The 144,179-nt window shown below is 39.9% G+C and overlaps 6 protein-coding genes across 8 annotated transcripts; 3 read left to right on the top strand and 3 right to left on the bottom strand.

Moving 5' to 3' along the window:
• Positions 1-1,925: 1,925 nt before the first annotated feature.
• On the bottom strand, positions 1,926-7,529 carry lrrc15 (leucine rich repeat containing 15). The gene is made up of 2 exons (XM_061738348.1): positions 7,270-7,529; positions 1,926-4,213 (listed from the first exon to the last, which is right to left on the bottom strand). Exon 2 carries the CDS (start codon positions 4,204-4,206, stop codon positions 2,494-2,496), a length of 1,713 nt encoding a protein of 570 aa, XP_061594332.1. The 5' UTR covers positions 4,207-4,213; positions 7,270-7,529; the 3' UTR covers positions 1,926-2,493.
• Positions 7,530-11,122: 3,593 nt separating this feature from the next.
• On the bottom strand, positions 11,123-13,574 carry LOC133458773 (platelet glycoprotein V). The gene is made up of 2 exons (XM_061738974.1): positions 13,556-13,574; positions 11,123-13,358 (listed from the first exon to the last, which is right to left on the bottom strand). Exons 1-2 carry the CDS (start codon positions 13,572-13,574, stop codon positions 11,452-11,454), a joined length of 1,926 nt encoding a protein of 641 aa, XP_061594958.1. The 3' UTR covers positions 11,123-11,451.
• An 11,048-nt stretch (positions 13,575-24,622) lies between these two features.
• Positions 24,623-44,566, top strand: ccdc50a (coiled-coil domain containing 50a). 3 transcript variants are annotated; one of them, XM_061738344.1, is made up of 12 exons: positions 24,623-24,919; positions 30,362-30,424; positions 33,526-33,655; positions 34,853-34,943; positions 35,348-35,450; positions 38,211-39,116; positions 39,966-40,117; positions 40,521-40,565; positions 40,882-41,025; positions 41,138-41,220; positions 41,307-41,416; positions 42,570-44,566. In XM_061738344.1, exons 1-12 carry the CDS (start codon positions 24,865-24,867, stop codon positions 42,587-42,589), a joined length of 1,902 nt encoding a protein of 633 aa, XP_061594328.1. In that variant the 5' UTR covers positions 24,623-24,864; the 3' UTR covers positions 42,590-44,566. The 3 variants fall into 3 exon arrangements, with proteins under 3 accessions (XP_061594328.1, XP_061594326.1, XP_061594329.1); XM_061738342.1 differs by having other exon boundaries at positions 39,966-40,129; XM_061738345.1 differs by lacking the exon at positions 38,211-39,116 and having other exon boundaries at positions 39,966-40,129.
• Positions 44,567-58,221: 13,655 nt separating this feature from the next.
• LOC133458456 (claudin-19-like) lies at positions 58,222-60,668 on the top strand. Its single transcript, XM_061738346.1, has 4 exons — positions 58,222-58,490; positions 58,866-59,030; positions 60,185-60,263; positions 60,360-60,668. The coding sequence occupies exons 1-4, from the start codon at positions 58,292-58,294 to the stop codon at positions 60,523-60,525; spliced, it is 609 nt and encodes a 202-aa protein (XP_061594330.1). The 5' UTR covers positions 58,222-58,291; the 3' UTR covers positions 60,526-60,668.
• Positions 60,669-65,477: 4,809 nt separating this feature from the next.
• Positions 65,478-134,400, top strand: p3h2 (prolyl 3-hydroxylase 2). The gene is made up of 15 exons (XM_061738340.1): positions 65,478-66,066; positions 116,453-116,605; positions 118,403-118,592; positions 122,543-122,674; positions 124,358-124,485; positions 129,035-129,124; positions 129,543-129,583; positions 129,760-129,851; positions 129,933-130,060; positions 130,183-130,278; positions 130,504-130,654; positions 132,237-132,354; positions 132,466-132,541; positions 132,728-132,868; positions 133,094-134,400. The coding sequence occupies exons 1-15, from the start codon at positions 65,653-65,655 to the stop codon at positions 133,184-133,186; spliced, it is 2,043 nt and encodes a 680-aa protein (XP_061594324.1). The 5' UTR covers positions 65,478-65,652; the 3' UTR covers positions 133,187-134,400.
• Positions 134,401-135,374: 974 nt separating this feature from the next.
• ccdc181 (coiled-coil domain containing 181) lies at positions 135,375-142,796 on the bottom strand. The gene is made up of 6 exons (XM_061738341.1): positions 142,629-142,796; positions 139,852-139,956; positions 138,459-139,430; positions 138,163-138,309; positions 136,829-136,986; positions 135,375-135,995 (listed from the first exon to the last, which is right to left on the bottom strand). The coding sequence occupies exons 2-6, from the start codon at positions 139,951-139,953 to the stop codon at positions 135,824-135,826; spliced, it is 1,551 nt and encodes a 516-aa protein (XP_061594325.1). The 5' UTR covers positions 139,954-139,956; positions 142,629-142,796; the 3' UTR covers positions 135,375-135,823.
• Positions 142,797-144,179: the final 1,383 nt, after the last annotated feature.

Here is a 144,179-nt window from a genome sequence, read left to right as displayed (position 1 = left end):
AATATTAAACCAACCTGTTGGCTTCCCCTGCCTATCCTGATTCTTTCTCTCTCTTCCTCTCTCCTTTTTTTCTACCTCTCCATAAAGTTACCGTCAATCCAAAACACTCGCGCTCCAGCGCGTGCTCGCGGGCGCGCGCATTGGAGCTGCAGCTCATAGTGTGTGTGTCGGGGAGGAGAGAGGGGGGGCGGGTGAAGGAGCAGAGGGGCGCCTATAATGACGTGCTGCTGTTATTAATCATATACATTACACATAAACGCTGTTAAATACAGAAAATCCACACATCTTTTTCAAACATGATCCGAGAGGCTCTTCAGTCTCTCTGTGAGCGTCGTCGCTCTGACGGCTCTGGTCCTGTTGACGACTAAAAAAAGGCTCCACGGAGCAACTTGTAACAGGCAATGCTATCAGAATACGATGCAAACAGTTAATCTTGGATAAAACATCTTTGTCGCAGGAGTCTAAGACTTCAATAATGGACGGGAACTCATGTCCGCCATCCACCTTCCGTTTGATGAGTTGTCTGAAGGCTGATTTATGGTTCCGCGTTACACCGACGCAGAGCTTACGGCGTAGGGTACGCGGCGACGCACATGGTACGTTGTGCGTCGCCGCGTACCCTACGCCGAAGGCTACGCCGTCGATTTAACGCGGAACCATAATTTAGGTTTAACAGTCCAGCTGCCGCGACACATCGCCTGACGGGGGTTTTACATGCAAAAATAAGATTTTTTATTTTGAATTATTTTGAACATCATGATTACATACTAATAGCCTAGATTAGCCTAGATTTAGAATACTTAGAAGACTATACCAAAAAACAAAACAAAAAATGCCTCAAATTTTTGGGTGTGCCAGCTGTCTCTTTGGGTGGCACTGGCACACCCTGGCACACCCGTGGCTACGCCACTGATCCTGCATCATAATGCACAATTTTGCCTCCTGTTAGTAAAACAACGTGCTTCTAAAATGGTTAAAAGTGTGCGTGTATTTGTCATAGGCTATAGTAGGCTGATTGTATTGGTTTATTGTATAGGGCCACACTGTTTAAAAAAAAAAAAAACAAACAAAAAAATGGAATATGGATGGGTATTTCGCATACTGCAAATAACCATTAAAAAGCTGACATTTATGCAAACAATATGAAGCTCAAGAAGGGTGGTTTTGTACAGTGAGCCATTATTGGAAAAACTCACATTTTTATACACAAAACAACACAGACACAGCTATATTTACAAAACCACACAGTGTTATGTATCTGGCTTCTGTATTTGGATTAATTTGCTGTGAACAGATCAGTCAAACATGAAGGTACTTTCTTCAAAGAAAGGAAACAGCATTATTAAAAAGACGTGTTTTCACATAACTATAAAGTTTAATTTTATTAATGGTCACTGAAAGAGGGTCGCTTATTCTACACTACTGAGTTTAAGAGTAAACCTGACACAGACAGATCTCTTTGAATTCAATCAAAGACACACCAAACCTGGGCGTATTTGTATGTTCCCATAAGCCTACAAATTTGCCCGGAACATGTTGCAGTTATGACAAAATGTCTGGATTGAGATGTGTGTTTTAACATATTTTAGTTTTTAATTCATATTTCAACTTGATTAAAATACTTTATTAATCCCAGAAGGGAGTAATAATACTAATTAATAATATTTAAGTTAATAATAATAATAATAATAATAATAATAACTTTATCATCATGTTGTGTATCATGTGTGTCAATATTTTACTTTTTTTTTTTATGTGAAATGCGGCGAGTCTAACTAATGCAAGAAATTTTACATTATACCTGTTGATAAAATATCACTGACTTGACAGATCTTTTTTGCCATCAAGTTTGGCAATTCACATTGTCATAAAAATTGTATTTTTATGAATAAAATAGATATGTTAACAAAGAAAACCATGAAAACTTGAAGAACAGTTGTGCCTTTATTCAGCTTACAGTGTTATAGTTGATTAAGATTTCCATCTCCGACTGTAGACCATTTTCCCCAAAAAAAAGTTCACCTGTTTTGTATATGAACTGATGTTAGCACAATAGTCAATACCCAAATGCCAAGGTTAATATCCGAAAGAGTAAAAAAAGAAAAAAAAGAAACAGACTTACATTCACTAAGAAAAAAATATGCTTCACTTCATTTGAATTTACATTAAAGAATAGGCTGTCCACAAGCTGATAAAGAAACCTTTTTTGCAGTTTGAGTAAGATGGTTCCTCTCTTTTTATGACATCACTGATGAGAAATGCAGACTGATAATATAAATCTTAGAGTTGCAACTGAAAGCTGATGAATTCAGAGTAAAATTGTTCACTGAATTCTTCTAAATGGAGCGGCAGTAGTCCTTTCTGTAGCTTTTGATGATCTACAAACGTCTAAGTGTTCTTTATCATTCAAATAAAACACAGTCATCATTGAGCAGTTCCCTCTGGCTTTAAAAGTTCCCGGCTTGTTTAGTCTTTGAGGGCGCAGTTTGAGGTTTACAGCACAGAGTTTTTATTCCTGTGACCTATATTTCCCTTGCCTCTTTTGTTCTTCCTCCAACAAAGGCAAGTGATGATGACAGTGCTGATGATGACAGTGGCCACTACTGCAATGGCAATTAAAATTGTTGAAGTGTGATTGGAAATTGTTCCACCATCCCCTTGTCCACTGCTGGTGACCTCTTCGCTACCTGAAGTGGGTGTGGTCTTGACGGCAGGAGAAACAGTGCTGCGTTTAGGTGGAGGTGTATTCGGTCTTCTCCTCTTTTCAGTTGAGGTCAACACTGGTGTCTCAGTAGAGCTGAGAGGTGTCAAAGCCTCATCCGTCAGCATAGTAATCATCTCACCAGTCAGATTGTAAGGAGTTTTACAAACAACCAGGGTTTGGTTCACTTTAGAGGGGTGCAGTCTTATCCACTTCCTCAGAGGCAGAATGTCCCTGTCACACCTCCAGGGGTTCTGCTGCAAAAGGATCTCCTTTGCTGCCGTGAGGGAAACTAGATTCTCTTCTGGGAAATTTTGGAAGGAATTGTTCTGCAGATCTATTTGTCCCAGTTGGTTCAGGCCATGGAGGAAACCAGAAGGGAGGGAGCTAATAAAATTGTGCTCCAGAGAAATGTTGACCAGACTGGGCAGTTCTTGAAAAGTTCCGGCTTCCAGGGTTGTAAGCAGGTTGGTGTGCAGTGATACTTCCCCCAGCTGCTCCAAACCTCTGAAGGCACCGGGAGATACATAGCTGATTTGGTTGCGACTGAGCACCAGGAGGCGTAATTGAGTCAGGTTCCTGAATGTGTTATCTTCCACACGGCTCAGCTTGTTGTCATACAACCACAGCTCCTGCAAGGCCATGGCCCCGAATACCCCTGGACTCAGACTTTCCAGCTGGTTTTCATATAAGGAGATCTGGGAAAGAAGAGGCAAGTTAAACAAGAGTCCTTCTGAAAGAGATGTCAGTTTGTTGTTGGAAAGGTACAGCTTTTTGAGCTGTGGAGTCTTGGAGAACAAGTCTTGGTGGAGGTGAGTGATTTGATTGTCTTGCAGAGACAGTTCCTCCAGGTTTACAAGGTCATTCAAACTGTTAATGGGGAGCTCCTGTAACCTGTTGCTGCTAAGGCGTAAGAGTTTTAGCTCAGAAAGGTTCTTGAATGTATCTCCAGATATCTGGCTAATATTGTTTCCGGAAACTGAAAGGTACTGCAGCTTTGTTAGAGAGTGAAAAGTTTCCTCAGGAATAGAAGTGAAAAGGTTCTTGCTTAGTTCAAGTTGTCTCAGCTCTGTCAGTGAGGAAAACCACTGAGGCCGGACTACAAGGAGCTGGTTTGACTTGAGATTCAAAGACTCCAGGCTTTGCAGACTTTGGAACAAGGCCTCAGGGAGATCTTGTAACTCAGTGCTAGTTATCGCTAAGGCACCTATGTTTGGAGTGGAATCAAATGTGCCAGGGCGCACTTCCCTCAAACCAGTGTAACCAATCAGAAAGCTGCCAAGAGCATTAGAGAAATCTGTGAGGTCCTCTGGCTTCAGAGAGGAAAAACTGCAATATTCGAAATACAGATTGGTTGTAGAGGAGGGCACAGCTGTGGGGAAGTCAGAGAGGCCTCTGCAGCTGACTTTGGTTTCTGCGCATGTGCATCCCTGTGGACATGCTCGAACAACAGCAGTGAGGACGAAGAGAAAGAGAAACCCATAACAGGTCGGTGTCAGATCCATTGTTTACCTACAACAGAAGAAACAAAGTTTCAGCAAGGGTTAGTTCTGAATATTTTGTTATGTTATGGTCAGCATTTTTCTGAAAAAAAACACGTCTAAGCCACTTCAGTTCTCAGCAGCAGTACTTCCACTTGACCATGTCACATTTATGGTAAAATTTGAGCCTCACCTATGTAGTTTCTAAGAATCTTGTGTTGTATCTTTGTGTTATACATTCAAATCAACAGTGTATTTGTTATTAGCTCCTTACAACATGCCATTACAAACATAACCAAAAGAGAAGGAGATAAAGAGGTAGATAGATAGGTGTGTGTGTGTGTGTGTGTGTGTGTGTGTGTGTGTGTGTGTGTGTGTGTGTGTGTGTGTGTGTGTGTGTGTTGCTTCTGATCTAAAGTAGATACAGTCATACATAACACACAACAATATTTTTATCGCTTCTCACATCATTCGGAACGTTCCTCTTAAGTTCACAACAAACGCATGAGCCATATCAAATTTATGGTTGGATCAAAACTCTGCAACTTTGGTACCAGAAAGGCATTAAAAAGTTTGGGAAAAGACATTTAAGACAGCTAATTTTACAAATTGCATAGAGGTGTTTGAAAGATCAGCTTAGAGCCCTGCATTAAGATGACGTGCCGATTTCGGAAGTGAGCATCTTTTGTTTATACTGTTAATGCCGGCCAGTGTAGTTGATTCAGATTCTTCAAAACACTGTAGTTCAAACTAGTTTTTTAAAACTCTAATAGCAGAATTGTGTATGAGTGTAAATATGACTGACTTTCAATATCTCTGCAGCTCAGACATGTGAGTTATCGCTGGACACCAACAGTGTAAAAGAAAAAAAGGACACACAGCTTTTTGTAATAATAATGATTAGAAAAAAAGGTCTACGAAAAAAAAAGTACAATTCCACCTCTGGGAGCCCGGAATGTGCTGACGTAGTGGCTAGCTGCACTGCAAATCCCTGAAAACTCTTATTTCTGTTGTATTCTTGACAGTGCACATTTCTAGCAGGATGACCACTGCCAGGAAATTTGACAGGAGAAACTCTTCTAAAACACATTTTTTCCTGAATAAAAACAGCTTTCAAAGTGTGAAGAGGTCGGGTGCATGATACAAGAAGGTAGTTATAATAAAATCAAGTCAAAAATGACCTTTCGTAGACAAAAAAAGGTAAATGATAAATTGTAGAACTTGTGACATGCTTACTGATGTCAGTCTTTGTCAATATGCCACTAAGGCGGCGAAACAAAACTTAAATGTGAAAAGGATTGTTGCTGTTCTAAATGCTGAGGGGTCTGCATGTGAAGGAAACTGCACTGCTCTGTAAGCATTTAAAGGAGGCTTCTTGCGTGATAACAATAATTGAGAGTTTCCTGTGGATACTACTCTCCTTTCCATAACACAAAGGGACACTCTGTGCTTTAAAAAACCGCCATAATGAGGCAGTTACACCGGAGGCAGCTCTAATGTGCAACAGTGTCTAGGTGTTGCAGTCCAACCGTTCTTGTTTTGCACCAGAAGAGTTTTGCATAAAACTGTCCACTGTTGCCTTAATATGGGTCTTGGCCCCCCAAAAATTGGCACCAAAGCTGTTTAAGGGATAGTGGGGAAGTAAAGCTTCCTAATGCAGGTACAGTGTAATGGAATTTAATCTGAGTGGCAAATTTTCTAGGTTTTATCTACAGCATTACAAATTGTCTGCACATGTTTGAGGCTGAGACAGTTTTTTTTTCCTGTTTGGAATGGCTCAGAGGATGAAGTTGTGCCAACATCATGACCCACTTCTCCTTAGAAATCCATCCTGCAACTTAAGGCTGACAAACACAAGTTGTTTCTCAGTGGCTGACACATACTGGGGTGCAGAAGGAGCCTCTCTAAGGAAATAAGTTGGTAAGAGCTTCAAATGAGCTTTGCTGCAGAGGCAACACATTATTTTTCTTTCTTTCTTTCTTTCTTTCTTTCTTTCTTTCTTTCTTTCTTTCTTTCTTTCTTTCTTTCTTTCTTTCTTTCTTTCTTTCTTTCTTTCTTTCTTTCTTTCTTTCTTTCTTTCTTTCTTTCTTTCCTTTTTTTTAATTACATCAGACACCACCCTGCTGCCACACATCTGTTCACATGCTCAGTATATTTTATAACCAGGCCTGTTTTCAATCAAAGGGAAGGGTGTGGTACGTGGCCCCCGTTGGGAGATGAAAATATATGTTCTCTTCATCATTACAATAGTATGATAAATCATTTTAGCAGATCTTTGTTTAAACTTATTTAGATTTAAAGTTTTAATACCCAGTACTTCTTCCTTCAGTGGTGCTCTCACTTCCCTTTTTTTGACCCAGTGAAGAAGGTGTGGCAGAGTTCAGACCCAAGTCAGGGGCTTTTCTAATTTCTTGCAATTTCTTTTCCTGCAAATGCAATGTGCCTTTATCAACACGCTTCCCTAGTTGTATAAAGCACCGTTAAATTACTTAAAAGAACAGCAAATGTCATTTAAGAAATGCTAGTGCCTCTGAGACATATGATACATTGCAGCATCATGTCTCCTACACATAAAATGATTGAAAACGTTGTTTTTAGCAACCTGAGTAGTATTTGCCACAAATATGATAATAGTACTCTTTTTTCAATGACAGCTAAACCACATTTCCAATTGCAACCAAAACCATTATCTGCTCAATACCACTCCAAAAGACCTGCGGTACACTATAACAGCCAAAGCATTTTCACTGCAATCTTTTTAATCAGTAAATCAAAAATTAACATATTTTTTTCAGAACACTAAGTAATTTGTCAAATTAAGAATCCTATGGAGTAATAACTTTTAAACATGAACAAAAAACGTATTCACCAATCTCAAAGATTAAGTAAGACGCAAACTTTTTTGACAGATGTATCTTTCACAATGAATAGTTTTCTTTTATCCACCATTTCTTTACTTTATCTTCTTTAAAATGAATTTGAAACATCTGAACTCTTCCTGCCACATTATTTTTCACAAATATGTTATAAATAAGTAGCCATCAGTACTCTGTTAAGCAGAACAACATGTCGTTTAGTAGAACCTACCTCCAGTAGTCTCTGGCCGTTACTGAGGAGATACAGCGAGGTCGTCGGTTTGTCTTTTATGTGGGATACAGCCACCCTTCCTTCTGCAGCTTCACTAATCCTCTGAAAGTTTCCACCTCTGTCTGAACTTTCACGCTATCACATTTTCCCGCTCTGCATCATGTGTCAACTCTTTTCATAAATCAGCTTATTTTTTTCCTCCACTCTGAGCCCATAACATTGGGAGGTGCTGCTCCAGTCGCTCAGTTCGGTGTCCCCCTGCCCCCTCTGCGCCTCTCACACACTCACTTTTTCTCTCTCTCTTTTTGCCCCACCCTGCTCTGTTACTCTGTACATGAACTGATTTTGCAGTCTGAGCATGAATGTTTGAATACATTTTAGAGGGTTTGTCATCTTCACTTCATTGTTTTCCCCCCCCCAACTTGAACTTGGTTTGCTGTGATTTTTTTCCTCTTCTTTGGAGTTAAACCCAAAAAGTTGCCACAACTATTCATTCACTTGTGTTCACTCCCCATTACACAGCAAAAATAATACATTTTTCTGTTAAAATCATTCACAAGTACTTATATCGAAACTACTAGCTTTGAAATATAATATAATTTTTGGCGATATTATGTAGGCTAATGAGGATTTTTCTTTTTTGTTCAGTATTCAGTGTGTTTTGTTGTTCGTATTAAAATATGTTGTGTACTTTCAAAGAAAAAAGAAAAAAATAAGAGCAGTGAGTGTTTCATGTAGAAAGCCACAGGAAAGCAGATAACGAGGGTGGGGTTAACGTATAGCAGATGTTGCTCCACCCCCCAAAAATATACTGCTGTCATGGTGTTTTCAGGAAACCGCTAATTACAGTAGACATAATGTTTTTTATTTACTCTTGGAAGAATTTAACATTGATGTTAATCAAAGTGCTGACCGTGATGACCGCATGACAACCTACTTCCATTCCTTAATGAGTGGGTCAGCTCAGATGTCACGTCAACAAAACCACATGAGAGATCACATACACTTACATTTGAAAGTTAGATGAACTATTGTTTGTCTTTGTTAGTTATATCAGTTATTTTCCGCTTCAACACAGTTGCAAAAAGATACATTTGGAGTTGGGGCTTCCACAGTTTCCATACCTATATTTAGGTTGTCTTGGAGTCCCACATGGTGATGCAATAAGCTTCTGTTTTTCTCTGAGAGATTTGGAAATGCATGTTTCCACAACAGAATGAGTACACTCCTGTGTTTTAAGTGTCAAATCTTTAAAAGCTGCTTACTACATTAGATGTACACTGAAGAGTCAGTTATTTGTATTCATGAAAAACTAAAATCCTTAATCTTATTGTTCAGTATTGAGAGATTTCTTAGATCCTTTTTCTTACTTTGTCATTCTCATAAATTGTAACCAAGGAGTTTTGTGTGAATCAGTGAGGTACTTACTGCTCTGATATATTCAGAAGGTATCACAGCTGTCATTGCAGTTATAATACGTCATGAAGAAGTCACCTTTTTGTCAACCCATATCATACCACTTCCATCTCTTTGCTTCGTGAATTTTGATAGTCTTGGCAAAGTTTTTACCAAAAACCCTGGACTTAGTCCAGACCCAAAGAAAAGCGTATTTCTCCCATTTGGTGAAACAGTATGCTCCAAAAAATGAATCTGTTTTCTTTTCTTGTTTTTCATTAAGGTGTACTGGTAGAGATTCATAAAGTATAAGAAAATGTTGTCAATGCAGTGATGATTAGAGGACTCGTTGAATCCATCATCATTAGTGAGTCTTCACAGTTTTTTGTTGGGTGTTAATCTCCTGTTTCCTTTTCCGTCTGCGTTAGCTCTGATTAAATGTTTCTGTTTGTCATGGCTCTGTTCTTGTAAGGAACAAGGTGCAGGCATGCACATTAAAAAGAAAAAAAAAACTGCAGAGATAATGATGTGCTCTGGAAAAGTCTGACATAACAGCATAGACAGAAGTTCAGCACAGACAAACTTTGCCTATCTCAGATGGATGAGTCAACGGGTGTTAAAATCTTTCAGCTTGTTTTTCAACTGCTGTCAGATATTCCTGTTGTCCATGTCCAGTGCCATTTCCTCGGTCAATGCTTACCCTCTCCCACTTTGTGTGTTGGCGTGTGTGCCCACTGTTGTATGAGCTCAACGTACTGGAAAGGCCTAATCACCCGTTGCCATAGCAATGAACTTGGTTGCCATTCTCCAATTCATCCTCCTTTGTTTGCTTTATACTTTAAAGTCCGCCGGCCTGCCATGGAATTTTTGGCATCCGTTGGCACTTTGTGAGATTTTTTTTTTCTTTTGAAGCTTGAAATTTTTTGGCCAGCAGATACATTTTTGATTTATTTGTTGTTTTGTCTTTTTTCTCCCATGAAATAATACTAAATATAATAATCAATCCCACACTAATTAGCAGTATATCACATACTGTATCTTTAATTGTATGAGATTATTTACAAAGTCATTGTAAATATATCCAAAACGTTCTCTCTGTTAAGTTGTAGTTTTTTGTTGTTGTTGATGATCTTGAGCTGCTCCAATAGAGAAAGTTGTTGAGGTCAAAAGAAGTACAGTGTGTTCACATTGTTGTGGTTGGAGCTCATAATGGATGCTTATGAAATTACAGGGATGCTGTTTTGCAGAAGGATGTGTCATCTCGAAAGTGCCTTTTTTTACTGACATTATAAATCATGAATCATAGTTAAATCTGCTTCCTGTTTTTAAATTTGTAATGAGGATGATGGCCTGGGCTTTCCAATCCCCGACAAGTGATTCACTTCTGGGAAGCACATTCCTTACTCAGTCCTGTTTACGGCGTTAGTGAAAACCAGATAAGCTCACAAAAGGGACATGTCATGAGTTGTGGTAAGTTTGTGAAATACTGTTGAGATATGAGCTACCATATGTTTACTGGTGCAAGGTACAGTGAGACTCCAGATATGTATCGGCTCTCCCTAGTTTTGTGTACATTTAAACCATTAACATTATTCACCTCAAAAAACAGATAACATATGTTATGTAACTGATGATGAAAGAGGGATTTATATTCTTTAGTTTTTCTATGATTTCCAACAAGAAAGGCTTCATTTTCAGTATCTCCAAGTAACACGGAGACTAAACTAAAAAAAAATATATGTACAGTTTTTGAATTCTTCTATTCCACTTTAGCTTACGGCTTTCACTCCATTAAATTCTTGATTTTCTTTCACAACATGAATTTTAATGAATGCTCAAATAACCAAAACCCTTTCAAGAAATCAGCAAGACAAAAAGGTTTTCAAAAATTAAAGCAGATTTGTGCATCTGCTTTCTTTTCCTGTCATGAATTATCTCACAATCCTCCAGCAGATACAACAGTAACGCTCTACAGAATGTGCATGCTTACAATTTTACTAGGTCTTATGACGATGTTATTCAGTGATCTTATATTAAACCAGTGTTTCAACTACTTGTGTATTTGTACTTAAAATGACATGTTCCATGTATAATTACTACCTGGCAAAACAATATGCATCAAAACTTCATTTTTTTTCTTTTTTTCTTCATCATTAAGATGTAATAGTGTAACAACTTCCACTTGGATTTACTTAAGTAAAGAATCTAAACACTTCCTTCACTGGTGCTGATCATATAGAAATAGTGGTCGGAAAATGCCAAAGCACTATCTCTCCATGCAGTTTGAAAGGTTTACCAGTAGAGTGAGACAAATCAGAAGTGTGTATGAATTCCAGTATGTAACATAAAAAAAAGCAGGTATATTTACTGTACATAAAACTATTCCATGTGTTAAGACATAAACACAAGGTTGAAACTCCTGATACAGCTCATGGTTCAAAAAGTGGTGGACTGTCTGACTTGATAAATGTCTCTTAGTTTATCGAATTACAAATTCGTAAAATCTGCACAAAGAAAAACACATGGTGGCAAATGCCTACTTTAAATACCATATCATACATTTTTGATGCTTGCATACCTCTGCACTATGTTAAATTAACTTCATTCTTGTAAAATATCTTCAAGTTTATAATTTTCTAATTTGCATGTTGCAAGTGAGACTCTCTTAAAGACGCACTTGAAAATGTAACTCGTCAACGTCATTGAGGAAACCACAAACACCGGTCATTTAGCAAGAGGATTTTATCTTCTTGTGTGCAGCAGGCCTGATAACGGAGTGTGTTAACTCTAATATACACACTCAGCCCTCAGCTTATTGATGCTGACACTGAGGCGATACATGCCATATATGGCAACAAGAATGAGCACCATGCCTGTGCAAATGAGAAAAATGTAACAAAACATGAGGAACCCAACCAGATCCGTGTCGGAGGGTAGAAACCACACGTACACCCAGCCCTTGTGATGGTTGTGATGAACATACTCGGGGACTTGTTCAACCACAAGTATGTCATGAAAAAGATGCACAGTGGCCTGATTCTCTTTGGGTTGGCCTGCAGTAGCAGTCGGCAGTAAGGGTATTTCTGTTTCTGGGGTTGTCGATTTTACAAGTGGAGTGGTTGCAATTACATGCATTGGTCGCGTTGGCTCATGTAAGTCTCTTTGTGTTTCTGGGGTTGTCGATTTTACAAGTGGAGTGGTCGCAATTACATGCATTGGTCGCGTTGGCTCATGTAAGTCTCTTTGTGTTGGGAAGTAACTTGTGACCCTTTTTGGATCGCAGTAGCTGAATTCCTCATCACGCAGAGAGGTGAGAGTACGGAGCAGATGGTACATTGGACTGTGACACATTACATCCTCTATGTGAAGAACAACATGGCTGTTGTGTTTTAACCATCGTGCAATGCGTCTGATAGCACAGGTGCAATTCCAGGGGTTGCCATTCAGCGCAAGACTATTCAAAGCCGTGTTTGATATGAAAATATCTCCTGGAAGAGACTTCAGCTGGTTATTTGTCAAATCAATGGTCACAAGACCTGTAAGGTTCTGAAAGATGTCTTCAGGTAGATCAGTCATGATATTGTCATTGAGGAGAAGTATAGCCAGCGTGGTGAGTTTTGAGAATATATGAGGTTGAACAGAGCTGAGGTTGTTGCTTCTTAGCGAGAGTTTCTGAAGGTTTGGAAGACAGCAGAAAAGGTCTGATGGTAATTCCTTCAGTTTCTCATTTAAATGCAAGTTGAGCCGAAGCAGTCCGGACATGTTTGCAAACAAATTTCCGGGAACAGTGGTGAGGTTGGTGGCAAACAGATAAAGGTCTGTCATCAGAGGCATGTGACCCATCAGCTCATCCGGCAGAGATAACAAGGGGTTTTTGTAAATGGTGAGTTTGGTCAGATTGGGCATGTTGTAGAAGCTCTTGGGTGGAACAGCTTGAAGTCGGTTGCCAGACAGGGTCAAGGTCCTCAGGTTCCTCAGGGACCAGAAGACTTGTGGCGGAAGGCTCGCAATCTCGTTTTGGTGAAGATTTAGCTCTTCCAGGTTGACAAGTCTGTCAAAAATCCCAGCTTCCAGTGATTCCAGCTCATTGTTGTAGATCCTGAGCATGCGAAGATTAGTCAGAAATTGAAAGATTGTAGGAGGAAACGTCTTAATGTAGTTCCTGCCGAGGTTCAGAATACGGAGTTTGGTCAGTTTCTCAAAAATGTCTGATGTAAGGTTAGTGAGTTTGTTGCGTGTCAGGTCCAGAATCAACAACTCTTCCAGCCCCACGAACATATCCGGAGCAATTTTCTCCAAATGGTTCCCGTCCAAGTAAATTTCCTCCAGACGGGTAAGGGGACTGAACACGTGAGCAGGAAGGGTTGAGAGGTCATTGTTTGAAAGCTTTACAGACTTGAGCTGAGGAGCTACGTGGAAGGCCCGTGGGTGGATGGTGTGCAGATGACTGTGAGTCAGACTGAAGCGCAGCAGGAGGTCCCGATCAGCCAGGCTGCGCTCATTTATGACAGTCATGTTTGTATCGTTGAGCATTAGGGTGAACGTATAGAGCGGCAGCCCTTGTGGTGTATCTGTGATGCTGTTGCCGGAGCATTTCACAGCACCAGTATAGAGGCACTGGCACGCAGGGGGGCAAACCCCATCACAGCTGAGCAGTGGGAGTGTGGAGAGGACAAGTGCCGTCCACAATAAGCCTGGAGTTGGAGAAAAAGAACATTACGTTTAAATATTATTCTCCATTTCAAATGTTTGTGGTCAGTTTTCACAGAAAGACAGAATTCAGCTCTTGTTGCAGAAAAAATAAAACCATATTTGCATATTTAATTGAACGACATAGCAATCAAGACTGACTTGGAGTAAAAAACCAAAACAAAATTAATCTTTCACTAACCTTTGAAGTAGCAGTCCATCCTGTCCTTTCGCTGCTGAGCGCTGTGCTGCTCCTCAGTCTGTATTGTCTATCTTAAAGAGATGTATTGTTGTGGTATGGTTTTTTAAAGGACCCAAGTGCAGGGAGAGAGAGGGAGGCCAGAGGCAGGAGTTCTCAAAAACAAAAGGATTTAATCCAAAAAAGGCAAAACACAAGGCGCTGCAGAGCAGGATAAACAAAAACCAGGAACAGGGAAAACCGACGAGGAGACATGGAGGGAAGAACCAGTACGGACCGACAGGGAACCAAGGAATGACAAGACAAGATATACTGAGGGGATAACGATACACAGGTGTGGACACAATCAGGGCAGATGGGACACAGGCGGGGCAAGACAGAACTGAAAGTTACAAACACTGGGGGGGAAGTGTCAAACCCTGACAGTACCCCCCCCTCAAGGGACAGATCCCAGATGTCCCCAGAGTCCTAACCCAGGGTGGGCGGAGGGGGCCTGGAGGAGGGCCCAGGCCACACACGGCCAAAGTTCCGGGGGCCGACCTCGGGACCGGGCAGACCAGCGAGACCGCTCGGGGGGGCGTCCCCGAGGCCTAGGCCTGGGTCTTGGCGGGGGGCGTGACGGGGATTCTTGGCGTGGCTCGGGGACTTGACAGGGCTCGGGAACCTGACGGGGCTCTGGGACCGCCTCAGGAACCGAGGGCTGCGGGACCGCCTCAGGCACAGAGGGCTGCGGGACCGCCTCAGGCACAGAGGGCTGCGGGACCGCCTCAGGCACAGAGGGCTGCGGGACCGCCTCAGGCACAGAGGGCTGCGGGACCGCCTCAGGCACAGAGGGCTGCGGGACCGCCTCAGGCACAGAGGGCTGCGGGACCGCCTCAGGAACAGAGGGCTGCGGGACCGCCTCAGGATCCGGAGTCGGGGCTGACAGGAGGCGGGGAGCCGGAGTCGGGACTGACAGGATGCGGGGAACCGGAACAGGAGCAGACAGGATGCGGGGAGCCGGCGTCGGGGGGCAGAGGATCCCCGGAGCTGCCCGAGTGGGGACCCGGGTCCGTGGCGCTGGCTGCGGGGGTACCCGGGTCCGAGGTGCCGGCTGCGGGGGTACCCGGGTCCGAGGTGCCGGCTGCGGGGGTACCCGGGTCCGGGGCGCTGGCCCCCCCTCAAGGGACAGATCCCAGATGTCCCCACAGTCCACATCCAGGGCGGGCTGGGGGGGAACACGGGTCCTCGGAGCTGGCTGAGGGGGGGCACGGGTCCTAGGAGCTGGCTGAGGGGGGGCACGGGTCCTCGGAGCTGGCTGAGGGGGGGCACGGGTCCTCGGAGCTGGCTGAGGGGGGGCACGGGTCCTCGGAGCTGGCTGAGGGGGGGCACGGGTCCTCGGAGCTGGCTGAGGGGGGGCACGGGTCCTCGGAGCTGGCTGAGGGGGGGCACGGGTCCTCGGAGCTGGCTGAGGGGGGGCACGGGTCCTCGGAGCTGGAGCAGGAACAGGGGTCGATGCGTCCAGGACCACCGCTAGAGCAGGAACAGGGAGCGATGCGTCCAGGACCACCGCTGGAGCAGGAACAGGGGGCGATGCATCCAGGACCACCGCTGGAGCAGGAACAGGGAGCGATGCGTCCAGGACCACCGCTAGAGCAGGAACAGGGAGCGATGCGTCCAGGACCACCGCCGGAGCAGGAACAGGGGGCGATGCGTCCAGGACCACCGCTGGAGCAGGAACAGGGGGCGATGCGTCCAGGACCACCGCTGGAGCAGGAACAGGGGGCGATTCGTCCAGGACCACCGCTGGAGCAGGAACAGGCTGGGGCTGGCGCTGGCGCCGTCGCTTCCCCTGGGGCTGAGAACCCCCGGGCCCGCCTCGAGCCAGGCGTGTTCCCCAGAAGGGGGGAACAGGCTGGAATGCGTCCAGGACCACCTCGGGAACAGGAAGAGGTGCGTCCAGGGCCCCCACCGGAACAGGCTGGGGCTGGCGCTGACGCCGTCGCTTCCCCTGGGGCTGAGAACCCCCGGGCCCGCCTCGAGCCTGGCAGGTTCCCAGAAAGGGGTCCCCATTTTTCTCTGCCTCTCGGCGGAAGAACTCAAAAAGAGTAATATACTCTCCCGCTGGGTCCATGTTGGTCGGTCCGTTCTGTTGTGGTATGGTTTTTTAAAGGACCCAAGTGCAGGGAGAGAGAGGGAGGCCAGAGGCAGGAGTTCTCAAAAACAAAAGGATTTAATCCAAAAAAGGCAAAACACAAGGCGCTGCAGAGCAGGATAAACAAAAACCAGGAACAGGGAAAACCGACGAGGAGACATGGAGGGAAGAACCAGTACGGACCGACAGGGAACCAAGGAATGACAAGACAAGATATACTGAGGGGATAACGATACACAGGTGTGGACACAATCAGGGCAGATGGGACACAGGCGGGGCAAGACAGAACTGAAAGTTACAAACACTGGGGGGGAAGTGTCAAACCCTGACATGTATACCCTCTGCCTGTCAAGTTATCTTGCGCTCTCTTCCAGAAACAAGCCAGCCCCAAAAATGTCAGTTAATCCATCATGTTGCCCTGTTTTGACCTCAACCATGGAGAGGTGGTAAAAATAGAACACTGTAATGACATGTGATGTGACGATTTTTTTTCCCAGGGGTGCCACAGTAATATCTGAACATACAGTATGAAAAGCATATTGTTAGATTTCTTATGATTTCTTTTTGTCCATGTTTTTATGTTTTGTCATCCCATCTCAAGAGTGGAATGCTATACACATTTTGTGTTACATAGATTCAAGTGATAATTTTTCTACAGTACACTTCCATCTTTAAAATGATCTTTTTTCTACAAAATGAGTTACATCAAGTTTTTCCTTCACAGGTTCAGTCAATATGAAACGGTATCTATGTATGTAGCATTTTCTTTTTTACATGATCTTGTCCAAAGACACCTATACTCATATACGGGCTGGGAATTACACCACTTAACTTCCAACTGGAAGATGACCAGTCAACCAGCTGAACCACAGCCACATTTTGAGTGACACAAGGGTGGTGGCTCATTTCCTGATGTGGACTATCTTGACAACTGGGTGGCAGTCTGTTTCACTTCTCGTTCTTGAGCTGAAAAATAAACAGATAACTGCAAGCATGTAATTTATGCCTGGTGTCTCTAAATAGAAACATCAGTTAGATACTTGAATCCATCTGGATGCTGATATCAAGATGTTAGCAACGAAAACAGTGAAGCTTTTTTTTTTGCAGTCACATTTTATAATTTTCTGACACTCGAGCAGGTGTTGGATCAACTCTTGTTTTCTGCGTGCAAGCAGTGATGAGTCAGCTGCAGTCACAGTGTGATAATGGGAATGCCAGTGAGCAAAAGATGCCGTACTGTCTCACTCAATATGTTTTCCAAACTTCTGGATTCATGTGGAGAGTCAGAATTAGTGTTAAATTAGCATTTTGAAAAATAATCTGCATTTAATGCAGGAAAGGCCTTAGTTTGACAACAAAATGCAGGTTATTGTTGAATAATACACTGAATTCTGAATTGTTGGTGCTAAGTGATAACTTATAAAAGGGTAATTTGATTAAAGTCTTAATTTGCTCAAAGTCTCATTAGATCTTCTGCACATATGTCAGTAGTCATGACTATCCATAGACCTGAAATAAAATTCAATTTGATGGCCACCACCACTTGGAGCCACTGACTTTCTGAAAAGTGAATAAAGGTAACATGTAGGATTTCCAAGAAAACTACCTGTACCTAACATGAGGTCAGTCATTCTGAGGTTTTAAAAGTTGATGGAAACTTAATTTGATTTTCAAAGTGTCCTGTTTCATGAAATTTCTTCTGTATTTTCAATTAAAATTAAGATGATAATAAGCGAATCTGGGAAAAAAATTGATTAATGCATTACTTTAATGAATGTATGATTTAATTTATTGATATACATAATATATGCATAAGACGCATAAAAAGAAAAGAAATAGGAAAAGTAGTTTCTAATTCACTGTTCAAGACATATGAAATAATACACTGAAATTATTATCTAAATCCTTTATTACGTAATGTTTTTAAAAGTTTCTATTCTTTTGTTTTTTTTTTTCATTCTGAATACATTGAGTACTTTGTTTATTTGTTTTATGTACTTTTTGTTTTAATTTTTTAAATGATGACGTGGGTGGGGCAGAAGTCTCAGATATTCATGTTTCAGATGATACATCCAACATTATAGGACCCGAAGGACACTGGGACAAGCTCCAGCAGAACCTTGTGATCTTGAGGAAGCGGGTATGGATGATGAATGGATGGGTGGGATTCTGGAGCACTGAAACAGACACAGTGCCTGAGAATGTATTCTCAGTAATTATTTGCTTATGTCAAACAATTGCAAAAAACAAAATTCAAATATGCATCAATTCTTTTGCTTTACATTTTGAATCATTTATTGTATTGACGTTTTTTTTTTTTTTTTTTCCACACAATTTTTCTTATTGTTAATGATAAGCAAATGCTGGACTGGTTTAAATGTCTGTGTATTTAGGTGCATGTGACTGTATTTGCTGATACTACAACACTCTGAAAAGAAAGTACCAGTATTTGATTTGATGCTGTCGTTTTAGCCTGTGAATGCAACTAAAGTCTGGGTTCCCTGCAACCTATTCAGCTTGCGCTGTATGATTAACACATTTTCATTGCGGAGCCGCCTTTGTGTTAGGCTTAGCTTGTGACTAAGCGGCGTTAACCTCCCACAAAAGATCCAGCCCAATGAACGTCATTGTACACTAAATCACGCGTCACAGCAGCTGTGCACCATGTGCCTTTAGATTCCAAATGCACAGTCACCAAAGTTCTCAAAATGATGCTAAATGTGTATCTATCTATCTATCTATCTATCTATCTATCTATCTATCTATCTATCTATCTATCTATCTATCTATCTATCTATCTATCTATCTATCTATCTATCTATCTATCTATCTATTTATATATATATATATACATATATTTCCTCCTCCTCTGAAGAGTAATCAATTTAAGGCGTGGCCTTTTCTAGTTCAAGTATTTCAGTAAACCATTTAAGTCTACTTTCAGTTTTTGAAATTACATTTTGAAATACACTGAAAGTAACTTTTTAGATCCACTGTAAAAAGTTCCAAAGTATAAAGTTTCAAGTGTACTGCAAATAATCTTCCAGGTATGCTATTATTTCAGCAATGATATACTTTTACTCCATTTTTAATGATGAATAAGAAAATGTTGAAGAAAGGAGACAAAATAGCTAGCTCAGGTATTATTTGTTTCCACTGCTTGAGGTAATAATAATGGCTTATAACAGATGCCAGTATGAATCAACTCTGTCTAATGTAAATGGTCAGATTTGGTTTCAAATAAACATCAGAAAAATGTTTCTCTGTGTGGGTTAATCACACTGTGTACATGAACGATCAGGCTCACTTACACCACTTTTCAGATATTCACCCCAAAGTGGACCTGTTGCCAGAGACTTCCTTGTGCAAGGTAGGATTTTAAAGCAGGATGGGATGCTAAACATGTTGCAGTAGACCACAACTAAACCAGTATGTATAAAAGGCTACTATCAAGAATATATGTACAACTACAAGCTAAGTATACATAAGACCAGGGGCGTCAATTGGGTATGGCAAGGTATGGCAGCCGCCACACCTTGTAATGTGTAAATGTTTGTTTTTTTAATACATTTATGGAATTACTCTGTGTCTATTTGTATTGATTATTCTATTACTTAATACATATAGAATAACTACAAATGCAAATCAGAACAACATGATCGATTTCACTATTTATTATACACTGCAAAAACTGAAAACCTTAACAAGAATATTTATCTTATTTCTAGTTAAAATGTCTAATTTTTAGTAAAAAAAAATCTCATTTCATTTAAGACAAGACTCAAAAACAACCATTTTCACCTGTTTCAAGTAGATTTTCACTTAAAATAAGTGGAAAAATCTGCCAGTGGAACAATATTTTTTTGCTTGTAATGAGAAGATAAATCTTGTCCCACTGGCAGATTTTTCTACTTATTTCAAGGGAAAATTTACTTGAAACAGGTGAACATGGTAAAATAACAAGTAATTTTTCTGGTGATGACTCTTGTTTTAAGTGTAATGAGATTTTTTGACTAAAAATTAGACATTTTAACTAGAAATAAGACAAATATTCCTTTTTTTTGAGTTTTTGCAGTGAGCGAGACTGCATTTGAAAAAGTTCCAATTTTCTTGACCACACAGATAAGCTACATAGCAGACTTCTGTGATGAGTATTTACTGTACGTGTTGATTGATACTCTAGTTAAGTTCTGTGACTCGTAACCTTGCCATACCTTAGCTTCGACTGAATTGACGCCACTGCATAAGACACAAATATTTTTATATATACATTTTCCCTTACCCACAAATCTAATCGCTTTCTACATAATTAAAAACAAGGCAGAGAAAAAGATATATATATATATACATATTTAATAATTTTATTTACACAATAAAACCAACAGTAGACTATTTCTTGAAGCAGTGACAGATGACATGAGGGTTGGCAGTGACGTACAAAAGGTGATGCTCATTTCTGCCACAAGAGGGAGACAAAGAAAACCCACAATGAGAGGAGAGTATGCATTTGCGGTGAGGTTCAGACATTTGTTATCCTCTTTCCTGTGAGCAGCTGATTACTAACAGACTAGGAATGAACAGCAACAACGTTAGGAGTTTTCAACATCTCCATGCAAAGGAAATGAAATGTTTATTGATGACACTGACTGTGGTACAACTCTGTATTGCTGTAATCATTACAGTGGCATCTATTACTGGTGTTGTGAGTTTTAAGGCTATTTTGGGTTTTGCAGCAAGTTTTCACAGTAGTCCTCCTTATTCTTCAGTCCATGTCAGACACAATACTTCCAAAAGCAAGCTGTGGAAGACAGGAGATACAGACTTCCAGCATTAGAATCAGGTTATCTATTGGTAATGGTAATCTAGTTTTCATCAGTGTGTATTTAACTTACGTTCACCCCGCTTCCTGTCTGTGGATTTGCCTTCTCCCATGTTAGCTGTAATTTTTCTCTCTAGCTCCAGTTCCTCCATCAGATCTTTCAGCTGTATGCAAAGGTTATAGTATCAATACTACGTTTGTCCAAGTGCTTAAAAAAAAAAAAAAAAGCAGCAGAACAGGCTTTCGTTTGGTGCTTGTGTCTACTTAAATGAAATTCACAGCTTTGGAGTAATTGAAATCAGTTTTCAACAGCCCACTACAAACACAAGGTTGAAGAGGATTGTTGTCATGTCTTAAGATTTTCTGATCAAGAACAATTTTCTTTTTAAAATCTCAGCATCAGCTCAAAGAAAAGAAACCGTACCTGCTCAAACTCAGCTAGTTTATTGCCCAGCTCCATACCTGTGGGTAGAAAGTTCAGTTAATATACAAACATATTCGTCCTTGCATGATTTATGGCAGAATTGGGATTTTTCTTCATGCAGTTTCTCACCCAGAGGATGATCCTTTTCTACAGGAATTAAACTCTTGTGCAGTAACAGTGCAAGAATCTTGTTTTGGAATTGTAGGTCCTCTTTCTGGTTAAGAATTTGATTTCCTGCACATAAAAAGCAAGTCAAAATATTATTTTTATGAGATCAAGCATTAAATTACAAAATCTTTTGTTTTTTATTGTCTTTTAACCTGTCAAGTGATGCACTGATTGCATGCAGCATTCTCAAAATCCTGTTATAGAAAACTTTTGCATTTTTACTATACTGTACACATAGGAATATGGCCATTTTAGTACTCACCAGAGTTAAATATGCTCCTTCCTTCCACAGTGATTACTCCCTGCAGAAGTAACAAAGCCAGGAGCCCTAAACAGCAATTAACATCTGTAACCTTGTCCATGCTTCTCATTGTCAGGATCCTCAATGCGCTCCGCACTATGATCTTCTTTCAAATAACCCAAGAGATCCACTCCCTTGAGCCCATCATGTCAATATATTTATACTTTCTTTGGCTGGGAGGAGGGGCCAGCCCTTTACGTCCTAAATCGCCAGCTAGTTACCATGGACTTCGTCAAGAGCCCATCTTCTCGAGAGACCATGAACCGTCTGAATGAAATATAGGGGTCTGACGTTGCAGAGCAGGCCAGTAACCCTACATCACTCTGACATGGACAAATCAAACCAAGAGGAAGTTATCAATCAGTCAGGGGGGTTATGAGATACGCCATTCAGAACGCCGTTCTTGGCATCTGTGAGTCTTGGACCTTTACATTAATTGCTTCTTTAAATAAATACATGGCACATGTGGTGGTCTGGGGAAAGAGAGGTAAGTATATTGACTCAATCTCTAAGAGCGCCTCACTAAGAGATGACATTCTCAATCTTGTCTTCTTTGACTGATTTGGAGCTGAGGGGAACATCTATCACTGAGGGCAAACCAATCTCCCAGCACTTCCCAGGTTACTACCGCCTGTCCTGATTACCTTCACATCCCAAACCTCTGCAAGACCAGCAGGAATTCTGTTTGGATTTATTGGGATGTGTAAACCTTGCTAACATGTCCGTAACACGTTTTTTTATGTTTAATTAGAGAAATGAACAAAATCAGCCATCAATACTGTAGCTGTGAGTTTCTGCTGAGCTACATTCTCAGACAGACAAGGTCAGGCAGCTTTTATGTTCCAGGTTAATTATTGGAGGAACCAATCCTGAGAGATGGGGCAAGTGTGCATGTACTGTGAGGACCAATACACATGAGAAGTTAGCATGAGAAGTTATCATGAGAAGTTAGCATGAGAAGTTAGCAAAAGACATTAAGGGCAAAGCTTTTCTCAGCTGGACAGAAACCACCAGCTGGTGACAAAATTAAGATTCCTTTACAGGGCATTGAATGAAATACTTGGAATTGCAACGTTTTGCAATGTTTTTGATCTTCTCTGAAAATTATTGCATGCACAATGACTAAAGTTACCATTTTGGTGTTGTTTAATTTGACATGCACTCATGTCTTATACACCCAAACCCTTCTGTTGAGAAAAACCGCATGAAGTATTCAACAGAGACTTCCAAGACCAAGCAGTCAGGCAATGCTGAATCTGCCACTTTCAGTCACATAAAACAAATTAAAACATAGGTGTGGTGCAAGTTAAACAATTATATCATAAACCCGAAAAAAAAAACTACATGCAATTAGGTAACATTGTATTCATGTTCTCATAAACACCTCCGTACTCTTATAATTTGGGGATGGAGTTAATTACTTTTTGAGCGAGGTTGTGGCAGCAGCATTTTTATTGATTAATTTATTCTTTTTAGGATAAAAGTCAAAAATACATTTGTAGGCTACATTGTGTAAGTCTGTGTTTTGGGGTAATTGTCTTGATCAGAATGCACCACCTACATTTATTAACGGTACCTCATGAGATGCATCGTAATTGTGGAGTGACTCGTAGGTGTGGCTGCTAGTTGAGCTGTTAAACACTAGAGGGAGCAATCATTTTGCTTTAATCTGACTACAAACTGCTGAAAGATTTTATGACACATGTTTGTCTGTGAAAATTAAGCATCGGGAGAACAAGATGTACCGAGAGCGTTTGTAAAAGTGTCAATAATGAACGTTCATTAAAGAGAGGAGGCGAGTTGCGAACTTTGACCCTCCTGATATGTTTCCCAAACAATGCCGTAAACGTTGTTGTTTCTCTGGATTAGCGGGTTAATGTGGGATTGGCTCTGAGGAAGTTTCTACTGCTCCAGATGTCAACAGACGGTCACTGAATCACGAGAAATTGCGTCAAGTTAAAGATGTCAGGGGCACATTTGGACAGGATGCACCGATTAGGCCTGTCAAAATAAACCAAAAACAAATTGAATAGAGTGGATGTTTTTAGGCTTCCTAAAATAAGAAAAAAAAACTTAAAGGGGACCTATGGCATCTAATACCTATTTTAAACAGGCATTGAATGTCTTAAAAACAAGCTTTTGATTGTTTTTGCTAAATAAATTAGAAATTCAGCCTCTGAGCCATGTCTTTATCTTCCCATTCTCTAACCTCATTATCTATGAGGGATTCTGAGTGGGCGGGGAGGCTATGATAATGAGGCACTGTGCTGCCTGAATGATGCGATACACCGCTACGAAACTCCGGCGGAGTTAGTTGTGGGCGTGGTTTCACACATCGGAGGCCAACCGATGTAAATCGCGTTTTTGTTATGTGACGAAAGGGAGCAGAATCTGAACGGCTCGTAGAAGCCACATGACACCGGATGGATCATCCGGGCGGCTGTACAGACACTGCAGAATGAATGAATGAATGGATGAATGAATGAAAAGGGTGTAGGCTGAAGCCGTAGCTTATAATGCCTACCCTTTTTCTCTTGTGATCAGTTTAAATCTGAAACATTAGCATTGATCCGTGGAAACAAACAATCCATAAAGAAGACAAAAAATAAACAAGACAAAATATAAAATTGACGTTTCACATTCTAGAATGGTTTTGATAATATACTTTATAGTTATAGTGTTTTATATTTATTTACAATATTTTCTTTAAACATTTTCTTAAACTTGTAGATAGAACTGCACATTTTTAGGTCATTGTCACAACTATTCCATATTTATCTTGCCTTAATTGATGTACATCTCTTTTTAATATTTGTTCTTCTTGCTGTCGTCATCCCAAACATGAGTTTCCCCCTCAGGTCATAGCGGGTTTCTTTTATCTGGAACAAGTCCTGAATGCAGTTTGGAAGCAGTTTCTGCTGGGCTTTAAAGGCAAATAAAACAGTTTTCTGCTCTACTATATCATGGAGTATTATATTTAATGAAGAGATTATTTGAAAATCTATCTATCTATCTATCTATCTATCTATCTATCTATCTATCTATCTATCTATCTATCTATCTATCTATCTATCTATCTATCTATCTATCTATCTATCTATCTATCTATGTTTCAGGGTTCAACTTCTGAAATGCTTTTATTTTGAAAACCGCGCGCAGGAAGCAGCAGCAGTCAGGACTGAACCGTGTGGTGTTGCTGCAGGAGGCGTTCACGGTCAGGGAAGGAGGCGTTCACGGTCAGGGAGGGAGGCGGCGGAGAAAATCTGACACGCCAGCTTCAGCGGGGACGTATCGGGCAGAGGGTGGATACCGAAACTAATCAAAAGGGCCGTTCAGCACCTGAACCATCAATCGCGTTTATGGGTTAAGGCGATCAATCACCAGACCATCGGAAGAATCTCGGAAGTGTAATTCACCATCGGCGCTTCTTCTTCTTTTTTTTTGGTGACTAATTATCGGTGACAACATGGCAGATTGTAACGTTAGCATCGACCAGAATAAACTACCTGGAGTGAAAGAGGGTAATGTCCATTACGTCTTTCCCAATTAAATACGAATCAAGCCAGTTTGTACGATGATGGTAGCAAATGCTAATGTTAAACGAGTAAATGGACAGGTTTTTGTGTTTGGTCCTGACACTGTGATGGTTTATAGCTCAGTCTGCTAGTGGCAGCTAACACACTAAACAGATGTAGACCCTAACCAGGGTTAGGGTTTTAGCCTGGCTGCAGGTCCACATTATTGTCCTGTCAGCTTTAATGGGAAACATTTAATGCATGTAAGATAACACATTGCATCCCCCGGTTGTATGAAGTGTATTAGGTCCAGGTGAGTGTGAACAGTGATGTGAATGTTCCAGGACAGGTGACTGGTATCTGGTCACATGGCTCTGTTGTCTGAGCTATGCTGCTCAACCGGACTGACTCTCACACAACATGCATTATGTCTTGTATTGCTATTTTAGAAATTTCACTTGTCAGTACCACTCAAGGTGACAAAACTTGCTTATGATTTTTGAAAAGATCCATGTCTGTAGATGATGTTTTGGTATGATAACCCTTCCTGAGTGGCAGCTGTATCATAGTTATCAGCTCATGAAGTGATAAAGTGATACATTTCTTGAATCCTTATTGTCCTGTGAGTATTCCAGTTTTTGTATTTTGTATCTCTGTTGTTCCTAGTTGACACAGGGCTAAAAGATAGTATATCATTTAGGTGAAAATGGTGTAAAAATGTGTGTTGTTTATAGTTTAGAGTGCTGCAGTGACTTCTATGTTGGTCAGAAAGATTCACATCTTAGCTTGAATGAATGCTTCAAAGGTCCCCTTTAAAATGATACCAAAGACAATATTGTGAAACATTGACAGATATCCTGTACATGGGTCTAAACCAGGATATGCAGCAGCATCTAAAATGTAATTTTCTGGAGGGGGTGGGTAACTTCATGAGCTGATAACTATGATACAGCTGCCACTCAGGAAGGGTTATCATACCAAAACATCATCTACAGACATGGATCTTTTCAAAAATCATAAGCAAGTTTTGTCACCTTGAGTGGTACTGATATCTGGTCTGGCCCATGGACTATATACAATTTTACAAAAGTATATTGCATAAATACAGTAGGAATTGTGCTCAGAAATGACTTTGAAGGGTTGCTGTTTTGCAGGAAATGACCCATCCTGTTAGTGTGAAGCAGCTGCTCAGCAGCATGCTTGTTATTCTGGTCAGAGAGAGAAGAAACCTGCTGATTTCTCTGTTTCCAACTCAAAACATTTGAGTGCACTGCAAAAACTCAAAATCTTAACAAGAATATTTGTCTTATTTCTAGTTAAAATGTCTCATTTTTAGTAAAAAAAAATCTCATTACACCTAAAACAAGACTCATCACTGGAAAAAAACAACAATTTTCACCTGTTTCAAGTAGATTTTCACTTAAAATAAGTAGAAAAATCTGCCAGTGGAACAAGTTTTTTTTGCTTGTAATAAGAAGATAAATCTTGCCCCACTGGCAGATTTTTCTACTTATTTCAAGTGAAAATTTACTTGAAACAGGTGAAAATTGTCAAATAAGTTATTTTTCTGGTAATGACTCTTGTTTTAAGTGTAATGAGATTTTTTTTTGACTAAAAATGAGACATTTTAACTGGAAATAAGACAAATATTCCTGGTAAGATTTTGAGTTTTTGCAGTGTGACTTTGTGGAAGCCTTAACTACAGCTTGAAGCTTTAATCCTTTTGACGCTTGTAGATTGGTTTTGTTGTTAAAGCCATGATTTGCACGCTACAAAAGATGCTGTCACACAAACCAACATTGTTAGCTATTGAAAAGATAAGCTGGCGGCACAAAGTTTTAGATTTCTTGGTTAAGGAGATTAACCATATGGTGGGAAATTACTGTGTTAATCAAATTCCAACTGGCCGGAGTCATTGTGAGGCTTTGCAGAGGTCATCAGGTCATGCCCACCCCCCACGTCTTTTTAAGCATGTTTATCTCCACTCAGTAAGTCATCTGCTATCTAATTCAGTCAGTCAGTAATGCCTACAAGTAGTAAACTTCTTCAGAGCATTCACTATTGTTTATATTCCCTTTTCAGTCTTTTTATTGAGGTACAAACAGAAAATACAGTGAGAATATTGTAAGTAAGCCAAATATTCAGTTGGCTGATGATCAGCATTTTTGAAACAGTTAGCATTGAGCATAGAAAAAAAAAAAAAACTATATACAAAACAAAACCACACGATGTTCAGAACTAGATGATGAAGAGCAAACATCGGTATTTGGTGTAAACTCCTGAGCCAATTGCCCGTTAAGGAGTCCATCTTAATAAAAAGGATATTGATATTATTTAGGATTACATGCTTTTTAAGTATAAGAGGCAGATTTCTGTATTTTCTTTTTGTATCTGAAAGACACAGGTATTTATTTTCCAAACCTTGGCAAATTTCTCAAATTCCCCTCTTGTATACATGAAGCTGTCTGCTTCTGAAGACTTTGTTGATTAGAAATATTTTGATGGAGCAAAGCTGTCTCCTTCATTTCACGCTTCAAATGGACGTGCAACGTTGGTGTTCAGGTTTCTTTTCTTTTTTTTTAAAGCACTTCTCATACAGTGATAATGTGGTATTTTCGACTTGGGCCAAATAACAGTTGGGGCTAAATATTTTTGAGAACTGAGCATAGATGCTCTTAAATTGACTCAGTCATTATTTTTTTCATCAGGATTTTTCAGTTGTTTGATTAGTAATAGCCATTCTTTGTGGGTGAGTAATTTACTGTACTTACAAACCCTATTTGGTGAAAAGTTGGGACGTTTTCTCAAATGTAATCAACTGAAAACTGTTATTTAATTTCTTTTAACAGAAGTACGAATGAAATTATGTTCAGTGTTTTCATCTACCAGCATTGTATTCACTGTTTCACAAGTCAAATACAAAACCTAGAATTTGATGCCATATAATTTATAAAAAAAAGGTTTCTACAGAGGCTAAGAGCAGAGGTTTATATAGAATAATATCACTGTGGAAGATTCTTTGAGGCAGACAGGACGGAGCATTTACTGAAGCTTAAGGCTGTTTTTGAAACTACGCTGTACAACCAGCGCATTGAGCGTGCTAAATGTAGTACATTAAAAAAAACAACACGGAACAAAAAAAGATTTTGTGCTATCTCCTTGAAAATGTGCAGTGTTCAGCTGACCTCTCCACCATGTTTATCATATCCCATGATGCACCACTACGCTGGCAGTTGGTCTTTTGTTCCCAGATGTGCCGGATCATAGTCACTTTTATGGTAGGATATCTAAAACTTAACGACAACCAGACCTCAGTTTTTCATGATGTCAGCATATACTACCTCATATCTGTGGTAAGCTGTTTCAGTTTTGTTTTTTGTTTTTTTTTTTTGTTTAAAACAACAAAACATCCTAAATCTTCTTAAATGAGGGTGAGTTATGGCTCATCACTTTGTGCTAAACTCTGTCAGCAGATCCATAGGCATTTCCAAAATCTATATTTCAGTGGATAACTGAAGAGTCTGCAGAAATCTCAGTGGGTAAAGTACAAAGGTCAGAAACTACTACTTGAGAAACAATAATGCCATTATAATCAGTATATCCACATGATTTTGGGAATACTTTAGAAAACTTTTGTTACCCAAGACCTTCCACTGCTGCATCCAGTTTCCTAAAACTGTGTTGCGCAAGGAGGAAGCCGTATATCAACTCTGCAGAAATCCAGCCAAGTTCTCTCAGACTCATCTCACACACAGTAGACATGTGGTCAGATGAGTCCACGTTTAAGTTTGCTTTTTTTGGGGGGGGGGGGGGGGGGGGGTAGAAAACTTTTGGCTCTATGTGCTTGAAATGCGAGACCATCCGGGCAGCTGAAAAGTGCAAAACTGAGCCTTTCTGGCCATTGTATGTGTGTGATGGACAGGCACATATTGGGTATGTTGAGAGACGCCTACCATCAGGCCAACATCTTTTCATGTGAGGTCTATGGTTATTCTGCACAACTGTGAACACTGTTTATTGGAACAATTCACTTTGCACGTAAACACACTATATCTGTGAAGCCTGTGCTTGACTGGCCTGCTTGCACTTAAACTGTCTGAAAATGTCACAAAGGTGATGACCACAGACTGCTGAAGTGACGAATATACTTCTTCAAAAACTGTTGCAACTGGAATCCTCAGGTTCCAAATGATTGAGAAATGTATTTAAAAGAACATCCACTGTGCCTCTGTCTCAAAAAAGTGTTTTTTTTATGGTTTGTTTTGCAATGATTTGCTGGCATCAAATTCTAGATTTATCATCTCTAAATACAGTAACGTTGGTCAATGAAGACAATGAAAATAGATTATTGTGTAACTTGGCTGTTTAAGGTTAAAATTACTAAATTACAGATTTGAGTTCTTGTTGCATTTATAAAAAAAACTTTTATGGAAATAAGGGTTTCTCTACGGTGGTTGGTATATATGAGCATGATTTTATTAATTTATTTTAAATACCTGATCCGTATTCATGCCTGTGCTGTGATAGACGCACGGTGATCAAGTAAGTTGAGGTAAACGGTTAACCAAAAAACTTTTCAGTAACACAGCTGTTTCTTACTTTGTTCACTGTCAGTTTTTTGTGGGGGTGAAATGGTGGTTTCTTTTTCATAGTTTCGTTTCTTGTAATTTTGATTAAAAATAAGCATACCACTCGGCAGATGGCCGAACAATAAATCGGGCCAAATAAACACACTGCCATTGGTCTCATAAGTCAAGTTATCACATTGCTTTGTATACGGATAATAGAAGTTGGCTTCAAAACAAAACTGAATTGCAGTTTGTCAAAAAATTGCGCCATCTTTTTGTGATCTTACAATACATTTGTAAATGAACTATAAATCAATAAGAGGGAGTTTTTATTCTCCACTGTGTAGCATATGGGATTTGCCCTGCCACCTTTACTGTTGGTGAGTTTTTAATTGTATTTTGAGAAAAGCCGTGTGTGCCGTTATGTTTGAGCCTTATAGGTTTATCAGTGGCCAATACTAATCATTTAGAATGCAGGATAAAAGGTGGCCACACACACACACACAGAGTTATGTCCGCTAGTGATGAAAAACATTGTCCTAGTGCAGCCACGCTGAGGAGGCTCCCTGCACTGCAGATTTCCTGGCCTCATGAAATGATTTGTCAAGTGATGCGTAATCTGCCAGATTAATTTAATGACAGATTAATCAGTCTTTTACTAACGTGGAGGCAAATGGATTGGATTAAACTGTAAGAATGTGAAACTGCGACTGTCAGACTCTAACATCTCATGTGTTTGACTTAATTAGGCACATGGCTTAGAGTTTGATTAAATAATCAGTAAACTGCTGAAAGTAAACCAGAATAATGTTGTATACAATTCATCTGACTTTAGACCTTTTTTTTTTTTCTTCTTCCTCTTCATTCTACTTTTGCATAGTGTGCCGAGACTTCGCTGTGCTGGAGGACCACTGCCTGGCGTACAATCTTCAGGAACAAGAGAGTAAGAAAGTTCTTATTTACCATCCATATCTTTCCTTATCTCCATATTTGCAGCTCACTGGAGAGTAACTACTTCTTATCTTATTTCATACAAGAGCTGGTTCACTAACAGGAAAAAAGTGGCTTTCTTTGATGGTCTTGTGAACTAGTTAGATGAATTTCATTCGTTCTAATGAGTTAATAGAACCTCTTACCATCATATGAACAATTATGTTATGTAAGTGAAAAACAGTTTTAGGAAGCAGCTTGCTGGATTCCTTGAATGTGTGAGATCATATTTACTATCGCTTTGCACCCAGGGCAAACTCTTATGGTATAAAATTGTTTCTCTCAGTAAAAACTGATATTTTTAGACTCGCATCGACAGCAGTACAAGTCCTATTATTTAAGTATTACTGCTCTGTCATTTAAAGCAGAACAGAAAGAGAAGGTATAAATGTGTAAAGTGTGAAATCGTTGTAACTAGTGAGCATGAAAACTAAAAGTACTTCTTTCCATAACCTCAAGTACAATTCCTGCTACACTGTTTTAATGTACAGATCTCAAATCTGCCCCGACTGTGTTGCTCACTACACATCACATGTGAGCTAAGCCACCGCCACGGCCTTTAAACCTCCCAGGGGTTTGCTTTTCAAACATGTCTTTACCATGCATAAAATAAACAGACCTCACTGTAAAGTTCAACAATGCATTTTAAGCAAGTCCTCCCTACAGTTCGAAACATTGATAATAAGCAATGCAAATGATCACTTTCCTGGTCAGAACCACAGAAGTCAGAAATGTCTCAACGTGCATGTGGAACTGACCATATCTGAAGGATTTCTGGGAGGACGTTGTCCTCAATTTCACAGAGGAGCTGTTGTTTTCAGAACTTTAGGGCGTCTTGTACAGCTGTTAAGTTATGCAAAGCGGTAACCTTTCTTGTTGCACCTGCTTCATCATGACCAAGGAAGCCAGTTGCTACAGAGCAGCAAATGTGAATGTTTTGGTACGTGGAACCTCTAGAAGTTAGAAAAGATAAAATCATTACTTTTTTTTTGGTTTAATTTGAAATCACCCAATAAACCACCTTGTGAGTGTAAAAACTGTTATGAGGGTGTCTGCAAAACTGACACGTTTCCATTACAGTGTAGGTGTTTTTATTTTTTTTTTTCTTTTAAAGTTTTTTCATTTAAAGTTCCAGACACCTTCAGGGGTAACGTAAACACGCCCAGTGTGTGTGAGGAGATGAGAGCAACGCGCTTGATTGGGCGAACTGCTGCATTTATTAGTCTGGATGATATTCATTAGTGTGGGCTGCAGTTACAGCCTTCGGTCAGACTTGAATTGGAGAGATTTACTGTAATCTCACTGTGTGCGTTTGTGTCTGATAGACCTGTTTGATTCTAGTTAGCTATGTGTTGTTGCTTCATGCTTCATTAGATGAAATAATACATGCATCTGAAATCATGTGTGAATAATTAACTGCATATTTTTCACATGATTTCAAAGAGGCACTTCAAAGAGGGACTTTCTATGGAGGGTGTGTTCCTCTGCCACTAGCTGAGAAGACATTTTCTGCCAAGAGGCTCTGCCAAATATAGACTTGGTCTAAACAAGACATTCCTTTCATTATTTACAATTGCGTGTCTGCAGATAGCCCAAATGACCAGCGCACCTTCACTTTTCCCTCACTTATCCTTCACCTCTACTCACTCGTGTAGACAAAACGGGACCAATAAGAAAAGGTTATTCCTTTTTTTTAAGTCTGGATACATTTCTATTGTAATTGGTAGAAAACAATAGATGTTTCTTACTGGAGGTTAATTATGTGGCAGACTGCCAAATTACGACAGCCTGTCCATATCAGCTTTAATCATTGTTGTATTTCTTGGCTGCATCTTTTTATTATTAACCTTTTTAAGGCCCTGGTGATCTACACCCAACGTTCTTTCTCCTTTGCTCCTTTGTTGCAAAAACTAGTCTGATTTGTGCTATCAAAAAATGTAATTTCACATTTGACCCTGGAGATTTCAGAAGAATCTGATATGCAGTGTTAGTTTTTTTTGTTTTTGTTCTTTTTTCCATGGATGGCCATCCCAAAAGAGGCTTTTCATGCCGACCTAATATGGGTAATAGAGGTAATGGCAGGCTTGTATTTTCATTAAAAATGTTGAACTTGCAAAACTCTAAAGCAATAAACGTGGGATGGAAAATATTCCTGTACAGCTATTATAGCAGAAGAGCTTTCTTCATTTGAGTGTACAGCTCTCTGTTGACATGCTGGAATTTTTTACAGTATGTTTTTATCATCTTGAGACTTTTCTGAGTCCTGTTAAAGCTCTTCAAAGAATTTTTAGAATGAATGACCTTTCTAGGTAAAAAAAATAAAGAACCAGTCAGTTTCCCTTCTGAAAATGGATAAATGATGGCCTCATCTTAGGTAGTGACATCAGTTGTGCCTTCAAATGTTTGTTTGTTTTTGTTTTTTTGTGAGGTGCCATAAACGGATCCAAAAGAAAAATCAATGTCAACCCCCTTTTTTTTTTTTCTTTTTTTTTTAATATATATACACCGGCACAGCTGTGACTTTGTTTCCGCTTTCAATCTCACCAGTCGGAAGCAGAAACTTTTATAGAGCTTCTCACAGTTAAATTGACAGATGTAATTTGGTCTCTTTCACATGAAAGCTGGGATCAGATCAATAGCTGGGTGATGTGGAGCCAGCTGGTGAGTGATGCTGTCCATGCTTACAAGCTGCTTGGAGTGCGTCAGCAAGCAGGATTTATTATCCGTTATGTCCACGACATGTCGTCACACAGCCTTGGAAAGACGCCTCAGCTGCAAACCTTCATTTCTCAGAGACTAGAAGCGCGCTCTGTTCATTACGCTGACTGAAACGTCTGTGTCCTCAACGTTTATCTTGTCTTCAGCAGACCATCTTCAAAACTCTGCTGCTCCTCACAGAAGAAAGCATAAAATAAATGTGGTTCTGTAAATAAACTTCCCAATCCCATTTTATTTTTTTTCTTTCTTATTAATGGTGCAGCCCAGTTTGCTGATCTACTCAGGCTTGTGTGTACACAGTTTTAAGGGACGTTTTTGTCATATTTGTGTCTACAGTCGAGAGCCACTTGGCCTCCAACGTCCATAAGAACCGCCTGGTGCAGAAAGACCTGATGGTTGCCAAGAAGCTGCAAGAAGAGGAAGATGAGAGGGCCAAGGTCCAGAAGCAGAAACAACACACTGACATGTAGGTGTCTCCCATACACCAATACATCACTATACCAGTTAAAGGCCAAAACTACACTGTTTTTTAGTTTCTTTTTGTTTGAGTTTGAGAGTGCTGGAATAGATCACATCAGGTCTGCTTGCCAGATGGATGTATTTCCACAGAAACATGCAATAGAAGACACAAGCGGTATTGGCAGATCAGTCCAGGTACTTCCTGTGTGGTATGTTCTGCAGCTGTGAGAGACAACCATGCTTCTTAAGGGGTTACGGTCAGCAACAGCTGCACGTCCAAAGCCGTGCAGTGTCCGCAGGTTCTAAACCAATGTGGCTTTTTCAGTCAAGCTTCGGTGCCCACATTTAAACACGGTGAAGTGTTGCAGTTGCTTCTCTTTCGGCCCAGACTCTCTGGGCTGCATAAAACCTTTTAAAAGTTCTCTTTTCTCCTCTGCTATTTTTATCAACATGCTATTGCAGACTTGGTGAGATCACTCTTTGAAATACTGTTTAAACATACAAACATAGACGGCTCAAGTGCCGACATGGAGCTTCTACGGAGAGACCAGGACGTAAATCATTCATGCTGGCCAGTGCTGCTTTTCATGCCGCTCGCTCTCACTGTTTTCCATCCTGCGTTTGACACTCAGTGCCAGTACATCTATGCTCAGTCTCACACACACAGTACAGAAAAAAGTTTTTATTCTTGTAAACTCTCATGAAGATGCTGCAGTTACTTTACTTTCGGTGGTTTACAGGTTCAGTGCAGGGTGCACGAACTCTTCTAGTGTTGTATATCAGCAATAAAACTCACGTTTGTCAGAGCAGACAGAAGAGGTTGTTTTTTTTTTGTTGTTTTTATTTGTAGCAGCCCTCTTGACAGATGGTGTTGTTAACTGAATCTTGTTGCTTGGTGATTAGTGATTCAAGTTGAGCTTTTAACATGAACATCACAACAACATCCCGCCAGAGGATCACATGCGGCTTCTGTCTACTGCTCGGTGGCTTCAATACTGACAAGATCACAGACCTGAAAATGTATTTTTGAAATAAGAAAAAGAAGAAATAAGATGGACTCGTTTATAGATTTAATGATTCTATTTAACGATTATAAATTGTTTATAATGTAAATTCAGATGAGAATAACAGTTTCATCAACATACTTACATTTGATATTTTATCCCCTCTTGATTTATTGCACACAAATCTGTTGGAAAACCAGTGCGCAGCAAGATAATGAGATTGCACAGGAGATTCAGGAAGAACTGCTCCGACAGGCAGAGCATCAGCGACAGCAAGAAGAGAAGGATGCGGTAAGAAACGCACACTCGTGTCACAGTTCTGCCCGTTCACGTCCAGTGCTCGTTATTCCGTTTCTACACATCAGTTGTGTGGCTTCTGTTATCAACTGTATTTTTATTTTTAACCATAGCATCATATTCACAATATTTGTGTTTCACTTCATTAACAGCAGAGATTTGAGAATGCTCTGACGATATATTAAGTGGTTAGTCCTCTCCATCAACTCTAGATAAAGCTCCATGTTAATGGGGAAAAAGCGCCATTTGGCTTGAAAGCTGCAACACACTTTGTTTTTCTTCACTGAAATATCAAAGGATGATGCATTCCTCATCTGTGATGTATCAAAACAGAGTGACACGTTTATTGGAGATGGGCCATGTTTCTGTTTACGAGGCATGTTCTTGTTTACTTGTAGGCCATTGCTCGTAAGCTGCAGGAGAAGGAGATGAAAGAGGAAAGGAGGAGACAGAAGCAGATGGATTCAAACCTTGAGGAGGAGTACTTTGAGGATCACGGAGGTGGGAAGAGCTCTGACTCATGTCGATGTGTGGCAGTTTCTGTTTCTCTCTGTCTGCCACTCAGTTTTGAACACAATTTGTTGTCTGTATGAAAACAAGGGTGAAGATGGCTTTTTCTTCCAGTGCACCTTTTTTCTTCTTTTTTTTTTTTTCTTAATATCTCTAAATGTGTTAGGGGATGCTTTTTATGTTCCACTGAGCTGGAGATTGTTGGTAACTCAAAGCAAAGATTTTGGCTGGTGAAAGACACACTCACTTTCACACACACCCCCACAGGACCTTAAGAAAACTCATCGATTAAGGTTTTACTAACCATTCATATATATGGGAGGCCTTTTTATAAATGCATCATTTAGCTTGAAGGAATGCTTTGCATGTTTCTGCTGAGAAATAATTAGTAATTGTTGCTCTCATTAAAGAACAGCAGCCGGCGTAAATGAGCCAAGCCCTGATCCAGATCCAGAACCTCTTATTCTTGTTTTAATGAATACAAACACAGGAAACATTTTGTTTCCCGCACCTTTCAAAAATCGTTCCCCATCTTTCTGGATGTTTTCTTCGATGTTTTTAATCCTTCTTTAAACAAGCATCATCTTGTCAGTCTGTGTCAGCTTTTGTATTTCAAGTTTAGCCCCCGCCACCCCCCGTAGGATGACTCATTCCTTTGCCTTGCAATAGCTGATTGATTTTTCTTTTGCAGGACAAACACTGGCTTTTAATCTTTTACTGTTTTTGTAAGTTGCTCACCTGTTACAAAGCTCAGCCTTGCACCCTGTCTGTGTTGAGAAATGCAGTCAGGTTTGTGTAAAAACAATTTGTTTGGAGAAAAAAAAAATGTGGCTCAGTTTGTCTTCATGAGGTTTTGCTGCTACTGAAATGTTCCAGACATGTGGCGGTGCAGTGTCGAGCTCAGAGCCCAGTCTCGTGTACTTCTTGGATTGTGGGTGTGACTTTGACTGTTGGAGGGAACCCGGCTGTTTTTCCTCGCAGCTGTCTCTGCCTGCTCCATCTAACGTGGCAGATTGACTCCTACTTTCTGTCTAAACACTCGAGGTTTATATGTTTTTATTTATTTTCCTCTTTCTAAAACCTGACAGGTGGCACAGGTTACCTCGCTCATGTTACTCTTTGTTGACAGGTGAATTAGCTGTTTTTAATATTTCGGTGATCAGCAGATATTAACGATAGAGATCTTGGGACTGAATCATATTCTATTGGTAAATGTTTCAGAATGCTGCTTGAAGTGCATACAGCTTTGTGTAGACAACAAACATTGGCCTCTTTGTTGACATGAACGGGGCAGGGCAAGTGTCTGCCGCTTTGTATGAACTACATACAATTCATCTGGGTGATTTACCTCCTTACAACTATTTAAGAAAGAAGGGAATTTCATAGGCACTAAGCTTCTTGTCTGTGCCCGGACTTGAATATGGCAGCTCAACTGTGTTTACTATAGCCCTGGAAGATCGACCCCTCACAAAATGTCCCTGCTGAGTTGGTGGGAATGGAAACTGGATAAGCGGGACTGTGCTCGCGGCAGGAAACAGGTTTAATTGCAGTTGTTTACTCTGCATTTTGCACTGTACGGAAACCTTTTTTTTTTAATGCATTTTACAAGGTCACTTTTAAGCACAAATAATCTCCATAACCCTTATGCAGTAAATTGTAATAATCAATATAATAGCATCAATTTTAAGAAAAAGTAATTGTTTTTAAACGTCCGTTGTGCAGATGACATCATAAAGAGCATAGATGACCAGCTGGGTCATTGACTTTATTAAATGGTGGAAAATGTGGAAATTAGTTTAATCCAGCTGTTTTGTTTCATACAGGTGAATGAAGCTGATTATGGAAATTAGAAAGACATGATCTGAGAAGGGTTCAGTAAAAGTGATCCTACAATTAATTGCAAAATTCCTGTTCATTGGGCCTCGTAATTCGCGGCTTCTCCCGGAAAGGCCGGGCTTCAGGCTGTGTTTGTTGTAACGCAGTGAATCGCAGCTCCAAACAGACTAGCTCCATGATGCAGCAGCAGTCTCCACTTGACTTATGCCCAAAGAGAGAGAGCGAGAGGGATAAAACAAAGTAAATGTCACAAACTCATCCTGTCACTCTGGGCAGGTACAAGGTAGCCAAGCGGTTTTTCCTTTTTTCTTTAAAAACATTTTGACAATTGGATTTGAAGCTCCGTGTAAGATAACAAACTCCTTTGCAGTGACTCACTGGCGAGGACTGCCTGCGCCTTGTGCTTCCTCATTGTTTTTTCCTCTTTTGTTCTCATTTAAACTTTCAACTGCCACACACCAACTTTCTACTGTTCCGTCGCAAGGATACTTGGTCATCCATGCCTTTTTATTATTTTGAATAATTGTTTTTTTTATGTAGATTTACGTTCATTTTTTAGTTCTTAAGGAAACACTGTCTTTTTAAAGTATATTATTAAACATCAGTTCTCTTAAGACTAACTTTCCTTTCTTTTATTTAGACTCCACACATGTGCTTCTTCTTTCTGAACTATATTGTCATTTTTCTGGTAGAAAAACACATTTCTGGTTTTGTTAGGTGCAACTTTGAGAATAACATTTGATATCTACCGCATGTTCTTCATCCTTTAACTTCCATCATCTCTCAGGTTTTGGTTTCAACCCAGTGCTTACTAACAGTCTCGGCTTACAGTATATCATTCCTGTCTGTTTTTCACTTTGCCATGTCTCATCTCATCAACCATCACCGTCGTTCCCTCCACTCCACCCTGCCCAGCTGCAAGACCCCTAGACGTGGACAAACATTCCCACAAAAAATCAAGTTCTCCTGATCGCTATGACGCGTACGCTCCCTCGCGCCCACGCCGGAACAACTCTCCAGAATATTATTCAACCGAACCTAAACGGACCAGGTACCCAAAAGTGGACTCTGTAGCGCCCCACAGCCACTCCAGATACCCTGAGCACTCCCTGGTGGCAGAAGGAGGGCGTAGCAGGCTTGCAGATCCGTACCCGGAGCACCTGCTTCCCTCCAGAGGCAAGCAAGGAGACAGGTATCCAGAGTATGAGCCTGCACACACTGATGGAGACAAGGATCCAGGGGGTAGTAGGGACACAGAAAGAGTTGTGAGGAGGAAGGAGAGACCAGCAAGACCACCTCCACCACAGACTCTCAAAGACAGAGACAACGGCTATGACAGAGGGAGGCACAAGTATGACAGAGATGGTGCAAGAGAACAGGAATGGGAGAGGCATTTGGCAAAAGACCACAGGAGAGGCAGGGAGCAAGATCTCAGGCATGCAAGAGACAGGGAAAAATCCAGAGAGAGAGAATACACTGGGCCCAGGCATGCAGAGAGAGATGGAGACAGACGGAGACAAAAAGAGAGAGACGGACAACGAGCGAGAACCAGGAGCAGGGAGAGACGACTTGAAGAGGACCCGTTTGGTCCCGAACACAGGGGGGACGGGCCGAGGGAGAGAAGCTCCACCTGGGAGGAGAATGAATATGATGGGCAGAGGAAGGACGGGAGCCGGCAGCGTGTTCGCTCCAACACCTACGAGGTCTCCGACAATTTCAAGAAGGATGAAGTACGAGGGAACAACGGGGAGTTGTGGGAACACCGACACGGGGAGGGGCACGGCAGGGAGCGCAGTCATAGTCAACCAAACCGAGAGACAGGTACCACCCCGAGCTCCCGCCTGGGCTCTGCAGGGTTGTTTGTGTGGTGTGCTGGCATTGCTTTCTGCTGTGGGGGTGTTGATCTAACACGAGTCACTAATGAAAACACTGATTGTCTTTAATAAAACTCACAATGATCCCAGTCCTTTCTGACAACAGGTTTTCATGGTTTGAAATGGTTTGTAGCTCTTGTTTTGTGGGGTTGTCTCTTTCCTGCATCGCTTGTTCCTGGGTTGTAACAGTGAGGATTACACAGAGCTGCCACTAACGTACGCTCTTGTTTTCCAGTAGAAGTAGCTTCATGGCTTTGATGAACTGAAATGGTTGGCATTTACAAAGGGTTTCAGGGCTGCCGAGCTGGTTTTCAAAAGTAAATATAAGAACTGCATCAGGTCCATCAAATTCCTGCTCACACTTGATTTAACTCCTGTTATCTTATCGTAAGCAGTTAAAACTATCAAAACACAATCGAGCACCAGTGGAGATGCCCTGCAGCCCTTTTTAAGTACCTTATGGGTTTAATCTAGTAAAATATGCCATTGTGATGAGCAAGATGATGATTTATCGCCTAAAGAAACAATTATTTTCAAAGTTAATTATCATTTTTTTTATATAATTTTCATATGTGTGTCATTAGATAAATCACTTACGGTAAGTTATTTTTTTGATTCACAACTACCCATTAGGGAAAAGTCCCCAATTTTAAATCTAATTATTCTGGGTAATTTTGGAAATCATTTTGGACATTTATGGAGGAAAATTTTACAGCCCGTTCATTTCTTTAAATGGACAAAATCAGAAGTTATAATCTGATTATTTTCCCTTTTTATGATCTGATTGGAACTCCAGGTCGTATTGTGCACAAAGGAAGTGGAGCAGTTGTAGCAGAAACTGAGTACGGACTAGGCGAGGCCACCAAGGGTTTGACCAAGCTTGACCTCCGCGAGCAGGAGCTAAAAGACATGGAAGTGGCTCGAAAACTGCAAGAGGAGGAACTCAAGGTGAAGAACAAGGCCAGTGACAGACTCACTCTCAAGCACAAATACCAGGAAAAAGATGAACTATAAATGTGAAATATGAAAAGAAAATGCAGAATGTTGACACTACTGTTAAATGGCAAATTAGCTGAATTTAAGTTCTTTTTTTTTTTTGTTTTTTTTTTTAAAGCATGTTTTAGATTTAAAAACATATTTACCTTTAAAAAAAACACCCTGCCATGAATGATTCCCACTTGTCTTTCATTTATTTTTTGAATGAGATTCCGTCAGTTAACATTTTTGTTGTTTTTATGACCTACATAACTTAGTCATCCTGAATGTTTAAAAATATTACTTATGTTGCATAGTTTTCAGCGTAGGGACAATGTAACTTTGATTGTTTGTTTTTTTTTTTTTTTAATTTTAGGCAAGCAAAATGCACGTGCGTGCAGCCCAAGTGGCGCAGGATGAGGTAGGTTGGCAAGTCTGGAAAGATGTATTTATTTTAAATGTTGTCTGTTCTGTTTTTACATTCCTTCATTTCCTGAATTCAGCTGGTTGGTTCAGCTTTATTGACATATAATCCTGAGTCTATAAAAGCAAGAATTATGTAAGATGAAATAAAAAGCCTAATTTTGGAAGTGAAGGATGGTAATTGGTGCTCTCTGAAATAGGCAGGCTGTGATCTCTGTTTTCTGATCTTTTGGGGTTGGAATTGTGTCATATGATAGCCGCAGTGCCTACACAAGAAATCCTGTTGGACATGGAGTGTTTTCTTTCTTTGGCAGGAAATCGCCCGACTCCTGATGGAAAAAGAGAAGAAGGAGTACAAGAAAAACCGAGACCGGGAGAAAGAGAAGGAGAGGGAGAGGGAGAGGTTGGCCATGGAAAGGATGGCAATGGAGAGGAGGCGGCATGAAGGAGACTACAGGGTAATTTTGCAAAGCCACACTTATTTTGCATGCGGTTAGTGGTAAATTATTTTCTTATATTGTATACAAGTCTATTTCCACTCTAGAGTCATCATTTTTGTTTTATTTCCAGCCAAATTCGGAGGAAGTTGTGCGGCCCAGGACACGAGATGAGTATGAATACCAGAAGCACAGAAACCACAACAAACCTGGCGGGTAAAATACCCAACCGAAGAGTGAATATTTCTACTCGGTCATGAAGGATCTTTGATTTTTGTGTTCTGTCTCTCCATCTGTCTCAGGCCTCCTCAGCCTCGTACACATGACTATGAGAATGTGCACTCGGGCTACGGCTACGCAGACCCCGCTGTAGCCTCTCGCCCCCCAGCAAGACCCGAAGCTGCTTACAAAGGTACCTCACTGTGTACTTAATCCTTAATATGATACTTTTTAAGATTAATGGAACACTTGCACATGAAATCCATTTGTTTCAGCGGCGTATGCATCTTCTTTTTTCCTGTTGGAGTTTTTTAACACCTCGAAGAGATTAGTTTCACCTGATCATCATGGTAGAGGAGAGAAAAGAAAAAAATAATTTTCCCCAAGAAATTTATATATTTTTTAAAATCTAGAAATAATTGTGTTTTCATTAGCTTTTTTTTTTTTTTTTTATCTAGTGTGCCGGAAAAAGTTGTCTTTTGAGAAGTTTTTAATCTTGTTAACGTGTTCATAAGTTCTTTTTCTTATGTTTATTTGTTTGTGCATGTTTGCTTCATTATGTATCAAGAGCAATATGGGATTTCACTCTCATGGCTGTTGATTTCTGCTATTAATCTGCACCATGTACAGCACTAAAACGGCAAGGTTGCGAGGCCCGTGTGTCCACGTACATGATTAGAGGAACCAACACTCAAGTACAAGCGGGCACGTTTGCAGTTCCTGTACCGAAGTGGTGAATGTGATGGGCTGCGAGTACGTGCTCTGGCTGCAGACTGTGAAGTGGAGCTTCACTTCAGAACAGAAACGTGTGACTCTGCAGAACCTTGCCCATATATTCAGGCTCACATGTTTCCTGGTCTTGAGTGGAGTTCCAGTTTCCTAATGTCTTCATTGTGTGCAGCCAGATGTTCTTGAAGCTGCGGGCCACAGCTCCCCAGAACACCTGCCTGACACACCTGTTGCCGTTGTTTCACTGAAAGATGGGGCAGGTTAGGCTCTCATGATCTCCTCAGGGATGTGAGCCGGGCCACATGGGCATAGGCCATGGGTTGTGCTTTCTTATTTTGTGCCAAAAAGTAAATAGTTTAAAGAACATCAGGTGAGTCCTTAGGGTTTTAATCATTTCTGAAGCGGTACCGGTACTGGTGCAGACAGATGCCATAACTTGCTCCTGAATTTCCCTGAGGAAAAAATATACAATTAATGTACATGTATACATTAATTTGCTTCAACTGGAAGAGTTGTTGAATGTATTAAATAAAACGTCCTACCAGTGAGTTGATAAGGATTAAGTGAAGCTGGTGAATCAAACGGCTAATCAAGGAAAACTCTTTCTCGTTCTCCAGGTGCCTACCACAAGCGGTGACTCAGGCTCTACAATGTCCAGATGTGGTGTCAGTCCTACTTCATCCTTATTATTTTTATTCAATTTTATTTTATCTTGCTGTTTTCAACCATTCACTTTTCTTGTTTTTGTTGCCAAAAGCCTTGGGACAATCTGCTTAGTTGGAAATAGAAATGGAAATGTCTTTTTTTTTTTATTGTTTGGTTGTTGTTTTTTTTGCTCTTTTTAAACCCTCCAAGGTTAGCTTTGAGCTGACAAAGTAAGTCTGAGTGCTGGAACCACATTCAGAAGTTCTTTTTTTTTTTTTTTTTTTAATTTATATTAATTTGTAAATTGTGAGTAATATAATTATTTTAATTGACTTGGCATTAAGACTAGCCAAAAGAGCAGAACAGTCTGGCGACATAACGTCCCTTGATTTGTAGCTGTTGAAGTAGAGGAACTGGCTCTTCACCTGCTGTTGTCATATTGTGCTATTCGTCCCATTTGTGGACCATGCTATTACAAGGGCTTAAGGCCTGAGCTGGATATACTATAACCATGCAAGTTCTTCATAACTCTTACTGGACACAGTCCAGGCTGGCTGCTGCAGTGTCTTAGATAACGTGGCAGCTGCTTTTTACACCTGAGCTGTGTTGCTGTGCAGCCATCTGACCCTCTTCATGTGCCACACAGCCTGTGAATCTGGAAGGATTCATTTCTGTTGTTGTATTATAGTAAAATTAAAGACAATTAAAAAAAAAAGCCTTTATCACCTTGATGGTAGTTCTGGCTTTGTTTGTATGTGTTCCAGTGTGGAGAAGTTGGAGCTCTGTGATGATACATTGACATGATCAAGCTGTTGGCTGTCTTCGTCTGCTTTGTCGGGGGGGGGGGACTTTTTAGTCCCCTTAAACTGAAAGTGGTCTGACTGTATATGAACCACTGTTTCTCTGCATGTTTACTGAGTGTACAACTGTGTACATGCATTTCAGCTCTGTAGAAATTAATCTGGCTTCTCAATCTAAAAGGGCTAAAGCCACAAAAAGCCAATACTCTTTGTAAATGAACAAAAATATCTACTCACCCGTATTATACTTCTGTACAAAATGACACGTTTTTGCCGTTTTTCTCATATCAGCTTGTCATTTTACAATCCAAAACTGAAATGCATGTATGTTGCTTGTCTGTTAAACTGAATTCATGTTTTTTTTTTTGCTCTTTTTTTTTTTGTTTTTACTTGTGCCATCCTATTGTATCACATAATTATGGAAAATGGTTGACTCTGAAATATTACTTTGTACCAGTTCTTTTTTTTTTTTCACAAAGGGACCTTTATTTATTTTTATACAATATTTTACTGATTTTTATTTTTTTCCCCTCACATTGTTCTCTTGATTTCATCCAAAGTTTCCCACTGTCACTTCCAGTTCTTTGTCTCGGACTGAAAGACGGACATTACTTCCTGCCTGCAGAAAAGGCAAAATATTTTCACAATACAGGACAAGTTCATCTGGATGAAGGGAAATCAGTCACATTCCAGTTCAAACTGGCCCATTTCACTGTTTCTTGACCTGCAATTTTCTGTTCATATTGAATAATGAAAATGAAAGAGCACAGTTAATCATCAGTTTACAAAAATGTTTGCACTGGCAACAAAATGATTCACTCTTGGGACATTTGGTGTTGGTTTCAAGTACGAAGTGAATGGTAGTAAATGTTATGCTCGGGATCCATAGCATGTTCCCCGGTTGTGAGAAGACACTTTGCCAAGTGTGATGTGTTTGTATTGCAGAGGATAAACTGATGAATTTAATTTTGTATACATCAATTGCCCTTGACAGAATGGGATGTGTGCCAAATGATATCTTAATTTCCAGGGACTTAAATGAGAAGGAAAAGTAAAACAAAAGCAGCAAAGTTGTATCAGTCCCCCGCTCCTTGTAAGGTGGGACTGGATTTCTGAGGGGAACAACTTTGTAAACACTGACAGTTGAGGATTAAAGATATATATGAAAATGTGACCAAGATGTCTTTTATATTTGTATGTTGTGCATCAGGAATTATTTTGCATTTCAGAATCCCGAACCCTGAATGTGCTCTGCCATGCCCATTTACCTGCTCCAACAGACCAGATTCATATGAATTGATGACAGCTTGTGATGTTACGCAGAAACTTGTCTGTAAGCCCATAGTTTTACTCAGTTCCAGGGAAGTGTCCAAAATAGGGAGGCGAGTCCTCAGGACAAAGATTAGAAATCACTGGGTTGGATCAAATATCAGGTAACATTTGGACATTGGACTTGGAAACTACAAATATTTAAATGTGCGCCTCAAGTGGCACAATTTGTCAACAAAAGCTCTTAAAAGTTGTAAATGCAAAAATTCAAGAGGTCAAAGGTGGCTCAGTATCCATCATCTTCTGATATTTGAGTCTGACAGTGAGATTTGACCCAAAGCTGTTAAGGGCCTTGAGGCCATTTCTTTAATGTAGAAAGACCTTCTACCTTCATGTAAAACATAAAAATATCAGCATTTCACTGCTGGGTGTATCAGAAAAGGGTTGTTCTTAAATGCTTTAAATTATTTACTCAACCACAAAGGTGATACAGTGACAAGTTGTACAGGTTTTAAGCTTCCTTGTAGCTATGGGACTTTATACACTACTTGAATTTGTGCCAAATCAAATATGCAAAGCACAACCAAGTAAGAACATACTGTTTCAATCACAATTAAACCCCAACTGCAAATTAGGTTTATTGGCAAAATATACAAACTAGAAGCTGTTTGCAATAAATCAAATACCAAATTAATTAGCTAAACAATATTACAAGTGGTTTCTCTGAATTCAACACAAAATGCCACTTTTAATGAACACTACAATCTCAAAATTATTCAACCCCTTCATGACAAGATTCTTTAGTAGGCCTACTTATTAGAGCACCCTTTTGCTATTATGACCTGCTGCAAGCCCGACACCAGCTTCTGGCAGCTTTCCTGGGGAATCTTAAACCGTTTCTCATGGACAAAGGCCTTCATTTCACTAATGTTCCTGTTTGCGTGCTGCAACTGCTTTTCTCAAATCCCACCAGGGTTTTTTAACTCAGGTGACTGACGGCCACTAATATCTCCCAGGACTTCTTCTGAAACAAGGCCTTGATGGACTTTGAGGTATGCTTGGGATCATTGCCCTGTTGGAAGGTCCAATACTGCCCAAGCTTCAGCTTTCTCCCAGGATTTCCTGATACTTGACTGAATCCATCTTGCTCTCGACACACTGCAGGTTTCCAGTGCCAGAGGAAGCAAAGCAGCCCCAGAGCGTCACTGAGCCACTGCCATACTTCACTATAGGTGAAGGCTTTTTCAGCCTTTTTCTCCTCCAGACTAGGGATGTTAACAATTGATCGATTTTCGATTAATTGCCGTTATGAAATTACCCGATTAAAATTAACGATTACAATTAATCTATTTGTCCTACGCCTACGGCGTAGGCTCTGCGTTGTAACGCGGAACCATAAATCAGCCTTCACCTGGTACATAGGTTTCTCTTAACATCTGTCCCCGCTACAGTTTTAACTAAAAGAAAATGTGCTCCAATACAGCAGGTCTCATAATTTTATTTTGAACACTGCCAAAACTCTAACTTAAAACGTAACTAGAACTTAAAATTTGCTTGACACAAATGACATTATGGCTGCTGCTACTACTAATAGCCTTGAAGTGCACTTTATATTATATTCCTTGTGGTACAAAAATGTCTTTTTGTTACTTTTGTATCAAATAAATATTTGATTAAGGAATACATTAAAATGTCCTTTGTATTTTATATAAGCAAAAAAAATTGTTTGTATCTCAGATGGGGGAAAAACGCCGCTTATCAACTAATCGATGGATAAGGTTATCAACTGTCAATTAATGAAATAATCGATCATTTGCATCCCTACTCCAGACACACCGCTTATCCATAAGCCCAAAAAGTTCAAATTTAGTTTCACTGCTCCACAGAACAGATTTCCAAATTCTCTTTGGCTTATTTATATAGTTTTTAGCAAATTGGAGCCAATTCTTGTATGCTTTTGGGTCAGTACATCTTAGACTTCAGGCATGGAGCCCTTCAGCATTTAGGTCATGCTTTACTGTGGAAAGTGAAACCTTCGGCCACATCCAAGTAGAGCAGCCACTATTCCTTTTACTTCAAACTATGCTTCCAACGTTATCTCTAAGAACATTCAGGGCCTTGGCTATGTTTTTGTATCCTTTTCCTTGTTTATGCAACGATCTCTGAATTTTTTGGGCAATTCTCTTGACTTAGCCACATCTCTAACATGCAATCCAAATTTGACTTGGTATTTGAGATGTTCTATGAAACAAACCTGATGCAACTAATGAAGACCTTGATTGGTTGCATCAGGTGTGCTTGACTACACCTGATTTGCAAATGTTTTCTTTTAAGAGGAATTTTATTAAGGGTGTTGAATAATTTTGAGACTGCAGTAGTCCTTAAAAGCGACATTTTGTGTTGAATTAACAGAAACCAATTGTAATATTAGTTGTGTTTAGCTATTTAATTTGTTTATTGCAAACAGCTTGGTTGTACATTTTGCCAATAAACCTAATTTGCAGTGGGGGTTGGATAATTGATTGCAACTATGTATAATTTCTTCACATCAAGATTGCTTTCATTTGTTCAAACATCAGTATTCATGCATAAATAAGCTTAAACGGTGTGCAGACCTGTTTGTGCAAGTGCCAGAACTAATTCAAGCCAAGACATAGCTGGAGAACATGTTTATTATAGAATACAGAATTCGTTGATTTACATACACCAACTTCATTTCAAGTCAGTCACGTGCAATGACTTCCTCGTGTGACTTGTCACCTGCTGCCGATAATCTGTCACTTGTTTAACAATTAAGTTGTGCCACCTTTCAAGGAAAGGAGTTACACCCATCATCCCAGAACAGATGAGTGGAGCTGGTTCACCAACATACCTGAAATACTGGAGGTTTGACTGCATGTGGTAACACCATGGCCTTGCCCTCTTGTGGGTTATGACACAACTGACAAGTTAGCACCTCCATTGACACAAAAATTGCCTCCTGCTGCAAGATTTAAGTGCCAAAAATCAGACATGGCATTAGTTTGGAGAATATAAAGTTACACGTATCAGATATATGGAAGAAAAAAAATGAAATAAAGAGGGGGAGTCCCACCACGTTGTAATTAACAGGCCCCTCTTACTCTTACCAGTCCTATATGCTGCACTATAGATCCAGAGTGCTTCCAAAATTAGAAAAGAGTTTTTCACTTGAAGCTGGAAACAAAGGCCTCCCCGCCGAGGCACATTACACACACGACCAGAAACAATGACTGAAATTGTAAAGCAGACAAATTCCCAGGCAAAGTTTCCAGCTGTGCGGATAACAGAAGTGCTGCAAAATAAATAGGCATGTGAAGAGAATAAATAATGCTTTTAAAACACACACACAAAAACAGCATGACAGGGTGCGTGCTCTTCCTCAATTACTTTTTTTTTTTTTTTTTTTTTTTAAGGATTTCTCTGAAAGTACAAGCAGATCTGTTCATAAACCACATTCATTTGTTAGTGAAAATAGTTAATTTACTTCCATTTCCCCCTCCATGTGTGCCGCACTGCCAATCTGAGGCTGGATGCAACAGGTGCAAATTCAACTACTAAATAAATATGAGACGAGAATAAACCCACAAGAGTGCACTTACAGGTAACCTCACCTGTCCTGGTCGGGACCGTCCAGTGTTTCAGACCTGCTTTCACAGTGAAGGTGAAGGTGGGGGGGGGGGATAAGTTGCAGCCTTAGCTGCGAGAGAACGGGCTGTTCTCATGTCTCTCACCTGGCAGGTAGAAACGCAAGTGAAGCCGCCTATCAAGCCGAGCACGCCGTGTTGGGACACGAAGACACACCCACTGTGGAGGTGTGGGGGGTTGCGTGTTTGTGTGTGTGCGCAGGGGCGTAAACTGACAATTATGGGCCCCACGAGTTTCTGTTTGTTCGAATGATCAAAATAATCCTGCCGAACAAGAAGGAATTAAAGCTTCCGTGTCTGGACTCTTTAATACAACCGTGTAAAGCATGAATTATGGTTCCGAGTAAAATCGACGCAGTGTCTACGCCGTAAGGTGCGTGTCGCCGCGTACCCTACGGCGTAAGCACTGCGTCGATTTAACGCAGAACCAAAAATCAGCCTTAAGAGAGAAATAGTCCATCTCCTGTCTAGGGTTGCCACCCGTCCCGTAAAATACGGAATTGTCCTTTATTTGAGAAAAAAATGTTGCGTCCCGTATTGAACTAATATTTTCATTAACTTTTACACCATATTCTAGTTGAATTATTGAAATAAATTAACTTTTACACAATATTCTAGTTGAATTATTGAAATAAGTTAACTTTTACACCATATTCTAGTTGAATTATTGAAATAAATTAACTTTTACACCATATTCTAGTTGAATTATTGAAATAAGTTAACTTTTACACCATATTCTAGTTGAATTATTGAAATAATTAACTTTTACACCATATTCTAGTTGAATTATTGAAATAAATTAACTTTTACACCATATTCTAGTTGAATTATTGAAATAAATTAACTTTTACACCATATTCTAGTTGAATTATTGAAATAAATTAACTTTTACACCATATTCTAGTTGAATTATTGAAATAAATTAACTTTTACACCATATTCTTCACCTGTAGGCTATATTCTACATCTGGGCTGATGTGGACATACGTAGCATAGGAGGCTATTTCAGTTGCTAGTATGGTTGTCTGTCTGTACAGTCATGCTAGTTCAATGCTATTAAAGCACTTTAAACTTTAAATCAAAGCATTTAGTTTTTTCATATAAAATAAACACATTTTTATTCAGTTTAGAAGTTTTGGGGCTTCTTTTTTTTTGGCTCCTGCGCTGCTGAAATCGGGGCGTCCCTTATTTCTATTTCTGAAAGGTGGCGACCCTACTCCTGTCGTCGGATGTGTTGAGGTTTTTTTTTTTTTTTTTTTTTTTTTTTTTCTAGCTTTGATGAAGCCTGAGGCTTATCTTCAGGAAAAACCGGTGGAGGTAGTCAGAGGACTGTTTTGTAATATGCTGAAACGATCCCAGCCCTCAGCAGGGTGAATCCACGCAGTCTTTGAAAGAGAGAGAGACCTACACTTGTCGGTCAAAATGTGAGGGTTATGAACAAAAATCAATTCAATTCAATTCAATTGTATTTGTATAGCGTCTAATACAACAAAAGTTGTCTCTAGGCGCTTTCCAGAGACCCAGAACATGACCCCCAAGCAATTATTACATAAACAATGGCAGTTAAAAACTAGTGGGAGATCAGAAACCAGAAACATTGGCTCAAACTGAGCCTATACACACAATATTTATTCCCTCCAAGCATTCTATACATGTGCTGTCAACAAGAAAGCCTAATCTAACGGGATTGCTCTCTTTTCCAAAACGTGAGCGAAAGCTGCATTCAGAGAAAAGATTTAATCTTACATAGGGTTGTTCCCAGAACAACCCTATGAACAAGAGCACTTAAAGTAATGCAGGTTACGGCACTATTTTTTGTCTATGTTTGCACATATACACATATGTTAATATGCTACTAAACACTAGTTATGAACCGCTTTATACTAATCTACTGAATGTAAAATCTGACACTTGTCAGAGCATTTCAACAGGCCTGTCACATTTTTCAAGACTGAAAAGGAATCGCAGAGGTTAATTTACCCAGAAAGCCGGCATGCAGGACGACAGAAGGCATTCTCATTATCGACTGAAAAAAATCACCAGGCCGTTTGGCCTCCAGGCTCTGAGTGCTGTGCCTGATGCAGGAATGACATCAGACTGGTTTGGAGCAGCAGCCAGGCCCATCAATGCAGAGTCACCGCTCCACACATGCCAAGGCAATCTTCTGGGTTTTGTTTAAGCATGCACTAAAAGGACAGGGAACCGCTGAATTTATTTTACGATGTTAATCAGCTGATACAGTTGGTGCTAAAACCAAGAACCCATAGAAAGGCATGTAATTAGTTGCAGCGCAATAAGCCCTCAGAATACAATTGTTACATGATTTATCTGAAATGAAGTGTCCACATGACCAGTGTAGTGTAGCAAATGGATGGATTTCATTATACAGGTGTTTTGCAGAAACAAAACATTCAGCAAATCAAGCACAGAGCTGCATGTCTTGAGCCCATTCAGTGCATCCTATCATGCACTTAGTAGGTCTGATCATTTCTTTACCATTTGAAACATATGATTTTCATGTGACTTTGATTCATTGTGTTCAAAAGCTCTTACTTCCGCTGTTAAGGAGTGAATTTACCTGCAAGTGTCACATGAAGTTATGTCACTGCTATTTTACAAGAGTTCGTACCAGGTTGAGGATTATGTTGCAAAACTACTCTCCTGTTTAAAAGACAATTGGTTCAATGGCGGAGGATCTTATGTTGTAAGTCAAGCTATTGGGCTGATTAACACCAGTATTCATCATCCTGAGGAGTATTTCATTGAGAGAAAACAGCCAGGAGAATCTTTATTTCTGAAAACCTGTTTTTCTCTGTCAGAATAAGCCAATGACTTCTGCTGCTCTCTAAAAGATTCTCACGTACATTTTCTAATGTCTTAAGAGTAACTCTTTAAGAGTAATCGTTTTTTATTCTTGAAAGTCCTTCTAGTAATTAATGTTATATCTGGTGTTGTATCAACTGTGGGAGTTGTAAGAAATAATGCTATAAATACAAAAAATGAAACAACTGGAGTCCCTGTTTCGGATTATCTGAATCTGTGCCTGTAAGAACGCTGTAGTTCTTCAGATAAGAGACTCCTGCAGTATATGTTGGCACTAACAAACATAAACACTACTACTGAATATAAATGATGTGCTAATACAGGTAACTCTTTGGATGTTTCTCCAGGCAAATACACGTGTAAATCCCACTGCACATTTTGTTCACATAATAGAGAAGATGTAATTAAAATCAGAAACTATAAACTACTGGTACAAAGTGTTCTGACAGGTTTCTCTGCATGTCCTCTTTGACACTTGCTGATGGTAGTTGTTGTTCTCAGAGACGCCACTAGATGGCATATTTCACATATACTACATTTTTCAGTGGGGCAAATCATTTGATTACTGCTCCATACAGGCTTTGGCTGTGGTACCCTGAAGGGGTATAACTTCTTTATCCTTTTGCTTTCCTTTTGAGTGAGGGCCCATTCTTGTTATGTTTTTGAGAAATTACGGAAAGGCACGCGACTTGAACCTGCTGCTTTGCTCCCATTCTTTCTAATCAGCAGCTAAACTAAATAAATATTTGGGTGTAATTAACTCCAGTGGGTTGCCCTTGTGTCCTGAACTGAGCTTTCCACTGCATCAGAAGCTCCTCCCTGATGCCTGTTTTCTTTTTTTGTGAAAGGATGATGAGAACGAGGGCAGCACTTGCAGGAAGTCACGCAAAAAACTCATCCAGGGAAGAAAATAATCTCCTTACATGAATCTATCTAGAAATTACTTTGATGACCTGTAATTACTATAATGAGACAAGAAAAAAAAAGGACAGTATTACTTCTGGCTTTTCTAATGCTGGCTTTTCTTTAAACCTGCTCAAGTTGAGGTGCAGGAAGGAAAGTGGCTGTCTGCCAATTGGAAGGTGGTCAAAGGTTCAATCGCCTGCTTCTCCAGGTGACAGGAGCAAGTGTCCTTGACCACAAACACCACCTTCAATGTGTCTCTTGGGCTGGAAATGTCACCCCAAGTGGCGTATGATGTCCCATATATATTTATCTATCTACAGTAAGCCAGGGAAATTCTCTTTGCATGAGTATATTTTTTTATAATACAGTTCTAGTAACAGATGCCTGATTAAGTCTGGCTATGCGTGATTATTGGGCTGTAAATGGTTTCTTTTTACTGCAAAGTAGTGTAAAATCTTCTTCTTCTTTTCCGTTTGGCTGCTCCCTTCAGGGGTCGCCACTGCAAGTCATCCGTTTCCATCTACCCCTATCCCCTGCATCCTCTTCCACACTAACCAACCTCATGTCCTCCTTCACTACATATGTCCATATATCCCCTTTTTGGTCTTCTTCTAGGCCTCCTTTCTGTTAGTTCCCACCTTAACATCCTTTTCCCAATAAATTCACTATCTCTCCTCCGTACATGTCCAAACCATCCCAATCTGGCCTCTCTGAAAACATCTTATGTGTACCATCCCTCTGATATACTCATTCCTGATTCTATCCATCATTGTCACTCCCAAAGAGAACCTCAACATTTTCATTTCAAAGTCGTGTAAGATGAATTAATTAATAAATAAAATCATGATGCAGCTCAAACTAGATTAACTCAAATAACCTCTCTTTGAGGGCAGCTTGGTGGCTTGGTGGTTAGCTGTGTTGCCTCACAGCAAAAAGGTTCCTAGTTCGACTCCCAGGCCCGGAGGGGGGCTTTCTGTGGGGAGTTTGCATGTTCTCCCCGTGCTTGCTTGTGTTCCCTCCGGTTACTCCGACTTCCTCCCACAGTCTAAAAACATTCATAACTAGGTTAATTGATGACTCTAAATTGTCCGTAGGTGTGAGTGTGAGTGTGTCTGGTTGTCTGTGTATATATGTGACCCTGCGATAGACTGGCGACCTGTCCAGGGTGAATCCCTGCCTCTCACCTGAAATTAGCTGGGATTAGCTCCAGCAGACCCCCGTGACCCTGGACAGGAATAAACCGCTGTATGGAAGTCTCAGACACCTCACTGAATGAAAGACTAGATACAGTCACATGCAAAAGTTACTACCCCCTTTTTAATACTGTTATTTATAAAACATTTTTTTAATCATCATAGTGGATTTTAATATGCTTCAACAACGACATATAATGTCTTTCATTATGCCATTATTTTATTTTTCTGCACATATAACAGCTTTTAGATCCACCTTTAGCAGCGATAACCTAAAGTAGTAATTTTATTTACAAATAGCTTTTAGACATTTTATGAGTCATGTTCACATAAACGGACAAACGTTAACTAGTCCACGTAAATAATCTCCCTTCGGTGGCAAAGTTAATTTCCTGTTTTTGTCTAAAGGGATTTTAACTTCTACACTATTATAGATACACAGTTCTACCCATTTGCAAAAGAAATTATGTAAATAACACATGTTTTATTTCATCTCTTCACCAAAAATATAAATGACAGCTTTATATGATTTTTTTTGTCTCTCATGCTTTTGACTTAAATCAGATTTAGTCGAATGCTCTGGTTTTAATTTCAAGTGTTAAGGACTCTTTAATATGAAACAACCTTAAAGAGTATTTGATCTTTATTTGTGTAGAATCCTCTCAAGCAATGGCTGCCTGAAGTCTGAACATGGACAGAAGCAAAGGCTTCCTCCTGTGAGAAGTTTGAATTAAAGTAAAGTTGAGATCATATAATCTATCAACAGAATATTCCAACTCTTTACCGTCAACAACATCTGGTTGGCTTTCTCTGTATCTTTTACATCAATGTCCTTTTGTTGTTTGAAAAATGCTGAAAACACGTGTGAGATACTAGATTAGTCCAACATTACCACAGTAATCTTTATGATTAACTCTGTTTAATGTTGTCGTTTTTATATAACTCAGAAATACAGAGGAGCTGATGGAAGTGGACTGTAACACTAAATGGAGCTTTTTGTGCACGTGCGTGTGTGCGTGCGTGCGTGCGTGTGTGTTAGTTTTCCCAAACATCTCATGAGTCTACATGGTGTTCGGGAGTGGGTGTAACTGCTGAACGGCCATTATGACCACAAAGTAGGCCACTTTGGCCATAATTGGAACTGTGACACACATTCAGTCCTCCCCTATTATGAAACAAACCATGACTATACGATGAAAGTCCTAAAATTATCGACTAGTTTGTACATCCACATAAAATTTTTGACCTCTTCCCCTTTTTTACACAATCTGTACTCTGATGACACTATGGCACTGAAAAGGGAAGCGGGGAAAACATGATTTATTTTTAAATGCAAACATTTAAAGCCCACAGTGTTGACGATGATGACTCACAGCCACGTGTGCCACGACGATTGAAAGCATTAGCGTCAAAAAATATTAGCATTTCTTTTTGATCATACTAATCTGACTTGAACAGGCATGAGCTATTATTGCCCGGCCAAAAGCTCATTTGCCCTTTTGGCTTCAGCTGCACTTCCGAAACTATAAACTACAAAATATGAGGTGCAAAAGGTGCAAAATATATACATTTAGTTGTTGTGGCTGCATAATTAAGTTGCTCAAAATACTGATTTTAGATCAAGTTAAATCTCAGTAAAATACAGACTTTTATTACTTTTCTACCTCTAGGTTATAGAGAAAGTTATAGAGTGCTTTTCTGAACGGGGATAACTTTAAAAGTTACAGTTCATAAAGAACTGAGAGTCTGGTGTCCAATATAATAATTTGAATAATTATAAATACATTTGGGTAATACCAGTCAATAGCCTATGATATAATTTTCTGAACACTCATGTTTTGTACTTTTCCCCTCTTTTATTTCTTCTTCTTGTGATGGATACAATAACCATTTAATTTGAAAGAGCTTCCTTTGTATCTAAGCATTCAGGTAAGTATAAATGCTAACAAGTAAAAGCTAAACTAATGGGACAGTGGGATGGTGTGGAGGGGTTTATGGAACAACCTCTTGAAAGGTCAGTGCGCATCCCTCTTAAAAGCCATTTCATTTCATTTATAATATGAGAGCGCAAGCCTGTTCCACCACAAATGTGGCATCTATCTATCTATCTTACCAATGTTTCTTTATGTAACATGTAGTTGTAGATAATTGAAGCTCCGCTGTATGATGACTGATGAGTTGGTGTGACTCTTTGAGCAGTGTGAACTGGCATGAGCACACATACATACTGAAATACTATACATACTATACAATCATGAGTATGAGCCTAGAAGAAACAAACATGAGTCAAAAACACTAGGCCCGACCAGCTATCCTTCTCTCCTTGCTTACCTTACCGGTAGCTATTTAGACCATGCTAGCAGAAAATAAACAATTGATTGATTATCATAAAAATGATCAAGCCTTTATTGACAACAAATATGCATATGCAAAATCAGCTGCAGCTCCACTTGGTCCATTCACAAAACTGATTGTAATCACAGAAAATGAAGACCAACAATTAAACATAGTCCTGCAGGTAACATTCTGACTATCGTAAGTGATTTGTTTGTCAGTTTTAGTTTGGTCACAGAATGAAATGCTCATTATTAAACAGCTACGAGACGGCGGTTTTTAGTTAAACCTAAAACCAACAAAATGTAGGGGGGATGCCAAGTGAAAATGTAGGTCAATCCAGACCTCAGGATCTGTTACTTTACCAAAAAAATTAAGAATTAAATCAGAATTTATCATTTGGACTGATACCAGGCCAAATAGTTTCATAATGAAACCCTATGTGTAAATCTTCTTCAGAAGCTGAGAAAGGTCATGCTTGAAATGATTATTTTTTGGCTCTACGTCAAGATAAATAGTTTATTAAGAAAAAACAGATCAAAATAAAAGTGCTTTGGTAGGTGGGCAATAAGTGAATGTCTCTTTAAAGGTATTGGTCTTTTTATTAAGGTTATAGTTGTATTGAATGTGTGCATGGCTTTCTCAAGGTCATCTGATCGTTGTGGAGAATCCAGAGAGAAGTTAGATTTATTCGATCGTGCCTGATCAGGTAATCCCAAGTTAATGAACTTTAACTGTAAAACTGAATAACTCTATAACCGCAGCCTTTTTTCGTCTTTTCTTCATATTTCTGTAACAAGATAGTGAGCAAAGATAAGATATATATTGATCAACTCCCAAAACATTGATCGAGGCAAGCTATGTAATAAAACAGATTCAAGCGATCAGGCCCCTGACTCAGTTACTGCTGTTGCCAAACTGCCATCTGTTCATCAAGTAGAGACACCATCAGTGATCACATTTACCAAAAACCTGTAATATGGTGGATGAACCAGACTCAGCTGTGAATCACACAATGAAACACATTTGACACAACACACCGCTCGTGTGGGAGGACAAATTACTAGAACAATGGATGAGACATATATTCTTCAAATTACAGATCCAACTTGCAGCAGAAAAAAGAATGTCTTAGATCTCCGTTCTTTGATAGCTTTTAGCATTAAAGGTGCCTTAAAACCGCCAGAAGCAAGTTTCCATATATTGTTACAACCATCTGGTACCATGATGCAAACATCCAACATGCACTCCCTGGACTTTATTAAGAAATAAAATAAACAAAATTCAAGTCCTCTAAATGAAGTAAACACTTCTAAAGGGGGGAGTTTGATTGGGTCAGGTTTCGGTGGGGGCTGTGGCCTGGCATAAAGGGAAATGATTTGATGGAGGTTTATTTCAGGAAAGGGTGGAGACTAATCTGATCTAAGAGACAAATCTGAGTGTTTACAAAACTGGCATCCCCTTCACCAAATATGGGCAAATAATCTGGTAATCGTCTGAGTGAAATGAAGACTTTGCCTCCGTAAACACAAGCTTGTCGCTGTAAATTACTAAGGAGAGGAATGACAATTGTTCATGTTAACCTTCAGTTATTTGGGTGAAAGGCCTCCTCTGTAGGTTTTGTTTTTTCTTCAACTCATTTTGTTCTGCAGCCACATGCAGAGGTCGAAGCAAAGGCATTACCTTTGGGGGTGTAATACTGATACAATGCTACAACAATGGCAGTTTGGTGCCCGAACACATCATATTCTGATAAAAAAAAAATATTGTTATCCATGTAATCATTATATGTGGGTTTGATGGAGAATTATTGTAACTGGAGGTCACATAAAACATCCTAGATGTAGCCTAAATATGAAGATGAACCAAGTTCCTGGAAAGTTTCAGACTTTGCTGGATTTTGAGACAGGGAAATGCATACTTTAAATTCAACTTCACAACAAAGTAAAAGTAGCTATACCTTTTTGAAATTACAAAGCAAAAACAGTCATCACATTTAATATTAGCATGAGCTCAAACCGTTGGACCCCTCATGCGCAACAGCCCACCAAATCGATCCCTAAAAATATGTCCATCAGTTTTATTTAAAAAAAAAAAGGAAAGTGTACATGTGACCAAAGTTTAACTGCAAAGTCAAACATGCAATAAAAATGAAGTGAGTAGCCTAGTGAAATTCCCCCTGACCAGACACTTATCAGGATTCGTGGTTTTGACAGTTGGGATGTTTTCTAAATGTATTCATATCTGACAGGCATAAATTGTGACTATTAAAAGTGACACTGTTTTGATTCTCGCCGAGGAGAGTTATTGTCAGTCAGTCACATATACTTGAAAATACAACTTGAAATTCTGTGACCTAAATAAACTCATCTTAAAATAATCTTTCTTTCGGATAGCCTGTTCAGAACCCGTGAGCATGACCAGTAGCTGATAAGAGCTCCTGCAGCAGCAGCGGCCGTCTCCTCCCATCACACCGCAGGTGGAGAAGCGGGGCCGTGCGTCATGAGGCTGGACTTTAAATAGAGGCGGCAGCAGAGCGCAACTCTGACTTTATTTCACAAGCAAGATTCCTGTGAATTAACAACTACTGACTTCATCGGTTCCAATTACTTCGTTATTATTATTATTATTATTATTATTATTGTCCCTGTATTTAGAAACTGCCATTTAAGCTTTCATATTTCCGATTGGTGATCTGGAAAGGATGGCCAGCTCCGGACTGCAGCTGCTGGGTTTCTTCCTCTCTCTGGTCGGAACTGCTGCCACTGTTGCCTCTACGATCATGGTCGAGTGGAGGAAGGAGGTGCAGGGCAAACATTACACCTACGAGGGCTTGTGGATGGCCTGCAGCGGCACTGAGAGAACAACCTGTGAAAATCACAAATCAGTGCTGAAACTGGCAAGTAAGTTTTGGGCCTGTGTCTCCTCCTGCACATTGTTCGCTGAGATACCTTCCAATGGAAGAAAGCTGCTAAAAATAACCAAGGGTTTTTTTCAATTTTTTTTAATAGTATCATGGTTTGGATTGACCGCATCTGACTTTTTGACCTCATTGTAATACATAGAGATATGATTGTTCTTGTGGAGCGCAGTCCTGCCACTGATTTTGTTGTATATTTCTAGATTCATGGCTTTTACTTTAACTTCTATTTTCTAAAAACTGTATGGTTGTAATCCATCTAGCTTCAGTAAAGACTCTGTTGTCCAAGGACTGTCACACGTAGAGATTAGCACACTATCTGTTAACTGAACCATCATTTGCACTTGTGCTCCTGAAGTTGAAATCCAGGCGACCAGAGCTGTGATGCTGGTCACTCTCTTCCTCTCCGCTATTGCCTTGATGGTCTCCATCATTGGAATGAAGTGCACCCACTTCATGGACAGCATGCCCGCAAGTAAATCCAGGATATCTCGGATCGGAGGAATCCTGTTCATGACTGCAGGTGCGTTTAGTCCTTGGGATAACTGGGATGGAATAACTTTGTCAAATCACAATGTAGAATATCCTCAGAAAAAAAAATGTAATATTGTAAAAATAATATGTAGTCAATAAAATGTGCAGTGTTATTCGAAACAACTAAAGCTTTTAATAGAATTACATTGTCAGTTGCTTTTCTGTTTTACAGTAAAGCAGTCCAAGAAACTCAAAAATGTTATTATCAAAAAAAGATGTAAAAGAAATGCTTCAATTCAAATGCAACAAGGCAATTATTGTACAAAAATGTTTGCTTAAACGTTTAATAATGATTCCAAGATATTTCAAAGTCATAGAGCTGTAAATGACCAGGAAGAGTCACGATAAAGAAACCCAAAAATAAAAATCTGAGAGTATTGGTGCCAAAAGTCAAGATAACTTCAGTATGACCTAAAGCAACGTGTAGTGGCAGCTTGAGACTATAACATACACAGGACACCTAAACTTACAGAACTCACCTTAACTCCATGGGCAAGAACAAAAGAAGACACAGCAAATGAAAGACACAAAAATAAAAAAGACTGAGTATTTCAAAAACTTTGACAGATAAGTTGACTTTCTGTAAAAAAAAAAGTTTTATGGAAAGAAGAAACCAAAGCAGACCTATTTGGGAATGTAATGCTTCAACTTGTTAAAAAAAATGTCCATGAGAAAATAACATGAGGACCAAGGTAGGGTGAAAATGACTTGGTCTGTGGTACATGTGTGTTTCTATTGTTTAACTATCATGCAGGTTTTCTTGTATTGGACATTTTAATTTAAATATTCTGTTTTGATATAACTGAGTAATGTGTGGAAATTCTCATGTAATAGCCAGTTACATTGTTCTTAATGCTGAGCCAGCAAACACAAACAGAATAATGATGTTTTAAGTGGAAAATGTCTCAGATACTTCATTAGTTAATGATAGAAAAAGTAATTGGGAACTATTTTGATAATCATATCGCTATTCTTTATTTTTCTTCATGTGATCTGAAACAGAACATGTTTAGTCTCGTGGCTTTGGTTAACAAAAACAAAAAAGCATGAATACAGAATTAATAATCAGGAGTTCAGGTTCATTTTCTGTCCATACCAAAGGTACAACTGAATAATTGTAGTTTAATTTTCTTTTCCTCTTAGGATTAATGACCATCATCATCACGTCTTGGTATGTCACAAAGATTGTTAAGCTCTTCCAGGAATCACATAAGCTACAAAGGTAAAAGCCACCAAGAGAAAGGCGATGCACATTTACACGCTATTCATGCTGGTCTTGTAAAGGCTCGTGTATCTAAATGTGTGCATATCTTTGCAGTCGAGAGTTTGGTCACGCCGTGTTTGTCAGCTGGCTTGGTGGACTTCTCACTATGGTTGGCGGCATTTTCCTGGGCTGTCAGAGATGCTCGCGGTCCCCGTCGTCTGAGTCCATAAGCTCCAACCACCTTCTTCCTACTGCAAACCCCAAGTCCAATTATGTTTAGTTGAAGAGCCAGGACATCCCACTGTGGAATTATCATGAAAATACTGCCTACATTCATCCAATAATTAGATTAGGATCAGTATTATGTACAAAATTGGCTGCAGCAGGGAGTTTTCCTGATTTCAGCTGTAAGAATGTGAAAAATGTAGTATTCAATCACTCAGAGGCAATCTAAAATGTTGAGTCACAATTGACTCAAGTCACGCAGGACTTTGTCACTTTGTACAATTGTGAAATCAGGAAAGATCTCCCTAATGGTGAAGAACATTTGTTTTAAATTTGTTAAATTGCACTTTTTTAACGCCATCTTCCATACAAACCTCCTCAGTTTTTCACTGTTGTTAATATACATTTGTTTAATGTGTTTGTGAATTATGTGTCTCGTGTTGTTTTTTTATTCATGATCTTGAAACTTGTCTTGTTGCTTTTATTGTTAATCACATTGTAAGGTGTTTTCAAGAACAACTTTGTGTACATTTTCAAGAAAAAATAAAGTTTTTTAGGTGAATTCCTTCTATCTGGCTTTCAGTAAAATAGTACAAAAGCTTAATTATTTCAATTATTTTCAAATCCCTGGCGAAAGCAGATTTAGATTTTGAACAAACATCAAACTAGTAAATAAAGAAACACATTTAAGATTATTAATGCTGTACATAGTTACAAATATACTGTGGTTGGCATATTCATATAAAATTACACAAGACAGGTTTTTTCAGAAATATAGATGTATATTTTTAAGGTCAAGTGAGTTTGGTAAGGAATTTACATAATCCTTTTTTAATGTATTTATGTAAAAGCAGAAGTGTTTTCTTCATTAAATGACTCATTATTCTGTAAATGGTATGGTGTAGTTTGACCTGTAATATCCATTCACTTCACACCAATCTCCGGGCATGAATGGGCCTGGTATCCTTCCCATTCACAGCTGTTTCAATCGGTACAAAACTTACCAAAGCAATTGCACTCAAAACGACAAAGATGGCTGCAGAATTGCCAAGAACACTGTGGATCAACAAGTTGTTTTTATGTGTAAAACCGGCGACAGCCCTTTACCAGTTCCTGCTCCTCTGTGTGCCATTTGTGATGTCTTTTATTGATTCTTATGTGTTTCTATGATTGATTGTATGCCTATCCAATGGCGTCCCCTTGAAATCAAATTTGAACCTAAAAGAACCAGATTAATACTTTTTATCAAAAGAAAAAGAACTGGGATAAATGTCCAGGCAAAGAAGTAAACTGTCATCTTGCTTTACATTACAACTGTTTTCTGTCATATACCAATAATGACAAGCAGCCATATTAAAGTTGGGGTAAGGGATTTCCGGATGACGTCACATCTGTTGATATTTGAATGAAACCATCAACAAAACACAGAGTTAGCTCCTCCCTTCCCATCCTTCCAGTTCTCCTGGAAAAAACACAGGCCATCATGAAATCTCCCAAACCTCTTCCCGCTCTCCCACTTCATGTACACAAGCACACACCCTCCTCCTGGCGCTGGAGCAATGTTTGTTATGGTTCTGGGGTCAGACTGGCCTGAATCTGTTTTCAGTTCATGGAAACTAGGACTGTGTATGATTTTATTTTATTTTTTCACAGTGTACCCAAGAGATGGGCAGCTAGTGAATGATGAAGAAACATATCCTCAACCTGACAAACAATAGGTTAGAAATCATGTAGGATTATTTAGCCTACCTTAAAGTAAAATCAGTGCCACTTTTGCCTCCAATTGAGGGAAATTGATGCTTTTCTTTTAATGAAACTCAAAATCAACATTTTCAAAAAATTACACTTTAAGAACAGAATGTAACACAATTTATTTGGAAGAATGACCCACTTTAGAACAGTATATTCTCTTTATACCTTATATAGATGCAGAAAAGTATACAGCCTGCAAATGAGGCAACTATATGTCCTTAATATTTCTACCAATGCATGAATGTAAGCACAACTTTAATATTCCTGTTGTAGAACAATAATTATATAATGTAGCAAAGTATTTATTTAGTAGCCTATGTATTTATTAGGCTGTAAAATAAATACTGTGCAGCCCAATAAAATGTATCAGCAAAAACCCAAGATGTTACTATATATCATATATGAAAAAAGAAATGAAAGTTCAAAACATTTGTGTTTGCTGTAACAACACCCAAAATGAGCTGCACTTTACCAGTAATGAGAGTTTTTCTCACACTGAAACAGTTTCCTTCCTGTAATTTCTACTCTCATTACGTTCTCGACTGTATATTATAAACAGCCATTTAGGCTGCTGCTGTCAGAGGAGAGAAAAACATCGGAAATGTTAATAGTATTTTCTTCCTGACCCAGTTTGGGTTTCCTTCCATGGAATGCAAAGTCATTATCATACAAATCTAACCTAATGTGTACTATCAGCCGTTTAATAACTGATTGTATAGAACTATTAATAAACACAGGGTGCAAAAAGAGGTAAATACAGTTGGAATTACTGATTTAAAATCCTGTTTGTGGATTAGATCTGAAAACATTCAAATACAAAGCAATTATCTTTAAAGCAGGCAGTATCTGTGTGGAGAAATCACCTCATTCTTCTTTTGAAACAATGAATGTTGTGTCTTCAGCAAATATAATCTATCGTTCCCGCAAGTGACATTCTGCCCCTGAGATTCTGAAGGTGACCAGCCCTTCCTGAACTCCCAGAAAAGAACAGCACAGGGAGTGCAAAATACAGAGCTGATGGCCACCGTCTGCTGGTTTTCAAGCGAAGGTGGCCGGTTGTTGCTTCTCTGAAGTAATCCCTACGTAACTTTGAGAGCAAAAATGTAGCACTCTATTTGAGATACCTTGTACTGAGTTTTATTTATCTCAAGCATTTTAGTCTGACTCCCACCAGGACATACCGTATACACTAACATAATAATGAAAACAAAATCCAGTTCTCAAGAGGCAGTATGTTAATTTTCTTAATACAACAGACACAGATATACAGAGAAACTCAAACAGCGATAACATAATTGCATTTAAATGAAATTGAATCCAACATTAAGTAACTCTACAACGCCATATTATGTGATGGTTTTCTCTGACTCCTCAATTGCTGTGGGAAAAACTTAAGAACATGCAGATTGATACTCCCCGTGTTACGTGGATTGATGACTGCCAGACAGACCCACATCTGTGAGACGGCAGAACTGTGTGCCTGAGCACCTGACAAGTAACACCTCGTTCCCCCCGGGGCCTGTGCAATCGCCGTTTGTTTTCACCACCCACCTCACAGACTTTAAGTACGGCACTGAGTCATGTCACTGCAGAAATTCTCTGATGACAGGGCTGTCATCAAGGTGCTGTTGTGAGCAGACGGGTCAATGAGTACAGGGACCAGGGATCAAAGCAAAGGACACCAACGACAACTGAACAAACTCATTAAAAAGGCAGACTATAGTCTTCGGAACTTTTGTACTATTTTCAATTTTTGCGTTTTACTCCAAATTCACAGTTTTGTAAAATGTTTTTACTTTTCTGTTTTCAAAACTTAATATTTCATCTCAGCAGCCTAGTATTTTGTTATCTTTTATGTTGTATATATTTGGCCTCAATAAAGTCCTCTATCACTCCATCTATTTCAGCCTTCGAGTTCTTGGGTCCACTCGTAATGACTTTATAACTGTTTGACAGGTTGGTGTTTGGTTTTATTGATTTATTCATAATAAATTGCCGAGCTAGCAGAGACGGAGAGCAGGGGCTTAAAATTAAGCTGTTGATACATAAAATAGCCTGAAGAGGGAGACAATCTCCACTACAAGCAAAGGTTTGTTGCTCATTCATGCCCACGTTTCTTTTGTCGATGGCTTCCAGAGGACATCTCAAAAAGGGTGTACTTTTTTGGTTTATTAGAAGTAATTTTGAGTTCATATGAACACAGAATCTTTTTAGTATTAGGTTACATTATATGTATTTATAAGTATTTAATTCGAGAGACAATTAAATGGTGTGTACTTTTTTTTAAACTTGCGTTATCTTTGTTTAGAAAACTACTCATTTGTGATTGACACAAGAACCAGTTTGAGGAAGACCTGCTACATCCTCGGCCTTACCTGAGAGTTTCCTCACGTCTAGAGATCACAGTCTCATCTTTAACTTTTTTTTCTTTTTGAAGACTTTGTTGATTAAATACGACGGAGTATTAGGGCCAAACTAAGACAAAAAAAATGGGAAATTACAAGAATAAAGTCATAATATAATGAGAATAAAGTCGTAAAATTACGAGAATAAAGTCGTAATGTTGCGAGAATAAAGTTGTAATAGAATAAAGTCGTATGAGAATAAAGTCGTAAAATTACGAGAATAAAGTGGTAACATTACGAGAATAAAGTCGTAATGTTGCGAGAATAAAGTCGTAATATTATGAGAATATAATTTATGAGAACTCTAACAGGAAGATCATCTTCTCCCTGTGTTAAAATGAGGAATATTGAGCAACTTGTGAAGTTATATTTATATATTTATAATATATTACGACTATATTCTCGTAATATTATGACTTTATTCTCGTAATTTTACGACTTTATTCTCGTAATATTATTACTTTATTCTCATAATTTTACGACTTCTCATTACATTATGACTTTTTTCTCGTAATTTCCTTTTTTTGTTTTTTGTTTGGCCCTAATACTCCGTCGTAATTAAACGCATCTTTTGTGCAATGGAAACAAAGACTGGGGAAATTAAAGGGGCTTTGGCTCATGTTTGAGCCCCCACACGAGCCTAAATTATGGTCCGCGTTAAATCGACGCAGAGCCTACGCCGTAGGGTACGGCGTAAGGTACGCGGCGACCCGCTACGTACGGTGCGCGTCGCCGCGTACCCTACGCCGTAGGCTCTGCGTTGGTGCAGACACCCACCCGCCTGTCCCACTTGTGCGCCGTGATTGTGCGCCGGCCATTCATTTGTTGGAGGGGAGGAGTTACAGGAACCAGAGAGGGGTCACACAACAAAATGAGTGTCCCCGCTCGACAAACCTTATTTCCGCCCTGAATGTCTCTGCGAGGGAGCATTTAAATGGACTGTAAAACGAGGCCGCGCTGGTTGCTGTGACTGCGACTCCCAGCCCCGTCCGTCGCTCCTCTCAGTTTGGACCCGAAGCTAGAGGATGAATACAAACGCGTCTCCGGTTGTGGTCTTCTTGTCACTTGTCCTGCAGTCCGAGGTGTTTTCCTCTGCTTTCCTGGAGCCTTACGACCTGTTATATGACAATGCCGTGCAGGCGTTTTACACCAGCGACTACGGCAGTGCGGTGCGCCACATGGAGGGAGCGCTCAGCAGTTACGCGCAGGTCCGACGCACCAAGGTCCGCTGCAGGCTGAGCTGCCAGGACCAGCATCCGTTTGAGGAGACACACTCAGACCTGCGCTTCTTCGACGTGGTCCTTCGGAGGGCTGCTTGTATGAGCCAGTGCATCGAGGAGAAACTCGGTACCCAGTCTTTACACCGAGTCAGCGAGGATGTGGTGCAGGACTTCAACAGGAGGATCCCCTACAACTACCTCCAGCTGGCTTACCTGAAGGTAAGAGGAGGGATGATGGAGGATGCATGAGTGGGATACTGTTGTTGTCTTCCCACCTGGGGGGAGGCCTGTTCTGCTAGACATTACCTGCTGCATTCCTCATCAGCTGATGATGATGATGCTGCAGAAACCTGATGTACAGAGATAAGAGGTGCTGCTGCTGCTCTGCACACCTCTGGTGTAATAGTGTACCAGAGGTGCACTGCAAAAACTCAAAATATTAACAAGAATATAGTCTTATTTCTAGTAAAAATGTCTAATTTTTAGTCAAAAAAATCTCATTACACTTAAAAAAAGACTCATCACTGGAAAAAAACAACAATTTTCACCTGTTTCAAGTAGATTTTCACTTAAAATAAGTAGAAACATCTGCCAGTGGAACAAGATTTTTTTGCTTGTAATGAGAAGATAAATCTTGTCCCACTGGCAGATTTTTCTACTTATTTCAAGTGAAAATTTACTTGAAACAGGTGAAAATTGTCAAATAACAAGTTATTTTTCTGGTAATGACTCTTGTTTTAAGTGTAATGAGATTTTTTGACTAAAAATTAGACATTTTAACTAGAAATAAGACAAATATTCCTGGTAAGATTTTGAGTTTTTGCAGCGTGTAAATGACACAAAAACAATATGCACAATAAGCATGAAGCATGACGAAGGTATTTTTGTGGTCAAATAATACAGTTCTGGTCTTCTGTCTTTTATAAGTTGTCAGTGTTGAAAGAGTTTTTGTACTAATGGATTGCACAAAGTATATTTACTTTCTGTGTTTCTGTGTGTCATTATATCATGACAGTTTTTTAAGTCTTCTAGCTGTTTAGTTTAAGATTGTATACTATTCTAATAAAGAAGTACAATAAACTACCCACTTCCCTTCTAAATGTGATTTAAATAGATAAGTTGTTGCAAGCTGTTGTAAAGTTACAAGTACAGCACAGACTGATGGAGTCAAGTAATGTACAAATACCTTCAACACAGTCCTTGACAACATGAATTCAGTTTTTATCTGGAATCTATCCTGTAACACGGATTATAAATGGTTGTCTTGGCAAATCAGATCTAAAGCCCTTTATTCATTAGATTTACAATAGGATTTAAGCTCTTTGTGCACTTGCTTGAGCCCTCCGTTTAAAAGCGCTCTGTGTTTTGTATCTGGGTCCACTGCAGTACAAGTGTGAACTTAATGTTTCTGCGCTGCTCCTTCTCTGCCTCTTTACTGTTTCATCCCACATCTGCTGAGGAAGAAATATAACTCCTGGTCCACCTGAAAGTGCACTCAAGATAACAAATTGTGTGTACTCTTCCATGCCAGAGTGGAAACAGCACCCACAAGACTTTTAATGTCCAGTACTTGTTCTGCAGTCACCCTTATTTTCAGCGCGTTTCTTCCCTCGAGGTTCTTCTTTTGGTTGGGCTTTCAGTGAGGGTAAGGCGTGGGAACAGTCCAAGTGAGAGATATTAATGAGAGCTGGCAGCAAAGTATGGGGGCTCATGCTGTTTATGACTGTTTGTGCTGTGTTTGTCCCCCAGGAGCAAGTAGTTTTGCTTTCTTACCACCCGTATTCTGAAAATGTTTGGTGTGCATAGCTTCCCAGAACTTAAAACGGCAATAGCAGATGTTTTCAAGTGAGGATCTTTGCATTAAATGCGTTATTTATTGTTATTGTCAGTAACATCATTTTTCAAGTATTTACTTGCATGACGGGGGAGCCTATAAAAGCGGGAACATCTTTTACATCTCTAAACCAGCATGTGGCAAATGAAAAGCGGTAAACAAAGCATTCAAAAAGCGCCTCTACATTACGATGTGTGACCACAATGAGGAGATGTCAGCAGAACTTGAGGAGCAGTCGTGTGAAAGAGAAAATACAACCTCTTTCCGTTCTGCTATTTCACATATCACGACATAATTAAAACAATGTTTCTGGTTTTCACCGGGGCTTCAAAGAAGGTTAATGAACCTCTCATACACGGAAAGTATTCAACCATGTCATTATTTATTCAACCAAAACTAAAAAACAGGAGATGTGTGTGTGGAAAAACCGAATACACACCAGAATTCACTTGCTTGTAGAATCACCTTCGTCAACAACTTTAACATTTAATGTACGTTGTCGTCACAATGTGGCATTGTTGTGGAGGGAATTTGCACTATTTATAGTCCTTACAACACGGTTTTAGTGCATTGATGTTTTCAAGCATCTGTTTCTGCAGCGCTCTGCGCTTCACCGCAGTGTTTCATTGTGTTGGAGTCTTGAGGCAGTTGGGAGCAGCACATTCTTTCCTTTCCTATTTCAACCATTGTGCTGTAGTTTTGCTGGCGTTATTGATCATTGTCCCGAAGCATGACGCAGTTTGGATCAACTTCAGCTGTCGCAAAAATGGCATCACATTTGTCTCTAGATATTTAGGTATGCAGAGGAGTTCAGGGCCGAGGTGCACAGCCTCAAGACCTTATCATAAGCCTTCCACCACCATGCTTGACAGTTGATTGTATGTGTTTTTTGCTGATATACTGCAAATATCTCAAGTTTCATTTAATCTGTGATTACTCTGAACACTCCACTATGCACATAATTCTTTTCAATATGATGTGCTTCATATGTTAGGAAATGGTTCAATAACAGGGGGTGGCCATGTCTCAGTTAGTAAAATAGGTCATCCTCCAACTGAGAGATTGGCAGCTCCCCTCCCTAACACATGTCTAAGTATCCTTGATTTGATCCTTTGAAGTATCCTTTGATCCCATGATTGTGCTTATGGGAACAGGTGAAAAACACCTTGTAAAAGGCTTTTAAGAACCTACAAAAGGTTAAAAAGGCACAATATAATTAGTGCAGGCCCTTCCAATACTTCCCAGGTTGATGGACATTAACATTTGCTGCTGTGATGTCATTGTGATATCTTTCCTCTTGGCATTGTGTTAGCACACACATTTGAACGCTCTAGAACAGCAAAATGCTAAAGAAGATGCTTGTATAGAAATAGTCAAACTTGCTCATGATCTATCTATCAAGGCTGTCGATTAGCAGAGCCTGGCTGATACAAACCCACTGAATTTCTATAGAACCTTTAAAGGAGCATGAGGCAGGATTTATGAAAAAAATGCATATACGTTTTAAGTTTTCTAGTAATAATGTCAGATGAAGCGTTCCAAACCAAAAAGAATGAGCCCTCTAGCATATCTCTCCGTTGCCTTGAACAGGCTGTGTGCTGCAAAATGTGCTGCAATTCTGGGCCCGAATTTCCCGCGCTGTCCTGCGGATGTGACGTCGCCTTTATCGAAACGAAGCCTTTATCAGAGACAAGTCGCGAGTCCCGTGCCGGCTTCGCTGTTGGCTGCAGGAACCCCGACGGTCGTGGTGGCGCTAATGAGTCTCATTTCTTATTCTTGCCTCATGCTCCTTTAAGGGTGTATGTAGTTTTTCACACCCTGCTTCTGAATTTTGGCATGGTTTTTGTTATAGAAATAATCACATGGTGTAGTACTGCATGTGTTTTGTTCATCTTAGGCTATATTTGCTTAACTTTAGAAACTGGTAAGAACCAAGTGATTTATGTTTTCATGTGTCTTGGAATAACTGAGGCTGTTTGAATGTGTAAGTTTAAACTCTGGTCTGGAAGCTGGCACCGCCTCCTCACATTTACACGAGACCCAGACGACTTCCACTGCCTCTCACAGCGGCCCAGTTTCACATGCCAGGGTAATGACACGCAGCTTCCACTCCAGAAGTGGAAGGAAGTTTATCAGTCTTGTTACTGTCTGCGGGTGAATGGTCTGCTTTTTCTTCTGAATCAGCAGAGGGATTAAGAGCTGAGCTCACGTTTTCATAAAAAAAGTCCACTGTCCTGTCTAGACATGATCATACAACCATACACACAGATGCCTATTAAAATACTACGGTACTCAGTCTTTATGAAGTGAATTATGATTTCTAACATCTGTTTGGAGAAAAAAGTAGCGTATTATGTTGCCCCCCCCCCCCACCTTTCATCACAAAATGTAAATGTCTGAGCAGATATTTACCACAGTCATGCTGATGATGTCTTTATGAACTGATGTCTCCTGAGCATGCTGGGCAAATACGGTGAGGACGGTTTTAGATCTCACCTCAGGTTGGGGCAGAGCTGGGTGGCTCCCTCTGAGGTCATCTGACCTGTCGCTGTGTACATACTGTACACTGATGTCTGACTCTGAATGTGTATGTATACAAGCAGCCGCACATGTTTGATGTCAAGGAGGGGCTTGGTGGCTTTCATGAAAATAAATTCCTGCAGTATTTAACATTCCAATTTCCAAACTCGCTCCGCCTGATACTTTCTGGCATAAATGCAGCTATTGGGCTTGTTAGAAGTTTGCTGCACAGTCATCAACTGTTCTCCTCACTCAGGCTGCTGCACATGTTCCCGCTCTGCCCATCACCCAGCCTGGCAAATATTTTATTTTCCTCTAGTGGTGTATTTGCTTTTCTAAAAAAAGAGAGGTGTGCCACCCTTTTCAGACATTAAAGGGAGACCTCTGTAGCTGCCAGTGTGCCCCATGGCTTCCAGTGATCTCATCCAACAGCCGCCCAGCTACAGAACCATCAAAGAACCCTGAGCTGCCCACAGGAGCAAGAAGCAAGTGTTTCTATAACAGTGTTTCTGTTCCAAGAAGATGATTATAGGGCTCATTATTATTATTATTAGTATCATTGCTTGTATTACTGGTCTGGCATCTGTGGACAAAGATGTATATTTTAAACAGGCCTTGAATGTCTTAAAAACAATCTAAAGCTTGTTTTTTTTACATAAAACAGAAATTCAGCCTGTGGGCCATGTCTCTAGTTTTACCGTTCTAAGCTCATTTTCTGTGCTGGATTCTAATGGGAGGGGAGGCTATGATAATGAGGCTCTGTGCTGATTGGCTGCTTGAATGACGTGTAGCAGGGGAGGGAACAAAGCCTCGCTCCGGGGAGAAGAGCAGCGGCTCCGTACACAAAGCGTGTCCCATGCGACAGAGCTTCGGCGACAAAATAAATTCCATTGCTTTATTTTTTTGTATTGGACTGTCCTAACTGGCCGCGAGTTTAACGGTTTCAGTGTGGACAGAGAGCGTCCGATGTCACGCAGCTCGACGCGATAGTCGGACGCTCAAATGCATTTATGACACGGTGTAAACAGATCTTAAACCCTGAATTACGGTTCTGTGTTAAATCGACGCGTACCCTACGCTGTAGGCTCTGCGTTGGTGTAACCCGGAACCATAAATCAGCCGGTCCAGTGAGGGGCCCCGGTGCTCCGGAGCTAAGCTAAATACTTAGCCCATGCAAAGATCATACTTGTAGACAAATATAAATAACATAAAAAAAATAACGTCATTTACCGCTGACTCGTGTGCAGTTGCCGGGTCCGTACCGTGGCCACTGATCCTTTTATGAGGGTAAAAGTCGATGCAAAACCTAATTTTTACTGTCCCCTCGCTGTGGAAACAGCCACCGCTGCTGAACAATGGCTGAAGCTCCAGCTGGCGGAGAGAGTTGTGGGTGTGGTTTCAGCAGCGGAGGCCGACCTATGGAAATCAGCGCCTATGGTGACGTCACCATAGGCGCTGATTCTGAACGGCTCGTAGAAATCACATGACACTGGAAGATTCAGCCAGGCGGGGTGTACAGACCCTGCAGAATTTCATGGGATTTCATCTTTCCTGTGTTGGCAGGGTTAAGGGAGACCACTTTATATATGTTAGTACAAGAAAAAACTTGTTTTTCATAATAGGTCCCCTTTAAATACAGCAGCAAACAGAAGTTTATCTTAAAAAGAAACTTGAAGATTTACATTAAACATAAATTGATTAGTTTGATCATATCTTTATTTAGATGAAAATGAAATACAAGTGAAAAGGCCATGAGACAGAAGTGTGGGTTGACAGCTCTGCTGAGCGCAGGCAGAAAGCTCTGTTATGACTTCGAGTCTCCAGGCTTTGTTTCCAAAATGAATCAGTGTTCATTTCTGAACGCCTGACCTTGAATTTTGTGGACACGGGAACATTTTTTCCTCTGACAACTCCTTTGTGAAGGCCGTATCTTTTGCAGGTGTTGCTACAGAGTAGAAGAGTGCGCCACCACTCCCGAGTCTGCAAAAATCCGCTTTGGCTTTTCTTTCCACAGTTCTTCATCATGAGCCCCGGTGGAGGAATCTCTCGTTAACTGAACTCTTTCAAGTATTGACCGACCACTCTGCAGCGGGTGCAGACAGAAGGAGATCATAGTGTTTCTACAAGCATTCATCTCTACTCCATCATTTCATGCTGTAATGATGTTTGTGTCAGAGCTTGTTCACAACAGCAGCGATCCAGTTTATCCCTTAAACATTCGGAAGCTTCCAACACAAATTAGCAGTAATCACAGGGATGGGTTATGCTGCGTAATGATCTTGGTGTGTGTGCTCGGTTTAGCCTCTATTCTGACACTCTCTGCTCTGCAGCCTGTCAGTGATGCATTTTGCAGATGTTCAGCTGCACTAATACTGAAAAATGAGTGGATTTGGCAGGAAATCCAATATCTAATCAGCTTTAAAAAAAATTTGACCTATCTTGGGAATTGTGACACGTATTTCAACCATCCCATCTCCCTCTGTTTTGAGAGCAAGTATGAGTTTCCCAGTAGGTCAGGACTCTGACTCTGAAGCCTGCTGATGATTCTGGGGTTTGCTGGAATTCCTTCTTTAAAGTCGGACTCCTTTCCTGTTTGCTTCTTCTTTGTGAATGTGATGATTGGATTGCAACGCAGCAGGCTGGCTGTTCACATACACTCCTCCTTATCTTGGATAATCCTGTGGTTAGATCAAATCTGCTGCCCTGGCTGTTGACGTCTAATGTATGTGGAGAATGTAAATAAAAAACCTAAACGTACAGAAATGTACAGAATAAACCAAAATATTTTTGCTGCACTGTGGGGGTGAAATATCACCTTCCAGTTTCTCACTTTCCACATAAGCCTGAGCACCAGTGAGGAATGGAGGATGTTCAGAAGAATGAAATAATGCTTTATTAGTTAAGCCCATGATAGTGTTGAATGTGTCCATCATGTATGAAAAATCACAGATAATATTATTGTCGTCCACAGCTCGTCGGGGAAGGAGGGACTCACAAGTACAGATAGATAGTGAGCTCTGGTGACAGAAAGCAAAAGGCTTTTCTCAGAAGCAGGCAGGTTGTTCTCTGCCAAGTGAAGTTTGAGTGTTGGATGTGACCGGAGTGTTTTGTTTGTTTGTGTTCTTTTTTCTCTCATTTATCCTGTTTGGAAAGCCACGGTGAGCCTGGAAGAGTTGACGAGAAGCAGTTCAGGAGCCGATGACTCTAGAAATGTGCTGTTCAATCCACAAGTCAGGGCCTCACTGTAAACAGAGTGAGTTTGTCACACATGAAGTCACCAGAGTGATAAAGCACCATAAGTATACTGTATGTGAAGTATATGTTGTAGTTTCACCCTTTTTTTACAGCTAGTCTGCTTACTACTTAACTTTACACTGAACACATCTCATCAGTAACCAACCAGCACCTTCATTTCTTGTAATTATTCTATTTATTCATATAGTTTATTCATATAGTTTATTTAAAGGGGACTCTTATGAATAAGTGAAAAAGAAAAAAACAGAAATGACTATCAATTCGAAAACTCCCAGATAAGACAATCCTGTCACAGTTTTGAGACCACCTGGGCCTCTTAAGTAAATCATTTAGTCACCCGTTCAAGTTTGCATGGAAATGTGACATCACAGACCCAGGTCAGAGCAGAGTTGTTCACCTCTCCTGTCTTTATCTTGCGTTATTTCAAACCTTGCTGCTTTTGTGGTGCCTCAGGATGATAAAGCAAAGTTGTAACTCCAGTGACCCCACTTTCGTAAACTACCTGGTGTGAACACAGGTGTGAAGAAAGGGTTGAAAATGGAGCTTCCGTACTGTACCCCTGTGTAGGGGTGGGCAAAAATATTGATACGGCAATATATCGCGATACATAGTCTCCCGATACGATATCGATATTCAACGTATGTATCGCAATATATTGCCGTATCAATATTTTTGCCCACCCCTAGCTGCACTTTATTTTGTGATTTCAGTGTGGGTGAGACACTGCATTTTATTTTTGTCATTTTAAGTCAGGGGCAAGTACTGTATTTTTGTGATTTCAATTTCAGTGTGGGTGAGACACTGCATTTTATTTTGAGTAGTTTGTATCTAAGAATAATGCACACACTGCACTTTTCATTGTGTTTCAGTGTTTTTTCATGCAAATATGTTGCATAATTAAAATGGAAAGTTTGAATTACATTGTTTTGACTCAGTCTGTCCAATGCATTATCACTATCATCTGATGTACATATATATACAACTTGGATTTTAAGATGTGTAATGCATTTTTAAATTTTTCGGTGAACTATGTAGAATATCGCGATATATCGGGATATATCGCATAATCGGGATATTGCAATTTGTATCGTATCGTGGCTCAAGTATCGTGATGCGTATCGTATCGTGAGGTCCTTCCCAATACCCACCCCTACCCCTGTGGTATTTTGACCAAAGCATGTCATAGAAATGTCATTAATGCCTCAGATTTGTTGTTACGTCGGAGTTAAAGCAAAAGAGACAAATCTGATTCGGAGACTGAGACTTGTGTGCACAGATCTAATCACAGGCTCATTTCAGTGGATGCAATATAAAAAAAATAGGATTTTCTTTTTCTTTACTTCCTAGACCTAGACTCAAATTCAGAAATGGAATCAGGCTCACAAGCTGAATTGACTGGTGGATTGTTTCTGCTGCGTTGGGGTTTAATAATTTTACACAAACCTGAAGACGGCTTCAGAATTACATTTTTCAGGAAAAAAACAGCCTCCGTCATTGTGTTGAGATTGAAGAAGCAAGATGGTCTAGACATTGCTTCCATGTACTTTCGGTGTTTAGCATTTCACGCACCTGCCAGCTTGCCTTCTAGACTCTTCCAACATTAAATGCACTGCTGTGCTTTACCGAGACGATCAGTCATTGTGGCACCTGACTGTGCCAAAGGTCTTCTGCATGACTGCTGTTGAGCGGATAACACATCGCAGGAATGTGGGGGCAAGCTGTGGCACCTATTGCTCTTTCCCTGATTAACAATTAAGCGACTTCAGGAGGGACGGGTGCAGGAGACCGGTCAGGCACAGTGTCGCCACTGGAAAAATGCTGCAGTTGTAAACAGAATAACTGTCTGGCCAGAAACAGGAGCTGCCAATGCTCCGTAGATCTTTGTTTCAGCATCTCAACTCTCTCTCTCTGTTTTTTTTTTCCTCTTTTTTTAAATTGAGATTTTTATCACAGTGATTGCATTATGACCACAGCACTTATTTATGGAGGATCCCAGTATCCCTTTTTAGTAAAAACAAAAATTTGGCCCACGATTCACTGACAAGATCCAACTAACTGGAGAACAGCATTAAGCTGTGGCCTCTTCAGATTCCCTCAGCTGTGTTTGTGTATGTGTGTGTGGGATCATTAAATTTGTCCGACTGTGTATCATTCTTTGTGTTCAGTGTTTACAAATCTTGCCAAAGTCTTGTCGTGAGTGTCTGCATGGAGGATTCAGTGGAACTACGATGGAAAAAAGCTGCATTTTCCAGGCATCTGTTCAGCCTCACATGTCAATTCAAGTCCCACACCAAGAAAACACCTCCATCTATTATCTTTATGTTCCCCTTAAACACAAGGAAAAACTAGGTGGACCTGGAACATCCACAAGAGAAGTATATATGTTTTTCAATAAAGTTTCCTTTATCAGATTAACTTTTTGACTTTCTAGAAAATAAATGTTCTCATCCTTGAAGAGGGGAGAACAGAGAAGAGAAGCCTTGACTGTATGAATGAAACTCACGATGTGATCTAGATAGCCTTTTCTTACATTTATCATATGTCCATTAGTGTGCCGTATACTGAACCCAGTTGTGGAAACAAGGCCTGTGGAAAGGGTCAGTGTGTACTGATCAGTGGTAATCTCATTTGTATGTTTTTTGGCCAGTTTGTTTGTGCAATGCCATAACGGGAAACTAAGAAAGTTATTATCCTCTGAGTAAATATGTTTGGCTTCAACAGAGCTCTGGGTACAGATTTAAGCCGTCATTCCAGTCAACACAGACTGTTGAATGCTCCATGCATGTTTTATTTCCAGCTCGCAGCTTATTCCGAGAGCCTGGCATCAGTGTGGAAACCACACGGAGGGGAGAGGGTACAGGGGGTTACATCTGTTGTGAAAGCACAGCCAATCTGTGCAGTGTTGTAAAAGGTTTCTCCATCTTACAGTGCACAGATTTATTATTGTTTTTATTGGTGCTGCCCAGCCATGTGATGAACTGATTAGTTCATTTGATGCCTTAAATGCCATTTAATTCGTTTTATTCCAGGTGCTTTGTGCTATTTGTGCTGCCCAGTTGCAGTTGTCTCCAAGCCTCAGAGAGTGAGAAGTCACATGTGTGTTTTTTACTTTTTCTTTTCTTTCTTTTGTTGGCCAAAACACCTCTGCCATGGCATAATCTGATTGTTTGCATCTCCTCCAGGTGGGAAATGAGTCAAATAGTGATGGTCTCCACACGCTCATCTGAGCTGCGTTAACGTTCTTGGTTCAGCTGGAGGTTGAGTCCTTGCTCATGTTCATGAGGAGACGGTAATGAAGCGCTGCAGCTGTGTTATTGTTAAGGATCTAATGTGGTCCAAGTTCTAATGTTGTTTGCAGCGTGAAATTCGCTCTGTTGAAAGCCGGTCTGTTGTAATCAGTTTTTAAGATTTGATGTGCTGCAGTTGAGATTCATATGATCTTTATTAGCAGATGCAGCATATTTAGCTCTCATCAAAGGCATCTTTTTTAAGGGTTTAGACAAGATTTGTGCACATTTTTGCAACTTTTTTTTAGGTTATATCAATGCAACACAACACAACAGTGTGATAGCAAAATAAGCAAGCATTGTTAAAAACAAGACTGTCACCCAGTCTGGCGTTCAGGATGTTTTTTGGGTTGCAACATTTGGGCAAAGACTGCACAAGACAGCAGCCAAAGCAAGGAAGCAGAATTGAGGATTATAAAACGTACCATTCAGTACAAGTTAACTTCAAACATGAGCACACGAGCACGCTCCGTCTGCAGAACATCAACTTTCGCATAAATTCTGCCCATGCATAGCCTCCTTATGAGGTTTTGTGGTGACATTGACATGTTTACTTGCTTTCAAAACATATCCGCCTTGAAATGATCTGTATTTCTTTTTATTTGACTGTTTTGCTGCTCTGTTGTGATTGACCACACTTTCACTCACCTCCACAAACACAGCTGTTGTTGTGCAGTATTTGATGACAGCTGAGAACTCTGAAGTTACAGTATGTTCTCCAATCAGGAAAAAAACCAAGAAAAACACCCCAAGATTTCATAATGACTCAAGTAAAGGTTCCCAAAAAGTTAACGTACGCTGAAAAAATAAAAAATGCATTACTAATACAGTGAAGGGGAGGATGAGCCATCTTTCACATTTTTTTCTTTCTTTTTTTTCACCTCTAGTTCCCACTAGGAGCAGACCCGTTCTGCACATTTACACTATCCTGGCCTCAGGATTTTTTTTTGTTTAGCATATCAGACCTTTGATGCCAAAAACCCTACCGTGTTTTATCATTAAGAAAACATTTGAAAACTTCATAGTGAGATTTCATCACTCTGACAGGACTTTTAGCCTAATTTAACATTTGATCCCTTGATTCTTCAAAAGATACAGTTTTCCTCTCAGACAACACTCAACACATTCTGAGAGCACTTTTTTCCCCTTTTGACCTCACAGCTGTTTCCTGTGAACTTAAATTAGAGCTGTTGATTGTTTTTCCAGCCCCACTTTGCTGTCATCGGCCTGCAGAGCGACGGCTCACACAGTGACGCTGTTGTAACTCAGTTATGTGGCGCTGTTGACGAGCGCTACATGGACTCCTATTTGCTCAGTGTGTCGGTGTAGTGCGGCAGCATTACAGAGATTAACATTGTTTATGTCTGTTTTTCTATTAGAGCTGTCTTGTATTATAAAGATTCCATGAAGGATGTTTTTTTTCTCTATAAAAAGAGCATTACAGCTCTGTGAATCCAACCTATCCTGCAGGCACGGAGACTGCTCTCTTAAGTCCAATTTGTACATCACCTCACCCTATTCCTTCCTCTGATGAACGCCTGCCAAAGAATAACTCATCATAGTAGTGCATCATAGCCGTGCAGATTTCCAACTATTATCCTCCACAACTCTGACAACAATTTGTCTCAGTCTTTGGGTAGTGTAACACGTTTAAGAACAGGTAAGAGTTTCTTTAGACACCTCGTAGTACTTCCACATATGGTTTGGATCTCAGAACTGCGATCAATAACAGCGAGTTAAACACGAGGAGCCATAAGAAGACCGAGAAATCACAAGAAGTCTACTTTGTCAATGAGTTGTGACAATAATACAATAAACTGAAGTTGATTTTTGTTTTGTTTTTTATTTTTGTTGGTCAACTCTCAGTCAGGTAAGGGCGTACTGAGATCAGGCCTCTCTCTAATACTTAAGCGTTCAAGGTATATACTTTATATGAGTTATGCATCTAATCAAAATGGTCTTTTCTTTCTTTCCTTTTATTCCCTTTGGTTACGGATCCTCTTTATAACCTAAAGCTCTCCCTTGGTCTTTACACAATTAAATGCATTTGTTAAAGACTGTGCTTTTTAGTTAAACATTGTATATCTTTCTAAAATAAGTCGCTCAATATCCCGTAGTTTTAGTCTCAATATGGTTTATTGATCTGTCCACATGTGAATAATTTAAGCCAACACTATTCATCCCTAAAAACCTTTCAGATGGAGCATAGATTCACAACGAACAGATTCAAAGCAGCATCATTATTTCCATAACAGAATTAGTTTGGTTAAATCATCTCTAAAAGTAGCTATCCAGTCTTATATTATAAATAAAATCCATTCATTCACTGTTATGGAACAGTGAATGAATGGCAGCTCTGACGGTTGGTGTTCCTGGCGATGGCGACGGACGTAAAGGCTTATAAGAGTTCATAATAGCTCGTTTTTTTTTCCTTAGAGAGCTGGAGCGACGAGGAAGAACTAACTTTCTATGATTTGTATTCAAAAATACTACAGTATACTTTAACGCAATGTTCCTCTGCTCATTTTAGTTAAGTCACTTTTTAATTAACTCATTTGATATTCTATCTATTTTTTAATACAATCACTGTGATCACCAACGAGTTCTTGATTTTCTTGATTTAATTCTTTGTGCGTTATACACAGCTAACAAATCAACAAAGGATCCTTATCCAAATGAAAACCGATTGCTCAGAAAAACAACCAGTGCATGCTATTGAGACGACCCAGTCGCAGTTTAATTGACACATTTTACAAACGAGTCCTGATTTTTATTGTAAAATTTGACAGTTTTGTACAAGGGTCAAAGACATATAAGGCCTTTGAGTAGCCCATTTTTAAAATACTTAAAATAAAGATATTTTTGGCCATTTTCCAAACATTTGAAATGTAGTGTACACATACATGTATGTGAAAACTTCAAACAAAGGTATTTTAGTGTTTTTAAACCTTTAAACCGTCATTTGGGGCGACCATTTATCTCAAAATTAATAGATTTCCATAACAACATTTACATTTTAATAAGTATCAGTAATTAAATTAACTGTTCAAGAAAGATAGACACATTTTTCCTTTCATTTTTTGAAAACCATTTTTAAATACATTCTATCCATAATGGCAGTGTCACCCTCTTACTTACTCTAAAATTCATAAAACTGATTTAAAATGTGTACAAGGTGTATCCACTTATGCATGCTATACCAATAATTTATATTTGAACCAAAACTGATAGACATTCAATTTTGAATTTGATACAGAATTGCCATTTGTTGGTTACCCCACATGACAGGTGGTCACCCCACATGATGCTTTCAAGTTTAATCAAATATAACAGGCTAACAGTTAGCTATATGATCTAAGCTAGCTACTTCTCACCACATATCACTAACAAATTTACCTTCAAAATATAGATTTGCAAATAAAACGAATTATTTACAGTTTTAGGGTGGTCACCCCACATGATATCAAAATGTGACGTATACACTGCAGCAGTTAGAAAGAGGATTTATTTGTAAAGGAGAGAGAGACTACCAGTGGTGTAAAGTAACGAACTACAAGTACTTCGTTATTTTACTTAAGTAAGATTTTTGAGAATTTGTACTTTTATTGATACTTTCATTTTTCTGTACTTTTACTTTTACTTCGTTACATTTTCAAGGAAATAATCGTACTTTTAATCCGCTACATTTAAAATTGGACACGTCGTTACTCGCTACAAATTAAAGAACAGCACAGCGGGGGCTGATTTATGGTTCCGCGTTACACCGGCGCAGAGCTACAGCGTAGGGTACGCGGCGACGCACACTCTACGTCCTGAATTATGGGTCCGCGTTAAATCGACGCAGAGCCTCGCCGTAGGGTACGTTGGTGTGCGTTGATTTAACGCGGAACCATGAGGCGGACGGGAAGGAAGGGGGGCGCGTGAATATACCGAGAAGGAGCCGCAGCTCCTGGGAGAGTTGCGCCGCAGAGGCGGGCCGGAAGGCCGGAGGAACCGCCGTCGCGTCGAGTACCGAGGAGGACTGAAGCCTGAATTATGGTTCCGCGTTAAATCGACGCAGAGCCTCGCCGTAGGGTACGTTGGTGTAACGCGGAACCATAAATCAGCCTTGAGCGGCAGCCCACGCGTGTCCATGCGCACCATTCTTTGATTCCACCCCTTCTAAGGTGGTTTTGGCATTTAAAAGTTCAAAAGTCTCATCCTTTATCAGCTGGGGTTGCTTAATGTTGTCACTGCATACTACAGGCTGGGGGTGGACCTGTCAGCGGGGCCAATGGGGTACAGCAGCAGTGATGAGCAAAGGGAGAAATTAAAATGGGGTAATGGAAACAAACACTAAAGGGGTCAGAATAATATCACCATTATTTAGAGTTGTAAGCAAATTCTTGGATTCTTCATTTCTTTGCAATCCTTTTGAAAATAATTTTGTACTTTGAATTTTGTACTTTGTACTTTGTACTTTTTACTTTTGTACTTAAGTACATTTTAACCCATGTACTTTTTGTACTTTATTATATTTAAGTTGAGGTACTTTTATACTTTTACTTAAGTAATTTTCTTAATGGGTACTTTTTACTTTTACTTAAGTAATTTTCAAGCAGAAAATTTGTACTTTTACTTAAGTACAATATTTTTGTACTTTTTCCACCTCTGGAGACTACTGACCTGCATGGTTGTCTCTCTGGGACCCTCATGGAGTAACTGGCTGATGCAACATCCTCTTTGAGATGATTGTCAATATAAAAGTCCCTCAATTGTATTTTTTTCATGGTCACCCCAGATGATAATTCAGACAATGAACATATTCGGACAAGATTAGTTTGTGTATTATGATTGAAATGTGTGTACAAATGTTCCATAACTTTGTCAATAAATCTAAAACAAGTTTGAAAGTATGCCCAATAGGGCAAGCATTATTTTTAAATTGTTTTAATGTGATTTAAAACCAGTTGTCCAAACAGAAGTCAAGGCCGGACGGTCACCCCACATGATGTTTTCACACTTCAGATGGCAGAAAATGACCAATAACAAACATGTTTAAATAAAATAAGAGTGGGCACATGTAGAAGGAACGTATTAGACATACATGTTATATTTTTTATTCATTTTTATGTTTATTATTAGGTAAAAAGTTCCATCGGACAGAAAAAGTAAGCGTCACGTAGTTCCAGCTCCTTTGACAAAGCTTGACTCTTCCTAACATTTACATTGTGGGTTGAAAGTTTTATCTGTCCTATGACTTTACTCAGTGAGAGGGGTTGTATCATTCAAAACTTCAGATGTGGCTGATTCACCAGGATTTATTTTACAGTTCAGGGCCTAATTAAAAGCTTGAAATGACCAGATATAGTTACGCCTAGGTTGCACGTTGTTTGGTAACAGCTCTTTACCGTGGGCCTCTGCTTTTGTTTGTGTTCAGCCCTGTTTGCCAGTATAGCAGTGATTCATTACAACGGACATGTGGGAGGCTCAAACATTCACAGCTCTGTGACATCACCCAGCGAGAGCCCCTCAAAGTATGTAAACCTATTGGCTCCAGTTAGGATTTTCAGAGAAAACAACCCCAGAGCTGCCACTTCAAGATAAAGTATCACCATCTGACCACATGTACTCGGCAGAAGGGAAGGTTCCAGTTTTGTTAAATGTCTACATGCAGATGTAATCATTGGACGTGTGGGGATGGAGGAATATAAGCATTTCCCTTCGCTGTAATCATAAACAACCCGATATGGCCAGAGATCAATTCAGCTGTGTGGAAAAGAAAGTTCACAGACTCTTTAGCGTCCATGCTGAACATATCAGATTAAACCCACAATGCACTGGTTTTGTGTAATGGACTGGTATGTTTGCAGTCATTTACTGTTTTTCCCTTCACAATGCTTCGCCACGAAGTCTCTGGTTCCTGTTTTCTGAAGTTCCAAATGTTGCTGTCATTGTAATGGTGGATTTGAAGAGAGAAAGAAAAAGCTGAGGCTCACATCATTGTACAAAATAAAAACGTTAGGGAAGAAAGAGTTCAGTGTTAAGATTCTAATATCTATAGTCTAATATCAGTTTTAAATATAAGCTATTTATGCTTTTCATGAATAAATATAACATCATTTAAACCTGTTTTAGAAATGATGTTGTTATTCCTGACTTCCTAAAATGAAAAAAAAGAATTATTAATGATGCCACATCTTTTTCTTTGAAAATAAGTTGTTGCGCGAATCGCGATTTATTTGTGCTGTGACAACTCTGCTTTGTAAAAATGAGATAGACAGGAGCGTCCTCTTATACTGACCTTTAAAATAAAGTTGTGATCTTAATTTAACAAGAACAATTGGCTTTGGGTGTCCCAAGTTATATACTGTATAGGCTGTGAGTCGATCACAGACTGTCCCAACCAACTGGATGACTCTTGATATGTTTCTGTATTAAAAGTCTGTCTTTTATTCCAACCCTGTAACACCAAGCACTTTCAAGTCCAGCCTGACATAAACGTTCATTTGACAGTAATTTGTGAAACTTTAAAAAAAAATGTTTGTGTTTTCTCCAAGTCAATTTATGATGTTCTCAAACCAGAAATAAACAATTCGTTGTAGAGGTCATGAATCTCACTTTAGCACTGGCCGAATGAAAGAAAACTGCTTAAATGCTGCCAAAGCACGACATTTGTGGCATCGATACATGTCTTGTGCTCTGACAGCTTCATGATAACACCAGATATCTGTCTGAACATCTGTAAAACAAACACATCAGTCATGCTGTGTTAGTCGCCATCCTGTCTATCCACACAATGATGAGGTTTTCTAATATGACCAGCTTGTATTTAAAAACCGTAATGCTAAAACGACCTCTTCTCCATACGGTCGATACTGAACAGACATTCATTTAGCGTTAGCTCGCTTCCTTGGATAACTGTAAACTTTTTCCGCGGACCCTTAAAGTGCTTACGACAAAAATTCCACAGAAATCTCCTTTCATGTGGCGTTACTGGCCAACCTCAGGCCCCTGTTGAGTAAGGCACAGCGTGTTTCCATTTATTGGTCTATATAAAGCTGCGCATGGTAGTCAAAGTGGTTTTTGTTAATTATAATGCCTAAGAATATCTCACATGTTTATGCCATGCTGCGTGTTTCTGAGAGTGTGATGATGCCTGGGACAGCTGAGACGAATCAGAAGTGTTCTGTAATTAACCAGATTCCTGACTTTAACTGCAGCGCACACAAGCTGAACCATGTCCCATCTGATCCTCTATCAATTGAGCATTTTTTCTTCTTCTTCATAGTAATTACCTCCTGACAAAAACGGGGGAAATAATGAATTGAGCCCAGAAGCTCACCTTGTGGGTCTGTTTCCAAGCAGCAGCAGGGATACAAACAGAAGCAACTGCTGGGTGGCAGCGTCCTTAGTGGGTTAGTGGCTTATGTAGCGTCTCTTCATCACGGAAGAATTTTTACATCATTTGGGCAGAAAATGAATCTTTGAGATTGTGTCATCCTGAAGAAATGAGCAGTTAATATCCCCAGAGTCTACAAAGTGAACAAGCGAGCGGGACAGGATTTTCTATACAGTAGAGCCATTGTAATACTCCACAGATGCAGCTTTATGACACGATGCTGACGCTGGAAAGCACACAACTATCTTTTGTCTCGCATAGATTGAGTAGGGAAATGTTGCTATGAGTTATTGGAATTCTTTGAGCTACTTTGAAACAATTTTTTTTGGTTTTGTTTAATTTCATTAAGACGACTATGTCACCTTACTTTGACGACTCAACATATTCACTCTTCCTCCTCGTCAATCACACACTTGTGTGGCCTGCATCACAGCATTAGTCCATCCTCGCCCGTTGCAGTGTGGTTTTTAGGAACACGTGGGCTTGTCAGACATGCAGTGAAGTCTTGACCACTCAGGGTTTCCATGACTATACTTTCTGGCTGTGGTTGATAGAGGAGGCTGAGAGGTCTTGGCAATCCAGCAGCCCGTAGGAGGCTCTCGCTCCAGTTTCATGTGTGGTGTGAAAAGCACAGTAAAGAGGTTAGATAATGGGATGCAGAAGCATTGTCTTGGCTTCAGATATGGTGTTACTGCCAGCTGGAGAGTAAGCTTTGGTGGTACACACACCAAAAGTGCACACTTAGTCAGACTCTGCAGCTGTGGGAGCTACGTGGGAGCAGGTATGTGTACAAATCACTTGTCCAGACTAACATTCCAACAAAATGAAAGGGTAAATACATTTCAAGTGCTAGGTTTGGATGGTAAAAGGGATATTGTGGTGTTAAAACAGCCCTGAGTCTGTTATTAGTTTATACGGGGTGTAAACTTTTGTTAGGGAACTAAACTACATGAATTGAGGGAGTTTTGAGTGATATTAGCACTTGGAGCAATCAACCTACATCAAAATAAACTGCTGTTATGAGCTTCTGACAAGACTCAAAAATGTAATTCCTCCTTAATTGATAGCATGGCTAGAATCCTTACATTCTTTCCTGTTGTCAGAGGCATAAAATAGCAGTCGATCTAGACCAGGGGTCACCAATTCTGGTCCTCGAGGGCCGGTGTCCTGCATATTTTAGATGTTTCCCTGCTTTAACACACCTGATTCTAATTAATCATCATCATCAGCTTGTCATCCAGGGCTGCACAATTCTGTTAATGACACAGTCACTTGTATCAGGGCGCAATGAAGCAGGGAAACATCCTAAACCTGCAGGGACACCGGCCCTCGAGGACCAGGATTGGTGACCCCCTGATCTAGACTGATTACCCCAAGTGCTGACTTCCTCTATACGGCTTTGATTTGCATCATTTTGGTCCCTAACTAAAGTTTACACTCTTTACAATCTAAAGATGGGTCGAGGGTTGTTTTGCAATCTTCCTTTTAACTTTATAGCCCAGGGGTCGGCAACCCGCGGCTCTAGAGCCGCATGCGGCTCTTTAGCGCCGCCCTAGTGGCTCCTGGAGCTTTTTCAAAAATGTTTGACCTTATTTTTTTCCTTTTCTTTCTTTCTTTTTTTCTTTTTTCATTTTTTTCTTGTTTTCTCTTTTCTTTTTTTCTTCTTTTTTCCTTTTTTTCTTCTTTTTTTCCTTTTTTCCCTCTTTTTTTCTTCCTTTTTCCTTTCCTTTTTAATCTTGACATTTCGACTTTTTTCTCAACATTTCGATGTTTTCTCAACATTTAGACTTTTGTTGAAATTTTGACTTTTTTCTCGAAATTTTGATTTTTTTCTCAAGATTGTACTTCAACATTAATCTTGAAATTTATACTTTTCTCTCAACATTTCGATTTTTTTCTCAACATTTAGACTTTTTTCTCGAAATCTTGACTATTTCCTCGACATTTCGACTTTTTTCTCAACATTTCGACTTTTCTCTCGACATTTCGACTTTTTTCTCAAGATTGTACTTCAACATTAATCTTGACATTTCTACTTTTTTCTCAACATTTCGTTTTTTTTCTCAACATTATATTTTTTTCTCAACATTTAGACTTTTTTCTCAACATTTAGACTTTTTTCTCGACATTTCTACTTTTTTCTTGACATTTCTACTTTTTTCTCGAAGTGCATAATAAAAAAAATAAATCTTCCCCCAGTTATAACTAATATAGATACCTGCAGCATGTGTTTCCTTCATTCTAAGGCTTATACAAGACTTTTCATTTTTTGCGGCTCCAGACATATTTGTTTTTTGTGTTTTTGGTCCAATATGGCTCTTTCAACATTTTGGGTTGCCGACCCCTGTTATAGCCCATCATAACCCATAGTAGCTTCACACCGAACCAGAAATCCCAAAGCAGTAGTGCTAGGGATCATGAACTACAGAGACTCGCATGAGTATAAACACTGCAAAAAGACACACACAAAGATGAGTGAGAAGTACGGGTGCTAGACCTTAAGAATACACCTTAATGGGTAACGTTTAATGTCAAACCCTTGGTTTCCATCATTTCCTGCAAGTCAAAAAGATGAACTGGACCAGATTATCAGGCAAGGTAAAGGTTATCGCTGGAAATGTTTTTGCTTCTATCCGTCTCCTCCATTACATCCAGCTGTCATGGCTTAGTGTTGAAATTTACACACCAAACAGTCCTTCATCCTAGCTTATCCTGGAGATGTAAGAAAGGCGGCAGGGGGTATTATTAACTCCTTCACAGGGGGCTTATTCCAACACTTATGGCATGTAAGTGTGAGTAGATGCCTTTGTGGACTGCTCAGTGAAAGTAAAGGCACATACCAGTCATCCCCTGCTTAGTAATTAAAGCATTGTGCTTTGGGAATTACCTTTTATTTTGTAAATACTACATTTTCTTCTGCTAACAGATGCTTTCTCTGAATCCTCCTTACCTCCTCCGGCTATCACAGCCGTCGTGCGAGTAAGTTTTTCCACTGACGTTACGGTGAAGAATGCAAAGTTCAGGTTTTATGACTGATTATTTCTTTTTTTTCTTTTTTTTTCCTGCATGTTCCCCCACCATTACTCATCCCTTCTGTTCCACATATAATGTAGATAACAGTCATTCCCGGCATTGTAGTCAATTATAAAATCAAATAAAAAAACAAAACAAAACAGAGTTGTCTCTGGAATATCGTCAAACAGCAGATGAAGCGCTTAAATGGAAAAGCAGTTGTGGCCGGAGGCTTTGTAGCTGGATGAAGTGCCACATCTCTGTCCACGGCGAACAGCAGCAGGAAGACCAGACAAGGAAAGAGGGGGCTGACTTCTCTCTCAGGGGCTCGGTGTGAGACAGCTGTGAACAGAGAGGAAACGAGGTCAGCCTCCACTTCTGGAGTCACATTTTTCAAACTCCTCTCACATGTGCATTACTAATATTGAGGATGTGTTTCCTCAGCCCTTTTAATTAACACCCCTCTGTTTGCACACGGGGTATCATGTATCTCAAAGAGGCAACAAAAGAAAGGTTCACTTGCCCTTTGGACAAAAAACTTTGGTTTAAAGGCGAGGCAAGTTTATTTGTATGGGACATTTCAAAATACAAAGGCAAGTTAAAGTGCTTGTCAAAGGCAATAGCAGAAAAATGTAATAAAATATGTTTAAAAACAGCTTGAAATGAAGATTAATTGTGCATAGTATGTGCTGAGCTGCCCAGTATGCTTTGTTTGGTCAGGTCTGGTGGTGTTTTCCACCTCCAGATTGTTGGGGATTTCCTCCCTCCCCCCGGGGTCATCCTGATATCTGAGCTGTGACTCAGCTAAACCTCCTTTCAATGACGGGACACTTTTCATCCCTCTAAATTTATGCAGTTGATTGAAGGCAATTTTTGTAATCTTAAACTCTATCTCAAATGTTTAAAAATGTCTAGTCTAGACTGTAAAAAATAAAATAAATAAGTAAGTAGGCTTATTTAGGAACACATGGGTGCAAACCCTTTAATGCTGACTTGATATAACACTTTAGGAAACGTAAGCAGATATTAGATATTCAGAGTTTTTTGGTTTGGATAGCATCAAGTAACTCCTCAAACTAAAATCAATAAATTCAAATTGAACTAAACCCTCAAGCTCTTTCTTCTCTTCTACTTTGGTGAGTCCGGAAATCTTTGCGTTTCAGTTGTTCTATTAACAGAAAAGTATTTTGTTTGCTACAAAGCTTTGTCCATTTAATGGAATATTTCTTTGTTTTTAAGTATATTTATTAAAGGTCCGAACAATAATCAGATGGGGGAGGAGAGGTGGGCAGGTTGCCATTGACAACCATCTGAGCCAGAATTTCCTGTTTGGTATACAAGCATTTGTTCCAATGGCCTTTCTTCTTCCATTACCCAATTCATCTTTCCCTGTTTTGTATTTCAAGTCTATATAATTTTGATACGGGACATGTCAGGATCACATGCCAGTATGCAAAACTATAGATGTTAGAGGCCCAGGGGCACAGTGATTAAAAAATACCAGAGATGGGGAGGATTATGGTAGATGGTTTTCCACTTTTTTAATCTTCACACGACATCATGTCTTAATGCAACCAACAGCAGTTTACATGTAATCACATGCCTCACAAAACTCCACTTTAAAAACTCAACTAACCATTTAAACACAGAAATTTCTTCAGTGATCTCATGCCATTAAAATCACATCCTCAGGCATTTCTCTGTTCTCTGTTTCACCTTCAAGCAGCAGATCACATTTCCAGGTCTGCCCCTACCTGAATGTAAATCTCCTTTTTGCTTGCAGCTTCAACTTAGCTCGTCTGTGATTACACACCCTGACAAGAGATTGGTCAAGTCTGGCCTGCGTCATACGAGGCTCCTCCGAAGAGTAATTAGCTGAGTGTCGTGAGGTGAGACAGAAATATAGGCCGGTTGTGCTCCAGGGTTTTTTGTTAAACAGCTAGGTGGGGCGAACCTTGCCCTCTTTGGTCTACATGTCAGTTTTCTTTTTTTTCCTACTTTCCTCTTTCCCCTAGACGTCCCTTTTTGTAGTGTTTTGCAGTTACACCCAAAATATTCACCCATAGCAGAGGGGCTATGCAGGCGCAGTAAAACGATCCTTGGAAACATAAAGTTGTAAAAGCTTGGAAAATTGTTCTGAAAATAAGTGAAGACTTGTGCGTCCAATAAAGACTGAATGCAGTGTTATATTTGAAGCAAACAGAGCAGGGCAAACTTGTGTCAACACCAGGTGCTGTTTGCAGCTTCGTTTCCCCTTTTCTTGTGTCTAGTTTATGTGGTTGTCTTGACTCGCAGACTGACTCATGTCCAAGTTTAGCATCACTTCCTCCTACACTTCACTCTTATAACACTTATCTCATTCTGGGTCATTTTGTGGAAATATAAGGTAGGAAACAGTTTCTCTTGTGTGTGTGTGGGGAATGTGGTCCTGGGATTTAGAAATGACCGTGATCTGCCGCAAGCTCCAGATGATACCATTTGAGAATTTGATGAAGTCAGTCAGCCAGACAGATCATTTTTCTAAAGTCTTAGTCTAAGGATGATTTCATAGTTCCCATCACTGAATACATCTGAAAGTCTTATTTCCATAATTTACCTCCATCTTATTTGTATTTTTAGCTTTCTTTCTACAAATTCATGCTGCTATTGTTTAAAGCTATAGGCTCTAGTGTTGTCCCGATCGATCGGCCCCGATCACGGCATTTTCAAAACATCGGTATCGGCCTGAAAAGTATGGGGACATACCTGGTTATTAATATTTTTAATATATATTAAATCGTTTTATATATCGTTGCATTTAACGTCACTCCTGGCCAGCAGTCGGCGTAATTTCCGGCTGTCAGCCGGAAGTGACGAAGTAAGCGAAACTAACATGGTTTACATGTTTGAATTGTGAAATGTTATATATGTTCATGTTGCATTAAGCTGCTGCTATTCATTTCATGCAATTCAGAATGTTGCACTAAGGTTAAGCCAAAAAGTATTTTAATTTCCTTGTGTTTGTGAGTTTGACTGGATGTCATTCAACTACCTCTTTTGAAGTTAAATGTATTTATTTTTGTTATTGCACTATTCTGCACTTTTTGTTTTAGTTTACAATTTCATGTTTTTACATTTTGTGGCACCAGTGCTGATAAGCTTTGTTGAAATATATGTCCATGTTGTTCTCCAATGGACAATAAAAGAAACTTGGGATAATTTAATTTTAGTCCTTTTTTTTATTTTAATTCATTACCAAAATGTATCTGATTGGGGAAAAAGTATCGGAAATGTATCGGGAGCCAAAAAAAGTGATTGGATTGGGAAAAATTGGGATAAGCAGATACTCAAACTCAAGTGATCGGGATCGGATCGGGAGCTAAAAAATCCTGATCGGGACAACCCTAATCGGCTCATGTAACGGTCACCACACTACAAGATAACAGTTCAACATTTCTGACACTTGTCTGAATTTCCTGATATCGAGACAATAAACTTTGAATTTCTCTCACAGTGCAACATGGTACCACTATTTGGAAGTTGTTACGAGCAATACCACCAAAAGTTACTCACACTGAGAGTTTCAAAGTTTAATTTTAACAGCTACAACGTTGTCCCTGTGTTGCTGCCGCACAGCCTCACTTTTATGGGTGTTTTGAAGAGTTAGAGGAAGTAAAACTTCAAATGATCTATTCTATTGAAGGTTGATTCATTGTTACTGTAGTTCTTTTTTTCTTTTGCATCCTATTAATTTTATAAGAGGTCAAACGCAAATGTATGGAAGACCTGCAAACCTAACACATAAGTTATTTTAACTTGCATGCACAAAATTCAGTTCAAAAGGGACAACAGTCCAGTGAGCCACAGTCTGAAATGATCCCGAGGACGCCTGCCCCTAATTTAGAATAGAGTCACCTAGTTTCTGAGCAGCTGGACACAATATTTTATTTTTCTGTCTATAAAAAGAGCTGTTTGTTAATCTGGTTCAGATGTTAAGGTGTTCTGCTGGCCACAAGTCTGTCAGCTGTGACCTGGTCTTGTTGGGAGAACAGAAGCCGAATTATTATAACGAACAGATGTCTAATTCCAGTCCTCCTGTGCGTCCTCTGTGCCAGGGCACTTCCTCATCATCTATTAACACAGCACAGTCTAGACCTGGGACTTCTACCATTCAGCTTTTTACCTCTGCAGCAACAGGTCACATCCATCTGAGTAAGGCCTCAAATATTCACCAGAGTTGAATTGTCAGACCATCAGCTATTTATTGTGGGAGTTGGCATTGCGTCCTGTCTGTCACGGCTCGGGAAATACGTTTTTTTAGCGGAGTGTAGTGCTGGAACTGCCAGAAACCAAATGTTCCAGATCATAGGAAGAACAATCGATCCTCTTGGCTTGTGCTGGTCCGTCTGCATTGCTGTATTGTTGGGGAGGTGGAGATCTTTGTGAGAATGTATACGTGCTATGGTGAGATCTGACCCCTGCAGAGAGGCTGGAGTACATATTGGTTGACGTGAAAATGCACACAAACACACACCCAATCACGATCGTGCACATGCTCAGACAAACCTGTCCATGAGCTTTATTTTTACATCCTGGACACAAACAGGGAAACTGATGCAGACAGGACATGTTAAGAAGAAGTAAACATCTATTTGTTCTTTCTCTCAGGAAACTAATGTGACTTTGGTTTAACCCTACTGTCGTACGTAATCTCAGCACATCTTTATTTCCAGCGGTGATTGTCGGAGGGAGAGGCCGGTGTTCAGTCCCAAGGTGGAAATGATATAGATGTTATTACCTGACCGTTCTTGACGTGGAGGAAACCACCGCCAGGCGGGTTACTCTGTAATCCACCCTGCGGACTGCTGATGGATATCTCTGAGCGTTTCAGGACGGCTGGTCCTGAGGCATTCGCATCCGTCAATCACTCATCGTCAAGGACAGCGCCGAGCTGAACGACCCACAAGGATCTTTACTGTCATAGTTTTCTGATAGAATTAGTTAAGCACTTAAAGCCAGACAACTTGTCCACTAGTTGGTCAGTGATGTTCTTTAAAATACACACTTTTTTTAATTATTATTCTTAAACCCATAAATTTCCAAAAAAGAAAAAAAATCCCACTAACAGTGTAAACCCACAGCAATAAAGATTACGAGACCAACAATAAACACTTTATACTTTATTAGCCGTGCTAGCAATTAAGGCAGCAGAGTTGGTCTGACTATCTTTCTACATTGTTTTGGACTTTTCGTTCCACATTTGTACCTTTTTTATACTGTAAAATATGCACATAGCTACGATGACATCACCCACTGGTTTATAAAGCATCATTTTGAAGCCTCACGTTTTTCATTTTACCATCATCAAAGTTGCATTTTTGGAAGCAAGAGATGGATACATCTGATGGCGGAAGAACACTTTGCATGTAAATAATGTGAATGTAAATAAACAGCCACACCATTTTAGAGTGTTAATGTGAAGAAAATAACTTTTTGTCATATTTGGTGAAATGTCTCAAAGTCATCACAGTAGTACACGATACAGACAATGTATGAAAACAAAACAGATTTCTCTGACTAATTATAATGCTCCTGGTGTTATTTACAAGAATTTGTCATGCCTCAGAAAAAACAACCAGTTTGTAACCGATGTACGTCAGCGAGACCCCCCCAGCTGCCACGGCTACAAGTCAAATCAAATCAAATCAAATCAAACTTTATTTGTAAAGCACATTTCATACAAAAAATGTAACACAAAGTGCTTTCCATAAAACATAAACATAAAATGCATTAATGACCACCCCCCCCCCCCCTCCCCCTCGCCCTCCCCCTCCTCCCTCCCCCCTCCCCGCACACACACAGACAGACACAAGCAGACACACAGTGCAGACATGGCTAGGCACAGAGGATCCAGGTGAGGAAATGGTATCAGGGAGCCGTCCACGCCAGGAGGTCTCATAGCCCGCAGCTACAAGGGGGGGGGCCCACAGAGACCATCCCGGCCCGGACGGATAGAGGAGTCCACACCACAGCGGTGAGGCCGTGGTGCAGAGCTCCACAACCATCCAGGCCAGAACCACCCCCAGGACGACCCCCTGCAGGCCAGAGTCACTCCCAGCATGGAGGCTCCCCATGAGGAAACACTGGAGATAAAAGCTACAAGAAAGCAGGATAAAATACACTAATAGAGTTTAAAAACTATAACATAACGTAAAATCCTAAAAGTATGTCTAAAAAGCAAGACATTAAAAACTAAAGGAATAAGACAGTAAAATGTATAAAATAGACCATAAATAACGACTAAAATATATAGATAAAACATTAAGATAAAACAATGAAAATAAATGATGATAAAAAACGGAAAAACTAAATATAAAACAGAGCAGTAAGATCCAATAAAAATAAGGGTGAGCATAAAAAATTTAAAAGAGTAAAATGAGTCAGTTAAAAGCCTGATTAAAGAGATGGGTCACATGTGCAGCCTCTTCTGCAGGGACGGCATGCCGAAAGGCTGCACAAAGGTACATGGAAAGACCTAGAAGTATTGTATTTACTCAGTTTTTACATCCAACTCCATCTTATTTAAAGAGTTTAGTGTTGCAGCTCTGTTCAACTCTTGAGCCATTATTTAGTTTCTTCTTCTACTATATAAACAGATCCATCCATCCATCCATCCATCCATCCATCCATCCATCCATCCATCCATCCATCCATCCATCCATCCATCCATCCATCCATCCATCCATCCATCCATCCATCCATCCATCCATCCATCCATCCATCCATCCATCCATCCATCCATTCATTCATTCATTCATTCATCCATCCATCCATCCATCCATCCATAAATGTGGGAAAAAAAAAGTTGTTACTCATTGGAGCTTATTGGTAAAACTTTTTAAATGGGTGACTTTATACAGTATGTGCATTTATTCTCTGTACACTGCAAAACTCCAAACTTTTTTTTATAAGCTTGTAAATGTAAATTCTTAGTTCCCCCAGACAAGTCATCAAGACCTCGATGACAACTCAGTTCCATGTTGGCACAGGATACGAGATATTTGTCAGAGATTTCAGGGATTTTCTTTGATCTCCCACAATGTTGGTTTTGTGTGTGTTTTATTTATAATAGTTTTTTTTTCTTGAAGATAAACTGCTCTAGTTATAGTCTTATTCTTGCTTTCCCTCGAGCTGTTCTTCTCTTGTCGTGCTTTCTTTAATTCCATTAACAGTTTAATTTTAGGCCTCCATGATTAAATATTTAAGTTTTCACAAGGCCAAGTAGATCCAAGGGATTTTCTCCCCAAAGCTGACGCACATACAAACATATAAGGACACAGTGGGGCCATTTGCGTGGGGCCACCTCGGATTTGTTACAAGAGGAAATCAAATCTAAATTATGTTATCAAATCGTGTAAACAAGCTCCCCACATGTAGGCCAGTACTTTCCACATATATCTATGCCCCGGTGAATGGACTTGGGGGTCTGTGGTTCACTAAAGCTCAGCTGCTTCAAATATGGACACACACAGATTTTTCATCTTTCTTTAATTTGGCTGTGAATAAATACCAAATGGGCAAACGTTGACTGAAGCTGGGGGGAATTAGTTTCCATCAGCGTGTACACATACTCGAGGCATGTCAGGATTGCCCTTGTTACAAAGAACAATGAGGCACCGAAGAGAAGGGGAGACAGCTTATTGAATTAAGGATGGAAATCCGGGCTGGAACCAAATTTAAGGCCTGAAATTGCAAAAAAACAAAAACAAAAGAACAATGAATTTTTAAGACAGTTTAGCTTTTTAGTATTGCATCTTTTGTTTTTGATTGTAGGTTCCCTTTTCAGTAATTTTTCTTTACAAAGGCGATTGTGCTTTGTACATCGCTCCGAGGCTGCGGCAGCAAAGATGAGCCATCTTGTAATCCAGTGATTACAAGAAGGGACCGACTTCTCGCTGTGTCATTCATGTTCTAAACCACAAACCAGAGTGCACAGTACTGTTGAGCAGGATTATTCTTACAGTTATTATGGATGTCCTTTCCCTGCAGCACAGTCACGATTTATGCTTTTACCATTTTTGAGGACTGTCTAATAACATCTTTTGAACATCCAGGTCTCTACAAGGAACAGTAAATCATACAGAGTAATGGAAAATTGCAATCCTCACAGTCTGACCTTCTATGTGCATCTGTTCTGACGGACACAAGCATCCTGTCTGATGATATTGTTATTACTTCATACAGTATCTGGCAAGTAAATAAGGTGGTAATGACTAAACTAATAAAAAATTAACATTTGCACCAAAACTTCAGGAAAGTCTGCACTCAAATGCACTTAAGTGAACTTCATATTGTCCTTATCAGAGAAAGCTATTTGTCTGTGACCATGAATGCCTGGAAATCTTTTTAAAATTGATATCCACCTTGCACACAAAAGGTGAGTAAAGTCAGCAAAAGCTTGGCATGATGGGATTTTAGGATATCTAACTATAGCAAACCTTGTTTCAGACTGCTTTGAAACAAGACTGACCATTTAAGGGTCATTTTATGTATCACATGACTCTGAGGGAAACGAGACGCGGGTCAGTCAAAAGAGAAGTCAACATGAATGCAGATTGTGAACAGTTCTGTCAACCCATGCTCTCTGAATCAGTTGTTGAAGGCATTTTAACAACAAATCACACATCTTCAAATATTCCCCCCAAGAGCAAGAGGAGAACACAATTTATGATGCAAATAAACCAAACTTCATTTAATTTTTAACACATACTCATTATGTCTGTTTTTTCACTGATACAGTCATACATAACTTTCATCTGACCACGGAATATTAACAAGACTTCAACCACAACCACGGAGGAGAAAGCAGCGTAAGGCATTTTGTGCCATAAATGCTGCAAAATGTGTTCTGAGGATATCTGGATTTGGCAGGCCGTCACCGTTGTCATTGTTCTTTATTCACATCAGCTGGTTGGCAAACATTTGCTTCCCAATTGGCTTGAGACACATCACCACTACGCCTTTAATGAAATGATATAGCATATATGTGGTCACACTTCACAGCACAGCTAGCCCAAGCTCAGCGGCCACTAACCCAGAGTATTTGTTAAAAAGGGTGTGAAGAGGAATGTCATGCATTAAACTAGGGCTGGGCGATATGGACCAAAAGTCATATCTCGATTTTTTTTCTAGCTAAATGGCGATACTCGATATATATCTCGATATTTTTTCTGTGCCTTAATTGGGTTTTCCCCCAAAGCATTATAGCATCTCTGTTAGCTTCATTTTTTTCTGAGGCAAACCCTTAAAAAAACAGTCAGTTTTAATACAAAGCCTCGTGCCAAATGTCACACAGGTTCCTTTATTAACAGAGGTCTGCACAATATCAAAATGTATAAAACAAATGAAATAAAAATAAACTGCCTGCATATATAGAATAAAAATGCTTCTAGAATAAAATAAAACAAATATCCCTTTCCTGCATAACAATTAAATTAAAATACACTGTGCAATTAATACAATGTTGACAGTAACAGGCAGACTTTTCCACTGAGGTTGATAGTTGTGCAAATAACAAAACATTTGTGCAAATCTCAAATAAAACATTCAAGTCAATTTGTCACAAAATAAGCTATATCAAAATCATTAAAAAAAAAAAACATAATTTTTTTTTTTTTTTTTTTTTTTTTTTTTTAAATCGATGTAAACGATATTGTCTCGTACCATATCGTGTTTGAAAATATATCGATATATATTAAAATCTCGATATATCGCCCAGCCCTACATTAAACCTTACTCACGTTCTGCAGATGCTGAGTTGTTTAGGATAAATCATTGGATAAACCAACAGAGAGCAGGAGCAGTAAGAAAACATGTCCTTCAACAACATTGTAACAGACTTTGAGCCAATCAAATCTAATAATCTAGTAGCCGTGTTTCATATTAGTCTTACAGGCTGCCTACCGCTCTGCACGTGGTCATCATGGTGGCATGAAAACGTATCTGTCACACCACCATGAAACACAAGAAAAACCTGCTGGCTGTTTTTCTGGATTAAAGTCAGACTTGGTGCTCTGTGAACTGACACACAAGCTCCTCCCTTCATCTCATGTGGGGGCTGCAGCTGCCTCCACGCCACACAGTGTCCCAGCTTAATTCCTGCGTCACTGCTTGAGAATGCGAGGCATGCTTCTTCCATCGGAGCATTTCCACCAGGTCACCGGCCAGGAACCCACGCAACCCCTGACCTGAGCCCTGTCCAGCTCACAGCTCCTCCAATCACAGGAACAAGCCCAGGGCAGGGTTCCTCTCTGCACAGAAGATTTAACTGATGACAAGAAGGCTTAGGCAAGCGTGGACTCGCTTGCCTTGCTCACTGTTGTTGGACATTGCTCTCATTTATTTGAAATTCTGCTAAACTCAGAGCATGCAACATTTCTCTCAGAAGCCAAAGCAGCAGAGGCTGATGATGCAGTTGGTGCTCTGAAAACATCTGCTCGTACACCATGTTGGCACAAGAGAATATCAGCAGATCAAAGAGGATCTCCCAAAAATACTGTGTAATGAGGATCATGTGATTCATAAGTTTGTGTGTGTGTGTGTGTGTGTGTGTGTGTGTGTGTGTGTGTGTGTGTGTGTGTGTGTGTGTGTGTGTGTGTGTGTGTGTGTGTGTGTGTGTGTGTGTGTGTGTGTGTGTGTGTGTGTGTGTGTGTCAGAAATGTTAGATTTGTGTTATGTGACAGCATCAGCTGTGAGATGTCTGGTCCCCATCCCTCTGTAGGTACAGTAGCTCCCGAATACTTCCAACTAGGCTGCAAACAGAGTTGCAGTATGTTTTAGTACCGTGTTGGAAGTTAAAGGCTGCTGTTGCTTTGTTTTTTGTTTTTTTTATATTTTTTTATCCCCGATTTTTTACCCATTTCATCACCCAGTGCTCATACCTAAGTAACAGTCCTGGGCATTGCTCCCCGCTGCCTCTGTTGTTGCTTTGTGAAACAAGGTTAAATGTTAACAACAGACAAACCTAATTAAAGTCAATCTGTCCTGAAGGGAATGCCGTTGATGGTGATGAGGGGAACATAGGTGGAGTTTATTTCTTCATTCTGGTGAAGCTTCAGTGATCAGATTTGGGTTTGGGCATCCATTTATGATGGTGCGGTGTTAAAAAAACAAGTTTGAGGTGATAATTCAAAATAAAATACTAGAATATGTAACAGTGTAAAGCTCTTAGCCATTCTAAACTGCCTTTAAAAAACAATTTCCATTTTGGATTAACCTGTCTTGTTTAATGTTAATGTTGCAACGGTTTGTCAACACAGACACTGGCAGCGTTTACTCTCCCATCTGCCTTTTATTTGGGGGAGTAACTCACATGTAATAAAGTCATTACTCATAACTACAAATATTTTGACTTTCACTTGTTTCATCAACATTTCTGCTGTTACTCAAAAATGTCAGCTCTTTCAAAATCTGAAAACCCTCCCTGGGATGTGAAACTGGGATGATTTCTAGAAATCATTTCAATCTCAACATATTTAAAATACCCCAAATGAAAATACAATACATTTTCACTTCGGTGGGATCATTTCTGAGTTGCACTATACCTTAGGATTAGTGAGCTGACTCCTCATTATGCATCTGAACAACAGCGCCTGTGGTGGCCCACAAGTGACCTGTTATGAAACTGATGTGATGCTAGATTAGATGCCCCGAAGGCTTCGTTATCTGCCTACCTGCGGGCACATGTCGCCGGAGGGGAGCTGGAGACCTCAAAGCCAGCTGAGATCACCACTCTTTGTGCACACATGTTTTATATATGTCTTTTTTTGGTATGTTAATGAAAGAAAATCATTAAAATTACATATTAATGGTATGATGAGGCTGAAAGAAAGAGATGACAAACTGTTTTTTTAATGTTTATTCTTCACAAATATTGGGTGAACGGCAGGAGTCAGCCCTTTAAGACCATCAGTGTGTGACTGAGAGCTGAGGATAAGTGAGGCTTTAAAAAAAAAGAAAGTCACAGAGAAATCTGAGCTATGACTCAGCTGAAAGTTTTTCTCCCACTCAGTCTAGACAAGTTCTCTCCAGTGAATGTCCCATCCTTTTATTAAACCCAATAACCACATATTCTTAAATCATCTTAACTAATAAGTTGTCCATCTATGCAATCCCTTAGCAAAGTTCTTCTCAGTTTAAAGCAGAGAGCAGACGTTTCCCCAGAGGTTTTTCATTTACCCTCATTTCACCTTGCTCCTCTCCTTGGAACAAGGCCACAAATTAGCCTCTCTGTTGGAGAAATATAGAAGAAAGCAAGTCTCATGTCAGTGTGTACATGTCTGAAAAACTTACTGAAGAGTTAGTCTTTTCTGCATTCACACGGGACCTCTTACACCAGCAAACACGAGTTTGCTTTTTTCCTTCTCTGCACGTGTTTCCACACACCAATCAGTGAACATGTGTAAGGAACCAGATGAAATGTGTAGGACCCCCCACCCCCCAACGTGGCTGCAGGGCTGGGCTTACGAAGCTGCACTCAAGAGGCAAGAGGCGACTTCGCCAGAAAATGTCAGCAAGCAGAAATCTTCCTCTGAGGACATTTATTTTTCTACTGTTAAAATGAACTCGCCACTAAACTTAAGTTATTGCTGCTGTCAAATACAAGCACCCTTTCGTAACGGGGGAAATAAAAGTGTTTGCATGAATATTGGCACTTATCTCTGTACAGTTGGAACTTGCAGCAGTTCTCAGTTATTAATTTGGTTTCCAGTTATCTCAAGAATGCCTTTTCTCCACTATAGTAGTTCCAGCTTGTCAGTGGAATTAGCTCTAAATTAATTTTAAAACTTTGGTATGAATTATAAACAATCTTGAGCAGGTTCCTTACAAAGCAATACATTTAGTATAAGTTCTCCGTTTATCGAACACATTTGTGTTGTTTTTGTTGTTTTTATTGAGGAAGCCTTGCATAATTATATCAGATTTACAAGAAACTATCGATCCGTGCAAAAGTTAAGCTTGATATTGAAACCTTCATCAAAGAAAAACCCTAAAATGAGCAACAGGTATCCTTCATTAGATACAGTAGAGGCAGGTTCCGTGTGATGAGAATGCGTCACATCAAAAGAAAAATGTTCACGTCATCACTCACTCATATTCGCTGAACTGTCACATTCGGAACTAGTTTGGTTTTCATCTCCTGCGGAAAGTCGCATCATCTTTCCACTGTTGAGCTTCACAAGCTCATATTTATCGTTAAAGTTAGACTCCTGTATCCAGTCACGTGTTCTCAAGCGGTGGTGTTAGCAGGGAAACCATATTGTGTTGCTCCAAGGGAGGTGCTGAAAGGGGAGAAATAAAAGAAAGACACCACAAGCTGTGTTCCATATATCGACTGAGTGCTCAGGAAGGAGAGGTTTATTTAATGGGGAGACGGGCCTCATGGCAGAACTGATTTGTCTGTCTGAAATAGTTTACACTTGAGCTGCCTCCAAATAACGTGCTACTGGTCTCTTTGGTTTGCAGGCCTCATGCCTAGACGGGAATAGTTTAGTTTCAGCTTACATAACACCAGCAGCCTTACGGAGACGTGAAAGAGGCTTACATTCCTCACTATTCCTTGACCTTCTTAGATTTAATCATCTATTGTATGTAGGGAGCTTGATTGACAGTGCAACTTAGTGATGAAAGATTGGAAAGCATTGCTCAGGCACCATCTGATTTATCACCCAGAAAGAGATGGGTCCATTACCTCATCAGACAGCTGAGCTGAGACGGTGTATAAAGTTTTACCTGAAAATACTCCTTCAGGGCACTTAAGCCCTGCAGACTCCAATATCTCATTGACATTCAGAAGATAAATATTTTCCTACATGACGTTTGTGTCATGGCAGCGGATTCGCTTAACCTCATCAATGCTGATGAACAACTTTAAGTGACAAGATAAGTTTAGTGCATCAGACCATGTAAAAAAAAAAAAAAAAACTAACTGTAATAAGAATCATTTGAAGTTAAAGGAGCATGAGGCAGGATTGAGGCAAGATTTATGAAAAAAATTCGTAAACGTTTTAAGTTTTCTAGTAATAATGTAAGATGAAGCGTTCCAAACCAAAAAGGATGAGCCCTCTAGTGTATCTCTCCGTTGCCTTGAACAGGCTGTGTGCTGCAAAATGCGCTGCAATTGTGACCGGAATTTCCCGCGCTGTCCTGCGGATGTGACGTCACATGACGCTGCATGTGCGTTTTCCCCGTTCTCCCGTGCCGGCTTCGCTGTTGGCTGCAGTAGCCCCGACGGCCGTCGTGGCGAAGGGTGGCGCTAGAGAGTCTCATTTCTTAAAAGGAGCCTCATGCTCCTTTAAAAGCACATGTGTTTGATAGTTTCTGATAGCCTGGCCAGCCATATCAATTCTCTTCCTGCTTGATATGAATAATTCGTCTGGTTCCTCTGGATTTGACAATGATGTCCAATTCAATTTTATTTATATAGCGTCTATTACAATATGATTTGTCCCTCGCCGCTTGTCATGAGGACGTTGCCAATGAGAAATGGAAACTGCCTCTGGGCGCCCATTGGGTTGGTGTACAGCCAATCAGAGTGATGAAGTGTGTTACGGTGGTCATCTTGGTTTGATTTGAATAGTAGTTCATGGAAGCTCCTTTGAGACTTATACCCTGTGTGATGGAAACTTGATTAAACCAAAACTGCTGAGAGCAGCAAAATATAGCCTTGGCCCAACTAAATGTACAGACTGGTCGTCTGCTCAAAAAAGATTAACACTGACCTTAAAGATGTTTTTCTCTACTTGAATCCAAAGAATGAATCATCCTTTATGCCTTAAAATCAGTATGCTTCCTGTGTTTCATTGTCATTCTGCATGGAGACGCCTGATGTATGTTCTCACCCTTCTGCATGCTACTGTTTAATTACATCTACTGAAATCTGAATCATCTCAAGTCTTATTTTTGGTAACTTATACGGACTCAGTTTCAGTCAAGTTATTCACCTAGCTGGAAAGAACATATTCAAGAGCGTTTAATTTTTCCACAACACCCTGTTGCAACTGTTTCAACACGTTCTGTGGTGGAAATGGCTGTGAATGGGAGGGGAAGATCTGTGTCACTGAAGACAATGGTGAAGGAGTTATGAGGTTATAAGCCGTTTTAGATCCATCACTGATCCTCTGATGTATTTCATGAAATGGTCAGGTATTGTTCTTCTTCATTGCTCACTGGTACAACAGCGTAATGATTTCAACATTAAGAAATATCTCAGGGATAGGTGGGGGACAGAGACCGGCTGGATGAATGCTGGTGTTGTCTGCTCAGGTTCTCATATTCACTGTCTCACTTCTGTGCTCCTGCTGCCTCCGCTTTTGTGCTTCCCTCATAAATCCTGTTGTGGACAATCACACATTTGTATACTTCAGATTTAACACTTAAACTCCAAATCATCCTTATTTCCTCTTGCTTTTCCAAAGGCGTAATGGAAAAGCTGAGTGTGCCCACACTTGTGTGAGAGGCTTCACCTCTGACCCCTCTGCCTGAGTGGCTGTGCTGTTAATGTTTCCTTCAAATGTTCTGCTGCTTGTAATGTTCCTCTCAGACGGGAAAGTCCCTCAACCCTGGAGATTTATTAGCAAAGGGAGTGGGAGGTCGACAGTGTTTTGGTCTCATGTTGTCTTTTCTGGGACATTTGTGACATTTCATCTCAGACTGCACCAATGTGAAATCAAGAATTACACTTCATGGTAGGAATGGGCGATATTTTACTGTTCACGATAAACCGTCAAAAAAATTCCCCACGGTAAGAATTTGTCATCTCGCGGTAAAAACGATAAATTCCCGTTGATGACGTTTTTGTGTAAAAGCTGAAGGACGGAAGGATGGAAGGAAGGAAGGAAGGAAGGAAGGAAGGAAGGAAGGAAGGAAGGAAGGAAGGAAGGAAGGAAGGAAGGAAGGAAGGAAGGAAGGAAGGAAGGAAGGAAGGAAGGAAGGAAGGAAGGAAGGAAGGAAGGAAGGAAGGAAGGAAGGAAAGTAAGGAAGGATGGAAGAAAGAAAGAAAGAAAGAAAGAAAATGAGCCAGAAAGAAAGAAAGAAAGAAAGAAGAAAGAAAGAAAAGAAAGAAAGAAAGAAAGAAAGAAAGAAGAAAGAAAGAAAGAAAGAAGAAAGAAAGAAAAGAAAGAAAGAAGAAGAAAGAAAGAAAGAAAGAAAGAGAAGAAAGAAGAGAAAGAAAGAAAGAAAGAAGAAAGAAAGAAAGAAGAGAAATTCCCATTGGTGTAGTTTAGTAGCATTTAGTATATTTTAGAGCAGTGATTTGGGGGCTCCAAAGACTGAATGTGGTGATAGATTTATAGTTACAAAAGTGGAGTTGAATTGGTATTTTTTCTATCGTCATTTTTATCGTTTTCGGGATAAATGCCAGAAATTATCGTGATAATTTTTTCAGTCCATACCGCCCATCCCTACTTCATGGTAGCTTGATTGATCTGTTTGATGTGCAGCTCTACAGCATAGTTTGAATGTAGGGGTATATTCCCTGTAGAGTAAACTCTTCAGTGTGTAAGTTTACACTCTGGTGCGTTCAGTGTTGCATAAGATACAAAAATAAAATGGAAAGGTAGCCTCTCCCTCTGGCTGTTACTGCCATCACTGTGCACAGCTCTATGAAGTCAGCTTTACATCTTTTACATGTTTTAACTCAACTTTCAGTCAACAAAACTGTGAAGAGAAAATACAAGTAAAGTATAACAAAATGGGTAGTAGTCTCAACTGGCATGTTTGTTAGTGGTGGCATGTTGAGCAAGATCTGTATACTGAATCCAGGTTTTGATCCCTCTTTGCTGCATTACTCAACCCCCTAGTCCCTGGTATTGTTGCTCAAGATACCAAAAAATGTGAATCGCATGTAATAATTTTTTGCACTTTTTATGCCAAAAAACTTGAAAACATCTGCTGACACGAATATGGGAAAGTGTTTAATCTACAGTAAAGCAAGGATTGCAATTATCAATCGGCTTTAGTTCTGATCGATATTGACAGTAGCGCATGCTAAAATTCATTTGGTCCTCAAAACGGGGGCACAGCTCACTTTTTCTGTACAGAAATACATGTGTACATCAACTGTACCCTCTCACAGGTCGAAATTTGACATTTGGAGCAACACCTTGTTGACAAAAAGAGATGAAACGGATCAATTTTCCCCTCGAGACAGCTGGCAGCTTCTGCACTTCAGTCACAAACAATAAGCAAGATTTATTATCTCAGAAAGTCAAGCTTTACAGGCTTCATTTACATGGTGTAGTAGTAGTAGTAGTAGTAGCAGTAGTAGTAGTAGTTTATTCTTTTTACATTTTTTAATCTTTATAGTTATATATTCTCTTAGCAGGTTTATCAACATAAAACATGCTTATTTTGGTGCAAAAAGTGAAATAACAGTTAATTGAGTGTACAGGTTAAGAAGCAGTACAGTGTTCATGAGAGGATGCACAGATCCAGGTTCAATTAAGAGAAAAAAGAGATATACAGCGAGAAAGTCCCAATAAGAAACTACAACTTAAAACAGACCACTAAGTACTTGATTACGTTACAACATAACAAGCCTGCAGCTGCAGCTGTGCAACCAACATTTTTAGTGCCTGCAGTTGCCTTGTTGTATATCTTCTTTTATTATTAAGTTTTATTATTTCTAGGCTGCTTTGTTGCATTGAGACAATAAAAATGAGAACTCAACATGAGAATAAAGTAACTTTGTTCATCGGTCTTGGCAGTAAAAACAGCTTCCACACATGTTTATGTTTAATCCTCACCCAATGTGGTAGAAAAAGCCTGGTTGGTAGCATCTGTGGGATCCCCACGTGGGGTCCAGTTTCAGTCACTGTATACCTTTTGATACACACTCCCCAGTGTTAACTAAAGGCAAAGTGACAGAGACAAAACACTCCTGTTTTCACAAACAGGCGGAGGTTTTCCAGTCTAGAAAAAGGCACCTGTATGAGAAAGGAAATTGATGGAGTGTGAGATCAGACAATCACAACGTTAAAAAAAGATGTTGGCCGATGATGAGGCCTCCTTTTCTAGAAGTTCCTGAGAAACACTGTCCTGTGTGTGTTTGTGTGTTACTGTCTTCTAGTCAGGGAAGAATGTGAGAGGTGTTTTGAGGAGGGCATGAAGGTGGCGTGGGAGGAGGAAGACATTATGGGTGATTTTCCACCATGTCTGCACAGCTTGAAATGTACGCACCTTGTGTTATTTGAGGTTTCCAAACAAAGCTGGCCTTGTGTGCCATGAAACTGCTCAGGAAGTGAGGCTGGACGTGAGGAAAAAGTGGGACGGTCGATTCCGGATACAGTAGCTGATGTGGTTTCAGGTGGTCCCAAGGTATGTAAAAAGGAGAAGGTTGTTTGGTCTCTCAGCGTTAAGTCTCACCAAGCTCAACTGATAAGTGTAAGGATAACAGGAGCCGTCGTTCCCTCTACATCCAGATTATGTCACCCATAGACATGACAGAAGTAAAAACAGCCAGCAAAGTTCAAGTTGGGTGCACATTAGGTCAGAAAGGAGAAAAAAAAGTGTGTTTTACAAACTAATAGATTCTGGATGGTGAGCGCCTGTTTCACATTGTGAGCTCTGTGTGAGTTCAAGCCACTGTGGTCAAGTGCATTAATTCATTTTCCCCCTTAATCAAAGCCAGCAGTTTCCAGACACATGGAACACCAATCTAAAGCCCAGGTTGGCTCCTGTGAATAGTGGCATTATTATTCTGCTACTGTTTTCTTTTAAATGAGCTGTCACGGGGACCTAATGGAAAGAAGTCTGGGAGGAGGGGGGGGTGTCTTGAATGCAGCATCATGTCTTAAATGTGGACGATGGAGTCTTTTCAGCAGCAACCGCAGAGAGGTCTTTTCTTTAGGAATTCCTTTGACGTGCTCTTGTAGCAGGAACATTATCCGGCCCTGGACAGACACAGAACATACTGCAGAGCGATAGAGGAGTGGTGTGATGGACAGAATGGTGAAGAGAGAGAGGGAGGATATGGAAGTAGACAACTTTACCCACTGACATCACTCACTTTTCTTTTTTTTTTTTCCCGTGGTATGTGCTTAATTTGTTTGCCATGTAATGCACACCTTGTCTGGCTGGCTGGTTTCCTGACACGCTTGGAAAAAGTTATGAGTTACAAGGATGTCATGTGGAAAAGTGTTATTTGATTTATCAGAAGTAATCAACCCTTGTCTTATTTACTTAGCTGTGATCTTGAAGCTGTGTCCTTACACCTTCAGCGTACACTGAAGACATTATGTAGCATTTGAACCAATGCTGAAGCAGCTTCTTGTCCATGAAAGCTGCAGAGATAATTAAATGAGAGGCTTCAGCATGCATGATGGAGACTTTAATTGGTTGAAGGTGGAATGTTTCTCTCCCCAATTTGTGTCAGACTGGAATAAAAGTCCTCCTTTTTGATGTTTGTGTGTGTGCTAATACATCCATCCAATCGAATGTAATGGGGGGGGGGGGGGGGGTTTCCAGGAAATTCTGTATTCCTTGAACCATCACTCAATGTTCTTGCTCGACCTTTAAAATGATCCTGTGTGGGAGGAAGCGAGTATTTGCCTCATGGGAAGGTAATCAGTCCTGATGTGAGTTCCTGGTGCCTGACACTAGTGCCAGTTCCTTCACTCGTCACCGTGGCTGCTAAAGCTATAACAGGCATAAAAAAAAGCCTAAAAAAAACCAGCTACCTTGTTGATGATTTACAAGCTGCCCTATTAAACTGATATATTTTCTCCCTTTGATGAAAATGTCAGTGGTTGATTTAAAAACTACTGTGTTTGGTGTTGTGTAATTTCACTGAAGCCGCTTTAACCCTCCTAACTAAGATTTTATAATGCTAGAAATCGTTTAAATAATACAAGGGCTATATGAAGATTCACTTTATGGAATTGTTTTATTATTGTATTAATTAATCACCTCCGTTTGGTCTGTGAAACATTACAGATGATGAGCAACGGCCCAAAAAGCCAACGATATTAAGTTTACCATGATCAGAAAAGAAATCTGCACAGAAACATTTTTATTTTTTCATTGAGATGCTAAAATACGTTTTTCAATTAAGTGCCAATTTCCATCTCTGTATTTCTTATTTTTGGAAAGCAGAGCTCCTCGAGCTTTCATTAGAAAACTCTGCATGGTTCACGGTTCAGAAATATTTTATAGTGTCTTAAGCCCATCAGTTTATTCACTGCCTAAAACAGGTTCCAGTCGCTTTAAAATCCACTCCCCGAGGTCAAAGAGGCTGCAACCCTACATAATATTATTACTTCTACTTTCCATTTCCCAAATCCATTTAAACACATTTAAACCTGGATCAAATCCAAAGGGTGAGAAATGGTTGGACGAACCTTCACAGCAACAGAGGTTACCACAAAATACCTTTCTCCAATAAACATTAACTGTTTATTATGTAACATTATGTTGCCTTTAGTCATTTAGGACAAAATTGTGGATAAGATTTTACCAACAATAATAATTAATAACTTGCATTTATATAGCCCCTTTCAAGGAACCCAAGGTCACTTTACAATGGTCGTATATCATTCATTCACTCCTCATCCATACTTGGTGATGGTAAACTACATATGTAGCCACGGCCGCCCTGGGGCAGACCGACGGGAACGTGGCAGCCAATCCACGCCAACCGCCTCTCCGACCGCCGACGCAACATTCATACACATTCACACACATTCACACAGCAGCAAGGCCCTCACTTGAGGCAAGCAGGGAGAAGTGTCTTGCCGAAGGACACAACGACAGATGACTGGGGGGAGCGGGGTTCGTAGCGCCCCGTACATCCCGTACATCAAGCAGCGCTTGATCCCTGTAGGAAGGGACCTGAAGAAATCTTTTAATGAGATGTCAGCTCATCATAAAGGTGAAAATTAAACTCTGAGTTCTACAACTTTGTGGAGACCCAGTGCTGACCCAGTGCTGCTAATAAACATGTCGCAATCCAGAAATAAGTAAAAAAAGAAACCCAGTTAACCAGTATGGGTTTTTTTTACATTCTCCTCTTATCATCTCACGTTATGTCTGAGGCGCTGTAGCATTTGACTTTGTTTGGTCTGCTTTAGGCACATCGGCACTTGTAATTAACTGCTGAACCCAAGGAACATATTTTGCAGTTTATTTGGTTTGGAGATAAACACTAACTGTACAACAAACATGAAACCGTCCGTCTTACACTCAAATACTAGTCAAGTTAGAGTAAACTCAATTGCTCTTCCTGAGAAGCTACAAACAGAGTGGAGCTGCAAACAGATGGCTGAAATGTATGCTGACCATCTTTGCAGAAAACAGCTCTTAGCCAGTGTTAATGTGGCAGGAATAGTTGAATGTTATTTGTACTCTTCAATGCTGGTTTTGATGTAGTTATAACAGCATTTGGTTTGATGTTCATCTTTTACCTTCAAGAGCTTTTCACATGGGTTAAGTTGTCATTTTATGTTTAATTCTCAAGACGTTACCCCGGAGAAAGCTGAAAATAATATTTTTCCTATATTAGTTTATCCTGTGATTTGTAAACACACCCTCTCAACATATGCTTCATTAAAGGCAGGGTAAGAAATTCTATATGATTCCTATCTCAGAACACTTGTTGTTACATTCAGTAACTATCTCCTCATTATCATTTACCTGCCTATCTCATGAGTACATTGTTAAAAGAAAAAAATGAAAGATAAACAAGCTTCATACAGTCTTGGCGCCACTAATTGGAAACAAACAGAGTGGTGGCAGCTTGTGTCTAAACAATAATGCGTATTGCTCCAGTCAGCCCCTGGCAGGGGGAGGATTCGTGCTCGTGCTCCTGCACATGGAGTGGAGGAAGAAGGGAGGGTCTTGGAGAGTTCAATATGGGGTGTGTTTTCTCAAGAAGGACTGGGGGAGGGAGCAGCTACCTCTTAAATCTTTAGTTTGTGTTTCCTTTCAAGTAGCAAAAGACATGATGTCATCCGTTACCCTACCTTTCAAAATTTAGATATGTATTAATGTGACTTTCATGCATCACACTTACATCCTGAAACAACCAATAAACATTCAGAAGTTTAAATACATTTTTAAGTATATAGCATCTATTACAATACAAGTTATCATTAGGTGCTTTCCAGAGACCTAGAACATGACCCCTGAGCAATTATTACATAAACAATGGCAGGTAAAAACTCCCCAAGTGGGAGAAAGACCTGAAGCCAAACAGTGGCAAGGAAAAACTCCCCTTTAGGAGGGAAGAAACCTTGAGCAGGACCTGGATCATAAGGGGGGGCCCTCCTGCCGAAGGCCAGACTGGACAGAGAGAATGAAGAACCGAGAAAGGAGAGACTCAGACACAATGGCTAGCTGGTGCACTACAAGGGACTATATACAGTTTTTTCTGAATCCTTAAGTACATTTTTTGCAACATTGGCTATTTTTGCTAAACTCTACACACAAATGAGAAAACCTTTCACCAAATTATCAAAACTTTATAGTTCTCTTGCAAAATCAAACACGGCTTGATTAACTCTACACACCTTAGTAAAAATGGTGTTTTCATATCAGACAGTAAACACATGCCATCATTTACTAAGCACATAATGTGCCAACTACACACTGATGGTATGAATACAAAACACATCTGGCTTTTTTCTTTTTCTGTGCACAAGGTAGGCTAGGTCAGTTTGAGGTCATACTTTTGTCATAGTTCTGTAAACACACAGGGATCCAAACTTCAAGTATTGGTGTTTATTCACACTCGTCAAAACAAAGACACAGCACAGAACACAAAATAATACATTCACAAAAAAAAGACAATCAGCCTACATCATGCCGTCTCTCTGGGTCCGGCTACAAAATCTCATCCACATCGCATGCGATGTCCTCCAGTCCAAGGCACCGGGGAAAATACCTCCTTGCATGCCGTATCCAGGCCTGACATGATGCCTGCTCAATATCTCCACATGCCTCCTCCATTGCTTGTAAAAGGGCTGCGTGTTGATGGGGAAGGCGGTCGTGGACTTTCCAGCGCCAGGCAGAAAAGAACTCTTCAATTGGATTTACAGTAAGAATGGAGAGTATGGGGGGAGGTTGAGTGCCATGAAGAGTGGATGATCAGTAAACCAGTTGCGGACCAAAGCAGCCCTATGGAAACTAACATTGTCCCATATGATGACATATCAGGTCTGCTCTGGCCCTTCTTCTTCCCCCTCCTCGTCCTCCTCTTGCTGCTCCTTGTCCTCTTCCTCTAACTTCCTCTAAACCTCTTGCTTCTTCACCTCCACGTCCTCTTCCTCGGCCTCCTCTGATTCTTACTCTTCTTGCTCCTTCCATTGTACTCCACACAGACAGCTTACCTGTGGCTTATTTATAGTGCTTAGGCTGATTGCAAAGTGAACTAATTCTCTAAAATTGTTTTCACATGTGAAAGTGTGCCAGACAGTTGGCAAAATAGTGTAAATAATAGCCATACATGTGTATAATTTTGCTAGGAGTGTTTTGGAAATTTGGCAATTGAGTGTAAGCAGTGAATTGTGCCTACAGTTTTGAAAAGTGTGTGTTACAAAATTACAAACTGAGTGCAAAGCAGTATTTGTGCTTTTAATTTCGCTAACTCAGTGAGTGGTTTTGCTATGTGTGTTAATAGTTTTAGAAATTGTGCTACAAGAACAAAATTAGCGCCTAAGCTTTCAGAAAAAACTGTAAACAGATGTAGACAGCAGACACTGATGTGGTCAGAGGGTGGGACTGCAGGTCAGCATGCAGCCCCTGAGGCTCTGGCCTGCAAACATGCACAGCAGAGAAAAGGAGGGGGCAGATCAGCACAACAAACTACAAGGAACAATGGAGAACAATATTGGTTAAGAGACTGATCTGCAGAAAGGAAAGAGAAGAAGACGAGAGAAGGAGGGGTGAGGAGCCCCTATGAGTGGATCATGTCGGTGCCCCCCTGCAGCGTTGCTCTATAGCAGCATATCTACAACGAAGCCATGTTTGAGACAAACTATTATAGTCTTGTTCTATAGCTGCAGCTATGACTACTGACTCTAACACACTAGAGTTTACACTAACTAGAGGTTTACTGAACACTAACTAGAGGTTTACTGAACACTAACTAGAGGTTTACTAAACACTAACTATAGGCTTTACTAAATAGAAAGGTTTTAAGTTTAGTTTTAAAAGTGGAGGTGGTGTCAGTCTCCTTAACCCAGATTGGAAGTTGGTAATGGTGCCTGATAGCAGAAGCTCCGCCCTCCAAATCTACATTTGGATACTCAAACTACGAATAAACCTGCACTCTGAGAACGGAGAGCTCTGTTAGGAACATAAGGTACTATCAGGTCTTGTAAATATCGAGGAGCTAGGCCGTTTAGGGCTTTATACTCAACTTTTTGAATTGGATTCTAAGTTTTACGGGGAGCCAATGGATTGATGCTAACACAAGAGAGACGTGGTCTCTCTTGCTGATTCCTGTCAGCACTCCCGTTGCTGCATTTTGGATCAACTGGAGGATATTCAGAGAATTACTTGGACATCCTGCTAACAATACATTACAGTAATTTAGTCTAGAAGATACAAACGCGTGAATTACAGTAGTTTTTCTGCATCACTCTGGGAGAGGATGCTCCTAATCTTTGCGATATTACATAGATAAAAACGCTGTCTTGCAAACCTGATTAATATGCTGTTAAAAATGACAAATCCTGATCGAAAATAGCACCAAGGTTTCTCCATCTTCCACCATCTAATCCCTTCCTGAGGTGTTTGGGAAAAAAAACAATCACCTCTGTTTTATCAGACACAACATGAGACACAACGAGTGAACTTCTATTGGGACAAAGTGGTATTACAAGACATGCTGGCCCTTCCCCACTTATTAGTGCATTATTGTCAACACAACAGATTTGTAGCCCCCATGTGGTCAGAATTGGTATCGCTACATGAAGTGGCTTTAAAACTGTTATAAAAAAACTATAATACAACATTTTTAAAAGGTATTGGTATACTGTTTCAGATGTCTGTATGATTTATCGCGGTTGCTGCTACTCCCAAAGGCCTGAATTCAAATAGCACACTGATCAGTAAGTGAGCTGGGCTGTCTCTATAAAGTCTGTCTCACAGTCTCTCTCATCTCAGCGTTAATGTTTTTTTTCTATTTCTTTCAGCCAATGTATTGTACTTTTGATATCTTTATACCTTCACTTAACTAGAAATAAAGCTCATGTGAAATTCAAAATAGTAAATCTGAACAGCTAACCTCTGTTTTTATACATTTCCAAACTCTTGGGCACTTTAGGAAACATTTGCAACAACGTGTCCCTCCGGTGTTCATCACAGCTTGGACTGTTCACAGCTGAGGCCATCTCCTCTCTCTATTTTCTAAGGTAGTGCAGTAAAGTCTGTCACTGGCATCAGTCGTTGTGCGTAACTGCCGTAATTGTGGTATTAGAATACAGTAAGTGCTCTTAGTCACACCATCATTGCTGCTTCTGTGGCGTTAGCTTAGTCCTATGTGCATACCAGTGGATCAAGCAGGAGGCCTGGAGGAGCATGCCAATATGCGTTTGACTTGGCTCAACGCTGTGCCCACATCAAGAGTACTTCTCTCCGATTGGCAGGTCGGGGGCAATGCAAACTTAGCACTGAGTGGTAGTTATTCACGTCTACAGGTTTTTCTTTCAAACTCTTGAGGGAGGAAAAATATACTCATGAGATACAAGATGTAAACTTCTGAATATGTTAAGATTTGCTTTTAATGGCAGACTGTCAGTCCTGCTGTCATTTTAAATCCCGTTGCTTAAAGTCAAAAGTCACTGTGTGCAGACAAAATATTTCTACTGCTTGGTGCCAACTACAATTTTGTGTATTTGAAGCAGCGCGATTTGTTACCTGGAAGCAGCTCAACGTGAGTGAAGTAGCGAGTTTTCATCAACACTAAATCAGACTTTACACTACTTTAACACGTGTTATTTGCTAAACTAAAGTATTTAACAAGTCTGGTACTGTCAAGATCAGTCCATAATTACAAACTGGGGGGAAAAAGAAAATGCTAACTGTAGTTGTGTGTCATTTTATTGTTTTTAATTTGCTGGATTGACCATAAACAGCATTCCTTAACAGCATTAATTTATTTTCTGTACACCACCTTATCTTGTTTAGGGTTAAGAGCAGGAGCCTATCCCAGCTGTCATGAGACGAGACATGAGGAGCCCCCTCGATACGTTGTCAGTTCATGATAGGACAAAACAACAGACTGTATAAAAAAATGGACGAAGCATAAGGTCACATGACCCATTGGTTTCTGAAGACTAGTTTTCAAACCCATGTTTCTTCATATGGGGTTCAGCCTTGTTGCTCCAGAAGCCAATGGGGACACACTTACTGCATGTCAATCAAAGTTACCTTTGCTCCCAGCCCCTTCAGCCAAACCCCCGTTTAACATGTTGAATCAACAGTGAAACCACAAAAGACTGTCTTACGGATGATTTCTGATTACGGATGAGGAAGTGATTCCAGCTAGCCAGTAGCTCAGCCGACTGTCAATCAGTCATATTAGAAATAGTTTTAATGCTTTACACAAACTCTCTCCCTGCGTGGTAAAAAAAAAAAATCCACCCCCGTCAGAGTTGTCATGGGTGTGAAATCAAACTATTGCAACCAAAGTGTTTTTTTGAACCAGGCTGTAAATATATTTATTTCTGCTTTCAAGCTAGACATTTTAATGTGGAAATCAATGGAGATTGACTTGCTTTTGCAGCCAGCCTCTAGCGGTCGGTCGAGGAACTACAACGAAACTTAGTTCCACATGAGCGTCAGTCTGGAAGTTAGATGGTTGGTCCCTGGACAAGACGCACAACCTTGTTTACAGAAATGTGATACAGCTAAATGTGTTAGAAGCACTGCATTGTGGGTGATAATGCACAGGCCCAGTATATTGTGCTTTTATTTTTATTTTTCATTATTGTTTTTAGACTGTATTGCTTTGAGTAACACTGCTCAGTGTAGTTTCATCTCAAACCTTTGATTGATCGGTGCTCAGTGGTTCACAGTGCTCAGTTTGACATAAGAGCATGTGTTTTTATTTCGCAATCCTAATGTTTTGGCCCCCTCTATGTATGCACAACCTGAGTTTTCTATGATTTATTACTTTACATAAAGACGAGTGAAAATACTCATGGTCATAAATGCACCTCCAAGTCCATTATGGGAAATGGGGAAGCTGGACTTTTTTTTTTTTTTCCTTTTTTTTTAAGCCATTCACTCAGATATTTCGACACACTCATCGTTTTTAAACACAAGATCCTCCATAACACTTTTTTTCTCTGACAACTAGTTTTAAAATGCTAGCTGGAGTTGTGACAATCTCATGTTTTTAAGGGGGGGGTAACGACAGTGAATGTCCACAAAACACCCCTACCTGTATCTTCTGTGTACACCTCAATCACCTCGATCACCTCAATCACCTGCTGTTTAGTCTCTTGTGGTTTTGATAAAACATAGTAACAGATGCTATCACATGCCCTGACAGCTGATCTCCTCAGCTTATGTTGCAAAAGATATTGTGAAGAAGAAGATGCTGGCAACACATTGCCGTGTGCGTGTGTGTGTGTGTGTGTGTTTGTTTGTTTGTGTATTGCATCATTTAGAGGCAAATTTCACCCTCAGATAGAGCGATTTCATCTGTTTTGAATGCATTCCTGGTTTTACGGTGCAGCCAAGTGCTCAAGATAATATTTTGATAAACACAGATTTCTGTCAGGCTGTTTGTGCACTGGTCTGTCATTTCCTTATAATTCCAAATACGTCAACAGAAGATTGTTTTAATTTGTTTCATTGACTTTTTCTCATCCATGTAAACGCACTGATTCAGGCCATGTGTTGAAGTCTTATTCTTCAGATTCGAGTGGGCTGTTTGTGGGAAGAACATGCTGTGTTTCTTCCATCAGGACAGTTCAATATATCTTTGTTAATGTATTGTGCAGAGTTTTGGAACATTGTTCACCTGCCGTGTAGAACACAAAGCACCTCGGTTTTGCATCGACAGCATGGGGGTGTGCACTTTGTGAACTTTGTGATCTTACAGTACCATCTCACTCCACACAGAACCAAAGCTTTTTGTCGTAGCAAACATTTTTATGGACAAACATTAGTCAGTGCTGAGGGGAAACCTCAAGGGGGGGGGGGGCTGTTTTTGGCAGCCAGACCTTCTTAACTGTCAAGAGAATTTCAGAAACGCACACAGATCTGCTTTACATTTACACCTGTTGGTCGGAGTGAAGGGTTTAAACAAATGCAGTCAGATGTCTCTGCAGGAGCTATAAGCCTCTCAGCAGCTCCTGTCTCCGGCCTTGTCTGCTCTTACCTTTTTCAATCTGTTTTTTATTAACTATTGGGTCATTCTCTTGTGCTTTCTATTCACTCCTCTCGTCTCATGTCATCTTAATGTAATCATTGTCAAATAGCACATGATGCCCCTTTTTAGAAGCAATTTAAATGCAGACAGAAACGTCTCTGGAGAGTCCTGGTCTCTTATCTCATGAAGCCAATTTCAAATGCATTTCAGAGAGCTTGAGCTGGTTGAGAAGAAAACTGCACTCACATCAAGAGCATTGCTGCGTTTACTCCAACCATGAAATTATCAGCACAGAAACTGTATCTGTAGTTGTGTGTCTGTGTAAAATACTTGTTTTGGGTGCGTGTCATCCCTGTTGTGTGGATATTATTAGTCAATATTCTACTATAATATTTCCAGCATCTTCTAAGTTTATATGCTTTCAGTCCAAAGAATTCATCTCTTATATTAGCTGTTAAGATGACAGCTTTCATTGAATAACAGGATGTGGATGGGAACAGTTTGTCCTCCTAAATCTGCTTGTGTCTTCTCTGTTCTGGTGAAGCAAATTCAGATATATGATACTGAACTTGCCAAGAATCCATTTTTAGAGATGGCTGGAATATGCCATATTTTCTTTGTTGAGCGGTCTGCTTCCTTCTGAGGGTAAAGTTTCAGATGAAAGCCGGCAGATTGTTTTTGTCAGAGATGCACATGAACTTTTCTTCTTTTAAAAAAAAATTCAAAATATGAGAATCTATTTTCTCGTTTTAATGCCTTTTTAAAGTACTTTTTAAAGCTAAAGAAAGTGCTTTCTTGTTGGAATTTCATTGGGAAGTCCTTCCTCAAGTGACTTCCCCAAATACACAAGTGAATTTTACCCAGAGATCTTAAACGCAACATTTATACATTACGGGTCTTATCTCTTGGTTACTATGTTGTTATAATTTTTTTCTTTGCTGTCTATTTTTCTTTCCTAGTTGAAGCAGCCTGACAAGGCGGCAGCGGCAGCTCACACCTACTTCCAGGCCAATCCGGAGCATGTGGAGATGAGGCAGAACCTGGAGCAGTACAAAGACCTCCAGGGCGTCAACGAAGACCACTTCGTGGACCGGGAGGCCCGGCCTCACCAAGTAAAGACAGAAAATCCTCTGTGTGGTCTCTGACAGTTTACCCATCGTTAATCAGTTTTTGTCTTCATGTCCGGCCTGAAATTGACTTTCTGCTTCACTTCACACTAAAAGGAGAAAATACAGCTGCTCTTGCTCAGTGAATGAACCCCTGCATTCATGGTCCTTCAGTTACACCGCTACAAACCCCTTAGAAACGTTTAGCTGCTGTTGTGGTGAAGCCCTGAATGAAGAAGACTTTTCACTCCCTTTTTATGCAGCTCATGCTGTTTTTCCATCAGACCTATTTCAGGTCCATATTTAAGTGAAATTTTAGTTCTGTCCTCTGAAATACACTTCATATTTACTTAAATTAAATGTGTCTTGTCTCTGATTACTGCTCAGCTCTTGTTTCTGTGGATGCACACTTTAACTACTGTGTTTCCAGTCGGCTTTTCAGTCTCTGAAGAAGATTGGTCCACAAATTATCTTGGAAGAGCAAACAAATGAACTCCAAATCTTATTATATACACTCACTGGCCACTAGGGATGGGCGATATTTTACCGTTCACGATAAACCGTCAAAAAAATTCCTCACGATAAGAATTTATCATCTCGCGTAAAAACGATAAATTCCCGTTGATGACGTTTTTGTGTAAAGCTGATTTATGGTTCTGCGTTAAATCCACGCACAACGTACGTGAAGGAAGGAAGGAAGGAAGGAAGGAAGGAAGGAAGGAAGGAAGGAAGGAAGGAAGGAAGGAAGGAAGGAAGGAAGGAAGGAAGGAAGGAAGGAAGGAAGGAAGGAAGGAAGGGAGGGAGGGAGGGAGGGAGGGAGGGAGGGAGGAAGGAAGGAAGGAAGGAAAGGGGAGAAGGAAGGGAGAAAACAAGGAAAGGAGGAAGGTAGGGAGAAAAGAGGAAGGGAATAAGGAAGGAGAGAGCGGAAGGAAGGAAGGAAGGAAGGAAGGAAGGAAGGAAGGAAGGAAGGGAGAAAACAAGGAAAGGAGGAAGGTAGGGAGAAAAGAGGAAGGGAAGAAGGAAGGAAAGAGCAGAAGGAAGGAAGGAAGGAAGGAAGGAAGGAAGGAAGGAAGGAAGGAAGGAAGGAAGGAAGGAAGGAAGGAAGGAAGGAAGGAAGGAAGGAAGGAAGGAAGGAAGGAAGGAAGGAAGGAAATAAGGAAGGAAGGAAGGAAGGAAGGAAGGAAGGAAGGAAGGAAGGAAGGAAATTAGCCTGAAAGAAAGAAAGAAAGAAAGAAAGAAAGAAAGAAAGAAAGAAAGAAAGAAAGAAAGAAAGAAAGAAAGAAAGAAAGAAAGAAAGAAAGAAAGAAAGAAAGAAAGAAAGAAAGAAAGAAAGAAAGAAAGAAAGAAAGAAAGAAAGAAAGAAAGAAAGAAAGAAAGAAAGAAAAATTCCCGTTGATGACGTTTTTGTGTAACAAACATGGCGGATCTGAGAGCGAGATAGATTTATAGTTAAAAAGGTGGAGTTGAATTGGTATTATTTTTATCATCATTTTTATCGTTATCGGGATAAATGCCAGAAATTATCGGGATACATTTTATAGTCCATACCGCCCATCCCTACTGCCCACTTTATTAGGTATATCGTGCGTACCTAATAAAATGGGTATCCTTTCTGGCTACATCATAAGCAAACTTTGCCTCCTCCTGTTTACTCCAAAGCTGCTGTGGACACCTTGGTGTTCTTTAGAGGACTTGTATGAACCAGTTGCAGCTTTATGTGCTGTTGTGTCATGAGAACTCTGCAGATATTTGTGCTTCAAGACATAAATGTGCGTGTTATTCTGTGTCTGTTGTCCATGACAGCGCTCCTTCAGTGAGGCAGTGAGGTTGTACGACAAAGGCGACTACGATGGAGCCATCGCTCTGTTCGAGGAAGCTTTGGTGGAATACTATAAAGCAGATGTGGAGTGCCGGGCCCTGTGCCAAGGTCCACAGACGTTTGAGGGCCACGATCACCTCCGCTACCGTTACAGCCTACATGAACTCATATCAGGTACGGGGGAAAAGCTCTCCTCAAGTAAGGCAGACTATGTTGTTGGTGCAAATGTTTAAAACAGTCAGAAGCCGTGTTTAGTCCTTTTTGCATTAGAATTCCAGACATAATGTGGTTTTTCTTGGTAAAGTAAGTTCTAATAACTTACTACAAAGACAAAAATGTATGATTTTAATTAGAGCTAAGACACTGTTAATGTTAGTGACTTTTGATTTGAGTACCATTCCAGTATTTACATCATGTTTTCACAGACGGACAAGTTCCCCAACTCTCTGCAGGTCGCACCACTTTAAAATCACTGAGGTGCCATCTTGTTTAACTTTGTTCAGTAATTAATTGAAAGTCCTCCAACGGAGAGTCATAAACATTTCTCAAGTCTGTAAGAGTTTAAGCAAAAAGCTCCATGCCTGGTTTGTTGGTTTGTGGAGCATTTTATTAGTTTATTATGACTTCTCCACCACCACCACTTCTGGTATTTATGCTCGGCTCGGAGCCCGAGCTGCGCCGGGGTCCAAACGAGGCCAAACCACGCTCTCCATGGTAACGAGGGTTCAGATCTGCCTGGCAGCAGCACGGCTCTGGGTCAGAGGTCAGATGAGCGATGAAGTATGACGGACATAAAAGCATAGAGGTTGAAAACATTTAATGTATCACATCATTGTAGGTTCAAAGATCTATATTGAATACTGTATTGTGACCAAAAATACAGTTAAAGCCCATTTGAACAGTCTTATGGGTGCTCGAAACATTTATTGCAACTTAAAAACAAACTTGACAAAGATAACAATGGATCAAACTTAAAAAGTTGCTAACTGCTTGTTTTCTGTTCAGAATTCTAAAATTAACACTAATTAACCTTCTTGATAATTTAATATGAACTATATTTCTTTAGTTTAATAGCGAGCAGATTTGGTCAACGTTATTCTGCCTCTATTCCCTTAACTTTATGCCGTTTCTCTACTGTCCACATTTGTAGAAGGGCCAACATAGATGGTTAGTCGCAATGCACTTTCAAATTTGATCAGTATTGATGACTTTCCATTGTTCATATGGAAATACATAGGTTTTTGGATTTCTTGCTGATAAAAACCTAGAATGTTTTTTTCACAGGAGCAAATTCAAACTGAGCGTTTCTATGGTAATATCTGTATTGAAGAAAAACTGCAAACAGGAGTTTTTTTTGCGGTTTACCACCGAAGCACCAGGAGCCCTTAAATGTTATACTGGATGGAAAACAGTGGGGCAGCTATACTAAATTTAGTTTACTCTCTAAAGTAAACCTAGTTTTACTCCAGTTTTCTTATCATAATTATGTTTGATTCATAACTTTAATAGTTGAATCTGCACTGAAGCAATAAAGCCAACATAAATGATGCCATTTAGATGTGTCATGTTTTAGTGTTTAAGTTCCTTGCATGCACCCGAGCCAGCAGGTCCATCTAGGCCAACTCTACAGCACACCAGCTGGGGGAAATGATCCCATTGTACACGGCCTATTAAGAATAAAACAAATATAAAAGTTTGAGAAATAACAGTAGGATTGGCTCTGTCCCAGTGGATATGTTGAATTTCATTCAAAACTATTAGTTACGATGCACAATTTGCCGTGGGATTTGGTAGACATGCTCTATTACCGTCTTTGTCAGTCCAGTCTATTCTAGTCTATTCCAGTCCTGCAGTTCAGTCCAGTTTGAACCCTGTAAACAGATGGTTAGATGTGGAGGAAAGGTGTACATCCACAGCAAAACTCAATTACTAAACCAGATTGTCAGGCAGAGACTTTGGTTAGAGATGTCTTTGTGTGCATGGGTCAAGGCTTTTTCTCTGGAAATCAAGGCGGTCTTGTGCAGCTGGCGTGATCTTGTGCAGTAGCTGAACCTCACCTCACATATGTAATGCAGGGCTGCATAAATACCAAAAGACAGCTAATTAGTTTTGGGCGGGCTTTGTTTGACTTAGAATCGAGGGTTTATTTTCCATAGCGCTGCCATGAAAAAGTCTATGATCGTCATGTTTATCTAGGTGAGATGTATATATTTGCACTAGTAAAGCAATCTGCTGTGCGAGTTGGATAAAAAACAAAGGATTTCACAGAATTACTTCCATTTGTTTGAGTATACATTTCAGTTTTTGACCCCGATTCAGCGCTAGATCTCTGCTCCTTTGGCAGTCTTAGAGGGATCAAAACACACCACAACTCTTTGGTCTGAGACCGAGGAGAGTTGTGCGGCAGCTGCTCAAAAGTGACCTCACTGAACACACATGCTCACTGACCCACTCTCCTGGCGTTCTCTTAATGCTCAACATAAGGAAATGATATGAAACAATATATGGCAAACTGCAGAACCTGGATCAACAAATAATGGCGCTAATCCTCACCTAAAGGAACAAAAACGTGTGAATTTGTGAAAACGTTTTTTTGTTTTGTTGTACAAGCCTTATTCGATTCATTATGGCTTATCAGGATAAACTAATTCCACAGTTTCTTCTTTAAACTGTTTGTTGTTAAGAGGCCGGCCAAACTGACCAAACAACAGTTGACAACATTATCCCAACACTGTTGCACTAAAATAACAAAACTAAGTTTCTCCAGTAACAGTTTTATAGCTGGTTATTTCCAACACAATGTTCTTTAATCATCAGGGTTGAGCTTGTATTATATATGAAGTATGACGTGACTGTCTGGCCGTAGTTAAAGGTTAGCTGTTGCATTACATCAGACTGGGTGAATGTCACGTAGTAAATCATTTGCGTGAATGAAAGATTTTCTTTAAGCCTGAGCTGATGTCACACAGATGCTTTGGTGACTGAGCAGGAGACCAAACTCTGGGGGCGCATAAATAAGTACCACCCAATACGTAATTATACAGAGCCACTTCTGCAGCTGCATCTGTGCATCGCATTGGTTTCAAATTGTGGGATGGACATAAAAACTTTAATTGAAAGGCTTATTTTCTTTGAAACGAAGTCCTTTATTAAGTCTGTCTATGCTGAATGATGAATACTCTATTGGAGGCGTCCTCCTTTTGGGAAAGTTTCTATTTTCTGACTTGGGAGAAAGCGGGGGTCTGGATTATGTAACCTTCACACTTTAGTTCGGATAAGAGGAAACATGTTTATCTTTCTGGACAATCTCAGTCTTTTGCAAGACGGGATGGAAAAAAGGCATCAAACAAGGCGTGTGACATGAGAGAGTGAGAGAGATTGTTTTAAAACAGCTGATAACGTTTGAGCTGTGCATCATGTTGTGGAATTATGTGCGTCTCCATAGCTTCTCCAAATGTATATTTTTTTTAAAAGTATACATTTTCCATCTTCAGAATGGAAACATATTTCTGATTGGAATGAAAATACAGACCTCTTTCTATGGATCTCCCAGACAAGCATGGGTATGTGCTAATAGGTATATGGCCTTGTGATGCAATGGCAGCCTGTCCAGGGGGTGCTCCTGCCTTTCACCCATAGTGTGCCCAAAGGCTCCAGCAGGTATAGAACATGAATGAATGAACTGCACAGCTTGATCTCCACTCATCTGAGTCGTCTGTTTGTCATTAATCCACCAAATCGGACTCCTTCCTTTGTTCCTTAAATCAAAGCTCTAATGAAAAGTCTCTCATCACATCTGCACAGAAATGCAGGAGCAGATGCTCCTTTAGTGAGTTACATTTTACGTGAAGGTCTTTATGTTATGTTTAGACATTTATGCAAAAAAACGTGCATACCTCATGCACGTGGCAGTACGGTTTAGGCAAACTGACTCAAAACCAATTAATCCAAGGTTTTGCCGGTTCTGAGATAAGGATAGGTTATTCAACATTTATGAGAGTTGAGCTTAAACTACTAAATCTTCACAAGGGTAGAATCACAAAGAACTAAAGTCTTGTCAAATGAAGCAGGATACCGGATGTTATCTATCAAAAAAAACCAACCATTACTCCATATTGTTGCAGATCACTTCACTCAGGTGCTGCACTGTGAACACGAGTGTGTGAGAGACCTCGCAACTCGACCGGGTCGCCTTTCACCCATGGAGAACTACTTGCCCCTGCACTACGACTATCTTCAATTTGCGTTTTTCAAAGGTAGGATATTCAAGGTCTTTTACGGTTTCTTAACAGGTTTCTTAACAGTTGAATCAGTCACTTGAGGTTTGTTGGAAATTTTCTGTGGAACTGTGCAGCAAAAGGAAGAATTTGAAAGTTGGTACTCGTGTCATCCGACTGTGTTTAGTATACAAGTATGAACAAAAAGAATGAACACACCCTTAGGTTACATACCTGCACACACACACAAGCACATACAAGCAGTGACAGTGACCACAAAAAGCTGCAGACACGCTCAGTCACCTTGCACCCTGTTAGGAGTTTGTTGCACAATATTAACATTATTATTATGGTGTGTGTGTCTCTTTGAACCTTTCAAGTCAGGTTCTTGAATTTAGGTGTGTGAGTAAATGCGAATCATATTTTCCTTATGTTTCTATTGAAGAAAAGTTGTTTTAGGGGAGGATCTTGGCAATGCAACTAAGTGCATTTGGGAAAGACAGTGTGCTGAATAGATGTGAGATCACTAGATTATACATAATGAGTCTGACTCATTTGGCTTTAATAAAGAAAAGTGGAAAATTGGTTCTGTGCAAACACACTTCAAGCAGGCCTCCCACCACTCAGTAATGGATGTGGGTGTTTTATGCTGAGGCAAAACATGCACATCCACACCAAACAAGGTTGTGGGCGTGCTTAAACTGTAGAAATGGATACAGCTTGTTATCTTTGCAAAAAAGACAGATAACAGGCCAGGCGCGCGAATAAATGGGAATCAAATCACCTTCTCCTTTGTTCCAACAAAATGCAATGCAAAGTTTTTGCCAGCCTGAAAAGCTTGTACACCCGTCACAGTGAAGCACAATTAAACATTTCAACTGTAAAGATGGGCGTGGCTCATAGAGGCCTTATGAACAGGTTAAATCACTTTTTTTTAATCAGTTATAATCGTTGACTTAACGTAACTTGGCGTTGATTTCACCCACTTAATTTAATTTGTGGTAATCTCTTGCTGTGCAAAAATTATACGTAATTAATTTATAGCTTCATTGTGTTTATCACTTCTCTAACGAAAGCATAAATGCCACTTGCCTTAATGTGAAAGGCTGTAAATCTGAAGTAGTTATTTTACCACAAAGAAGCATCGCTGGCTTCCTCCTACATTAAGCAGCGCTGTGGCTTCACTTTGTTTTACTCTCCACAGCACAATGCCGCTCTGGACCCCTGCCATCACTCAGCAGCAGTTTCCTTAATAAATCCTCTTCAACATTTTCCTGTTTGAGGTCAAATCCCCAGGCTCTTATTGACCTGGGAACACGCGAAAGACCACCGAAGACTTCGCCTAGAGCAGGAAGTCTTTGGTTAACCTGAGCCTTTACCATACAGTACAGTCTGGCAAAGGATGTGTTTGTTTGTGCATTTAAACACAAATGGGGAGCAGCTGCTCCATGTTTGTGGATTGTTTTTCCTTTTTCTTGAGGAAAATATGTCAAAATTCTGCATGTTCACACTTGAATATACTGTAATACATAGAGCCAGCACAGTTTATCACTGCCATTGTCTTGTTGTAATGAGCAGTTCTTGGCCTGTGTTTGTGTGTGCTGTTTCCCCCATGCCAACCAGAGTACAGTTGGATCTCCACATTACACACAAGCTAAGCATCTAGAGCTCGCTTAACACTACAAAACATCTTTAACTCCTTGTTTCTCTTCCTCGATGCAGTGGACAGGCTGGAGGAGGCCCTGCGGTGCGCTTTGACCTACCTTTTGTTCCATGAGGGCGAGGAGTTCATGACGGAGAACGTTGATTACTACAGCGAGGTGCTGGGACATGATGGGGAGCCACGAGAGGTGAGAATCTGCCATCCCATAGTAACAGCAGGATTTGATCGTGTGTTTTACACTTTTATTGGAGCGAGACAGGCAACGAGAAGAGAAAAAAGTCATGCAAAGTCAGCAAAAGGACAGAGGTTGTGAATGGAACCCAGGCTTACAGCAGCAGGATTATATTTACTTAGACAGAATCTCATCCTGGAGATATTTTGAAAGTGGTATAGATATTGTGCCTGGCTGAATGGGTGGAAAAAAAGTAAGAGGTAGCTCACTGGAAAAACTGTGGATAGAAGATCTCTAACATTCTTCATTTCTTGGGACAGTAAGCTGGAAAGGTTCTCAAAGTGGAAAAAATGGCAAAATGATGGGTAGAAGAAAAATAAAACGCAGGTGGAAATTAGCAAAAAAGACTTTGTTTTTTAAAGAGAGCTTCGCAGCTTCAGGATGACACATAAAACTGTTATGAACAACAATTACTTGGTTTTCACAAGAAAAAGTGAACTTAGTCAAATGAGCAGAAACATCTTTAGGAACTGTGTGACTGGACTTCAGACTATATGCTAGAGGTTTTTCATGAATTGTTGTCATAAATCTTAACAGCAAAGTTATAAATAGTGCATCCCAGAAAGGCAGAGTATTTTATTGGTCTTAGAAAGTTTTTGATTGAATGTGAAAGTTGAATGTGGAAAATATATTGTCAGATTTTAGCTGCATACAGGAATGCAAGGAAAAAAGAAAGTGCTCCTAGTGATGAGAGACTAGGGTGAAGAAGTGTGTATTTTTTGGGAGACGAGAGGACGAAACCGTTTTGATGTATTTCATTGGCAAACAGCTCTCCACTTGGCAGACGTGGCCTCTTAAATTTGCTTTCAATTTAAACATGTTCTCAATCTCGTTGTAGGTCTGAAGCTCGTACCATGCACACTTCTTTAGAACAAAAATTGCCTCCGAACATACATACATTTCTGAGCAATAAGAGTAAGCATGTTTTCACTAGAAAAATCCCGTCAGGCTGGTCATGACCTGATCAGCAGCTGTGAAAAATCAAAGTGAAGTCATCCTAGAAAACCTCTTACCCATCAGAGTCTACAGCAGGATGTGTATATATGTGACATAGATAGACTCAAAGTTCTCCTCTTAGGGCCCGATTTACTAAAGGTTTGCGTGTGTTAAAACCTGTGCAAACTTGACAGCACCCGCAAACCAAAGTGCCAGCTGATCTACTAACAGCGTGCAAAGAGGATTGCGTCTCTGAAATGCGCAAAATTGCACACGCAATTCAGTTAGTACTTTTGCCCTGATGAATAATCAATATGGGGCGTACCCGCGCAGAAATCCTAAATACTGGGAGGGGAAGATGCAAATTGCTCCATTTACCACGCGCAATGAGATTTACCAAGCCTGAAAGTAATTGCGCGTATTGTGATTGCGTCTGTATTTAATACGTTCGAAAGGAAGGTGCTAATCTGCTGCTGCTGTTATTGTGGCAAGGAGGCGACATCCAAAATCAAAGAATACGCAGAGAGAGAGTCTTTATTCTGCTGCATGCTATTTTAAAAACGGTTGCACAAGTTTTATTAAAGGCCACTTTTTCTTTAGTTCTTCGCCTTATATCTTGCCACCTTCTCTTATTGTGCCCCCCTCCACTCGCCCACAAGCAGGCCAAGCCTTTGTGCCAAAACTTTGTATTTTATTGATTACTTATCTTATTGAACGTGAAATCATCCTTCGTACATTACATTTAATTAAAACCCGTGCTTATTAATCACAAAACACAGGTTAAACATCATGACCAAATCCGCTCCGACCCGCTGTGTCAGGATCAGCGCAGAGACTGCAGCTTCGCCTGAATTATGGTTCTGCGTTAAATCGACGGCGTAGCCGACGCATAAGGTCGCGGTGCGGTGCGCGTCGCCGCGTAGCCTACGCCGTCGGTTCTGCGTTGGTGTGACGCGGAACCATAAATCAGCCTTTAGTGTGCGCTCTGTGCTGTTCTGAACACTTCTCTTCTCTTCTTGCCATATGATGGTCCCGTCTGTCACACATTTACTGTCAGTGTTTGCTATATAATATATAATATTTGAAATATACTGTGGACATCTGAATAAAAACTTAACTCATAAATAGATGAATCAAAGCGCTCTCCAGCTCTGTGTCTGATTGTCTTTTTCTCCTCAGATCATGACGAGCACCTCCGGGTCACGCAAACCCGACCAATTAAATATTAAAAACAAATTCAGTCATGTGGCCCGTTTTTCTATTTCGTATTTTTGATCTGTGCCTAAAATTGAAATATGAAAAACCATACGTTTTTCCGTTTGTTGTGTTACCAACTGCATTTATTCTATCGCAGGTTTTCTCCGATATTGCGTTTCTTTTGGTAATGTTTAAATTTATTTGCTGTAGCCTAGTTTAATGTGTTTATTTGCCTCTTCCACTAATATCTCTAACTCCAACTCGTTTAATTTCATTTTGCGCTTGTGACTTGTGACTGTGCTTTCCATCCAGACTCTCCATGGCGCAGATTTTGCGCTCGCAAACCTTAAGACACGCAACACCTCATTTAAATACTGCTGTTTGCACCTGTTATCAATTGCACACGCAATCTTAGTTGATCACCCGCAAACCACACAACAACAGCACGTGCAAACATTTTCAGTGCACACGCAATTTAGTACTCTTTATTTAGGATCTTAGTAAATCGGGCCCTTAATGTATTTTTCTTTCTTTTTAACATAGCCGGCCTTCTTTGAGCTCTCCTATCTTTCCAGTCCTTTCAATTTCCACTACAGTAATCAGTCTTCATATTGGCTCCTCTCCCTCTGTGCTTTCTCTCTCTCTCCTACTTGGGGTAGCTCGGTTGTAGGATCGTAGATGTCTGTGCCAGGTACAACTGACTTCGCTGCCAAAGATTCTTGGAATTTACATGAACTGAGGAGGAGGAGGAAAAGTGGGCCTTCAGAAGTCTGTTTACCAATTTTTGTTACGGTTGTTTGGAGGAAAAAAAAACTGCAGGCTGCTCAGGTTTCATAATCCTCCTCATCGTCACTGGCTCATGCCCTCTGATTCATTTCTTCATGGCAGAAGTGACATGTTAATTGCCACTCATAGCTTATTTGTTGAATGTTTCTTAAATATGCTTGGGTAAAATGTATAAATTAACCAATATATCATCATTTCTAAAAACTGTAAAGGTATGCTCAGTGGTAAACATTCCAAATCCCACTTACGTAAACACAGTTTTTGTCGTTGATGTTCCATTACAGTCCAACTTAAACCAAGGTTTGTTCCTAGTGTTTTCAGTTGTGTTCGTCTGATTTGTCAGCAAAGTTATGCAAAAACTCCTTGGCTGAGTTTTATGAAACTTGATGGAGAGGTGAGGCACTTACGAAAGAAGAACCCATTAAGTTTTGGAGCCAACTGAACTGAATCACTTTCTTTAAAAGTCTGGGATAGGCTGCTCAATCAGGGCGGCATTACAAGGGCAGGAAGACTAAAACCGAAAAACTGGTCAAATTAACACAAAACCAGCTGCACAAGCAAGACACACAAACAAGAACAATGACCCTCAAGGGATAAGGAGACACAGGTGTAGGCAGCAGATTTCACTTCCATTCAAGTTTAAACTCTGAAAGAGTAAAGTGATACCCATGAGTGCCTGTGACATGAATGAAATGAAAGACAAACTCAAACTTTTTATCTTTATGTGAGGGCAGGAAAATGACGAGGAGATGAACACAATGTTCATTTCAGAATTTGGGAAAAATGTTGACGCTGTTTGTGATGGAAAATCTAGCCTTGGCTACTTGATTAACCCAAAACTGCTGAGAGCAGCAAAATATAGCCTTGGCCCAACTAAATGTACAGACTGGTAATCTGCTCAAAAATGTTTTTATTTACTCAAATCGTAAGAATTAATCATCCTTTCTGCCTTAAAATCAGTATACTTCCTTTGTTTTATTGTCATTCTGCATCGAGACGCCCAATGCATGTTCTGACCCTTTTGCATGCAACTGTTTAATTAAATTTACTGAAATCTGAATAATCTCTCAAGTCTTATTCTTGGTAACTCAGACACTCAGTCTCAGTCCAGTTATTCACCTAGTTGGAAAAAACGTATTAAAGAGCATTTAATAGGTTTTTCCACAACACTGTTGAGCTGTAATTAAATAAAGACTGGTTGTATCCTTTTACAACTGTTTTGAAACAAAACCTGTAAGGATTATAAAAGTAAAAAAATTAAAAAGGCTATAAGGTTGAAATATCAACATTGTCTGACCTACAAAAGTGACATGATTCCCATGCAGCTGTTAAATGTGATCATTACTCTTGTTAACATTACATGATATCACATTTATGTGCACTTTCAACAAACTCATAACTGCTTAAAAAATACTTTAAATTTACTTATGAATGTTTTTCTTAACAAAACAAACACATTTATTTATACTTTTTGTTTGACTAAGTTCTCCACACTGTCATTGATAAACCGTCATCATGATTTATTTGGTTGAAAAATACCCAAAAAATAAAAAGTGTATGTGTGTGTGTGTGTGTGTGCTCACAGAAAGGTGCATGGTACTTGAGAAGACACAAACAGGAGCTGGAACTTATTTTAATTGGAAGCAGAATAATGGATGCAGAGTTTGTCGAAGGGGTGAGTAAACACGATACAAATTTGTCAAAATTACCTGTACCATATGTGTATGTCTAAAAAAAAACTGAAGCACACTGTGATTGCTTAGAGGCAAAACAAGGGCCCAAGGACAAAAGATTTGGATATTTAAATGGCAGTCATGGTGCCTGTGGTCGACATGTGTGTGATGTGCAGCAGAGCTCGGTCTGGCTGTGCAGCATCCATGTGTCTCCTACTGCTGGCTGACTGGAGCAGGTAACAGGTGTCTGGCACGGCCACCCTGCACCCTCTCTGGTTGGCCAACAGCACCCCCTGCTGGTCAAATCAACGTATTTCACATTTTAACCTTTCAGCAATATCTGCATTGTCCTCTCATTTTCATGAAGGCTTGTATAATCAATAAATATGCTGCTTACAGATTTTGATTGATTTTTTGCAGAATTACTGGAGAAGTACAGGTGGAAGGGATGACTCAAACAGGTAAAAAAAAAGAAACTTAAAATGTGTGTAATAAAATTTGAACATTAGCATGCAGTTTCCCAAAAGCTTGTTTTATATCTTAAGCAACAAGTGAAAATGGGAGATTAAGCTATAATTTGTGTTTTGCATTTAAAATTGTAATTATTGCCTTTTCCTTATCCGTTTTCTCCACTCAGGATTCCCTCTGGCACAGATGGCTGGATGGAGTATGTTCCCATCTCAGACAAAAAGAATGTTACTGCCGTTGATCCACAGCTTCTTAAAGAAGGTAACCATTTGCTACAGAGACTTAAGAAATGGTATCAACAAGATGCTGCATTTTTTAATCATTCTCTGGTGATCTGTGTAGGTGGTCCCTTGTTGTACGACAGTGTGCAGCTGGTGCAGAACTCAGTGGACTTGAACGGGACCCAGCGGGTGCTGCTAGATCACGTCATATCTGAGGAGGAGTGTGGAGAGCTCAGAAATCTAGCACATGTAAGGACGTTGCACCAACATAATAATAAAACACATGGATGACCCCTAGCTCTATTTTTGGTTGGTTCATTGCAGGAATATGTGCTCAAAGTCTATTTTGTGGTTTTATTCTTGTCTTCCAGTACGTCACCATGGCAGGAGATGGTTACAGAGGGAGGACGTCCCCACATACTCCCAACGAGAAGTTTGAAGGAGCCACAGTTCTCAAAACTCTGCAGGTACACCAGTCATAAAACACCAACAGCTCCTCTTGTCTGAGTATATAATTTTAATGTCAAATCATTTAAAATGTATGCAAACCTCTTCTCCATAGCATTTACAGGGTTGGATTCACACAACATTAAACTTTTGTTTGTGTCACAAATGAATTATTTTGCCTACAATAGCATCTGTCTTGATTCTTGCTTGACCCGTCTGTGGTTTTGCTTTTCTCATCCCTGCAGTACGGTTACGAAGGCAGAGTGCCGATGAAGAGTGCTCGCCTCTTCTACGACACCAGCGAGCGAGCCAGGCAAATTATCGAGTCCTATTTCATGCTGAACGCCACTCTGCACTTCTCCTACACACACCTGGTGTGCCGGACAGCTATCACAGGTCACTTGCACAGAAACACACATTGCATGATGCCACATCCCACACAAGTCATTTATTCACATAAAATCATTTACCTTGAGATTTGCTGTCTTTCAAATTCTCTAGCTTCCCCCCTTTTCACTCTGACCCTTTAATCCTAAGTAATCAGAAAGAACCTAGTCATAAAAAGCCTAACTACTTTAATTTGTGCATCAGTAATTTGCATTGATACTTCAAATGCATTTTACACAGCTGTGTAGGATAACAAAATCAACTTTTAAAGGGAGACTGTCTCGTTCAAACAGCCGCTCACACACAAAACATTTAACAGAATAAGCTCACAATCTTGTACTTACGAAAACATCTGTAATTAACTGATAATCAATGGATTTAATAGACTTTATATTTTCATATACGGTCGATGTAAAGGTAGTTTTAGGAATGAAAATGTGAAAGTTTGCAACCAATGATCTCTATTTAGTTCATTTTACATTATAGGCTTATACTATCTCGATATTTTCTAGCTGAATGGCGATACTCGATATATATCGATATTTTTTCTGTGACATAATTGGAGTTTCCCCCAAAGCATTATAGCATAGCATCTCTGTTAGCTTCATTTTTTTCTGAGGCAAACCCTTAAAAAAACAGTCAGTTTTAATACAAAGCCTCGTGCCAAATGTCACACAGGTTCCTTTATTAACAGAGGTCTGCACAATATCAAAATGTATAAAACAAATGAAATAAAAATAAACTGCCTGCATATATAGAATAAAAATGCTTCTTGAATAAAATAAAACAAATATCCCTTTCCTGCATAATCAATTAAATCAAAATACACTGTGCAATTAATACAATGTAGACAGTAACAGACATGTGTGCAAATCTCAAATAAAACATTCAAGTCAATTTGTCACAAAATAAGCTATATCAAAATCATTAAAAAAATAAAAATAAAAAAAATAAATAAATCGGTATAAACGATATTGTTTCGTACCATATCGCGGTTGAAAATATATCGATATATATTAAAATCTCGATATATCGCCCAGCCCTAATTTGGAGTATTAACAATGTAAGTGTTTTTATGACCAGACTGATTAGTAGAGTTCTTCTTAAGGTGAGGACGGTGAAGAGGAACGGATGTTTAAGATCGATGGCTCCCCTCCTGTTTTTCTCTGGGTTTTGGTTGTCGTAGATCTTTGCTGAGTTGGCATGTCGGATTAGAGATAGACAACAGAAAATATATGGATGAAAGTGTGACATGTTTAAGTTTCTTTCACTGCAGTTGGCCTCCCAGATATGGTTCAACATCTTCTCCTATAATGTACAAAACACCTCCCTTTTTCAGTATAAATATGACTGGATTGATGACCACAGCGGGAATTTTCTCTCCTACCTACAGTATGTGGTTGAGAGAGGTGCATGATATAATAAAAGCTTGTATTAACATTTGATTCTGTTCACTGGCTTTCTTACGGTGCACCAGACAAACGAACACAAGGATCTTTCAGTAGATGTTTTGCTTTCTAACAAAGTATTGTCAGTGGAGGTTAAACTGGCCTCTTAGACCTTGGGTTTTGAGCTTTTTATTTGTTTTTAGGCCAGCAAGATCACAGAAACGACCTGAGCCATCCCATCCATGCTGACAACTGTCTGCTTGACCCCGACGCCAATGAGTGCTGGAAGGAACCTCCAGCTTACACTTACAGAGACTACAGGTACGAGGCTTTTCTTTTTGTTACCCTTGAGGAAACTGTATTTATGAAGTAAAATGTTTCATTTTCCTGCGCTAATGATCTGATCTGGTTGTTTTTTGTGTTCGTTTCCAGTGCATTGCTCTATCTCAATGGAGATTTTGAAGGAGGGGAGTTCATATTCACAGAAATGGATGCCAAAACAGTCACGGTGAGATGAGATTTAGTTCAGGATCAACGATTAAAGCAGCAACACTGAAAGCTGCTTTTGTAGTTGTACTTTTACTCCCCCAATTAATTGTGAAAACCATGGGTGTGTTATATAAAGTAGGACTAGTTTTTCCATCAGCTTCTGTGCTCAGTTGAGGTCAGCTGTCCCCCTTCTGTTCCTCTTCAGGCATCAGTGAAACCCGCATGTGGCAGGATGGTGGGTTTCTCATCAGGTGGGGAGAATCCACACGGCGTGAAGGCCGTCACCAGGGGCCAACGGTGTGCTGTGGCCCTGTGGTTCACCCTGGACCCGCTCTTCAGAGAACTGGTAAAATATGGCTTCACCAAGTCCTAAATGCACATTTTTCTTGGGGAAGTTACTTTATATTGAACATTAAATTAAATGTAGACCTGAGGAGTGTGCAGTAGCTGTAATTGTGAATATCTACTCGCAAGCTCTGTGTTTTTCTCTCTTCTTTTTTTTCGTTCACTTCTATAGTTTATGTGAGCCTAAAGTCTTTTTCATTTTGTATTTTTTGTATTTCTTCATTAGGAGAGACTGCAGGCAGATGAGGTGATTCAGGCGTTGGACGTACAGTCTGTGTGGACTCAAGGCCTCAACATCAACCCTAAAGATGAACTCTAGAGGCTGGAAAATAAACTTCCTCCTCAATGAAAACCCTCCATGAGCTTCAACTATTTATTGAATGACCTTTTAATTAAAAAACGTTTTATTTTTATTTTTTGTACTCTTTGAAGTGCAAGTTTAATTATACTGTCATTTTGTGTCATCACTTTGTGTTTTTTTTGTGTTTGTGTGTTTCTCAAAACTTGAGTTTTGCCTTTATTTTTCCATCCAGTCACAGCCTCAAGTTAAGTGTTTTATACTTGTAATCTCACTGAACTGTGAAATTGACATTTCACTGCTCTGGGTTGTGTTTGATCCTGCATTGTGAACAGGTATCACAAAGTACCTTATTTTCACTGGTCCATAGTTTCAAATGATATTCAGCATCATTTAAAAAGTAATAATACTGTTAATATGTTAATATTAACATCATTTTGTTGTCCATTTTTTTTCCACTTCTGTGCCAGTAATTATTTTCAAAGTGCACTGTTTTTTCTACTTCAGCTGGGGGGGGTACTTCAAGAAAGAGATCATGTTAAATACATGCTAAATACATCCAAACACTACATTTTTCAATGTTCATGTATGTCAGGGGGTAGAAGTGAAAATGTCCTCTCTTAGTCTTGAGTCCTTGTAATGAAGCAGATTACTGGCCCAGGTGTTCACTGACACCAGGACATGCTGAGTGTGTTTTAGTTTTATTTATGTGTTGTAATAACAGACAGCTGCTGTCTGCATTTAATATGAGAAACTTTTTTTCATAAAAGATGCCAATCATTCCTGTTTCAAGGAATACGTATTTGTACGGTCTTTTATTTCTTTATATTTGTGTTGATGAGACAGATGACAGGTCAAGTCGTGCACTGTAAAACTCATGGAAGCAAATATGAAAGTTTCTGTTTTGTTTTTCTGTTTTTTGTTTTCTATACAGGTTCCAGAAGCTAACCATAAATTTAGTCCTTTGTTCATGAGGTTGGCCACTTTTTTGTTTCACTGATATTTAATTTTGAAATGCTGTAGCACACAAAAATGTATGTGTACATGCCAGTAAATAACACAAACAAGAAATATTCCATACCTACAGTATATGTAAATGTGTCTTTTTGCTTTATTTATTCATGTCATATGGTTAAGGAAGAAGTTCGACATCTACGATGGCATATGCTCATCTTTTGTGCATTTTGAATGTTTTCAGACATTTTTTCAGGTTCTTTTGCCTTAAAACAGATTCAGTTACTTTTTTTTCCTCAGTTCACACAGAAAAAAAATCCACTATATTTAAACCAAAATAGGTCTTGAAGTGTTAAGTTGACAGGTTAAAAAAAAAAAATTTACATTGATGTTTTGACCCAATATTTAGCATATTTTTTCAAAGATGGCATCTTTGACAACAAAGTGCACAACTATTTTCAGGTCTCCAGACCTCCTGTGCTGGGTTCAGGTCCCCATCCTGGACCTGACTCATTCCAGGACTTTCACAGTTTTCCTAAAGCCATTATTGGGTTTGGAAGCGTACGTCAGGTTGTTGTAATGTTAAAATGTAAACCTTTGCCCCGGTTTTGAGATTATAAGCTCTCTCGAAAAACCTTTCCTCCCAGGATTCTTCTATATTTCAGCTATTTTTATTCATCCTTATTAGCCTACATGTCCCAGTCACAGCAAAAATGGAAAATACTCAGAGAAAGATGTCACCCCTAAACCATATTAGACTGTAGACATTGTATTGTTTATGCAAATGCTAAAATCAGAGGATTTCCCATCTCGTGTTCAGAGTTATTCAGATACTTTTCAGCCACTCTACCATTAATACCTGATGGGTGCAACGCTGAACTGATGTCTGAGTCTGACAGGTTTTGAATGGACAGCCCTCTCAACCCAATGGATTCATAGTTTCCATATTTTCATTAACTTTAAATCTTTAGACTAACAAACTAACAGATTATGTCTAATATATTCAGTTAGTTGCTGCTGACTTCTAATCAAGTTTAAGAATAATGCAACACTCTCCTAATTAGAAAAGTCAATCAACCCTTTCACCAACCCCCTGGGTGGGGTTGGTAGAGGGAGCAATGCCCAGGACTGACTTAGGTAGGAGCACTGGGTGACAAATGGGGGGGGGGGGGTGGAAATCGGGATAAAAAAATAAAATAAAACATTTTAGGATGAATATAAAACATGATGTGGGAAAACTGAAAGGGTCTGGTCATTTCTGCATGGACTATATTTAATGAGACACTGATAAAAGACATACAGTAAGAAACAGCTCAGCTGTTAGTTTTAAGTCAAAGAGCTCCGAGTACATGAAATAAAGTGCATCTGCTACATCACAAAATGTACATAAACACAGTCAAAAGACATTCACCAGACTATATTTCATATTCAAAATTGATTGGTTATATGGACATTTCGAACGAGAAGAGGTCACTGTGGTATACTTTTTTTTTTTAAGATAACCTTTAATGCAACACAGACATAAAATGAATCATATCCTAGAGTAGGCATGCATCATATTTTACCCAGTCTTGTGTATTCCAAGCTGTGGTAGATTTACTCAAGTATTTCAACAGAGTAATTCAGAAAATACATTTTAATCAGCTTTTTGGATGAGAGGAAAGTCATGAGGTATGAATTCAGAGGACATGCTTGGTTTGTGGTTCAGAAGCGATAGGCCAGCTGTTCGTTGAACCTGAAAGGCCTGGTTTCATTGATTGTGCACAGCAGGTCCCTCATACGTCGTGCACGTCGCTCTTCCAGCACCAGTCTGCGGGATTGCTCTCGTGCAGCCAGCTGCTCTACTCGCTTCTCTTCCCGCTTCCGCCTCAGCCAGCTGAGGAGGGACAGAGGATGTTTAGTCTCAATTCAACAATAACCGGATAAGTCAAGTGATACAGATTTTCATGACTCCTTTACAGGCACTTTGGTTACCTACAGGCCAGAGGCCCTCTGAGGGTAGTTTTTTTTTCTATCATTAGCTTAGGTAAACCTTAGATAATTTCTGATCTGTCTGAAGGATTTGGAATAAGAGTATCGCTATTTCTTTACATACTAAATATGTCTGATGCTAACACAAATGGGTTGAGTCAAAACAGCATCATATCACATTAACCTCTGAGAGTTTACATATGAAATAAATCATCATTATGGGTGCACAAAAAATAAATAAATGACTTATTCAACATACCACTAGAATGTGAGATGTTTCCATTTTTTTTTTAATGATAATAATTCCATGACCGACATTCTAAACATTTATTGATACAAATATATATACATTGATATAGATATATATACATATATAAATACAAATATATAGGGCCATTGAGGAATTCAACAGTATTAAATGTGCATGGGTTAAAAAACTGGGGAAAATTGTGTGGGTCCCAACTAGTTTCAGATAGATATTTCCCACATAAGGAAATTAACCCGTTGATCTCCATCAAAAGTCCAGGTGCCACTCAGAGTCCATATGGGCAAACGCAGGTAGGACCGCCACAGGATTTGCAGACATTTTACAGTCCAACTTAGCTCATATGGGGCCTACTTATACAATTAATGCTGGTTGGTGAAAAAACATTTAACCTTTAAAACTCATGCAAAAAAGTCGTTGCTTTACATGCATGACCATCTCAACTTCTATCATTTCTATGTCGTGTAACTCACAGTTTGAAGGCACGTTCACACTCTTCGCGGCTGTGTAACAGGTAATCACTGTCCTCCTCCAGCCTCCTTATCTCCACAAGCTGTCTGTCTTTCTGCTGCTTCTCCCGTTTCCTCTGAAGCCACAACCTGAAGGCATCCTCCGAGTCAGCCAAGTCTTTCTGTGAACACGCAGGGAGATATTCAAAAACATGTATTAGCTTTTAGTTCTGTCCTTTAGTTTTTGCAATGCTTCTTTGGGCAAATGTTTACTCTCAGAGATAAGTTCTTTCATTTACTAGGCTTCGTCTGGGACTGAATAGATCATTATTCATTTTTGGATTTTTGGATCCACATAGATTCCAAAGTTCAAATCCTGAACTGAACTGAATCATTCACTCATTCAGGACCTCTTTCACTTTCCACTTTCAATTGTTTTGTCACTGTTTGGATGGGTTTAGGTGACAAATGTACTTATTCAGTGTTAAAACTTTTGTTCTGACTATATATGTGATTGGGATTTCTCCTTAGCTTTGGTTAGCCTTCATTTGATCCTTGATGTAGTCTTTCATTGTTTTGTTAGATTAAGGCAACATCACCGTGTGACCGGGCTATGTTATGCTCTTCGTTAACACTGACACTTTGATAAAATGACAATATTTGAAATCAGTGATCAGAATAGGAGAAGTTCCCTGACTAAGCTTAATACACCTGTGACCTGCCTTTGGTCATATCTGTGGGAGTGATAACAAGTGACGAAGGCAATAACGGCACGATAACATTCAAGTTAAAATAGGCATTTGTATTTACCGTATTTTCTACACTATAAGGCGCACCGCATTATAAGGCACACCTTCAGTGAATGACGCATTTTAAAACTTTTTCCATATCTAAGGCGCACCGCATTATAAGGCGCACTAAATATATGGTAAAATACCGTACTATAGTGGCTGGGGTTGAGTTACATATCTACCTGATGGAGCTGCGCTACAGGAAATGCTACAAAATCCTACAGCAAATGCAAAAAAAAAAAAAACAAGAAGAAAAGTACTGTATGTCAAACTTTATTAACAAAATAAAAACCAGCTTTGCTCCGTCTCGTCAAAGTCGCCATTATGCAAGTCAGTGTCGCTGCTGTTGTCTTGAACGTCTGTGAAGATTCCTGACGTTTTTAGCGCCGTAACTTCGGCGACACCAACTACAGTAGCTACAATCCTACTGACTACAGTAACAGAAATTACCGTAATGATCATATATAAGGCACACTGCCGGTTTTTGAGAAAATTAAAGGCTTTTAGGTGCGCCTTATAGTGCGGAAAATACGGTAATCAAAATGCTGTGCTCTCTTGGAGCCATACGTTGCAATTTGTCCTCTCTATCTCCTGTGCTCGATGGATCCTTCTCTCCTCCTGAAGCTGCTTTCTCTTCCTCATCAACCAGGCTTGGAACGCCTGTTCGTTCTCCTGCCTCTTCTGTTCCTCTTGCTCATTCTTCTGGTCCTCCGCCTTATCAGCATAGAGGAAAAAAGGAACGATAGAAGTCAGTAAACAAAGCCACCAAGATGAAATCTAACTTAAAATATGTATTCATAGAGTCTAATACTTCCGTTGAAGTTTTATTAACTATCATCTCGCCAACCATATGTATTTGCTACCTCTCTGGCCATCCTGGCCTTCTTCTCCTGGATCCTCTGCAGCAGGTCTTTCTGCTGCTGGGAGAGGGTGTAGGTGGGTTGGCAAGGTGTCCCAGTGGCAGACTGCACTCGCCGCTTGTTATTTTTGTCCTGGGTGACTCTCTGACTGTGGGTGGCTGAATTTGGCCTTATCCTGGGCTGTGGTGGAGGTCTTGGAGCATGAGGGGGATTGAAGCTCTGGTGGGAAGAGGAGGAGCCCATACGGAGCCCAGGAGAGTGGGTGGGACTGTGCGTCTTTCCGGGATTCACCGTCTGCTGCTGGACACGAGATGAGGTATGTGAACAGTCTCTAAAGTTGGTTGCTATAGGAGGAAGAAGGTTCTGACTCTCCACCTCTTTAATGCTGACAAGATCAAACTTCCCATCCTTTTCCACAAGCACTCTTCCCTCCTTCGTCCCCTGCCCTTCTTCACGGCTAAGCCTTCTGCATTCCTTGCTTTCATCACGAGGGGAAAGCTTCAGCTCAGACATCTTTCCACACACTTCCGTTTCTGGATCTCCATCCTTGGCTCTATTTTTGTTGCCCTTCACTCCGTCTCCCTCACCAACGTTGACATCTTTCTCAAACTGGAATGGAGGCACCACTAAGTCCACCAATGTCTCTTTAAAATGAAGCCGCCTCCGTCTTGTCATATCTGGTGTCTCTTGCTCCTGCAGCTCCCTGTTCGCTTGCTGGATCTTCTCCAATATGTACTTCTTCTCCTCATCTGTCTGCTCATTCATCTCTGGAGGTGGAGGGAGTACAGGTGACAATTTACTTGGGCAATCTTGATCTGAGTCATACTCCAGTGGTGGAGACGGCCACCTCTCTTCATCTTCTTCAAAATGTTCTATTCTTTTGCCACTCTTGTTCTTTGTTTTCCCTCCTTGGAGTTTCTCTTCCTCCTCCAGTTCTTTGTCTATTTTGGCTTCTATGTCCTCAAAGTCAGAACCCTGTGAAGTAGATAAAGGAGACACTCTCTGTATCTATTACTTTTTGAATGTAGTGGCTTAAATGTAGATGAAAGAGTAAGATCAGCACCTAACAGGTAACAGTGTGCTGGGCTGATAACAGATATGTTTGTTAGCTCATCAATATTGCATCCAGCAGTGGGGAAGTAAGGGTATGCCGCTGTATGTCATCAGCATTGTTTTCACGTGAACAGACCGATGTACTCGGACAGGTAACTCAATACTATTAACTGTCACACTTTTACAGAGTTCAGTGGGTCAGTGATACGTGCAGGTTGCAGTAAGTAGAACTCCAAACTTACATTCAGACAAGGAAACAACAAAAAAGGGATAATAAATGAAGAAGTACAAAGAAGTGATATAACCAGTTGGTCCACATGTTGTGCAAAAGGCTCACACTTGCCTGGTCCTCGCTTCGACTGTCCTCACTGATCAACCAGTCCAGATCCTTCTCAAAGTCGTCTTCATACTCCTCCTGAGGTTTTTTGTAAACAACTTCAGTCATAATCTACCAAAACAGAGAAAAGACGTTGTTTGTGTTAGGGTTGGGTTTTTTTTCACCCACACCAGCTGCAGGAAATGGAAAAAGATGATAAGACATGCTGACCCAGATACTGTACTTCAATGTGTCAAAAGCTTAAACCTGGCCCAAAACAATAACTTGGTTGGAGCCACCAGCGCTGAAAAATCATTAAACCTGAAAAAAACTTGGATATCCAAATTTTGGATCCATTATTTTCCAAAAGGAACTTTTATTTAAACTCAATGTACTTATGTTGTTGCTAATTTTGGCATGGTGTAATAAAAAACGAATACAGATGTGCTTACAGTATTTACTAAAAAGTTGCAACATCAGATTTGGTAACAATCAATTATGATTTTTAAACTATTATAACAGTGCAGCTAAAGATCAAATCATCTCTTGCATAAAATAGAACAAAACTAATCACTCAAGGGTGACAACTTCAACTCATTTGGTGGATTCAGTGATTGGAGTTTGAAGAAACAACACATTCTGGCAATTAAACAATTAATTTATTTAACAACCAGCCAGGCACATCCACCTCATGCTGGTCACCTGCCTGGTCACACACTGCTGTGGGAAGGCATCCCATTCTTCAACCAGCATTTGTCAGCCAATGTGGTTTTGTTGGTCATTCTGGAAGGATCAGCGTGCCCAAGCTGATCCCACAAATGTTTAATGGGGTTGAGGTCAGGACTGCTGGCAGGAGATTCCATTCTGCCAAATTCTGGAGTTGGTCTCTGATAAACCCTGCTCTGTGGGCGGGTTGAGCGTTGTCATCTTGGAGGATAGAGTTCGCTCCCAGAATGTGGAAATATGGGATTGCCACTGGTTGCAGAATGTAGTTTCAATATTTCTCTGCATTGAGATTGCCTCCAATGATGATGAGCTGTTTTTCCAGTGAAGGAGATGCTCCCCACACTATCACACGGCCTCCATCAAAAGATATTACTCTATCAGTGCAGGAATCAGCATAGCATTCTCCATATCTTCGACACACTTTACTCTAGGATCCAACTGCCGTAGGCAGAATATTGACTCATCGTTGAACATAATGTTCCTCCACATGTTCAGGTTTCAGTGCACATGTTGCAGACACCAACGCAAACGGGCCTGATAGTGAACGGCAGTCATGGCAGGTCTCCCAGCAGCCCTATGAGACCACTGTGTGCACTCTGATCCAGATTGTTTGCATAGAGACACAACACCCATATTGTCCTGCAAACCTTGACCGTAAATCTGTACAAGACAGCGTTTGGTCTGCCAATCAAGTGCCTGATTGGCACCTGATTGGCAAAACAAGAGTCAGTAGCAACAGCAAAATAAGTTGTTTGGCACTGGCACAACCCACATGCTCAGTTCTGCTGCTCATCCCATAAATGCATGTTCTTTACAAATGATGCACTATTTAAAACGGAAATAAACTTCCATTGAAGAATTATTGTCAAGAAGTATTGTTACCACAAAGCAATAATCTACTAGACACAAATGTCCTTACTTTTTATGTTTGGTGTTTATTTATGTGTGTGTGTGTGTGTGTGTGTGTGTGTGTGTGTGTGTGTGTGTGTGTGTGTGTGTGTGTGTGTGTGTGTGTGTGTGTGTGTGTGTGTGTGTGTGTGTGTGTGTGTGTGTGTGTACAACAGACATCTGAACATCTGGGATGCAGAGGAGCTCCTTTGCATTAGAATGCCCAAGATTAGACATTCAGTTCTTTATCAGTCTGTTTGAGGTCTTGTGTCACTTGTGTTGTCTGAAAACCATGTAAAGAGATGCTGAACTCCAAAACAAGCTCCTACAGCCACGCATATAAAACACAATATTTCCGCTGCTTCTTATCATTTTTACAAGCTCATCCATTCTCCTTCCCAAAGATCTTAGTTGTCCCATGATGATTGAGGGAGAAAACAAGGTCAAAAGAACTCTCCATTTTTGCTCCTCATTTGTCTCCCACTCTAAATCATTTCCCTCTCAACTTCAATTTATCCTAATTTAAGGTTGTTTTCTGATCATTAGCTGGTCTTTGGGACCTTCAGTCTGCTGTTTCTACATGTAAACAACGTTCTGTTGTCGTGGATATTCAGTGTGTGTGGGTGTTTATAGAGTACATTACCAGAAATACAGATCAGGATACTATCAGAAGTGAATGCCTGAGAAGACTGAGATATCAGCTCCATAAAAGTTACCTCTAATTCAAACCTTTTCTAATCAGCCTTCTGTTATTGAATCAAGGATCACATAGGGTTGCAACTGAGTTTTGTCGCCATCTACTGGCAAAGGACAGTACAACACTGACCTCATTAACATTATATTATTATTTTATTTAATGAATATGACTCTACCAACACGGTTTTAACTCAGGAGTCGTATCTATTGTATTTGTATGTATTTATTTTTTATACATATGTATCGGATGACCTGGTGTAACCCTAAATCATTTTGTCTGTCTGGCTGAAACACAAATAGGAAATTGTAATCCAGTTTGTTGTTGTGGTTGTTTTCTTTTTCTATTTTTTATAGCTCCATGGTGAACAAAAATAAAGGAATTAGACTGCAACATATAGATCGAGTATGTACCATTAAGAGTATTTCTCTCTGGGCTAAGCAAAAATCTATAAAAGAGATTTTAGCCAATAAAAGTGTCAGCTGTTTGAACTCACCACCAGCCGCTTTTAATCCTCGTGTAGTCCGAAGCAGTAATGTGATGAATCCTGGTTGTTTACTTTGTAACTATGTTTTCTTCATCTAGCCGGCCCACATACAGCGTGGCAGACCACGGAAGGACACCTGTTCACATAATCTCCTCCGAGTCCTGACAGCTCTCAAAGGTTTAATAGACCTGTTGTCGTGGCGACCAAAAACACGCTTTGCTACTTGCGCATGCGCAAAGACAACAGCGACATCAGCTGAACTCTTGGCATCACATAATAGTTTTAACCCTCCTATTGTCCTCATTTTCTGAATACACCCCGTGTCCTCCGGGTCAAAATGACCGGTTTTCAGTAAACCCCCATTATAAGCACCTTAATTGAATTTTAAACACCAAATTCCATCTTGCTTGAAGAAACAACTTGTCATTCATCACAAAATGCGTGAATGCTTAAATTTTCCCTCTGCATTTGTATTTCTATAGGTAAAGAAAAAAATGTGCAAAAAGGAGTTTTGAATGCATTTTTATTCATCCCAATGACTCGGTTTCTTTTTTCTCTCCAGTGAACAATTTTAGATAATTTACAATACAAAAATGTGAAATATAATATATCCCATTCAACTAATTGGCACATATAGGGCAGATTGAAAGTCCACAGCCTTTGCAAATATATGTATTACACTTGCAGAACACAGTATAGTCCTTCTTTTGAGTAGTCTCTTCCTCTTACTTGCCCTAGCTGGGGAAGTTAAAATTTTAAGTTAAAAAAATATCATTTAAAGGATTTTTTTAACACAGTGGCGGGTCATTGTGACCAGGACAACAGGAGGGTTAAAGACAACTTTTACTTATTTAATCTAAGAACTTGTAGCTCCTGGTAATGAAAACCGTCTTTCAACTCGGTTTCTCTAGTCAACTTTCTGTTCAGGTTTAAATTCAGTTTTGCGTGAGAATATTTAAGGAATCACACGATTATTTTTAGAAGAGGGAATCTGCTCTCTGCTCATTCTGCTCTCATATCTATTTTCAGATATTTGAGTCCATCTCTTATCTGCATTTCACAACCAACAGGTGAAATCTTTACAATAATGGATATAGTTGATGATACGCAACGTTAAAAGAAGATAAAAGTATTTCTTTTAAAGGAGTCCAGCTGTTGAATAGTGTTGATCTCAAACTTAAGCAATGTACTTCCTTTGTTATGTTCAAAAAATCATTATGTGTATTTATATTTGGGAGTTATGGCTGTAATTGAAAAACTGGGAAAAGAGATATGTAGCCTATGTGTGTGTATATGCATCTATGTGTGTACATGTATGTATGCAAGTGTATGTACAGTATATGTGTATATTATAGTTTTGTTTTTTTGTTTTTTGTTTGTTTTTTGTTCTTTTATTTTCTTCACACTTGACACCATGTATTGTGTAGCTTAAGTTGTATAGTAGGCGGGCATTAATAAGCTCTGCTTCTGCCTGAGCCTTTTTCAGTCAAATTGTAAAATTTGTTTCTTCCTTGTTTCCTTGAAAGATATATATGACTGAAATAAATTCAACTAACTAAC

This window comes from Cololabis saira, chromosome 13 (genome assembly GCF_033807715.1).
Source record: "Cololabis saira isolate AMF1-May2022 chromosome 13, fColSai1.1, whole genome shotgun sequence".
Classification (NCBI taxonomy): domain Eukaryota; kingdom Metazoa; phylum Chordata; class Actinopteri; order Beloniformes; family Belonidae; genus Cololabis; species Cololabis saira.
The sequence above is the reverse complement of the archived record's forward strand: the minus strand, read 5'-3'. Positions and strand labels throughout refer to the sequence as shown.

Bases quoted from the DNA above. Each gene is read 5' to 3' on its own strand.
- lrrc15 (XM_061738348.1), bottom strand. From the start codon at position 4,206: ATGGATCTGACACCGACCTGTTATGGGTTTCTCTTTCTCTTCGTCCTC.
- ccdc50a (XM_061738342.1), top strand. From the start codon at position 24,865: ATGGCAGATTGTAACGTTAGCATCGACCAGAATAAACTACCTGGAGTG. The intron at 30,425-33,525 runs GTAAGAAAGTTC...TTGTGTCTACAG, and splicing joins CAATCTTCAGGAACAAGAGA to TCGAGAGCCACTTGGCCTCC. The intron at 40,130-40,520 runs GCCAGTGACAGA...TTTTAATTTTAG, and splicing joins AACTCAAGGTGAAGAACAAG to GCAAGCAAAATGCACGTGCG.
- LOC133458456 (XM_061738346.1), top strand. From the start codon at position 58,292: ATGGCCAGCTCCGGACTGCAGCTGCTGGGTTTCTTCCTCTCTCTGGTC. The intron at 59,031-60,184 runs GTGCGTTTAGTC...TTTTCCTCTTAG, and splicing joins AATCCTGTTCATGACTGCAG to GATTAATGACCATCATCATC. The intron at 60,264-60,359 runs GTAAAAGCCACC...ATATCTTTGCAG, and splicing joins GAATCACATAAGCTACAAAG to TCGAGAGTTTGGTCACGCCG.
- p3h2 (XM_061738340.1), top strand. From the start codon at position 65,653: ATGAATACAAACGCGTCTCCGGTTGTGGTCTTCTTGTCACTTGTCCTG. The intron at 66,067-116,452 runs GTAAGAGGAGGG...TTTCTTTCCTAG, and splicing joins TCCAGCTGGCTTACCTGAAG to TTGAAGCAGCCTGACAAGGC. The intron at 130,279-130,503 runs GTACACCAGTCA...TCATCCCTGCAG, and splicing joins CAGTTCTCAAAACTCTGCAG to TACGGTTACGAAGGCAGAGT.
- ccdc181 (XM_061738341.1), bottom strand. From the start codon at position 139,953: ATGACTGAAGTTGTTTACAAAAAACCTCAGGAGGAGTATGAAGACGAC. The intron at 136,987-138,162 runs GTATGGCTCCAA...GCGTGTTCACAG, and splicing joins TAGAGAGGACAAATTGCAAC to AAAGACTTGGCTGACTCGGA. The intron at 135,996-136,828 runs GTGAGTTACACG...GTCCCTCCTCAG, and splicing joins TGTGAACGTGCCTTCAAACT to CTGGCTGAGGCGGAAGCGGG.